Below are 144,179 nucleotides of genomic sequence, written 5' to 3' on the forward strand. Positions count from 1 at the left end.
ATTGTTGTTATTAAAATGTGTAAACATTATGTGCCCATCTAGGAACAGACATTATACAAAAACAAGATTAAATAAAAACAAGATGAACTAAACACAAGATGTTGGAAAAGAGGCACCAGCTGGTGGTATCAGATGAACTGGGAATGAAGATTTACATTTTACATCCCTGGAATCATTTTTTATAGTTAAGGAGCATGGTGTGGTGCAACATTGCCATCTTGTGGGCAGATGACAGACAATACAGATGACTTTCAGTGGTTAGAATTTGTGTGACTGTGTTGCCTGTCAGGAACGTATGTTGTTGCAGGATGCTTAACCAAATCCAGAGCCATCAAACAAACAAACAAAACTAGTAAAATATGTAACTTATATGAGTATGCAAAATAAACGTGCAAAAATGAAATGATGAAAAAGAATAAAAAGAAGGACCCTGGTGAGACAAGATTCCCAAACTCCGAATTTCCTCTCCTAAGCAGACCTATATACAGTGTGTATGTGTGTGTGTGCAGAATGTACAATTTCAGGAGCCTTGTATGTGACAATGGGGCACTAAAATATCTTTTAATAAAATAAAAATACACAAATTGTTATGTGCACCATTTAAGAAACATGTAACAAGTGTAGAGCTATGTCTTGAGTGAGCAATTACTGAATGAATGTTTATGTTATTAAATGTAATGTGTATTCATACAAACAGTTGTGGGCACTCCAATAAATCTATGTAGGCCGATAAAGGTTTCCTTGTTGGTCTGCTACCATGGGGCCACAGCTAATGGGGGTGTCATAGATTCATTGTCATGATTCATACTGTGTTTACTTGCATGGATTTTATAATCTTCACTTTTTGCAGCTAAATGTTCAGTAAGCAAGTTCAAGGTCACCCTGCGTTTGGATTTAAAATCACCAAAATGCTTTTGGGGATAGGTACAAATTAAGAAACACCCCAATCATTGATTTATGACCTCATCCCTACCTCAGCATCCATTGAGAGTGCACAGTAGAAATTATAGGGTAAATATATGGCGATACCATATTACAGTGAACCCCAATGTGACAGATAGGTTTCTATGGAGGCCATAGGGGGGTAGAACAGAGTCGGTGATCCCTGTTAATGTGGGTGTGGCACCAGTAATTCAGTTTTTTCCATACCCCCTTTTCTTTAGAACAATGATATATGGGTCATTTTAGCAAAAGATTTGGGGTGCTGTGTCTTCCTTATAGTTAAAAGTTTCATTATACCTAGGGATGCACCGAATACGCTATTTTAGGATTCAGCCCGAATCCTGAATCCTTTTATGAAAGATTCGGCCGAATAACGAACTGAATCCAAACCCTAATTTGCATATTTAATTAAGGGAAAAAAGGGGGATAGATTTTTTTTATTTGGATTCTGTTCAGCCAGGCTGATTCGACCGAATCCTGTTGAAATTGGGGCAAATCTTGGCCACATCCCAAACCGAATCCTGGATTTGGTGCATCCCTAAGTATACCCTTATTGTAAGTGAAAGGACTGATAGACATAAATGCTTCGGAATGAATTTGTCTTTTTATTATCTTTGCCCTCAATCACACGTACTGGGAGAAGACATTTGCTTTTAATTCTGAACCAAGGGGCTTTTTTAAGGCCACAATAATACTGTCAGACACCTTTCAGACCATCCGGCCTGCCTGGGAGGATTTAGGTTTCAAAAAGAGGGTACATGTTTTGGATTTATCTAAACCCAATCCCACATAATTAAATAATTTCCCATTTAACAGTATCCTTTGAGTTTCTGCTTTTGAATTATGTTCACAGGTACCACCTACAGACTCAATAAAACAATCAAATCTTTATACCCATTTTACTAATGGTTAAAATTTCACTTATTGTGAAAGTCAACTGCACACTGTGTATTCCGATAGTATCTAATTACTTGTGCCTTTATATCTTGTGTTCTCCAAAAGCCCAATTTTTGTCCATTCAGCAATATTCATGGGACAGAATTTGGTTCAGTTTCTGGTTCAGTTTCCCAAGTAAAAAAGCAGTTTCTCTAAATTTCTGCATCCAGAATAACAGAAATGTGTGTATATCATCTCTCCAGAATAAACATGTCATACTGTTTACTTTAGCCACAATCTACACACTAAACACACAAATAAAAGCACAAAACAGGGGGAGAAATAAACTTGAATTGTACAAGTTACTTTTTTAAATGCATGTACAGGGTTTTTTTTTTACTTATTTGTGCCGCTCCTCGTTCCCAATCACTTATCTCTCCTGTGAGTCTGACCTAGGGGCTGAGGAACATTTTGTCAACCTTATGACTTCAGAACCCTTTCCTGCTTAATGTTTAACAAAAAATATATATTTCTGGATGTTTTGTTGCCCATCCAAAGTTGTATTTCTAAAAAGACAGCAGGATGAATAATTATATATTCTGTTAATGAAACCATGTGCATTTTTTTATTAAATGTTTAACTTGATTATTGACTAACAGTGTACTCAAAATTATATAAACACCAACAGAGATTAAGCAGAGATATTATCCTACAACAGACAGATGATCATAAGGCTGATTGGTACTTGAGCAAGGGCATGCTGACCTGAAACATGTAGTGTTGATCAGCTAATAAAGTAACTACAGCTTAGTTCTGCTTCCAGGTTCACTCCACTTTTTCTTTCCGGAGTGAAATGTCCATAGGGCTGCATAAGTCAATGACACAAGTTCACAGCCAACAGAATTTCACTGGCTGTCGAAGACAATGCCAATCATGCCATCATTGGCCCGAGGGTGCATTTGCAGAACAGCCTAATATCAGTCCAACACATAGGTGCCCATATTGGTGACTTGGTGACTTTGCCAAACCAGAAGGTCATGAATGGAAAGGGTATAACAAAGGCCAATAAAAATGTATTGTAACAAAAGTTTTAACGTATGACCTGGTCTAGCATGTTTGTAACACATTTTTGGGCGATACAGGCCAACAGGGTTAATCACCAGCTAGTATGGGTTACACTTGACTCTTATACTGAAGGTAGGGCCTTAGCAAATTGGAAGAAGTGAAGGTGCGGTGTAGTAAAACTTCAACTCCCACAGGCTACTGTGCATAAACAAATAAAGAAATGAGCACAGGAGGTTCTTGCAGTCAAACAGAACAAACTTTTATTTATCAGAGACAAATGATCCACAGGTTTTGTACTTACAAGCCACAGAGGCCCCAGCAGATAATCATGACATGGTTACAACATGTCCCTATAATTGTAGACAGAAGCTAGCTAAAACTAGCAATGATACCAAACAGGGACTGAGTTGCCTGTTTTAATTGGCCTTTTCTAGCAGATGTATTAGAGCAAGGGTCCCCAGCCTTTTTCACCCGTGAGCCTCATTCATATGTAAAAAAGGTTGCAGAGCAACATAAATGTGCAAAAAATTCATGTTGGTGCCGAATATGAGCTGTTATTGGCTATTGGTAGCCTCTATGTGGACTAGCAGTCAATATGAGGCTCTGATTGGCAGTACATGTGTTTTTTTTATGCAACTAAACCTGACTTCAAGTCAGAAATTAAGCACCTGCTTTAATGCCACTGGGAGCAACATCCAATGGGTTGGTGCACTAAATATTGCTCACAAGCCACTGGTTTGAGACCACTGTATTAGTGCTAACTCAATTAATTGATTCCAGTACAAACAAAATAACTGACTTTAGCACAAATCCTGCATGTAGAGAAACAGAATTCTGGTGATTTTAAAACAGCAAACTCTATATTAGAGAGACAGATGTTGAGGGGCATAGCAAAGAGATACTTGATTATTTCAGAAATGGTACAGAATTTGTAAATGATTATAGTTCTCCTTTATGAATGTTCTGTGGATGCAATGAGAAATCTATAAAACCATGTTTGTGTTTTTAACATGTCATTTTGGTGTGGATTGTTTGAATGTATAAAGCCAGTTGACTAAAATACACCTGTGAGACCTTGGTGAAAAAAGTGGGTCTATGTTCTGCAAAGTTTTAGCTCATGCTCTCTGTGCTCATAAGCAAATGGCTCTGGATAAAAGACATCTCTGGTGACATCCTCTCATGGCTTCAGGCAAGCCTCTGCAAAAGTGCAGCTCTGCAAAGCCTAATGCAGGGTATTGCTTGACAGAACTGTGCACCATGACTGCAATATCTGCACATTTGATCAAAGGTTTACCCAAGTCTGGCTAATGACATCTTCAGAGGTAAAGAAAGTGCTCTATGTGCTCTCATAGAACATGGCCACAGAGGCCTTTTTAAAACAGTATCGTTAAATTAACACTGTTGGGGTAGTAGTAAACATGGTGACTCAGATAACTTTCATAGCTAGCTGTCCAACAGGTTTGTGTGTGAGCCAATGTTACAGTTACTCAGGTAATCAGTTTAATGTAACTATTGTCAAACTGAGCAACATGGAAATTCTGGTTGGCTGATGACCACAATCAGTCATCCTGGAGGCAGATGTATCACAGTGATGTGCTGATCTGATCAACTGCCTAATCTGCAGGTTCTACACATCACTGAAATGGGACCATCCATATGTGGAGCCAATACAGCATTTTAAACAAAATGGAGCACCAGTACCATGTTGTGCTTCAAACGGGGTAATCCCAAGTTTTACTGCAAGGTAACTTTTACTGAGGAAGGGCCATTCGGGTCGGGGTCGGATCGGGTGTGCAGTGTCTGAAGCACCTTGCAATAAAAGTTGGGATTACCCCGTTTGAAGCACAACAAGGTAATGGTGCTCCATTTTGTTTAAAAGTATATTGCTGGCTTGTGGCTAGGCCAGTACTGGTACCTGCACCCCTGCACAATTTATATTCTTCAATCGAACCAGTGGCAGCCTTGTGTATCCACCTTAAGTCAAATGGGTCATATGATGCATAGGCTAAAAGCACATGTTTCAGTACTAGATCCCATTACACAGACTTCTTTAAAGAATGGAATTTACAATATTGCATAATATTTACAATATTATAGTACAACTTCAGCATTTCTTAAGACAAATAATACGATTATTGAGTTTCCTCTGTTGCCGTGTCTTTATGATATCATAAACTTTCATAACCACAGGTTGCAAAAACTGTAGGGGAGAAAATAGCTTTTTGGAACATATAATTGTGTTTATTGAGCAATTAGGTTTATAAACACAGGCATAGGCTGCAGATTATCCTGGCCATGCTATTTCAAAACAGATGTCCTGAAGATGTCTATCTCATCTGGTGCTGACATCTGAGATGGATTTTTTAGATTCTAAACTCGCTCAAGATTTCTGTGAAGACTCCTAAACTTTTTGAGATGAACAACATAAAACAGCTGTTCTTTTATAAGCCTGTCCTGGTGGACCTAAACTGAAATGTCCTTTTATTAAGCATTCTTTTTTATACCAATATTTAATTTAATAGTCATCATTAGAAGCTTTTTTGATTTATACATTTCACAGTATGTCTAACTGTTACCGTGTGATTTTGTATTTAATAGGTTTCAAAAATACAGACATTATGATAGGATTTTCCATATTGTTTATCTCATTTGAGTTATTCCCAGTGGACTCTAATACAACATCACAACTATTGTCAACAAAGACTTTTCATATCTATAAATGCAGAAATACCAACAATTTCTTGAGACACAGAGTTTAGTCTCTTAGGGGGTTATTTATCAAATGTCGAGTGTTACAGTTTTTGAGTACCTCAAATTAACTGGAATGACCTCGAAACTTGAATGGTATCTTATTTAAGAAGAAAACTCAAATGGCAAAAACCTGATCTTGCAATCTTAAATCCCAAAACCCGAAAACTCGGATGGATTGAGTTTTCTGTAAAAAAAAAAAACCAAGTTCTCGATACGAGTTTTTATCCAAAACCCTCTGAAAAAAACTTCTACAGTACCTTGACAGGTTTAAATGGTGTATTTTCAGATTTTTTTTTAAAAAAAAAATAGCGTTTTGACCCCCCAAAAAACTCTAATATTTGAATTTTCGTGGAAAAAACTCGAACCTTAATAAACCTACTTAAATTCCACTTTCAGGGAAAATATATATATGGGATAAAAACTTTTTATTAGGTATATACAGTATTAATGAACTAGTTCCGCAACTTGGTTACAGACTACCAAATTCCAATAGGGGTTCTAACTGAACTTAGTACAACCTAAAAAGCAAGTTCAGTGTTTGACTGCATTGCAGAAGTGGACCGTTGTATTGGAGTCAGCTGATTTACGCTGATGTTGTATTGGAAATGTCCTTTCACTAATTCTGGGCTCTTTTAACATTTACTTTAAAGAAACCTGTTGATTTGTTCTTGTTTCTACCAAGAACTGTATGCGCACTCCATGAAAATCAGCCACATCTTTGCTCTTAGTGGCTGGATACAATCTAATTTCAACATCCTTAATGATTTCAGATAGTCAATCCATTTGGATCTGCAACAAGCAGATTGGACAAGAAGTGATGGAACTGTGACCATTTTTATTTTCAGTTCTGCCAGTGTCTCATACATGTGCCCAGAAGAACTAGAAAATTAGCTTATCAGTCCATAGTAACAAACTTCGATATGACAGGACTTCAGAATTAATGACAACACGGAAAAAAGACCCCATATGACTTTGCACCAGCATCAAACATATAAAAGGCAATCTTTATTATAACATTATAATTAATGGTAACAACAATATTTAAAACCAATTAAAATTAAACCCCTTCTCCACCCAACCCTCCATAGTATCAGTAATATAAAGCGTAAACCATTTATACACTTCAAGACACCCAGGTGAATAAATATGCAGCATTAAGGTTTTCTTAAAGGAATTGTTCAGTGTAAAAATAAAAACTGGGTAAATAGATAGGCTGTGCAAAATAAAAAATATAGTTAGTTAGACAAAAATGTAATGTATAAAGGCTGGAGTGACTGGATGTCTAATAGCCAGCAACTTTTATTCATGGATTTGCACACACGTTTTTCTGCAGTGGGGAAAGCACCCCTTCTTTTTATTTGTTTACACCACCAATATCAATGTTTCGGGGGGTACAACCTCCCTTCATCAGGATAGGTTCCAGGTGTGCAGTGTATCTATTACATAACATAATAGCCAGAACACTACTTCCTGCTTTTCAGCTCTCTTGGTTTACACTGACTGGTTCCCTGGTTACCAAGCAGTAACCAATCAGAGACTTGAGCGGGGCCACATGGGTCATATCTGTTGCTTTTGAATCTGAGCTGAATGCTGAGGATCAATTGCCAACTCACTTAACAGTTATGTACCATGTGGCCCCCCTTCAAATCGTTGACTAGCTCAGAGTTAGATAGCTGGCATTGGAGATTTTTCCGGTCTCCTGGTTAATTGGGGGAAATCCCTAATTTTCGCCATTGAATCTGGAGCCCAGCGAGACATAAGACATGGCCCCCTATTACAGTGGGTAGATAGTTTTAGATACCTTGGGACAGAAATACACAAAGACACCAAAAAATATGTTGCCCTTAATCTGGCCCCTATCATTAGATCTCTCAAACTTAAAGTGCATAATTGGGCAAATCTGCCTTTATCACTACCTGGACGCATAAACATACTGAAAATGTTTTTTACCAAAATTCCTTTATGCCTTCCATAACTCTCCAGTTATACCCCCCAGGAATTGGTTTAGGAACTTAGACGCCATAGTACGTGGATTTATTTGGGCAGGGGAACGCCCGAGGATTGGGTGGCAGACTCTCCAGGCCAGAGCCGGGCCAACCTGGCCAGGCGCCCTAGGCAACCTTGCCAGCCACGGCGCCGGCTGAGTGTGCTCTTGATTGTGCATGCGCGAAAATGCTCTCAAGTGCGCATGCGTGAAACTGCAAAAGTTAAGTTATATGGCAAGAGGCTGCCCAGGGAAATTTGGGAAAAAATGGAATGTCTGGTTGGGGGTGTGCCAGAATGTTTGAAAGACTTCTACCTTTTCTCTGCAGAAGGCAACATGGGAAACTGCATCTATATTGTGAAAGGACGAGGCCTATTGGACAGAAACTGACCAATGCATCTTTGTCCACGTTGCCCAGTTAGTCAACCCCGCATCGACAATACATTAAGCTGCTAAAGGAGACCCATCACCTACTCTCTCTTTCTTCCCTGGAATATTCTGAAGCTCTTTGATACTTTCTCTTTCTTCTTTCTATAAAAATGGATGTTTAAACTGCAATAAAGAAAATCTGTTAAAAAAAACTGGGAATTTTTCAGTGGCAAAAATATTTATATTTATACTGTGGGTAAATAAAACCAATTGGGAATGCCTGAGTCAATCAATTTCCAAACAGATCAGTGGCTAGAATAGCCTGTCCAGGTGAAATTCTTTAAGGCAGGGGTGTCCAACCTGCGGCCCGAGTGCCGCATGCAGCCCAGGATGGATATGAATGTGGCCCAGCTTGAAGGAAAGAGAAAAGGAAGAGAAGGGAAAAAAAGAAAGAAAATTAAGAAATACATTTATGGAAATACAGAGAAAACGAGAGTGAAATAACACTTTGTGCTCTCTAAATCCAGACACATTAACCACCTCAGTCTGTCGCCTTGTTAGGAACAGGCTTACTATGCCATTTTGTAACAATGTGGGGACCTATGGAGTAGGGAGGATGGGGGACTCTGCCCATTGCCCAGTTAGTAATAATAATATAATAATGTCTATTTAATATCCAGGTGTCCCATATTCCAATGTATAGCTCCACCTGGTTATCCAACTGGAATTGTAGTTCTTTTCTGTGTATTTTTTTTAATTTTACAAATCAAAAGTGTTTGTGTATTTCATGTGTTGCCTCAGACAATTTTTCTTTTTCCAATGTGCCTCAGAGAAGCCAAAAGGTTGGACACCTCTGCTTTAAGGTGTAAAAATGTAAAAAAAAAATTCAGCATAGAATGTAGAATCTGAATGACAAAATATTTCACAATGCAAAGTTAAATATTTCTCCTGGGTGGCAACATTACAGTAGTAGGCTCAGTGTGTGGTATGGTATTGACATATACATACTTACTCAGGACACTGTTTTATTCCACTGTGGTTATTGTTGTTTCAGGTAAAAGCATCCAATATATTCCAGATAAGCCCTTACTGTTGTCTGCCACTCTGGGATTTATAGGCCAGCAGTGTTCACCTGGTGCTGAAAGCTAAAATGAACCAAAGTGCAGCACTGGTATTAGAGACAATGGATGTAATTTATCAACACTGGGCAAATTTGCCCATGGGCAATAACCCATGGCAACCAATCAGATTGTTGCATTCATTTTTCTACTTGCAGCTGGCTTTAAAAAGCTAATCACTGATTGGTTGCTATGGGTAACTGCCCATGGGCAGATTTGCTCAGTGTTGATAAATGAGCCCCAATAATGTCTAGTTTGCAACTAGAGTGAGCATCATTAGAACAAAAACACTAAAAAAAAGTTTAGATCACATAAAATAGAAAATATCTACAAATCACAAAAAATAATTGGGTGGCAGTAAGATGTACTAAAATTATAATGGGAAAATAATCTAATCATCTGAACTGATCTCAAATAGCGCTGGGTTACATTGGCCATAATCCCCCAATATGCCAGGAACAAGCAGAACATGGACAGGCCAGATTGTACCGTTATTAAATACACAGACAAACGTATTTCTTGACCAAAGCCAAGATTTTGAAGAAAAGCTTTTGCACACACATGGAAAAATGGTCTTCCATTTCTGTCAGTAGCACCCAACCTGCCCAGCCTGATTTCACTGTTTACGGTGAGTTTAAAGCTAACTTTCTGCACCAGAGATAACAGATTTATGATTTGTTGTCAGTTTGCCACTTACACATCGATATATGCCAGGGTACAAGAGAAACGGCATTACTGTGTTTTTGTATCTGTAGCTACAGATAACCATCAGGCAGCTCAGAGTGAAGAACAAAAGCGCAGATGGTATCCAGATGAGAGCTGACAATTGTTTGGGGCTGCAGAGGCCTTAGGGTGAATGTCACTATGCCAAGAAATAACTTTAACAAAAATACAAGACAATACTTTTATTGATTTCTCAAACCAGATGTCTTAAAACTTACAAGGTCCTTTCCATAACCTCAGCAGGCCAGTTGCTGGCATTGTTCATGGGAATCTGTTAAAGGTCCAGTGATATATTAAATAAAAGGGTTTAATACAACAAAGATAATGCAAAGGGGCAGTTCACCTTGTAATTAACTTTGAGCAAGATGGGAAATTGATTAGTTTTAAAGGGGAAAGCCTGGTTCCAAACCAAAATTTGATAAAGAGGCCCACATAACAGAAACCCCTGATATACCCATCACAGTTACCTGTTTTTTCAAAAAGTATGAATAAATGCCATTTTCTATGCTGAAATCCAGCTGTTTAACAGTTCTTCTCTTTCTGCATCATTTCCCTGAAACAGAAGGAGGGACTAAACACTGATGTTACAAATTGTAACAACTTCTCCGAATGCTTACAGACAGCATGCATGAACTACATAACCCACAATGCATTGCACTGTGATGTTCCTTTCCTTATGGGAATCACGTGTGCAGGGAATTGTGGAGTTTGGAGGATGCAGGCTGAGGACAGATGGCTGTAGATACAAAGTAACAGTAGTCAGCCAGCCTAGCAAAGCAATCAGATAGATCAGCAGGAGAGCAGGGGGCTAGGCTTAGGGGACTGTCAGAAACCATTAAAAATCATGAAAATCCTGCTTTTTTTTTAATTGATGTATTTTCCAATGTTGCTTGAAATTACTGTATGTTTACTTTTCAAAAAAATTAAGTTGTGCTTTTGTGGAGTTTGAATAATTGGGTTAGAACTTTGATTAAACAAGGGGGGGGTGTTGAGAAATTGGGTTGAAATATGGCTGTTTTCTATGCAGAGACTGGTATTATAGGAGAATAATGTAGATTTGTAGCATTGATGAGAGTGTTTTAAAAAAAATGGAGTAGTTAAATTAAGTTAAACAGTAAAAACCAAAAAATGAAAGTGTTTTAAAGTAATACAAATATAATGCAGTATGCACTATTAAAACTGCTGTGTTTGCTTTACAAACACTACTTTTGTTTATATACAGTAAATAAGTTGCCGTGTAGCAATGGGGGCAGCCATTCAAAAGAGAAAAGGCTCAGGTTACACAGCAGATAGCAGATAAACTCTGTAGAACATAATGGTGTTATCTGTTATCCACTATTTAATCTGTGCCATATAGCCTTTTTTCAATTTCCGCCATTGCTACACAGCAGCTTGTTTATATGAACTATAGTAGTGTTTCCGTTTTACCAGTGCAGGACAACAGTACATGACATTTTCATTACTTTTGGTTACTGTTTCTTTAAGATAGGAGATGGTAGAGATGATAAAATCTTCAAAATATGTAAGACCTTCCACCTCTCCCTTCAACTCTCAACTGTTTATAGTTGTAAGGTTATATTATATACAGTATTTCATATCAATTAAAGGGGAAGATGTTTATAAATTACCAATTGTGGTGCTTCATATATTTTATGTGCAAATATTTTTTGTATACGGAATCCTATGATTAAAGCATAATGTACAGTTTCTAGCAGTGGTGTAACTACCGCAGGGGGCAATAGCAGAGCAGGCGGTAGCTGGTTAGTGCTTGGGGGCACATTCCTGGGGGATTGCATGTCATCTACTTGAGCGCATGTACCAGAAGGAATGTGCTCAAGTCATTGACAGGTCATTCCTTTAATATCAATATGCTAAATGGACAATTACTGAATAATGTAGGTGTATTTTCAATCTTTACCCTGCATCATAGGTGGAGTGTGCAAATGGGTACTCACTCAATCACAGAATATTTTGCACAATTTCTTTGCGCATGGATGTTAGTGCAAGCACTTGCATCAGACTGCTACCACATATAAAGTGCAAGTATACGTGATGGTTCAAGGTCAGTAGGGGCTTACACGTGTTCATCATGCCTCATTGTGCTTGAAAGAGGCCACTCTATGAAATCTGCTGCAAGTTTCCTGTATTATTTTAAAGCTCTGGATTCCTTTGAAATGAAAATGAAAAAGAAAGCCCTTTCTCAGTGGTATGCCTGCTGCCCATGTATTTGTTGCAGAACATTTAAGAAAGCATGGGATTATTCATCACTGTACAAGCCTCATATCTTTTCCTCCCAGCAAAAAGATCATTCAGATATTTTAAGTAACTCATGGGGCATATGGGTATTAAAAAATAGATATCTAATAACTAATAAACACATGCCAAAGGTGAGCCCTACACAGTTCCTAAGCAGGTATACCCTGGGTATCAGTCTAATAATAAAACACAGTATATGGTTACTGTTCCCAATGAACAGTTTCGGTTTTCATGCTATAATGCTAGGTAAGGCTCCTGAATACTCAGGGACCGGACAGATCTCTCTCACGCACACACTCCATCTGACCTTACTATATACCACAACATTACACAGCCACTGTACGCCATTGTATAAATAAATAGCCATTGCATACAATTGTTCTCTATATGCACAACTGCACTTTGTCATGTTCTTTATCATGTTCTTACTACTATCATATCACAATGATACACCCATCATGTCTGACGTTTAGCATTATTTACTTAACATATTACATCTGCTGAGTGTGCACTAAATTGTCCTGTCCCTGCACTATGCTGTCCTGTCTTGCAGGAGTTGCATATTTTTGCACTTGCACTTTTTGTCTGTTGTCCGGTACATCCATGTTGTGCAGCACCATGGTCCTAGAGGAAACTTGTTTTGTTTCACTGTGTACTGTACAAACGTATATGGATGAAATGACAATAAACTCACTCTTGAATTTCTTGACTCTTGACTCTTACAGCATTTTTTTTGTTACCTTTAACCTGAGTGCAGCCTGAAAAATGCATGCAGGTGGAGCATATACGTATTGGCCTTTTGGCCTTTCTTTGACTTTGGGTAGCTATTAATGAGAAGATGAAAGTCAGTAGTCCCATAGATGTAAAACATTTGTAGACTCAACAGTATAAATGTTGAGTTTGGGTGCCAAGCCACAAACCTACAGCCAAAGGGAATGGATAAAACCATATCAGCAAAAATGAGCAGGTACTCAAAAACTCCAACATGGTTACTTAGAACAAAAAGTATATTTTATAAAATTTACTACATTTTATTAAATTTACATGTCCATAAAAGCCTTATGCATTTCATGCTATAGGGCACTTAGTCCCTAGACTATCATATAGTCAATATAGCCTATGACTAAGTATGAAACGTGTAAGGCTTTGATGTAAACAGCACAAAATGTGTATTTTACTCTAACTGACTCATCATGTTGGAGTTTTGAGTGCCTGCTTATTTTTGCTAATATGCTTAGTGTAGCCCTCACAAGATAGACATAGTATAGAATAGGTAGAAAACTGAATAAATTCTCTGTGCACAAACAAACGGCAGAGGTTCCTAATCAAATAGAGTCTAAGTCAAATAAACAATATTTCATCTAACCGTTCATTCAGGTAAATCCATTCAGTTTCACTTGCTTCAAAATCTCAACCAGCAACAGGCCCTGGAGAATCGTGTTCTTAGATTTTATTTTTACGATAACAACTTCCTAATGGTAGCTTCGCTCCCTTCTTGCTGCTGTTTATTCTTTCTGGCCTTTCACAGTAATCATGTTCAAGGACAGATTGCTCATTTAGTTTTTTTATTGTTCAGAAAAACCACCGTTTCGTTGTGAATGCTGTCTTGTGCCATTTAAGATCTTAAGTGATATCACTGCCAGTGTGCTGAACAGAGGCTCTCCTCCAATCAAATAGCTGTCCGTAGAGTAACACAATTTATAGCAAGACATATAGGACCTACTGTATTTATAAAGTAAAAAAGAAAACAGTTCCCAGTTTTTGACTTTTCACTGTATAAATATTTGCAAATATACAGTATATGCCAAAATATTTGTTGTGTAAAAGAATTACACTGGAAAATGTCACAAAGACATACAATTATAGTAATTGCAAAGAATTTATAACAAGGAGATAGAAATTGGTTAGAGATATTTTGTTGCATTATGGGGCATATTTATCAATGAGTGAAAACAGAGACTACCACAGATTGCCAGAGGGGAATTCTTCATCTTTCTATTCACTTCACAAACTTCACTGGGTCAAGGACTGATGTAAATGATTTTATTAACTTTATTAATGCCTTTAAGAGTAACTAGTATAACTTTTTGGACACGTATAATATCGAATTATAATATCTATAACCTAATTGTTGGGATCTTATGATCTGTATATATATATATATATATATATATATATATATATATATATATATATATATATATTAGTATATGTATAGCAAGAGAGAGAGAGTATTTTACCCAGTATTTTACGTCGCAGGGTTGGTTTCTCCACTGATGGCACTGGTGTAAAATATACCATTTTATGTACCAGCAGTCATTATTATATAAAAAAACATATACACCATAATAATGCTAACATTTCCTAATTTCTCAAATAAAGGATTTTTCTTCTTCTACTAGTATGACATTCCCCTTGATCTGTGTGTGCAATGAATCTGCAAATGGGTTAAACAATCAGATTTATCTTATTTTCAAAGTATCCTTAAATCCCCTCTTTTTCTAAAAATAGATCTAGCTGTCCTTTGAACTTATTTATGGAATATCCTTCATTAAACGGCTAACTTTTTCAATATGCTTTCTACTACATGTTTGAAATTGTTTTTTTTGTTTTTTTGTTCTGAACATAAAACATCTCTTTTATTATCTTTAGATTACAAAAGACCTTTCATGGGTTTGAATATTTGTATCAAAGGCACTTGCATGCTTCATCTCTAAGACAAGATTAGTGCAGAGCCTCCGCTCTGTGTGCTGCTGGGGACAGGCCGGACATTTCCAGATATTTGGCTTGTGTTATATTACACTGTGTGAGTCACTAGCATGTGGAACCATTCAGTAGGTATGAAAAGCACCTTCAGTAACAGAACACATGACAATCCATTATTCATGTTATATGCCACTGGAGATGATTTGTAAGTATAAAATATAGATATAGCTTCTGTTTATATAAAATAAATAAAATTAAAAAAATAACGTTTTTATTGCTTGGTAGCAATATAGTGTGATGGAATGGAGCTGTAGGTAACTGCTTGTGACCTCGTCTACGAACACACACAAATGCATTAGATGTGGACACTTGCTTTGACTTTTGTCTGGCAGCAGAGGGGGACACCTTTTCCAGCAGGCTTTTGTTGGAAGAGTTGGCATCTCTATATTTATGATCCTTGATCAGTGTGTGGGGTTGCTATTCATAAAGATTGTCAAAAGCAATTTCTTTAGGTTAATGCCACATGACCTGCATACATATTGTGGTGTTTATACAAATGGCCAGTAGATGTCACTCTGCTCAGACTTATACTGTGCATACTTCCTGGACAGCTTAAAAGTGAAAGTGAAAGTTACTGTTGTGTAATTATTTTATTTATTATTATTAACATGTATTAATATAGCGCCAACATATTGCGTAGTGCTGTAATGGCTGCAAGAGTCTGCTAATTAAGAACTGTTATACCCTACTCATCCTCGGCTACCCAAAACATAACACATATGGCCACTCCCTTTATCTTAACAGCCACACCCATTTTACCAAAGCTTCATCCAGAATTCACCCAAGCCTTCCTTCTTTTTAAGGCCAATGCCTCAGTCTGCTGGTAAATACAAGCCAATAACCAGGCACTTTGCAGCAATTGCCAGTGAAGATTGTAATTTAAAAAATTCGAATTTCGAGATAATTTTTGTGTACTTCAACTAGGGAATAGTCCAAATTCGATTCGAATTTCAAAATTAATCATGTACTGTGTCTTTAAAAATTAGACTTCGACCATTCGCCATCTAAAACCTGTTGAATTTCTGTTTTAGCCTATGGGGGACCTCCTAGAACCTACTTGGAGTCAATTGGTGGACGAAAACTGACCTATTCGGCCAAAAACACTTTGATTTAATTTCGGTTCGTCTTTTTGAATTCGAATTTCTAAGTTTTTCAAATTCGAAATTCAACCCTTGATAAATCTGCCCCTAAGTCACAGCAGAGCTCCATTGCACAGGGATAATAACTTCAAATAACTTCAAATATTCTTTATAATTTCCAGTAGGCAAGTCAATGGGCCTCATTTACTATTTGTAGGTGCAAAGTAAGTGTTTGCAGCCAGTCTGTATTGCACCCCGTGCCAGTGACTGCTGCACTGACTTATGTGCAAGGCACAGATATATAAGCTTTAAAGAAAACCTGCGCTTTACACCAGCCTTCAACCAGACTTATTCCTTTCACTTTAAATTATGATAGTTCACACAAGTCTCTGCTCTGGCTATGTGACACCAAGAATAATGCAGACACAGCTTGTGCCCCATTTACAAACAGGTTTGATTTTCCAACACTTGCAGCAGCCGCCATGATGTAAAGCATTTTTGCACTCGGTCTCTGTTAGTAATTGAGGCCATTTATCAATACACGAGTGTAAGTTCTGGATAGCCTAAACACAATATTTATATTTGATGTGCCATTTTGTGATCCATATGAGAAGACTGGCCGTACTCAGGCAACTAAATATCGATCAGGCAGTTTTCAAAATCCCATTGATGTTGTCCTCGTCCTGATGGCCTGAAACCCATTGTCGAGGCAAGGGACAAACTATTGGAACAGTCTGATATCACCCACCTTAAATTGAGCATGTCAGGGAAAGATTGCTTGTTAGGAGACCTCGCCAAATAAGCGGATGTTTTCAGTGGCCTTGCAGGATGGACACTCACAATGAAAGGCCTTTATAGCGTCAGTGATAAGTATGGAGGCAATATGTTAAATATTGTCTCCATACATATTACAGAAGCTGTAAATGCCTTACATCGTGAGTGTCCATCCTGCAAGGCCACTTTTATTACATACGGACCCTGCTGTATATTCCTGTCAGTGTTCATGTGTCAAAGCATAAAGAAGGTTTTAAGAATGGAGAACGCACGTATCAAAGTAAGCTTTATTATGGTGTTTATTACTGTACATATAAATACAAATATGCAAAGAGGGAATATCAGCCTGAGAATAACATAATGTACAGTATATTAATGAAACCAGAAACTTGCTTATAAATAGGGTAACCTGAAAAATGTGACATAGCGCTCTGTACCATCCTAATAAATGTCCCTTTTCTTTTCCGTATTGACTAATATATAAAGAGCTGCATACAGTTATTCTTGTATTTCTTGATTTCTTTATTTTTGTAGTTTATTTTTTAGGGTTATTGCCTTTCATGCTCAGCAGCCTATACATGAGACAAAACAGGTGATTGGAGAGAAATGGAAAATGACTTTTTGCTTCTTGAATGATTCCGTACAATGTATTGTATTTTATAGAGTCAGCAGGGATGATTAGTACAGAGAGAAGGCAAAAGGAGTCTGACATGGGACTGGTTTTCTTATTGTAGAGACTTTTTTCATTTTATCTCTTAGCTACTAAAAACTATATTCAGGTGCTCTGCTGGCACCTTAGTGCTGTGCTGGCACCTTAGTGCTGACACAACTCAAACCTGAGCATATTTGCCATATGTCCTACTGTTTAAAACTTTTAGCTCTGGATGAATTGTACATGCACTAACAAATGGTACAGCTAGAAGTTAATGAAGAATCTTACCACCGCGAGTTGGCCACTTATATTTACATACAGGCAATGGTATCTGGACCCCTGTCTGCCAACATCTTATTCCAAAATTAAGATTATTGATATAAATTTGCCTCTCCCTTTGCTGCTATAAAAGCCTCTGCTCTTCTGGGAACACTTTATATTAGATTTTGGTGAGATATGCTTCCATTCAGCCATTACAGCATTCAGTGCCAGCCTTAGGCCTATTGGACCGTTTGGGCCCAGAATCCCTAAATGATCTCTCCCTTCTGTGGCTTCTCACACACCCATTTAAAGGGCCATATTTGACGGGCGGGTGCTCCTAGGCCACGTGGTCCTAAAGATCGGCCGCATGGTCCTAGCACCCTCCCACACTACCTTGCGTTGTTCGAAGCGCACGCAGGAGGAGACGGAGCACTGGGGAGCTGCGAGTCCCCAGTGCTCCCGAGAAAGAGCCCAGAGCGACATGCCGTCCATAATGCTTTACCGTCCTAGGCCCACGCCTTTGTGGCCTCGCCACAAATCCGGGCCTGCCAACTTAGCTCTTCTAAAGAAACGCCTCCTCACGTGTACACAGAACATTTCTAAAGTCAGGGAGAAGCCAATGAAGGGAGGAATAGGTTAGCAATTTCAACCCAAGCTACAAATCTATTCTGCATTGCCTGATGCTCCCTCCACTCCTCTCCTTCAGCAGTTTTTTTCCTGTGCATAGATGAAGTCCCAGTACAGATCTACAGGGATCAATAGGCTGGAGGGTGAAATTTGAACTTCTCTCCAGCCTATGGTTGCCACCTGGCCGGTATTTTACCGGCCTGACCAGTAAAAACGATGGTTGATCCCAATGTTATTAATTAGGGAAAAAAGATAATTATATATGAAGGCCTGTATTTTTTTTCAGAAAAGGTGGCAACCCTACTCCAGCCTGTCCAATCCCTATGCAGCTGTACCAGGACTTCAACTTAAAGGGGAAAAGCATCATATTTGCAAGAACAGGCATAAAAGTCGGTGACATATGTCCAATTAATGCTCATTTAACTAGTCTCAGTGTCAGTGCTGAGAGCTGTGGAGGCAGAGATTAAAGGCACATGTGGATTAGGGGAGAGAATATGGGTTTAGGGGAAAATATCCACTGTGGTAGGGGAGTAATGAAGGATTGAGGAAAGGAAAAGATATGTGACAGAAATGATCAGGGAAGAAGAGCTATAGGGGAGCTATAGGGGAAGTATGAGAAAAGGACAAGGTAGAGGGGGAATAACAGGAGGAAAAGTGGAGATTGATGATTAATAAAAAAAGAATTGTATATATTTTAAAATCATACAGGTAAAAACCATGCATTTGTGGCACTGGCAGATTTGAAAAAAGTAGAGAAATAAAAATAATTAATTGAAACCGGTAAAAGGACAAATGGGGGGAGAAATACATATGAAAGTGAAAGCAGAGAAAAAAAAATGAATTAAATATGAAGAGGGATGGAATGCTGGATAAAATGTGGGGATGGAGTGAATAGGACAGAAAAAAAGTAAAAAAATAAAGCATTAAAGCTGAGAAGAAAAATTAAAAAGGACAGCGAAAAGTATAAAACTGAAGAGAAAAGAAGAAAGATCAGAGAGGGTTATAGAGAACTAGACAGCAAAAGAGAATGAGAAAAAATGAATATAGAAAATACAAGAAAATTAAGGGGAGCATACTGAGTAAAAGTGAGCGATAAACAGGCAGAGATGAGGGGAGGGTGGGTAAAAGGAAAATGGGAGTAAAAAAAACAATATGGGCCTTGCAGGTGATAAGACCGGCCTTGATGACCAGAAAGAAGTGCAAGAGCACGAGACCCTTAAGCTGGCCATAGACGCAAAGATCCGATCGTACGAATCGTGGATTCGTACGATTTTCGGACCATGTGTGGAGAGTCCCGACATTTTTCGTCCGTCGGAGATCGGTCGTTTGGTCGATCGGACAGGTTAGAAAATTTCTGTCGCCTGCCGATAATATCTCTGCGTGTATTGCCGATCGTACGATTTTCAGAGGGAGACTGTCACTAGTGTTGTCAGACATAAGTATTGTACGATTGCTGTCAGGGGCAGAACATTGGCTGATCTGTTCTTATTTGATCGGAATGGTAAAGACTTTGATCTGAATAGTTAGTGGAGGGTCGGGAGATGGGAAAGTCCGATCGTACGTTGATTCGTACGATCGGATCTTTGCGTCTATGGCCAGCTTTAGGTCCTGCTTTTTGGTACAAGCAATCTTTAATTAAACCCTATGTCAGTTTCCTAATGAGCTTTGGAAACAAAGAAAACAAAGTTTTATTTGTTCTAAAAGCCTGTTTGGGTTTCAATTATGTAAATTGCCACGGTTTTTCGGCCGAGTTTCCTTAAAGAATGCTCATGCTTAAAAGCACAAGCAATCTTAAATAGGCCCTTTAGTGTTCATGTAGAAAGCACTTCTGCACCGGGTCTGGTCTGCTATCATGTTAGGACAGAAAAATCCAGTGCCAGCAGCGGAGACCAGTCCTGTTAAGGGCCAAGTTGCAGCTACAGTTGACTGAAAATTAACTTCCTGTGAAAAAACGGTCTTGAGATGTTTTCTGCTTAGAAAATGCAATTGTACATTAATTTTTTTTGAGGGTTTACATTTCCACTAATTTCACCTGCTCTAGCAGTAATACTGGTGCTATAGGACATTTTCATAGTAAGCTTGACGGGCAGTTCTACCTGGCATGCTGGGATATAGCGCAGTAGTATGAAATCAAGAGCAGATGTTTTTTTTAAATAAGCATAATATTGCCTGGCAATTCAAGTAGACAAGAAGAAATACATGAGGGTTTATTAACTAATAATATTCATAAGCACTAGGCTGATTAATGTGTGCAACATTGCACCCATAAAAACGCTACTGACCACTTATAAAGCAGTGTACTGCACCCCATACTTTAGATCTAGGGCTTACACTGTATTTTGTGCCCAAAACACACCATATGATGGCTGTTAACATTCTTAAGGATCACTTCAGGATATTTTGGACCTTTGAAATATATATCAAGAGAAAACTAATAAGGAATATCAAGTAATTAAAACACAAGGTTGACTTTTGCAGAAAAAAATATCCGCCTTCTCAGCTCAAGCATTGTTTTAATGTTATCTTCTCTAATGCTGCCCCCTGGTGTTCTACCAAGAGGCTAATAAACAAAAGGAATCCTGGACTTGTATACCAAGAGGCTGAAATATGAAGTACTCGCTTGGAACATTTGGAAATCACTGTACGTAAAAAAGTGTAACAAAAATAGTGGCCTTAATAATTATCTCTGAGGTTGTAGTATACCAAGGCCAAGAAACCATATGAAATTGCCCCAGTAGTTACCCATAGCAGCCAACCAGACCCTTTTTCAGTTTCTAACTTACAGCAGACTGATCAAAGTGAATTGTTGATTAAATGTATGGGTTTTGTATAACCAGCAAAATGTGTGTTTGATGTCTGAATCTTTGTGTTTTAAAGGGACCTGTCACCTAAGAATTGTTTTCCCTACTGGAAGTGCCCCCTATAGAGTACTCTGGCCATGCCCTGTGAGGGTGCTCCCTGTATTGGCAGCAATGTTAAGGCTCATGCAAGAGTATAATGAGCAAAAGGCCCCCCTCGTGCTCATTATGTACATCATACCTGCCATAATTTTGTAAATAAAAAGTGGGACAAAAAAGTTGCTGCGTGCAGTGCGGCAATGTTTTGACCACGCCCACTCCCCCTAATTAACTTTTTAATTTTACAAAATTTGGCAGGTTATTAAAGTTTGAACAAATTTCTGTGTTTTTGTTTAGTTATTACAGTTTTGCTAATGAAGGTGAATTGCCCTTTAAGTTATGAGTCTAAGGGTAAGGACACATGAGCAGATTCGGGGAGACAAATCGCATTTTCTTCGGGGCGACTATCTCCCCAAACTGCCTTCTCGCTGGCGCTTCATTTTCTGAAGTTTCCTCGTGAGGCAACTTCAGGTGTCATTTGTTGCAGGACGACTAATCTCCCTGAATCTGCCCCTGTGCCCTTACCTTTACTTCTCCCAAAAAAATGTATCTTACTTATTTGCTTATCTCAAAATTGTTACAAAAGTATTTTATCTGCAGCTGTGGCTGTTCTGGGCTCTCTGCCAAAAGCCAATTAAGTTAGACACATTGCCTGTTCAGTGCAGAGAAAATTAGGACTTATCAGTAGAAACGAGGGACTGAGGGTTGAGCTGTCAAAAGAGGGACTGTCCCTCTAAAAACGGGACAGTTGGGCGCTACATGCATGTGATGTAGATTGGTTGTGTGTCCCCCATCTACATCACATGCATGAGCATAACATACAAGGCACTAGCTCATCTGGGAGCTCCCAAATCACTAATTCCAGAGTGCTAGTTCTTTTTGCCCACACCACTGGGGAAACAATTTTTAAGCAACAAGTGCCTTTTAATTTACTTTGGAAAGTTTGCTTTAAATTTGCCAGTACTGGGAATACAGACAGGGCAGCATTCTGGCCTGTGTAAGAGATATAAGGGATGCATGACTACTGAGACATAGTGATGGGCGAATTTATTCGCCAGGTGCGAATTTACGGCGAATTTCTGTGTTTTTCGCCGCCGGCGAACAAATTCCAAAATTGCCACGAAAATTCGCCGACGTCAAAATATATTTGCCGCTTGTGGTAATTCTGATGCCAGCGACAATTCTAGGCGCCCATTGAATTTAATGGACGTCGCTTGCATCAGAATAGTTGCCGGCGTCAAAAATATTTTGACTCAAGAGTCAAAATTCCTGTTTCGGAGAAATTTGCGTATCACTACTGAGACACTGTTAAGGTGCCCATAGATGTAGCAATTACAATCTTTCCTGCAACATTTAGAGCTGAATCGTCAGATATACAGGTAGAAAATAGAATTCAGCTGTAAACACTAGCAGATCTTCGTGCACCTGCATGATCAACGAGCTGACCAATATCCGGTCTTCTGCTGCTATTGGTCAGCTGACCTCCCGCCATACAAGCACAGAATATTTACGAAATTTAGTATGTATGATATTATATGTGCCTCTTCAGACTTGGGGACCCGGGGCCCAGTGGGTCTGCTGCCTCAGCCCCCCACAAAGCCTCCTCTGCCTTATGTTTCTCACCTTAAAGCTGACTTTTAGTATGATGTAGTGATATTCTGGACAATATGCAATTGGTTTTAATTTTTTATTATTTTTGGTTATAATAAACCATGAAGACTAACTAAAAAGTTGCTTAGAATTGGTCACTAGAACTGAGATCCCCAACCTTTTTTACCTGTGAGCAACATTCAGATGTAAAAAGAGTTGGGGAACAACACAAGCATGAAATAGTCTCTGGAGTGCCAAATAAGGCCTGTGATTGGCTATTTGGTAGCCCCTATGTGGACTGGCAGCCTATGGGAGACTCTATTTGGTAGTACAACTGATTTTTATGCAACCAAAACTTGCTTCCAAGCCTGGAATTCAAAAATAAGAACCTGCTTTGAGGCCACTGGGAGCAAGAGCCAAGAAGTTGGCGAGCAACGTGTTGCTCACGGGCTACTGGTTGGAGACCACTGCTTTAGAACATACTAAAAGTTAAATTAAAGGTGAATTTGTATTTTGTATTTGTATCAAGCCGCCATATGTGCCTTTGACACTTTTCTGATTTATGACAGGCCTGCCTGAGATTTGTATATGGCAATGACAGCAACTTTCTGATAAGCATTCATTGAACATTTTTAGCGTTTTTTGCAGTTCGTAACTCTTATCTGCTATGTAACTAGGTGCCTTTTCTCCTTTTTCAGCTTATAGGTACACAGCTGCTTGTTTATATAAACTATAGTAGTCTTTTTTTAAAGCAAACACGTTACATTTACCAATGCAGGGCAACAGTACATTAAATTGTAACTATTTTGAAATGCTTTAATTTTTTGGTGTTACTGTTTCTTTATTGTGGCCATACATAAACAAGATTAGTTGGATAATGTGCATGTTTGCCAGTCACAGGCCAACTGATCTGAAATTGCACAATTTGGTCATACACAGGCTTAGGAGTAAATTACATTTTTAAACTGCCAAATCCAATAGGATCATTGAAAAGTTTGTCAAAACTGCACCACCAAGCTGCCATACATGTCCAGAAGGTTACACTTGATTTCAAACTGCCCAACTCTTGACATGCATGGGCACTTTTGTGCTGAATTCTAAATAAATTGGTACATGATCAGATACCATCCCACCTATGGCTAAACTCTCCCTTTCTTGCTTTGATAATTATGACATGAAAATCCCATTCAAGTGAGCAGCGGAATGGTGTATAGTGGCCATTCACTAGTTTCACTCTTTGATAAATACGCCCAGCAGGAAATCTCTGAGTGGGCCCAGATGTTGATGAAATCGTAGTAGATTAGAGTGTGTAAAGAAAAGAAACTAGAGAAAAGAGTGAGTAGAAAAAATAGTTTGGAGAGTGGGTCTCTGAATGGTCTTTGGATAGGCTCCATTGTGCCACATTGAAGTTATCGGAGTGCCAGCATGATTGCTCTTACACTTTTCATCAAAGGTCCCGCTTCAACAGTGAGAAATCAGCAGATAAAAAGGTAATATAAACAGTATTTCATAATGGCAAAAGCAATAGACATACATGATATCTGTAAAAGGTCCGCAATAGTAGTTGAGGGATTAAAGGGCAAAGGTTCAACACATGAAGATAATGGCAGTCACATAGCAGAGATCATACAGATAAATGGGCACAAAAGTACACAGGATTAACGCCTACACTGCAAGCCATACTGCAAGAAAAAAAATTACACAATTTAGGTGCGACTTTGCAAATAATTTAGTTAATGGACTACAGACGTTCTGCGCATAATTTATGACAAAGAGGGAATGCTTTATCAAGTGAAGCAGAATGGATTGCAGAACTTTAACTACCCAAATTAACGGTCAGGGCACACAGGCAGATTCGGGGAGATTAGTTGCCTGGTGACAAATCTCTTCTTCTTCGGGGTGGCTAAAGAAGTTGCCTCACGAGGAAACTTCGGGCGACTTCGTAAAACAAATCGCTCCGAGTGCCATCCCGCCGGCGATTTGCATTTTAGCCAGTGGGAAGTCAGTGGGGAAGAGGAGATTTGTCGCTGGGAGACTAATCTCCCCAAATCTGCCTGTGTGCCCTGACCCAAACTAAACGTTGCACTCCCAAGTCTATCATTTTTGGATTCAACAAATACCGAACGGAATCTGCATACTGACATGTTAGAAAACAAAACATAGATGCATTAAGTTGTCCAGATCTTTCAATGCATGTCCATTGGTTCTGGTTCATTGTGCTGCAAAAAGTGCAGATTCAGCCAAATTCCTCATGAAGTTTCATGCCTGGGATACAATTGGCTCAGATTTGCTCTGGTTACACCACACCTTACACAGTCTTTTTCCCAACTTTCTTTTATTATGTAACAGTTTTATCAGCACCTTGCTTGGACAAGCTCATTCCTTAGATTTAGGAGACTCCCTTGTTGCTATAAAATCTGTGGTTGAAGGTTTCTGGCAGATTTATCAGTTTATAAACGTTGACGAGTCTTTTTTTAACCCAAAATAAGTGCATGGATAATCTATTGTTTATACCTGTAGAAGTCACGTGTATTCAACCAGCTGCTAAAAAAAACACGAAATATTGCTTATGTGCCTTTTGTCTTCCATCATATTGTGTCCTACCAGGGCAGATTATGCAAATACAAAAGTATCACTACTCCAACAATCCATTTACTTATTGTTATCACTACAGCTACATATTTCTAACAGGTTCATAATAAACTAAATCCTTTGGTAATTCTAAACCAAAATCAAAGTTAAACAACATAAACTAAAAACACTTGGAAAACCTAAAACATATACCGGTATATTAATTGAACCTGGCATATAGCTGTTAAATGCAATCCAAAATTAAGTATATTTCTTAGAAACAGAATTTCTTCTGCCATATTCTATATCCTTCATAGAAGCTTGCAAATCTGAATTGATTATTTTCAGTGCTAGTATTTCAAGTTATTGAGAGTCTGAACATTTTTGGGGACTCAAGACTCCAGATACTCTTCTTTGCTTTCAACTCTTAAGAGCAGCCTGTATATACTGAAGCCCAATCTCCCCCACAAAGAATCACAAGACAAAACTGTAGAATAACACACAGGCAGGTAAGTGAAGGTATTTTATGTTTAATACATCTGAAAAGTATGCATATACAAAGAACTCAAGACATGAAACAAAGCATGGGTTCAACACTAATGAGTCTACGTGTGTTATCCAGGAGGATGGAATATATTCCCTACATATTAAAAATTCTGAAAAAAGTGGGTACTGGTAAAATCCTTTTTAACACTGGTGTCTATTTTTACATTATATTTTAGATCGGAACCCTAAAATAAGGATTCTTAGACCTTGCATGCAAAATGTACATAAAACGGGGATTTTTTCTGACTGGTCCCTTATGTATCAAACAAAACAGACGGGGGGGGGGCATTATCAGGCACATATATAGTTTATCAGGAGATACAGTGATAACTAACTACTAGTATGTTCAACTGAAAATTTGTTCCTCCTGGTAAGAAAACATTTCTAAAAATCAACATTTTGGTTTGATAAGGCCTGCCAAGAGACTATCAAAAAGTACATCTGACTCGTTGAGATCACAAAAGTTTCCAAAGCATTGCTCCACAGTGCAGCCCCTCCAAGAACAAGGGAGTTAAAGGAGAACTAACCCCACATACATCCAAATAGCTCCAACTGGGCATGCTCCTGCAGACTGTGTCTGCAAAGAGATATAAAGACAAATGATGGCTCCCATGAACCCCACTGTGCTACTCTGCATTTTTTCCTGGTCTATAGACTGTGCCGGGAGGTACTGGTGAGAGGGCTTTTGCACGAGAAGGGGGAGGAGGGTTAGGTCTCCTTTAAAAGATGTAAGAAGTAGCTTTCAGTCACAAACAATTTGGCCACTATCACCTAGTGCTCCTCGAATTAAGCAGCTGACCTAAAAACAGAAGTAGCCTGCAGAGGCTAAAAACACTCTCAAAGCCAATGCAATATTCTATGATTGCTTTCTGGGAGACCATTAATAATCCTGAGATTTTTATTTTAAAACCCGTTCTCTAGCCGCCTCGTGTACTTTTTGCAGTAAAGCAGAGAAGGAATTCCTGATTCCTAGCAATTTGGGAAAAGAGTTTGGCAGAAAAAAAAACAGAGCTTAAAAATTAGTCTGTTATGTATGAAGCATGCCTTGCTCTTAATATAAGACATTAGAAATAGTAAATAACTATAAAAAAGGGGGGGGAAAACTAGTAATAATCAGTGTTTTTTTTCTGCAGATACATATTGCTCTACTAATATTCATACTGAATTCATTAGGTCGCTGGGTTTTGTTTTGACACCCTACTATTCTGAATGGTAATGAATGCAGAGCATCTGGCATTATTGCAAAACAAATTAACAGTTTATACTTCATTTGATTTTAACATTGCTTTTAGTTCGATGGCGACACCAGCACGGCAAAAAAGGGGACCACAGAGGAACACTCATAGCAGCATACACTTGCGTTTCTTCTTGGGCTCCGGGGGTTCCAAGGCGGCCAATATCGCTTCGTCAAATACGTTCTTTAGGCCTTTCTGAAAGGGTTTAAAGGAGAGAAGGTGTCATTTTTAGCTGTTTAGAGAAGTGGAGAATTCAAATAAAACAAAAAGCAAAACAGAAAAAAACCCACAATGAACAAAATCAGTCAAACAGATAAAAAAACTTTAGTGTGTTTTGCATACAAACCTTCACTCATTCTTTAAAAAGAATTAAATTTTTGAAGAAAGGAGTCCCAAAAAAAAAAAAATACCATTTTGAACTCAACCTTTCAGGGAAACATCTCTCAGAAGAATGAACTTGTGCCGTCTTGCCCAAAGTTTTCAAAACTATGCACATTTTTTTTCCTCTCTATGTCAGTGTCACATTACATCAGCTTGTCTTTTTCATGCTAAAGGACAGTCTACCGTTTTGTTGAAAACAAAAAACATGTAGATACTCACTTTCTACCTATTGAGAAGTGTAATTCCAAAGTCAAGAGGCCACAAAAAGGTACAGTTCAACTTAAAATATGTATTTAGGAATAGACAAGCAATGAAAACAGTACAGCTCATTTCAGTGAAAACACCAAGCAGATTTAACCTGATAAAAGACTCCAGGAGACTAGGAAACCCTTGAGAAAGCATATTAAGATAATACTGGGGCATCATGGTATTCATGTGTTTAGCAAAGTCCTCTTTGGTTGAAAACAGTTCATTTTTGAAGCTCTCTTTCCGATCAAGTCCACAATGTTTCAGTAAAAAGAATCATTTAGAAGCGGCACATGGCACATACGGCAGCATGTAATATAAAGAATGGGAAAAGCACCAAACATTTAGCAGGCATTGTACAGGTTACTTGAAATGTTTTACAGAGTTCAGGAACAGCCTATTAAACAAAAGCTTTAACAACAAACATGAGGTCCATGTGTTTTGCTCTAGTGAGAGCATGTCAGAGTCGTGGCCCCCTCAATTTCCACTCATTGTGAGGGCAGCGTGCTTTGACAGCCATATTTAGCAATACACTTTGCACTTATAGAAAGAAACCCTATAATGAACTAATGAAATGGCATTTTCACTATTAAGCATTATATGCAAGCAACACCCAAGTAAGCAATTGTGGCATACCTTACCTTGTGCGATTAAGAAATGGTACACAATTTTATCACACGTAAAATATCTCATTTCCATCATTGCACAAAGTTATATTGGAAGAATAGAGAGCGGTCAGCCAATCAAAACAAAATTTGTAACCCGTCTAATTGGCAAAGTTAAATCAAACAAAACCACATTATAGAAGAGGGAATTTTAAACTGAAGTCTTTTAGTTCTATCAAAAATCCTATCTTACAACAGTACCATGTAAATATATTACCACTGGGGCCTTTTCAGGCTTTTAAAGGAACCCCCTTCCCAACACATTACCCTTTTGCTGTAAAGAAACCCAGCAATTGTGCTCTTTTGACTGCCAAATGGTTAAGTGTTCACAAAAAGAAAACAGCCATTATCTATGCCAAAAAAACAAGACAATTTTTAGCTAAACATAAACATTTGGACCAGAACAATTCTTAAGGCTGATAAATGCGTATGGCAACCCAAGAAACAGTTAAGAGAGTCCAATTGTTGCCTTGTAATGAAAATACAAGGGGAGCTAATGCAAGTAATTTTGGGATAGTTTAAGGAAAGACGCACAGGTTTTTTAACATCTTGTTTTTATTCATTATTTTCCCTTTTTAATACGAGTTGCTACAGTAAGTGGGCAGAGGAAGCAGCATCAAGAGGGGAAGAAGAAACCAGTTTAGAATATACAGCACTTCCTTTTTGGCTGAGTTTCCGGAGGCTCGAGGGCAGCTAGGATAGCCTCATCAAACACATTCTTCAGACCTCTCTAAAGACAGAGGGGAGGAAAGAAAAGAGCAGCCAGGTTAGAGGATTAGAGAGAAATAAGCAGCAGACATACAAAGAGCACTAAGGAAAGTTAGCTGAAACAGAAACAATTCCTAATCACCTGATCCCCATGGCAAGAGAAATCATGCTACAGTTAGTAAGATTAGAGGATACAAACATTGGGTCGACTAAGGCAGAAGCCAAGTACAGGGACCATTTTTATATTTTAAATTGGGATTGCCCAGAGCCATTTTAAATGCTGTGTAACCCAGATTTACATTGTAGAAGCACGTGGCCAAAGTCGTCAAGACAAAGAAATTTAGCATAGCGGCTTTTCAAGCCAAGCAAAGTATTCAACACACCTGCGTGAAAGGAAACATGCTCCAATATTAAACAAGTGTGAGTATGGCTATACACATACAGGAAATATTTGCCACTTAGTTTCCATAGTGTATATGTTGCTACCCAAAGTGAATTTAATTAGCTCCCAGTAGTAGTAATATCCTTAGTATAGTGCCGCAACTCTTTACACAGATACAACATGCATACAGTCAGTAGATCCAAAATGGCTCTTCTAAGTAACCCTTGTAGCGGAGTTGAGAATTTGAAATAAAAAAAAAAAAAAATAAAAAAAAAGTGATTATAAAAGAAATGCAGTGAAAATAAAAAAAATAAAAAATTTAGTAAAATGGAAAATATCAGTGGGAAGCAATGATTTGGCAAGTCGAGTGGTCTATAGGATATCATGGCAATATGCCAGAGAAATGGATTTTTTCAAGACAATCACGTTTATGTAGAAGCAGGGACATAACTACAGACCTCGCAACTGTTGAGGTCCAGGTGATGCATGGGGAACGGACTAATACGTTTCAGTTTTGAAAAATGTCTTATTACCAAAGTTTATGAGGGGAGGTTAATTACATTTGTTGTGCCCAGTAACTTCTAGTTATTCCACTGTGCAGAGGACCATGTCTATTTAACCAAAGCCTTGTTGATACTCAAATGTAAACTGCAGGTTTTTTTTCTTCTTTCAGATAAGCCATGAGCGAGTGGCTGCAGGTCATAGGCTGCTCATGACCTTGCCGGGTAGCAGGCACAGCTTTTAAAAAAGCCTCCCTGAATCGGGTGTATTGATCCCATAAAGTCAGTACATAGCATGGGATAAGCAGATTGATAAAATTATTCTACAACACTCCAATGCTCTAAAAGAGCAATGTTAAGAAAAGTTTCTGCATATACAGCGACAATGAACAGTTTGGCTTTAAAGGAGAACCAAACCCTTTTTATTAAAATCCCCTACCCTACATAGACCCCCCCTCCCCAGCCTAGGTGTTACCCTGGGTACATGCACCCAACTCTTTACTTACCCTTCGTTGTAGATTCAGGGCATCAGAGTACATGGGCACCATCTTCTTCTCTTTGGTAATCTTCAGGGAAGAGAGTGGCGTGTCGGGCGGGGCATGCGCAATCGGCGCAATCTGCCGGACCAGAACAACTGTGCATGCGCCAAAAGCCACCGAAATTGGGTAAGTGCCAGAATAAGACCCGAAGATTACCGAAGAGAAGAAGATGGCGCCCATGAACTCCAATGCCGTAAAGCTGCAATGACGGTTAAGTGAAGAGTTAGGGGCATTTATCCAAGGTAACACCTAGGCTGGGGAGGGGAGAGCAGGGAGGGTGTATGTAGGGGTAGGGGTCTATGTAGGGTAGAGGATTTTAATATAAAGGGTTTGTTTCCCATTAACATTGGTGAAAGGAGGGATTTAAACAAATGATAATATTTAGAAGACAGAATAACAATAAAATAATGACTGCATGGAAATGTTTCAAGGGTTTAAGATGAGGCAACATAAGTCTATAAGCAAGGATGTTCTTTATAAGCCTGGGGAAGGGGGCTTAGGGGAAAAAAAGCGATTAAAATTAAGACAAAATAAAAGCATGAAGGGTGCTTCAAAAAATACTAACTGGACTCTCCTAAATCTATTTTGCCAATGGTTGCCTTTCAGGTACCTAACATGGAAAGTCAGAATGTGTATTTACACAAATTGAGAAATTTCATAAGTAAAAACATTTTCTATAAAAGAAAGGAATATGATTTTTGGATTATCTATAAAGCAAACAAATTAGATGCAAATTTCAGAATATGAATTTTATTTATTAGTACAATGATTTAATTTACTGAATCAGCCTTCAAACAATTTGTACTAGTCCAAAATCGAAACTATTCTACAATTTATTTGAAAGCTACAAGTTGTTAAAGGTCTAACGGTACAACCATAGAAGAGCACATATAACTGTTAAAGGTCTAACGGTACAACCATAGAAGAGCACATATAACTCACCTGTGTGAGTGCAGAACACTCCACATATTTAACTGCCTTTAAATCACGGGCCAGTTTCTCGGCTGTCTCTGGAGTGATTGGTTTCTGTTTGTTTTTTGCCAGTTTCTCAATTGTTGAAGGATCATCTCTTAAATCTATCTGGGTGCCAACCAGCAGAAATGGAGTTTTGGGACAGTGATGAGTGATTTCAGGTACCCACTGAAAACCAAACATATAAAGATTATGGTTGAGAAATGTTAAGTACATTAAAGAGTTTAGAGTGCCTCACAGTAAATGGCTCAAAATACCTTTTCTTTCACATTTTCAAATGAAGATGGAGAGACGACTGAGAAACAAACTAGAAACACGTCTGTCTGTGGATAGCTAAGAGGTCGTAATCTATCATAATCTTCCTGTCCTGTGAAAGGAAAGGAACACTAAATTTAAGAGAGTGCACACTGAATACATCATTTAAACTTTGCCGTACAAGCATGAGTTAATTTACTACAGGCAGAACAATTTTATTAAAAAAAAAGAAAAAAGTATTGATCCAAAAATGCTACCAGTTAGTATTCTACTAGAACCTGTAGCAAGAAGGTAGTCATCATGTTGACGTAGCATATAGTGAAACAGTAACTTTTTCATTACTGAGGTCTGAATAGCTAAGCTAACCGAGAATCAATACCCTTCTGTGCCACCGGGCATTCAGTTAAATGGAAGCCACCTGTCAACACTGGTTTACCATCTAAATTACAGGCCACCACCAAGAGAAATGTTACATGTGCCACAGGCCTTATTTCCTTACTGGCAGGTATAAGTCAAATCAGGTTATTAACAATGATTTCTAAGAGATATATGCTAAAATGACAAGCCAAAGAAAATGAGACCCAAGCAGCCTGGAAACGATGCTTATCAAAAAAAGATTAAAGAAATATTTTGTCTTGAGACAAGTGAAGTTATTCCTTCAGCCTGCATTGTACGAATACTATAAGCATGCTAAAGGAACGAGAGCATTAAAATCCCTCAAAAAACAGTCTATGAAATCATAATTCCCAGTTTTCCCTTTATGAGATTTGATATCCTTCAATACAGCTCATAATTGGAGACAAAATTGTTTCTTCAATGACCTACAATAAATAAAACTGCTTACCTGCGGTATCAAATAACCCTAGGGTGTATGGTTCCCCTCCGATCATAACTGTTACGGCATAATTGTCAAAAACCTGAAAAAGTGAAGTGCTAAAGTAAATTGATGTTGAATAGGCAGAAAGTATTTATGGAAAAAATAGATATTATGGGAAAGAACCATGTTAAGAAGTACTTTTACAAAGACACAAAGATAAACAATAGTCTGTCAGTTCTGACCAGTATCAATTGCTCGCATGATTTGGGGGAGGATTTTAGGTGAAGTAAGCATGATTTTGAGAGAATTCAAATTTAATGTGGGCGTGTGGGAAGTAGGGGTTACAGAAAAATCTGTCTACAAGTATGGGACCGTTATCCAGAATGCTCAGGACAGGGGTATTCCAGACAATGGATCTTTCCATAATTTAGATCTTCATTCCTTGGCTACTTAAAAAAAATTGTAAACATAACTAAACCCAATAGGCTGGCTTTGCATCCAATAAGGATTAATTATATCTTCGTTTGGATCAAGTACAATGTATAGTTTTATATTGGAGAAAAAGGAAATCAAAATTAAAAAATTGGATTACATGGATAAAATGGAGACTATGGGAGATGTCCTTTTTTGTAATTTGGAGCTTTCTGGATAAGGGGTTTAAGGATAACTGATCATGTACCAGTAAAAAAGCCCTATTCTTTTGTTTATATGAAACCCCTCCTACACGAGAGTACACTGCAAGTTTTGCAATAAAAAAGCTGGAAAAAGACCTAAGCATTTTTCAATAGTAAACGGGACTATCTTCTAATGGGTAAAATAAAATGCAGCAGCAGATGTACTTACCGTTGGTACATACTCAGAAGGGAACTTGTTTGTTGTGTATGAGATAAGGAGACATGTTTTACCCACAGCACCATCACCAACGACTACACATTTAATTGTCTGCATGGCTGAAATTTTCTGGTGTGAAGGTCAGCAAAGTTGGTTCAATGCAGACCTGCAAAGAAAATAAAGGATTACTGGGTCTGTACGTCTTGTCTCGTTTTATTTAGGTTGAACTTATCCGACTGTGCCCTAATCAAACCACAAACGTTGTCACTTTTTCTTTCTACACCATTGCTACACATACAGGAAAAAGAAGTAGTAAGCACCTAATCTATGAATAAGGCGGATCACAAGGAAACAAACTTTATTAAGCCCAGTGGGCGAGCTTTCCAGGTGAATGGCCAGATTTCCTTTTCTTGCAATGCTACTGTTAGACAGGAAAAACCCCACCCAACAGCCGGCCTAGTTCTATGCACGGTGCGGAAATAATAACAATCCTTCCGTCAGCCCCTTAATCTGAGAAGGTACGCACAGACAAAATCATCTCCTGTCTAACAGAGTAAGGCACACTTGGTGCATACTTTCTATCCTTTTGTCAAAAAATCACAACTTTCCAGAAACAGATTCCCACAGCAAAAAAAGGAATGCCTGATTATTGTGTATTTTTAGGTGAAATGTCTGCCAGGCTAACCATATTTACAAAGCAAGGGGCCATTTAATTTATGTTTTCCTCTGTTTTGATACAAAACACATGGATGTCAAAATACCTCATGTACAATTCCTTTCAGAAAAAGGGAAGCTAGAGAGGATCAACAATTTCAGGGTGAAATGCCACTTATTTATGCAGCTAATAAGTAGTTTAAAAAAGGGCAGTTTTTAATTTATGTTGTAGATCTAGATTTCACTGGGTGAAAATGAAAATAAAATCGTGTATTTTTTGCTACATTCATTCCTGGTAAATGAAAGGGTGTAATGTTTGTCAACTGTTAGGCTGTCATTATACAAACAATTTCTGGTTTGGGTGCATTCAGGGGAAGAGAAAACCAGCAGCATTAATTGTGACATGAACATTGAACAACTCAGGAAAAGACTTCATCAACAAAAAATATTTGCCATTAAAGGGGATGTAAATCAATTTAAAGGAAAACTATACCACCCAAACAATGTACACTTGTGTATGTTAAGACATAGAGGAGTATTAGCAAAGAAGTTATAGTTTAACTACTGTACTAGCCTGCTGACTGCCACAGGTCACTTTACGCAGATGGCAAACAGCACAAGAAGCCCTATATTTGAAATGACTGTACAAAAAAAGCCTAGCTTCAATGCCTTACACTGCTGTCAACGGCAAGTGACTCATGAATGGTATTAAGGGCTGGTACGCCACAGCCCTTAAACTGTATAATTATCTGCAGGAATTAAAACCTGACAAAACAGTCCAAGCTTAAAGGAGAACTGAAGCTTAACTTCAGATGTAGGCTAGAAATGTTGTACATTATGTTTTAGGCTTCTATACCAGCCCAAGGCAACCACACAGCCCTATAGCTGGGAAGATCTGTGCCTCTGAAGATGCCCTAGTAGCTCCCCATCTTCTTTTCTGCTGATACACTGCACATGCTCTGTGCTGCTGTCAGTTATCAAGCTTTGGGACCGACTCACAATGAATATAAATAGAGAGAGAGAATAGAAATGTCACAATATAAGGCTGATTGAGTAATTAATACAGATAATTACTACATGGCAGCACAGAAACCAGAGCAACTAGCATCAGAATTTAACAATCAGCCCTCATGTCCTGCTGGATAATTTGCGGCATCCCCTAAACAGCTGCTCAGAGCCCACTGAGCAGGTGTCGCAGACACTTTCCAAGATGGTGACCCCCTGTGACGAGTTTGAATTCCTGGATCATTGCTGCCATTGGTAAACTGAAACTTAAGACTGGTTAAATAAGTTCAGTATATAAAAGGGCATTTTTAGCCATTCATTTTAAGGGTTTAGTTCTCCTTTAAGAAGGCAGATATAAGTCTGTTGGAACATAGCATAACTTGGGTGGGAGGTGGTATGCTAATAAACAAACCACAAGTGGTTAAGGTTGGTACTCCGAAGACAGTATAAGGGTACTTGTGGATATAACACCCACTCATAGGTCTTTCCAGTATACACTTCAAGGGGATTACATCTGTGATGTTACCGATGGACAAGGAATTTTTTTTTTTTAGGAATATAGCAGCTGTAAATGGAAAACTGCAGTGACAGTACTGCATACAAGAAGCTACAATTTCATACACCTCATGAAAATCTCTGGCTGCTGGCAAATGACATAAAACCTAAAGGGGAAGCTGAATATTATAACAAAAAATACTCGTCAGTAAGCTCTGGATTATACTAATTCTATGAAAAAAAAAATTGGACTTAAGTTTGTCAATTAGACTAAGGAAGTGGTGTAGACTTCCTGTGTCAGCTTCCTGTGAAGATGATCATTACTCGTTCCTCTTTTGTATTTTTAAATAGCAGCATGAATATGTTCAGAGACCAAGTAACAATGTTTAATACTGCTCCACACTGACGTTTTCTGTGCTACCTAGTGGCCAATACCATATGACAGAGCAACGCACACAGAGAAGACACTTTCCATCAATGCAGACAGAGCAAATATGATCAACTCACTGCAGTGCCCAATCACTGAAAAGTGACAATAGTGTGATCTCAATTCTCAGCATAGTGCCCAATCACTTATTAGCACCACCAGGGACCCACACCCCTGGGTAAAGTTGGACATACACTATTAGATCCGTTCGTTTGGCAAGGACGCCCAACGAACAGATCTTAACCAGATATGCCCACTAATGGCTGGGCAATAATGGGTTAATCCAAACGTTCGGTCCTAGGCTGCGAATGGCGCAGAAACGCATCCACTAGCCAATGCGGTCCTGGATCTAACAAATATCAAACTTGTCTGATCGATATTTGCCGATATCGATTGTAGCAACCCCCCACACAAGGGCAGATACGTTGCCGAATCGGTCTAAAGGACCGATATCGGCAGCTTTAATCTGCCCATGTATGGCCACCTTAAATTAATCCATACTCTGCTGGTTCTTGCCTGATCCTTTTCTCAACAGTCAATAAGGAGGGAGGGGGACAGGGCTAAAGGTAGTCACACACAGGCCAATAAATGCCGCAAACAGACCGAGTTGGCAGAGTATGGGTCCCTCCGACGAGCTTCCCCGATCAATATCTGGCCGAAAGTCGGCCAGATGTCGATCTGACGTGACTAAAAATCTAGTCGGATCGTGGACCGCATCTTTTCGTTGATGCGGCCCCGTGATCCGACCACCCGTTTACCCACCAATGTCGCCAAACAAGCGGATATCTCCGTTTATGGCCACCTTTAGACAGCATGGAAGAGAAGACAGAGCAGGTTTTCATACTGACATGTCACCACAACCAGATTCTCAAGATGGCCATATACAGGTAGATTTAAGCTGCTTTTTCAGGACCTTTAGACCAATTCGGAAGCTTATCTGCCAATGTATGGGGTCCACTGACAGGACTCCCAGGCCAAAAACTAGCCAGATCTTAAACAGGCAGGTTTAAATTTCCCGCCAGATTGAGGACCACGTCTGCTAGTTGATGCGGTGCTCATCACGTCGGCTAGTATTCCAGTCATTGCAAATCGATTGTTTGGATGTAGGGCCATACAAATGGATTAGCCCGATATCGCCTGACTTTTGGTGGGCATATGAGGGGAACAATCTGCTCACCAAATGAGCAGATTTTATAGTGTATGGCACACAGGGAATTGGAGATCTGCTCCTAGGGGATATTGTCTTCACTTACCCCGTGGGCGCAGAGGTTTTAACATGACCAAGTTTCGTACAAAATCACCAATAAAAATGAGACATGTGCTTCTAGAACACTGTGCCGCACAATATAACAGCAGCAAAGCTGTTTACAAAGTTGATTAATATTGAGTGATATTTCTACCCTTAACTTACAGAGTGTCAAGACATATTATGCAGAGCTTTTACAGAGAATATGAATCATTCACATCAGTCTCTGCCCCAGTGGAGTTAAGATACATGCAAGTGTCAACTAGATTTACTGCTATCGATAAACACTGTAAATTTCTGACTCAGCTAGATGGTTCGAAACTTTATGCCAACAGAAATAAATCTGCTGCTCCAGTACTTTCCAATTACAACACTTCTAGGTAGTTGCTAAAGAAGGTACTTCTTGCCTGCCCATGAAACTTTACCGTACCTATCTCATACAAAGGCATTTGCTCAAAACTAAAATAAGCATTAAAGGAAAACAAACAAAATAAAAACGTTGTTAACAGGAATACTTAACTCATTGAAAGTTATATTGTTTATACTCAATTTACATAAGCTTATGTCAAGCAGCATACACAATATAAAAGAGTAGAGTCTGGGGAAAGGACCTACTTCCTATATGGCTGAACATTATTCCTTCAGCTAAACAGGGCAAACAAGGAAATTGAAGCTACTCTACGTTTGGTCCTTGCAAGGTACATGATTTCATTACCAGAGCTCAGTTTAATGGACTTGTTTATCCGAGCACTGGTAATCTAATTAGCTAACTCGCACGGACCAAACATGGACGGTTTTCAATATCATTGTTCACCTAATGAACAAATATAGAACCACACACAAAAACTAAATCAAGAAATGTTGGGTGTGAACTTCTTTTACAGATTGCTGGCAGGCAAGTTTGTTGGTTTTCTGTACTGACACTGGTAAGGAAAGTCAAGGAATATCTTCAGCACAGTAAGAAATCTACTGATGGAATCAGTTCTGGAATATATCACACAGGCAACATGTTACACCCAGAAAAGTACACATGCAAATAGCAATGGTAGAGAGGTGAGGTGACTAAGCTACAAAGCAGCACTGCATTTATACATATTGCACTGTGAATAGTTTTAGCACTGAATAGCACGACTGACATATCTGCATGGCAGATCTATGACAAAAGGACAGGAGCTATGGCAAAAATTCAATCAACACTTAAAACTTCCTAAGACAACAGGTGCATATGGTGGGATGGGGCTCTCACTGCCAGGATAATGTCTGGCTTTAACAGGCACCTCTTGAACTAAACATATTACCAAGATATCGGCATGGTATTGATTATCTGGAAACCAAATACCCAGAAAGTCAATTTCAAGCAAGTAACAGTGGCCATAGACTCAATGATTATATTGTACGGAAAAAGTTTGGCTAGATATTCAGTGCGTGTATGCAGGGAGACAAACCAACCGTTATCAGCAGAAGACTTGGATATCAGACGCCTTTGAGGGCACCCAAACATCGGCCACCGTTAGGGCTGGATCGTCAGATACAGGTAGAATTCTATAGTTTCTATCTGTATATCTGAAGATTCATTGCTAACATGTCTATTGAAAACAAACGTTCTTTCCTGGGACCAATAGTCCGTTAGCATTGAAAACTCCGACAGGTTTGAAAGGGACAGTCAGATTGGCAAAAGTCAGGTTTAGGAACTTCCATACTAACAAAAGCAAACCTATCAATGAAAAATGACCAACACAACCTATAGTTAACTTTTAATGTATATTAATATTTTGATGAGTAATTGTCAGTATCACTTTAACAAATGCACACATTGATGGGGGAAACCAATGTAACATATGATTAGTACAACATTTTTGGTCTTTTTGCATAATTTATATGCTAACAGAGAAACTAATTTAACAGTAAATATTGACAGTGATATTAACCAAACTACCCTGACCTAATGAAATACACCTATGTCCGTGACAGTACTGCGCACAAATTTGTCACATTGACTAAAACAACCTTCTTTTAGGCAGCCATGTGGCACTCTACATAATTTATGATATACAAGACCCAAAACAATAACCCTCTCCATTTCAAGTGAATACTTTTAATGAGAATGCAATGTTCTCCCATTTTAATTTTCTTTTAAAAGCCGCACCCTATCGCAATCAACAATTACCCCAACAAAAGCTAAAGGCAGACTGCCAAAATGAAACTGACAGCAAGATGACGCTTATTGATATGTATGTGGGCCTGTGAAAATTAGGCTCTTAAAAATTTTAATTTCACTTAACAAGCTTAATTAGCATAAGGTGCAAAAACAAACACCTGGTGCTTTGCATCCATTAGTCAAATAAGAACTGAATAGCATGCAAGCTTATTATACTGTTTTGCTGTACTTAAAGGAACAGTAACACCACAACAAAAAAGTGTTGTAAAGTATTGCAAATATAATGTAGTGTTACACAGCATTGGTAAAACTGGTGTGTTTGCTTAAAGGGATACTGTCATGGGAAAAAAACATTTTTTTCCAAAATGAATCAGTTAATAGTGCTACTCCAGCAGAATTCTGCACTGAAATTCATTTCTCAAAAGAGCAAACAGATTTTTTTATATTCAATTTTGAAATCTGACATGGGGCTAGACATATTGTCAATTTCCCAGCTGCCCCAAGTCATGTGACTTGTGCTCTGATAAACTTCAATCACTCTTTACTGCTGTACTGCAAGTTGGAGTGATATCACCCCCTCCCTCCCCCCCCCCCCCAGCAGCCAAACAAAAGAACAATGGGAAGGTAACCAGATAACAGCTCCCTGGTAGATCTAAGAACAACACTCAATAGCAAAAATCCATGTCCCACTGAGACAGATTCAGTTACATTGAGGAAAAACAGCAGCCTGCCAGAAAACGTTTCTCTCCTTAAGTGCAGGCACAAGTCACATGACATGGGGCAGCCGGGAAATCGACAAAGGCTATTTAAGTTTCAAAAGTATTTGTGTGTGAATTTCACACAAGGAGATTTTCAAACCGGTAGATTTCAGTTGCAACAGATCCCATTCATTGATAAAACTATTACCTTGCAATAACCACTCATAGAGTGGCTTCAATTTACCGGTTCAGCTCAAGACAAACGATAGATTGATAATGATTAAAGGGGTGGTTCACCTGTAGGTTAACTTTTAGTACATTATAGAGCCAATTCGAAGAAACTTTTCAGTTGGTGTTTTTTAATTATTTGCCATTTTCTTCTAACTCTTTACAGTTTTCAAATGGGGGTCAGTGACCCCATCTAAAAACAAATGATCCGTAAAGCTACACACTTATAGTTATTGCTACTTATTACTCATCTTGTCATTCAGGCCCTCTGCTGTTCATATTCCAGTCACTTATTCAAATCACTGCATGGTTGCTAGGATAATTTGGACCCTAGCAACCAGATTGCTGAAACTGCCAACTGGAGAGCGGCTCAATAAAAAGCTAAATAACTCAAAAATCACAAATAAAAAATTAAAACCAATTGCAAATGGTCTCAGAATATCACTCTTTAAATAATTTTAAAAGTAAACACAAAGGTGAACAATACCTTTAAGATAATAGGCAAAAAGTATAAATGGCACAGGCTCTATTTATTGAAAAGGGGGTATACTGTCCCTTTAAAGGACCAGTAACATCAAAAAAACACCAAGACAAATGAAACTTGTCTATATTAAGAGAGAACTTACCGAAACTCTGCTTGCACTCTTCAGAAAGCGCCCAGGACGATCCATCGTGCGAGAATCGATTTCTCTTCCCTGTCTTCCTTTTAGGAGATAGCCAGGGAGGAGAAATCGGTCAATGCACGATGGATCGTCGCCGTGTCACCTTTTCCAAAGAGGAGTGGAAGCAGAGTTTCGGTAAGTTACTTCTTAATAAAGGCTTTTCAATTTTAAAGTTTCATTTGTCTGTGTGTTTTTTTTCTATGTATACCAACGAATTAAAAAAAAAGGTTTTTTTGATGTTACTGGTCCTTTAAAGGGGTGGTTCACCTTTAAAGTAAATTTTAATATGTTATAGAATGAACAATTATAAGAACTTTTCAATTGGTTTTCATTGTTTATTTTTTACAGTTTTATAGTGCTTTGTCTTTTTCTTCTGACTCTTTGCAGCTTTCAAATGGGCGTCGCTGTCCCCTTCTAAAACAAAAAAAAAAATCAATCATCCTCTGGAAAGCTACAAATGTATTGTTATTGCTACTTTTTATTACTAATCTTTCTATTCAGACTCTCTCCTATTCATATTCCAGTCTCATTCAAATCAATGCATGGTTGCTAGGGTAATTTGGGCCCTAGTTACCAGCTTGCTTAAAATGCAAATTGAAGATTTGCTGAATAAAAAGCAAAATAACTCAAAAACCTTCAATAATAAAAAAATTAAAACAAATGGCAAATGGTCTCAGAATATCACTCTCTACATTATACTAAAAGTTATCTCAAAGTTGAACAACCCCTTTAAGAAGCAGTGTTATAGAGGAAGGAAGTGGTCACATTAATCCCAGGAAATACACCGGTTATGCAAGAACCAACATTTTTTTAAAGGGAAAATATGCCACTTTTGGACAATAACTCATTCAGTTGGTTATGGAGGAAAGGTGAAAAAACACTATATGAACTGCCTTTTTTTTTTTTTTTAATAAACACACACCTGATTTCACAGTGGAAGTAGGAAACCATGGTAAACTGTTTATTGCTTGCTGGGACCAGTCCCCCATCCCTCCTGGTCTTAGGGTGTAATGCAACTCCAAATTCATCTTGTTCCATTGAGGTGACGGATTATGAGAGTTGGGAGTCCTGATTTGCAGAGAATCTGTGCACCACCCACCATAGAAAGCAGGAAGGACTTGAAATCTCAGAATCCATAACTTCACAATGGAACAAGACGAGGGAGGGGTTGCAGTGTAAGGGGGGTGGGGGACTGGTTCCAGCAAGCAATGAGACCTATCATGGTTTCCTTTCAATCTGTGGAATTTGTTTTACCTGTAAAAAAAATACATTTCTGCAGTTGTGTGTGTTAATGCACCTTGACTACATAAACCAACTTTGAATGAGCTCATTTCAAAGAGGGGTATTTTATTTCCTTTAAGAAAAACGGGTCACTTGCATGGCCAGTGTATTTCCTGGTATTCATGTGACTGTTTCCTTCCTTAAATAACACTGCTTCTTAAATGGACAGTTTACCCTCTTCCTAAACAGGCTTGTGGCAAACATACTTTTTTGCTACTGTTATGAAAAATCTGTTTGTAATTTCTTAAACTAAACAGGGAAACTGAAGCTACTCCAAGTTTGTTCCTTATGGGGTATTTTGTTTGCACTGGAAATCTGATAATCTACCTCGCAAGAATCAGACACGGAGTTGCTTTCTCTGGCTTACTTCCTATTGGATGTGTTTCAAAATCCCAGTGGTTATGGACTGTACTGGGCCCTAGATGTAGTTCTTTCCAGAGAGATCAAAATAGCCCTCTATTACAAAAAAGGTTGGGCCATTTAAGGCCAGTTTAACTTATGTACATGCCGACATTTTCTACAGTTATGTCACATAACGGTAATATCAAACAAATACAGAAAAAATTTCCACCAAACAAATGCCACAAATTTGGAATTAATTAATGGTAACAGCTTTTTAATTCCAAATATGCACCACATTCTGACTGTTCTTTGCTATAGGGAAAGAACATTTACTGTAATAAACAAAATAAAATGTTATTATTGTCAAACTGATAGCAACCATTACCTAGAAGAAAATGTGTGGGCTTAAGACTTTATATAATAAACCAGCACTACACTAAATACAAATTTCATCATCAAGAAGTAACCAAAACCTCAGAATAGCAAGTGGGTGTCATTTTTTACTTAAAGGAGAAGGAAAGGTTAAAACTAAGTAAGCCTTATCAGAAAGGTCCATCTAAATATACCAGTAAACCCCCCAAGTAATGTTGCTCTGAGTCCCCAGTCAAAAGAAACACTGCATTTCTTTCCTTCTATTGTGTACACATGGGCTTCTGTATCAGACTTCCTGCCTTCAGCTTAAACCTCATTGCCCTGGGCAAGAGCATGCTCAGTTTGCTCCTCTCCCCCTCCCCACCCTTCTCTACTGTAATCTGAGCCCAGAGCAGGGAGAGACTCAGGCAGGAAGTGATGTCACACCACATTAATACTGCAGCTCCTATTCTAAACAAACAGAGAGTTTCTAGAGCTTTTTACTCAGGTATGGTAAAACATTCTACAGAATAAATATAGCATTCTAGCTTGCACTATTGCAGCTAATCTATTGGCAATAAAATGCCTCCGTAGCTTTCCTTCTCCTTTAAGTTAGAGGGAAATGATCCATTATGTAACCAACTTAGATGTTCAAATTCTTTGGAAAGGGGTTGTTCAACTTTAATTAACTTTTAGTACGATGTAGAGGGTGATATTCTGAGACACTTTGCATTTAGTTTTAATTTCTTTTTTTGTGTGTTTTTAGCTTTTTATTCAGCAACTATCATGTTCGCAATTTCAACAATATGGCTGCTACGGTACAGATTACCACAGCAACCATAAACTGATTTGAATAACAGACCAATATGAATAGGAGAGGGCCTCAGTAGAAAGAGGAGTGATAGAAAGTAGCAATAACAATACATGTATAGCCTTACAGAGTATTTGTTTTTAGATGGGGTCAGTGACTGCCATCTGAAAGCTGGAAAGAGTCAGAAGAAGGTGGCAAATAGTTAAAAAACTATAAAAAAAAATAAAATAAATAAAAAAAGCCAATTGAAAAGTTGCTTAGAAATAGCCTTTCTATAACATACTAAAAGTGAACCACCACTTTATAAAAGACAATTTTACAGGCTGCTGCATGAAAGCAGAACTAACAGAGAAATCATAATTAATGCTGGCTTCTGTGACTTGAAAGATACATTATTTGGAAAAACCGCACTGAATAACGCAGTTTTATAAGACATTCTTACAAGATTAATTTTATAAATGCCAGCTTGATTATTTGCCTTTATTTAAAGGAGCACTTTCATTTGAAAAAAACAAAAAAGTAACTTTGTGCTTGCATGTGAAGTACAATTAAAATGTGCAATTGTCCAATGTGCTTCTTGTATTATTTTTACTACTGAAGGTATTTGAATACAGATTCCTCAATGAATAAGTCTAATGATATTTTGCCACCTTGCTGTTTTCATAAAGAAAAATACTTGCCAGGCAATTGCACCCACTATGCTAGAAATTTTGAATTAACTTTGAGCTTGGGGTGTTTATTCTGGGCCTTGCTTTACCAGGATCCATTAGCAAAGAATAAGAATTTGAGGAGAAGGTTCTTCCAAGGCAATGAAATATCGAAGACCATCCAGTGAGGTCCACCCAAGTAAAGCATACAAAATACAGCTGCTATCAAACTTACTGTGCAGAACTTATTCCTAATGTTCTCTCAGGATGATAATTATGGGGTCAAAAAAACTTCACCCAAAGCTGCCTTCTAACAACGTGAGTCACAGGTATATTCCAAACTCACGTCCGTCCTGGACGGAAGTCCGTGTAAGCAAGTGCTACAGTAATAATCGACACAGACGGAATCAACTCAAAGGAATGACACTTGGTCTAGCTTTTTCTATTACTGACCCTGATGAAAAGCCCTTCTTGACCCACAATTCCATCACAAATTACCCAATTTTTTAAAATATAACTTAATATGTTATACAGGCATTGGGTTATTGGCACAAGAGGTTAATATTTCATATAACTTATAAATAAAATGCATCAATTTACTTTCCCTCAGCTAAACATCATTATCTCATTAAATCAGCCACATGGAATTCCAAAATAGCAGTGAAGTAAATGGTAATGAGCCATTAAAATAAAGGCACATTGATCTGATACCAATAGGTAAACCCTGCCATAAAGCAAGAATGGGTTTCTGTTATTTGCCACAAAGGAAATAGAAATAGTCATGAGTACCAGGAAACATTCCTCAGTGCAAGCATAAAAAGCAATACATTTTCAGGCAGTTAAGCAAAATTCTTCACCGCCTCTCAAAACATACACTTTAGTGACCATTACACAGTTTTTAAGCAAAAGTACACACACTATTTAAACAGCATTAACTGTGAGCAAAAGACAAATATAATGACATTTTGAAACATAAAAATTATTAATTTGATACAGTGAATAAGGAGTTAGTTGATGACAACCGACCACTGACTATGTGAAAAAACAAAACAAAAACCTATGGTTAACTTGTTAGACTGATGTGATGCCAAAAGCTATTGGAATATACCTAATGCGGCCCTCCAGGTGCGGCCACTTGCTGCATTCACTCTTACAGTGGCAATGCCAAAGGACTGGACGTTAGCAGGGAATGCCAGCTTAGTGATTTATTTATCTGCATGCAGATGGTTTAATCATAAATGAAAGCTCTGCCAGCTATGCAATATCTCTACTTTTGACTTAGGGGTTAATAGCAGATTGGCCACTTTGATAGCTGCAGTATGTTGAGATAAATGACTTACCTACTAGCAGCCAATTTCTTCTTCAAGTAAAAGGCAACACAAGTGCCATGTGCAGTTACCCCAATGCTACCATCAAACCATCTGCCTTGTTTCCTATCAGCAATGACAGATACCACATCAGCTGCTGGTACCCATATGGGGATGATGCTGTCCCAAAAATGCAGTTTTTCACCCAAAACTCACCCGATATGCCAGCAGGACAAAGCTTGAAATAAACTTTCCATGGGTTGCCAAATAAGCTCTGTGATTGGCTGTTGGTAAACCACATCTAATAACTACCAACCAATGAGTCCTCACTGTGAGCCCCATCAAAAGAGGCAGAGAAGATTTTAATCACAAATCAATGTTGGGGGGGACCAATGCCATAAAAAAAAAACAACAGACTGGGTCGTAACTTGGCTGTACCAGACTTCTTTACTGTATGATCTCTAACTACAATGTATCTTTATAATGTGCTCCTATCTATGTTCATGCCCAAACACCAATTTTGGATAAGTATGTCAATCAGGGATACAAATAATGTTCATATAGCAGCAGATGATGAGCAGACAGTGTCCATTTCATTTGCATTCGAAAACCCAGCGGCTGCTGATTTAGGCCCAGTGTCTGATCCCCGTCTTCTTTTTCCCTTTGGTACCCAAGGGGGCTGGGAGGTTCAGGCAAGGGCAATACTGCAGCGGAAGGAGGGAGAAGCCATTACAGAACAAACATCAGAGGCCTGCCAGGATCCCATATTAAGTCTACGCTGTTAAAATGAATTGCTCTAGTGTAAATCAGCCTGTAGAACCAATGGGCGGCGGATATCATCACTTGTGGCCCCCCCCAGCAGTTACTATCAGCAGCATCCCCTACCAAACTGGGGATTGCACAGGATTACAGTTTATTTAAAGGCTCCCAATTTTTGTCTGGTTAATGAGAGGCCTGTGTGCAGGCTGACAGCTTAATGTACGGAACCTGCCTCTCCCTCCAACCCTCCCCCAGCAGCCTCCTCCCTGCAGTATTTCCTCCCTGCTCCCCCCCCCCCAAACCACCACCATCCGCCGATCTATGGGGAACACATCTGATCTAAAAGAGCACCCCAACACACGTTAGGCTCTCAATCGAATTAAAGAATGGATCTAAACGTGTAGCTCCGCATCAGATATTATGATACTACAATTCCCAGCATCCCTGGCAGACACGCTGAATGCTTGAACGGTCGGGCAGCTAGGTAGAAGTAATTGAGGGCACAGCTAATAAGAAGCCATACGTAGCCAGCCCGATCACCGTAATTCAAGGAAATCAGATACAGGCATGATTTTTACTAGATTGTCAAACCGGTGCCCTTAAAGACACAGCCATGCCCTGCACAATCAGCAGCTGCCCCTAAGGACGCGACCACCCAAATGCTGATAGTCAGAATGCGGTACCGGGCCGCTCCCCGTTCCTTATTACACTCAGCAATTCACAATCACACTGCTCCCCTATATACATCAACCATACTCAGTCCCACTTTGGCCTAACACTGCCCCTGCGAGAGGATTATGTTCCCACCATCAAACACTCAGCGCTCGGGAAGATTCCCCACTTACCCGCTCAGCCTCTCCCCTTCTCTCCACCGGGCGTTGGCAGCTACTCGCAGGGTTTCCTAGGCTTACAGGCAGGGGTCAGTCTACGTAATGATGTCACGGCGTTCTGGAAGGGGTGACGTCACTGCACTATGCGGTGAAGAATTGCTGCAGATTGGAAGGAAAGGCTTGCGGCCATCTTTATTCCGGGCTTCGATCCTGCGGCTGTACCCAATACAAGGCGGGTTTATACAATGTCAGACATATGTTCTGCTCCCCGCTCGGTGAATATGGAGCGACGGAGTTGGTTTTCCTTCAAATCGTTCAGGGTTTTTACTCGTTAACGAAATCCCAACATTAAAAATTGCCCTATTGTGAAATGTCCGCCGCAAAGGCATGATTTCCGGTCAGGTGACTTCCTGCTTGGCGAAGTAATACAAATATGTAGTGACGTTACTTTGGTTGATTAAAATTGGGGAAGTTGGGATTATATGGTGATCATGACCGTGACACAATACAGAAGGACGCGGAGGTAACGGGCTCGTTGCAGTGGTTTGGCCTGAGGCGAATGAGGTATAATGTACTACAGGCTGTAAACCGAGTCAGTCTGAAGTGAACCTGTGGCTTGCCGGTAGCTGTAGGAAGTTGTAGTTCTAGAACTATTTAGTTCTTATAGGGTCTGCCCGACTAAAGACAACTCCGCCCATTGAATACTTCTAGCTTTATTTTGTATGTATTTATTCGTTTATGTGTCTCTCAAGTTTTAGTGGCACTTTGCTGTGCGATATCAAGAAGGGAATACCAGGGATCAGAAGTAAAGAGTTATTGTTTTGTTTTTTAATCAAAGGAAGCGTCTACATATAGTGTTTTCAACATAATCAAAGAGAATGTAATTGTAAGAAACACTGCGGTATACATTACACTGCGGTATACATTAAAGGGGAACTCCACAAAAACATAACTTTGAAATCTTTTTGAAAAGTAAACATAATTTCAAGCAACTTTGCAATATATCAATTAAAAATAATGCAGACTTCATTATTGCAGCCTAGCCCCCTGCTCTCCTGCTGATCTATCTGACTACTTTGCTGAGCTGGCTGACTACTGTTACTTTGTATCAACAGCCATCTGTCCTTAGCCTGCATCCTCCAAATCCCACAATTCCCTGCACACGGGATTTCAATAAGGAAAGGAACATCACAGTGCAATGCATTGTGGGTTATGTAGTTCCTGCATGCTGTCTGTAAGCTGTGGAGAAGTTGTTACAATATGGCATTTATTCATACTTTTTGAAAAAACAGGTAACCGTGATGACATCTTTGGGGTTTCTGTGTTCTGTGGGCCTCTTCATCAAATTTTGGTTTGGAAGCCAGAGTTCCCCTTTAAAGTAATTTGTAAAGGACCAGCTAATCTTTGTAGAAACCAGTTTGTCTACTTTTCTAGACTACACATACCATTGCGACACTGTGTCAATAGTCCACTCTCCCTCCAGACAATACTTTGCTTCCCACAATGCCTTGCATGTTTTATGATTTAGACCTGCCAAAAAAGGAGAATAAAATCAGGGGTGCAAGACATTGTGGGAACTGGAGTCCATGTTGGAAGATCTTGAAGATCTGTATTGTTAAGCTGTCATTAGCCTTACAGACTCGGTAAAGCAGTGAGAAGCTGTGTACCTAAATTTCAGAATTTTTTTAATTAGTATGTGTTATTGCTCTCTATTTCCTGTTACTTGAATTTCACATATTTGATGCCGTTATACATTTATCGGTTTATTTAACATAGATGCTAAATAACACGAGTAGTTGCCATTAGAAACCAATTGGTAGCTCATTTGGTCAGTCTACCAACCGTTGGGAAATAAATGCAAATATCTAATTGGTTGCTATGGGAAACATTGTTTGTGCTATTTATCACAGTTTGTAAATTAGCCCTGTATTGTAAAGTAGGAGTCACAGATTAAGGGGCTAATTTAAGTGAGATTATCGCATTTCAGAGCTGCCACCTCATACGTTGTACTGCTGTAGGAACTGTAAATTCACTGAATTACCCTGAAAGAAATCCCCTTGTATTTAACGGAATAGCACCCATTTACAAAGCCATTTTCTGTAAAATGGGAAGTACCCAGCCGGTTGATGGAATGGAATTAATTGTGGATAATGCTGGGCTGTGTAGTAGATATTAATTTAGCATATACTATTCTCCCACAATGTTCGGTGCAGTGATTTTAGAAATGATGCTTCTACAAATATAGTGAAAAATGCACACCCTCCCCCCCCCCAAACAGGATTTAATTCAATAAAGAACAGAAACTGATTTTATAAGTTTTACTGCCTTTTTGAATGTTTTGAAAATTCACATAATATTTGTACATTTAGTTTTATGCAGATAATTTGGTTGGTAGTTTGGAATTAGTTCTAAAGAGCTGATTCAGATATATATCTCATAACATTTAGAAGCAATATGGTTTCAGATATTCTGTTTTTCAACCATATCCTAGCTGATAAAAGTAGTGTTCCGTCCAGTGGACCAAATCCTGAGAGAGAGGGGATATATATTTTTTTTTTACTTTGGGGCACCCCCCAGATACCAACCCAACACACGGTTGCTGAGGTGAGGGAATACCCCAGTAATGGACAACATGAAGATGTCAAAGACTTTACATGTGGTCTCGAAAGGGGCAACACACCGTAGTTCATATTATTTCATGTTGTTCCCAGTTAGTCAATAATCTTCTTATACACAAGGCAAGTGTGCATTCTCATTCTGCCCAGGTTTCTATTTTGGCTGATCAAAGCTGATGCTTTACTCCCAAAACATTCATTCAGACTGGACATTCTTGTGTGTGACCACTTTGCCAAAAAGGAACTGCAGGCCAATTGTTGGTATATTGTGTAATACATTTTGTGTGGCCTAAACTCACAGTTTATTATCCCTTTTGTAAAAGAGATGGGCACATGTGCTTTACAGTAACTGTACTGAGTTGGTAGCAGCGATGTTTTGCAGTTTACCACCCTCTGTTCCTTGCCTGGATTTTGCTGCAAGAATTTGGACGACCAAAAGAAATGTAACGCTGCAGCAACAATGCCCCTTAAACTGCCACTGGCCTACTGTGCCTATACTGCACATCTGTCTGGTACAGAGGCTTATTGATGGAAATGCTCTTTATTCCAAAACTGCAATCATACCACTCCCTGGATCAACATTACAATCATATACAGGTATAGGGCCTGTTATTCAGAATGTCCAGGACCTGGAATTTTTCAGATAACAGATCCAATTACAGATTAAGAGGTAGATTACTCTCTCTTCTTGTGTATCCCGTGCTGTTGTATACAAGTACTTCCAGCCTGGTTTTGCATAACTTTGTCCCATTTAGGGGTATATTTACACTGGATCACATCTACCAATTAGGTACAGGTATGAAACCTGTTACCAGAATGCTCGCGGCCTGGGGTTTTCCGGATAGTGGATCTTTCTGTAATTTGGATTTTAATTCCTTAAATCTACTAGAAAATCATGTAAACCTTAAATAAACCCAATAGACTGTTTTTTTTTTTCTTCCAATAAGGATTAATTATATCTTAGTTTGGATCAAGTACAAGGTATTGTTTAATTATTACAGAGAAAAAGGAAATCATTTTTAAAAATTGGATTATTAGGATAAAATGGAGTCTATGGGAGACAACCTTTCCATAATTCTGAACTTTCTGGATAATGGGTTTTCTGATAACAGATCCCATACCTGTACCATGTAAACCAGTTTGTCTAGATTCCTTTGCAAATATGGACTTCCTACACAAATTATATTGTGCCATTGTCTTAAAGAGAGAGAGAGAGAGAGAGACTAAAGTTTTAAGTTACTGTATACAGGTATAGTATAGGATACAGGATCTCTTATCTGGAATGCTCAGGGCCTGGGATCTTTCCAAAATTTGGATCTCCATTGTTTTGCCACCGATATGGATGCATGCAGCTTAAATCAAATCAAGTTCAAAGTACTGTATTATTATTACAGAGAGAAAGGAAATAATTTTTTTACAATTTTAATTATTTGCCTAAAATGGAGTCTATGGGAGATGGCCTTCCTGACCCACAATCCCTTTTATGTGTTTCATTACAAGAAAAAGGGGTGTGGCCCAGCAGTCCAGACAAAACGCATTATGTTGTTAGGGGAGTGGCCAATGGACAGGATTGTAATTGATAAGTGATAATGAGCAGGGCAGTCTTTGCCTTTTTTATTTGTCAATATTTGTATGTAATCTATATGATATATACAACCTTCAGTTGTACAGCATTGTGGAATATTTTCACATTTATAAATTAAGGATGATTGGTATGTTGCAGTCATACATACAGAGCTATCGGATAACTAACAAACAAATGGAAGACTGATTGTTATTAAAGGAGACGGAAAGTCTAAATCACTGGAGGGTGCCGTATGTTAGTTACCCCGAGTGATTGTAATTGTATTTGTTCCATTTCCCTTTATAAGCTCCATAACCTAGGTCAATTATGTCTATCTGTAACCATGAAATGAAAGGGGGGAGATTAAAATAATTTATTTTAAATGTGTTTTAATGTGTTGTACTAAAAAAGATTGGTGTGAGTTAGAACAAGGATGGTGCCACTACCCGCTAGAAAATTCATTATGGGATGAGAACTGGGCAGCACATAAGTCTGAGTCAACATCCGTTAATTAGGGCAACTTTAAAAATTTGGCATAAGAATAAAATTACATCGAACTTGACGAAAGCACCTTATGTGCTACAACCTTTAAGAGACAACCCAAATTTCCCCCCGGGAATGGAAAAAGGAGTATTTGCACATTGGGAGAAGTGGGACGATAGACCCACTAAGATACAGGATTTCGTTAAAGGGGGAAAGTTGAGCCCATTAGAAGAATTACAAAAGAGATGGGGGAAACACCCAAGAGAGATATGGGGATATTACCAACTGCACCATTTTATAAATATGAAAAGAGAAAGGGAGATTTTTAAACACGGAAACAAGATGACAAGGGTGGAGAAATTTAGAGAAGCAGTATATAAAATGGTGACAAGATGGCACTTCACCCCTGTCAAACTTCACAAAATGCATCCACAGACATCTAACATCTGTTGGAGATGCAATAAAGGAGTTGGCACACATATACACATATGGTTAACGTGCCCAAGATTGAAAGATTTTTGGACCCAGGTACTAGAAAGCATTTATAAAATAACATCTATTAAAATTGATGTTGAAGAACATGCGATAATACTGTTGAATGTGTTCCCAGAGAAAGCTAAGATGTTAGATGACCCACTTACTTTTCAATTAATACAAGCTGCTAAAGCATTGATCCCAAGGAACTGGAAGTCTAAGGATTCACCGATATATAATAACTGGTTAAAATCTGTGGAAGAAATAAGAATGTTAGAGGAATTAACATATATCTATCATAATAATAGTGGAACTTATTGGAAAACATGGTCTCCCTGGCATAGATTTATGGGAGAACAGGATAAGTCTTGAGAAGGGAAAAAAAAACAAAAAAACAATGGAGGAGAAGTTTCATATGGTTGAAATTATGTGATATGTTAATGTGATAATAAACTGTGCATAAGGAGATGTAAAGTATCTAATATTGCCCTGCTCCCCTACCCCCTTTCTCTTTTTGTACCCCCCCAGGTTTTTTCTGTATTTTTTTTTTTGTTATTGTTTTTGTATTCTTTATTTTTATTATTTCTTTTTGTTTGGAAAAACTACTTAAATAAAGAAATCTAAAAAAAAATGTGTTGTACTATTCCAAAATGATCAGTTTAGTGAAGGTGGTCTGGAGGCACATTGCAGGTAGCCTTAGATGTATTTTTTGCCTTCCTCTCAGTCTAGGTTGTAACTATTTGGATGCAGGAAACACATACATGTACATACAATATGTAGCAGCATAATATTTCACATAATGTGCTTTGAAGTCACTAATTGTATTGTAGAACTTTAAGTTTTGGAGTGCGTTTGTCTAATCTTCCTCTTTTGATTCTTTGTTTGCATATCTGACAGCTTTTAGCCGGTCAGACTCTTGACTCTATAAACCAGTAACATCAGCATCAACATGGCAGAGAGGAATAGTGCCAGCTGGAACCGGCAGGTGGCTTCATTTTGTGCTGATCCTAAAACTTTTTTATCTGACACCTCTGTGGAAAGCTTTTTGGGAGAACTTCTGAAAGATCTTCAGAGTGAAACTATACATGGCCAAACTAAGGTACAGTAAAGTTACTCTGTCAGCAATCATTGTTTTATGGTAAATTTTCTTTTGTTATATTTGGTTTAACAACTAAAGTCCATTTATTCTGCATGGCAAAAGAGAGATCATCTCATTTCTGGTCCCTCTTAGTATGATACTGAGTACTGTATTTTTTTTGAAGACAAGCCAATTAAGAACCTTAGGTAAAGAGCTAGCAACAATTAAAATGTGTTTTATTCTCAATTATTTCTAGTAGGCACCCTCCAAAATTCAGCATAAATTGGCCCACGTATAGGGAAAAGATGGGTGAAAGAAAGTGTCGGTTATCTTTGTCTCTTGTGGGGCCTATTTATTGACAGTTCCATTGTCTTGGTTTTAGTATTTTTGAAACCACAGCTAAACTCACAAACTCTAAAACTACAAATGTCCTGAGATTTATTACAAAATCCGAATAAAATTTTGAATGGAAAATTACGCTGAACTCTGTGCTAAAAAAATTAAAATACCTCTGACAATTCCTAGCAGGAGAAAAAATACGAAAAACCTCTAAATGTCCAAATTGATTTAGAGCAGCCCAAAAAGATCAGTGCAGCTCCCACTGACTTCTATAGGACCTAGACAACTTTTACCTGGCAAAGTTCGTGATTTTCGGGGTCTTTACACTTAACATCTCAAATTTTTAGAACTTTTTTAAATAATGATAAACACATACATTTTTATAGATTTGTGAAAAAAATTTAAATCCGTTTTTTTGCAAATGACCCCCTTAGTGTGAAACCTTTCTACCTATAAGTACATTGTAGTCTAGCTTGGTAATATTATAATTTTGTTGCATAGGTTTCTTTTGCATTCTGGATTTATAAGAATTGTTGTTCTTTCTGTACACATCTGATAAAATTAAGGAATACCTCCACATACCTTAATTTATTTTTATTTATATATATATATATATATATATATATATAGTTTTACCATTCCATACATATTTTTTGAATTTGCACTTTCTATGGAAATATAATGATTTCTCAGTTTGCTCAAATGTTACATTTATGTATTGTAGATTTTAATGATGAACCTCCTATTAGAGTTCCCTGAGCTTCTGTGCCCAGACCAAAGTACAGCGGAAATCACTGCAGAGACGTTAATGAACCTTTTCCAGAAGATGCCAAGCTCTGAAAGAAGCATGAATTTTAGGTGCCACCTCTTGTTAGCAATTGAGACCATTTTAATTACTAGTAAAAGCTTCACTCACACCAGCAAAACTGCACAAGTCTTTGCTTCCCTACTGATCCATTTAATATCTGACGTTAATGACAAAAAGCAAGGCGTTGCAAACAGGCCCTTGCGTCTTACTGCCTGTGAATGTCTGCGGGAACTAGAGAACTGCTACCCAGGGTTTCTGTCACAAAGAATGGAAAAGTTGTACTTCATGCAACAGCAAGAGATTACTGCTGCACATCAGTCATACACCTTGCTCTATACAGTTGTATTAAAAAATGCAATACGATTATTAGCACAGAAGGAAGGGCCCTCCCACGGTGCACTTAAGAATGCCTTGATGAGCAATGATGACTTTCTCTGGAGCGCAACTGAAAACATGGTGGAGTTTCCAGCATCGTCTAACGAACAGTTACTATTACTCCCATCCAACAGCGAAACAAAGGAGTTGAAATCCATTTTGGCTCTACTGCTTGAAGACTCCTACCTTCTTACACCAGTATGTCAAAACAATCTGTTCTGGCAAATAATTCAAATTGTTGCAATGGTCCGTACCATCTCACCTGTGATCTTCAAGTCTCAGCTAGTGCGGCTATTTGGTACAATGGACATATCTTGTTTTCACAGCATACTGCAAATGAAAGCTGTGTTTACAGATAGTCTGTTCACAGCAGAGGATGAGCATTTCCTCATTCAAAGACTTGTAGGAATGACCCAACACCCACTTCTGTCTACACCAGTAAAGCTCTTTTATTTAGACTGTCTTTTACATTTTCCAGAAAACAGGCCCCTTACTTCCAACTCTGAAGAGACTTTGCCAGTTTTGCTCACAGTCCAAATGACTTCTTCGTTGTTCCCTAATGTTTTTAATGACCACAGCACCATGCTGTGCAGACAGAATTTATTAAGTATGGTTTACCTGGAAAACGAAGGGTCCTATTCTGAGATGGGCATTGGTTTCCTTTTTGAACATGTCATGTCTCTTTACAGTATGGTTCATAAGAAGGACAGCAGGGAAATAACAGCAACTTTTTTCCGAGCCGTGTATTTGTTTGTTCAATATTTTAATTTTTGTGAAAAGCACATGGAAAATCTGACGGAAAAACTGCTCACCTTATACATGAGTGACAGCTCATTGGCTCCATATTTTATCAATCTTCTTAACCAGACACAGATTTTGCTTGAATCCCATGCTTGGCCAGTTACTTTGTCAAAGGCTTTACAAAAAGAAATCGTGAATCTTCCCACTGATAAATGGATTATGAAAAACCTTGGGTGGCATCTTAAGATTCTCTCAAGGGTCGCACAGGAAAATACAATATCACAGAACAGCACAGTCCTCTTTTTAAGGCGTGTGGTTGTCTATTCCGATCTGTGCAGTAAAGGTGATTGGAGGAGAGGAAATGCACTGCTGTCTGTATGCAAGCATGTACTTCAACATCAAAAACTTGACGCTGTTTTTGTGCATTTGGCAGATCTCTTACAATATTTAATGCATCATTTTGAGGACATTGATGTTCAAGATCGTGCCCGGTTGTATTATGTGCTTCTTACCAATGTTTCCAGTGACAAGCTTGGAAAAATTCTGACTATGTCACCAGCTCGGGGCCAAACCAAATCAAGATCCTTATCTTCTATCATGACTGAAAATGAGAATTTCTCCACTATGCTGACCATACACAATGCCGAAAAAGCATTATTACGTTTGCAACCAGTGCTTGAGAATGCAGAAGCTTTTACATGTATCTCAGATTCTCCGACATCTGTAAATGAATGTTCTGTTGAAGAATATTATAAGCATTGTGCTGATAACAACTCTTCTTTGCTTACACTAAAATACCATTTGACATTTAAAGAGATGACTGAGCCCAAGTATCACAATCTCTACTGTATTGTACTTCAGTTTGAAAAGACAGATTGTAGGTTTGAGTCTATAAGTGACATTAATGTTCCATGCTTATTCTCTGACAGAAATCCTCCAGTTGTTACTATTAATTTAGTGCCAAAGGAGCCTTACCCAACCATCTTTTTTGTGAGTGCGACATACAGTACTCAAGATGGCGTTACATATCACACAAAACTGGACTCACTTCATATTACCTTTCAGGAAATGTTTATTCCACTCCCGCTGCCTGCGTTTTGGCCCTTAGACGCCAGATATGATTTGTTTGGCAATCTTTGGAATGCTTTTCAGCCTAACGAACAAAACCAGTTTGAGGAGAGCATTTTTTGCTATAAAATGTCCTATAACTCTCTTCACAATGTTGTGTTGGATAACTTTTCCAAGTTTGTTGTGTCCTGGAATGGTGGTGAATACAAAATTGCTGTGTTTTTACCCCCACAGTTTCACATACTAATGCACATTAAGAGTCAAGATGACACTGCCTGCTTCAGTATTAGAACAGATAATTGGAACTTACTCCCTTATTTAAACTCGCACCTTCTAGATATCACATCACCCAAATAATTAGGTACTGTTACGATTAGCAGGATGCTTCTTAAAATTAAGTACTAAATCTGCCTCTGAATTTGGCACTTTATTGTTTAAAGATATTGTTTTAAATTGGAATGCAAATTCTAAAAAATCAGTAAATATGTGTACTCAAGTACGTCTATATTCATATTTATTTAGGTTTTACTAACCTCATACTAACTCTGTTGATTTATGAAAGAGCACGAAACATGGTGTTCCATCAGGAATACAGAATGTGAGACCAGTTCTTTGAATCATTTAAAGGGGTTGTTCACCTTTGAGATAACGTTTAGTATGATGTAGAGAGTGATATTCTGAGATAATTTGCAATTTGTTTTAGTTTTTTATTATTGAAGGTTTTTGTTATTTAGCTTTTTATTCAGCAGCTCTTCGATTTGCATTTTAACCAATCAGGTAACTAGGGCCCAAATTACCCTAGCAACCATTCATTGATTTGAATAAGAGACTGGAATATGAATAGGAGAGAGTCTGAATAGAAGGATCAGCAATAAAAAGTAGCAATAACAATACATTTGTAGCCTTACAGAGCATTTGTTTTGTTTTTTTAGAAGGGGAAAGCAACACCCATTTGAAAGCTGCAAAGAATCAGAAGAAAAAGACAAATAACTATAAAACTATAAATAATGAAAAGTTGCTTAGAATTGGTTGTTTAATAACATACTAAAAGGTACTTTAAAGGTGAACCACTCCTTTAATTATATAGAATATGTTGAAACTATTTCCCATTGAAGAACTAGAAATTCCCCTTTCTTTTTCCTTTTTGATGGCAGATATATAATATTCCAGTTTAAAAAAGTCACATTGGCAAATCTGAATTTTTTATAAACCTTTTTAATGTTGATCTAAACCAGTGATCCCCAACCAGTGGTTCATGAGCAACATATTTCTCACCAACCCAACCAACGCCTGAATGTTGCTCACAGGTAAAGAAAAAATTGGGGACATCCGATCTAGACAAAGGGGCATTTCTGCACACAGTGGCTCTCTTCAGTTCAGAAGTCCCCCTTTGCAAATACCTGGACCTTCCAGTAAGATGTGGTGGATTTTGGGAGCTAGACAATGGGGCAGAGCATAGAGCAGATGTGGTTTAAAACTTGAAGTGTATCTAATCACCCCTAATTAGACTCTATATTAGTGTAGGTTTTTTTTCAGTATATTTATTTACTTTGTGCTTCAGCAATGCAGTGTTTTCTAATGATTAACCCCACACAAGTTCTTAGATTCAATGTGAACCCTTTGTACAATTGACATTTTTCAGAACATAGACATTAGCAATAAACATTACCATCTATGTGTCCTGTTTACACATACATTTGTAAAATGTTTATAGCTAGTTAAATTGTAGTGCAAAAGTAAATGGGTAAATGGATGTGAATTAGACACACTCAAGGCCTACATGCCATTATTCTTAACTTTGGGTGCCCAGATATTGCTGGATCAAAACTTACAGAATCCTCCAACATAATATAAAGAGGGGGGAAAAAGTATATCGGAATTGTACTCAAGGTGAAGAAACTGTGATCTGCAACAAGTAGGCACAGTTTTGCATTAATATATTGCATTGGTTCTCTTTTAGTTTAGAAAAACATTTACTTTAAGCACAAAGGTGGAAAACCAAATTATTAATATCCTAATTTGTCTTTTTTGTATGCAGCTTCCTTGGCATTGTTCTAAACCTGCAGCTCTTGCTGTTTTTAGCACCACTTACATGAGTGGTTGCCAAACTTTCCCATTAAATGGGACTTAGAGGAGAAGGAAAATTATAAGTGATCACTGGGGTGTATCAGTTTGTTAGACACCTCAAATGATTAGAATTGCTTACTGGAGACCTAAGGTCAGTGTTTCTGTTTGCCGTCTCCCAGTGATCGCTTGTAGCCAATGTGTGCAACTAAGGTAGACGAAAAATTGAAACCTTTAAGTAAAAATCCGACTTTGTGCTGGGTACCAGCCTGAAGGACATTTGGGTTTAATTCTCACTACCTGTTCTGGATAAACCTTAAACTATAGCCGGGTGACTTTTTCAGTAATGGGATCTTAGGGGAAGGCTTACTCCGTAGAGTGCCTTTTAAACGAATAATTATAATTTTAAATTATTAACTTTCTTTTCTCTGTAATAATAAAACTACCTCATACTGCATGAACATGTACTGGGTTTATGTAATGTTCAAATGATTTTTGGCAGACATAAGATACGATGACCCAGATTACACAAAGGTCCCTTATCCAGAAAACCCTGTTTCACAACCATTTTGGATAATCGATCCCATACCTGTATTTGCAACCCTATTATAAGCAAAGGCAATCCTTAACAAATTTCACACTGCAAATATTGTCTTCACAGAGAAAGGTCATAACTTGAACAGTGTATTGAGCAATTCATTTTTGCCTGTTTAAACTCTGTAAAGAAGCAGCAGCTTATGCCTCAGTTTGAAAGTACTAAACAAATCCATTATTGGATAAGTTGGATAAAGCCAATGTAATTTGCAGTAGTAGGTCAGAAAGGTTTAAAAAAAGGTTTTAGAAAGACATAAAAGACCTGAATGCAGATGTAACCTCTTATGGTTCTTACAAGTGCAAAATTGTTTAGCTACCAAGTAGGGATGCACCGAATCCACTATTTTGGATTTGCCCGAACCCCCGAATCCTTTGTGAAAGATTCGGCCAAATACCGAACCGAGTCCGAACCATAATTTGCATATGCAAATTAGGGGTGGGAAGGGGAAAATGTTTTTTACTTCCTTGTTTTCTGACAAAAAGTCTTGTGGTTTCCCTCCCCGCCCCTAATTTGCATATGCAAATTAGGGTTCGGCTGGGCAGAAGGATTCGGCCGAATCCTGCTGAAAAAGGCCGGATCCTGGCCGAATCCCGAACCGAATCCTGGATTCGGTGCATCCCTACTACCCAGGCCTAAAATGTTTACTTCCGGGACTGGTTACCACTTGCTTGTTTGATATGGACACACTCCATGCAAACAGCTTGATGGTGTATTTTTCAGATCCTAACACATTACCCATTTTCTAAGACAGAGACAAGACTGGCAGTACGGGTATGGGACCTGCTATCCAGAATGCTTGGGAACTGGGGTTTTCCGGATAATGGATCTTTCTGTAATTTGGATCTTTATACTAGAAAGCCATGCAAACATTAAATAAACCCAATAGGCTGCTTTTGCTTCCAATAAAGACTAATTATATCTTAGTTTGGATCAAGTACAAACTACTATTTTATTATTACAAAGAAAAAGGAAATCATTTTTAAAAATTTGGATTATTTGGCTAAAATAGAGTCTATAGGAAATGGCCTTTCTGTAATTTTGAGCTTTCTGAATAACAGTTTACCAGATAACAGATCCCATACCTCGTAGTCATTTGGAAGTAAGTTTCCCAAAAGACTAAATGCAAAAACATTTATAACTAAATGTAGTGTGTCAACTTTAGTCCATGCTGTCCAACATTCCATACATCAGACCAACAGCCATTATCCACAGACATATTCCAGTAGTGGAATTTAGAGACTCTAGGGCATTATTTACTAAAACTCAAGTTTATCTCATTTTTTTTATTAAAACAGGCGACCTAACTCCCATCCACAAATGTAACTAATTTATCAATTATTCTTCTTGAAAAAGTCAGAGTGAAAAAACATTACGATGAAAATTCAAAGAGGGTCAATTTGTATTGTGCGATTGACTCTCCAAAAACTTGACTTTGTCGAATTGTCGATGTGAAAACTCGACTTTATTGGCTGAAAATCAGCACGGATCACAATTTCAAGAAACGTCTTCAGGGACATCTTCCACTGACTTCTACATGACCTTGACAGGTTTGAATTATTGTATTTCAGATTTGGCTTTTAGCAGCTTTGTGGTATAAGAAGTCTAAAAATATTAGGGTTTTTTCTCCTCTAAAAATGTTAGTTTTTCCTTTAAAAACGAAACCTGAAAAATTTGAGTTTTCCCCTTTAGGGCTCTGACGAGCGGTTGAAGCTGCGCGCCCCTGCGTTCCATTTTTCTGCGTTCAGCCGCAGGGGAGCGCAGGAATAGACGCATTAAGTTTTTTCAAATGGGGCTGTACTCACACAGGCGACGAATGCAGGTTGAGACACAACATGCTGCTTTTTTCCTGCGTTCGGCACCTACACGTGCCTGTGTGAGTACAGCCACTTTTGAAAAAATGTAATGCGTCTATTCCTGCGCTCCCCTGCGGCTTAACGCAGAAAAACGGAACGCAGGGGAGCGCAGCTTCAAACGCTCGTCAGTAAGAGCCCTTAAAAACAGAAAAACCTGAGGTTTAATAGATGGGTCCCTTACTGTGCATATTAATTTAGCTACTTATGTTGCAGAAACCCCCTTTTTAAAAACAGGGTTGAGGGATGAAGCAGAAAAGGGGAGGGGTTCAGGGATCCCCAACCTTTCAAACCCGTGAGCAACATTCAGAAGTAAAAGGAGTTGGGGAGCAACACTAGCATGAAAAATGTTCTTGAGGTGCCAAATAAGGGCTGTGATTGGCCATTTGATAGCCCCTATATGGATTGTCAACCTACATTGAGACTCTGTTTGGCATTACACCTAGTTTTTATGCAGCCAAAACTTGCCTCCAAGCCTGGAATTCAAAAATAAGCTCCTGCTTTGAGGACACTGGGAGCAACATCCAAGAGGTTGGAGAGCAACATGTTGCTTACAAGCTACTAGTTGGGGATCAGTGGATTACATCATCATTGATATTTGTTCACTGTACATAGACAGCAAGCACAATATACTGGTGTTCAGGGGTTAACATCATCCACACAATATCCATTTGCTTAAATGGATCACTTGTAGAACTAGTGGGACACTGCAACTAGAGACCAAGGAATAAAACAGGTCTGTCCATAATTGCAGTGGCTTTTCATCAGGCACAGTAAGGTTTCACAATGGCCAAGTGTCAGTACCATTTGGTTTCCTGAAAGGGAAATATCTGAGGGTTCTAAGGTCCCAGCTAAGGTGGCTTGTAGCAGGATTAGGGTTTTTTGGAATCGGGGTTGAAGCACCAGTGTAGATGGTAAAATTGGCTGACTAGGTAGTATCTGTATAGATCTGGATATCCCACACCTCCTTCTGAGGCAGAAATCATATTTAAAATATATTCTGAATGTACCAGAGTATATTCTACTCATGCTGTACATTTCTACAGCTTCACAGTGATATGTTTAAATGTTACAGGAAAGCTATTTTTATTCCTGCTCTATAAATGCAGAATGTTTACATAGCAAAATGTAGCACAGACCAAAATGCAAATTCAAGCAGTTCTTTCAACTGGCAGTTTTTGAAATCTGCATTTGCCCCTTGGCTGTCGTAATTTTAATGCAAATCTGTGTACAGGTATGGGACCTGTTATCCAGAATCCTTGGGACCTGGGGTTTTCTAGATAACAGATCTTTCTGTAATTTGGATCTTCATACTTCGTCTGATTTTGCTTCCAACAAGGATTAATTATATCTTAGTTTGGCTCAAGTACAAGGTACCGTTTTATTATTACAGAGACAAAGGAAATCATTTTTAAACATTTGGATTATAATGGTGTCCATAAGAGACAGCCTTTCCGCAATTCGGAGCTTTCTGGATAACAGGTTTCCAGATAACGGAATGCATACCTGTACCAGTAAGATGAATAACTGCTTTGTAAGAACCAAGATGAAAACATGAAGTAGCTTCAATTTCAAAAACTGAGAGTGAGGGAAGAAGCTACTTAAAGGACCAGTAACATCAACAATTTAAATAGTTTTTAAGTAATAAAAATATAATGCAGTGTTGCCCTGCACTGGTAAAACTGGGGTGTTTGCTTCAGAAACACTACTATTGTTTATATAAATAAGCTGCTGTGTAGCAATAGGGGCAGTCAATTCAAAGGAGAAAAGGCTCAGGTTACAGATAAGCTCTGTAGAACATAATGGTGTTATCTGTTATCCACTATTTAACCTGTGCCATATAGTCTTTTTATTTCCACCATTGCTACACAGCAGCTTGTTTATATGAACTATAGTAGTGTTTCTGAAGCAGATCAGTTTTACCAGTGCAGGGCAACATTACATGATATTTTCATTACTTTAAAACACTAATTGTTGGTGTTACTGTTCCTTTAAAAATGATCTTGACTGAGATGGAAAGCAAAAAAAAAGATGCTTTGATTTTGGCAAATTCTGCTAACATTAGAAATACCCTACCTTCCCTCCAGAGAGTTGATAATGTATAATTATTAACAAAGAAAGAGAAAAGCAGTAAACCCCAGACTCTCCAGATTTCCCAAAATTGTTTATTGTTTAATTAAAAATATTACCAAATGTTTCTTAAAGTGCCAATATTATTCAGTGTATGCAGTAAATCAATTTTGTGCCAGCACACCAATCAATTCATTGAAAAACTTTCAATTAAATTCAATTCATTAGTGTATAATAAATGTATTCAATAAAGTGCCTGTGCTTAGATATAAATATTAAAAAGTGAGTTTATGATTAAATGGATTAAAAACAGCATCAGCAATTCATGAGTTAAAGAATGGAAACGGAAAATAGTATTGCGGTGGAGTTGTGCCGAAGATTATCAACTGCTGATATTTCTAAGCCCTGGGACACCACTCAAGGAGAAAGGTAGGACGTTGGGGCCTGTGGTCTCGTATTTACGCTTATCTATCGCTCAGTATGAGGTCTAGCTTCCCTGAAAAACCACACATTCCCAGCGCCTTGGAGTAAAAGAGGATTGGAGAAATGAATGCCGCACCGCTTGACTACAGTTCTTAAAAATCTTTTCCCCTGATCCGTTACTCAAAGATTAAAAAGGAGAAGGATTGTTCAATAAATATATAAACAAATTCTTAGGTTTGCCGGCGTGCGTTTCGCATTACTCTTTCTCAAGGCAAAATTTAAATAAGAGACCACAGGCCCCAACATCCTGCGTTTCTCCTCGTGTGGTATCCCAGGGCTTAGAAATATCAGCAGTTGATAATCTTTGGGACAACTCCACCTCTATACTATTCCGTTTACATTTTTTAAAGGAAAACTATACCCCCAAAATGAACACTTAAAGGAACAGTAACGTCAAAAAATAAAAGTGTTTTAAAGTAATGAAAATATAATGCAGTGTTGCCCTGCACTGGTAAAACTGCTGTGTTTGCTTAAGAAACACGACTATTGTTTATATAAATAAGCTGCTGTATAGCAATGGGGGCAGCCATTCAAAGGAGAAAAGGCTCAGGTTACACAGCAGATAGCAAATAAGCTCTGTCTGTCTAATGGTGTTATCTGTTATCCATTAGTTAACCTGTGCCATATAGCCGTTTTTCAATTTCAGCCATTGCTCCACAGCGGCTTGTTTATATGAACTATAGTAGTGTTTCTGAAGCAAATAGATCATTTTTACCAGTACAGGGCAACACTACATGAAATTTTAATTACTCTTTAACACATTTTTTGGTGTTACTGTTCCTTTAAGCAACAGGTAGTTTACATCATATTAAGTGGCATATTAACGAATGTAAAACTTGTCTATATATTAAGTAAATATTGCCTTTTTACATCTCTTGCCTTGTGCCACCATGATGGTCTGTGGGGTGCCTCAGAGATCACCTGACCAGAAAAACTGCAGCTCTAACTGTAACAGGAAGAAGCGTTGAAGCAAAAGACAGAAATCTGTGTGTTAATTGGCTCATATGACCTAACATGTATGGTTTGTTGGTTTGTGTGCACAGTGAATCATACGATCCCAGGGGGCGGCCCTTATTTTTTAAAATGGTAATTTTCTATTTATTATTACCCAATGGCTCATACTACTAGAAAAGTATATTATTATGAATATGGTTTATTTACATGAAGCAGGATTTTACATAGGAGCTGTTTAATGCAATATCTTTTTATAGAGAGCTACATTGTTTGGGGGGGGTATAGTTTTCCTTTAAGTCATTAATTGCTGATGCTGTTTTTAATCCATTTAATCATAAACTCACTTTATAATATTTATATCTAAGCACAGGCACTTTATTGAATTCATTTATTATACACTAATGAATCGAATTTAATTAAAAGTTTCTTAATGAATTGATTGGTGTGCTGGTACAAAATTGATTTATACAATGAATGATATTGGGACTTGGCACAAAAATTTGGTAATAAAATTTTTAATTATTCTAAAATCAATTTTGGGAAATCTGGAGAGTGTGCGGTTTACTGCCTCTTTCTTTGTTAATAATTTTATTAGTGGGTAATTATACCTCTACACAATTCTAAGTGATTGAATTTTCTTCTTAAGGGCTCTTACTCACTGGCGTTCTGACCTGCGCTCCCCTGCGTTCCTTTTTTGGCGTTCAGCCGCAGGGAGCGCAGGAGTAGACGCATGTCATTATTTCAAATGGGGCTGTACTCACTCAGGCGCGTGTAGGCGCCGAACGCAGGAAAATTGCAGCTCCCCTGCGGCTGAACGCCAAAAAACGGAACGCAGGGGAGCGCAGGTCAGAACGCCAGTGAGTAAGAGCCCTAACTATAGTTGAGAATGTAAGTCACAGATGTTTAGTTGTTTCCATTACTGCTAAACAAGAAACACAACCACTCGTTAAAAAAAACGTGTCCTTGTTCACTTTAAATAGGGAACATTCTGCTGGCAAGGGAAACAGTTTTTTTTTTTTTAAATCCTTGTTTGAAAATCCTTGTATGAGTCTTTAAAACTGTGCAACTGTGTGGCTGAGAAATGCTGAGAAAATTTAAATAATTTAAGTGCACATGAATTGGGCCAAGCCCTGCAATCTTCCAATTACTTCAAAACAATTCTCTTGGCAGCAAAGGCTCACAGCTCACGCAGTGAAAAAGAAAGGAGATGGAAAGTAGTTTGAGGTTCTTAAAAGACTTCCTGGACTGGCCGACCAATCACAAATACAGTTCACAAGATAAAGGTAATACGGCTTAAAAGGGGTGATTCAGCTTTAAGTGAAGTCTAAGTTTTTTTTGGGTGGAAGAGGTCCGTATTCTGCCGAATTCTAATCATATGATCGATGGAATAGTGCATTCAATCGAATTCGATTCAAAGTTTTTCCAAAAGAAAACTTTGATTTCTCAGTCCACCAATTGACTCCATGTAGGTTCTAGGAGGTCCCCCATAGGCTAAAACGGCACTGTGGCAGGTTTTAGATGGCTAATGGTCGAAGTTTTAAAGAGACAGTACATGTTAAATTTGGGGGTTTTTTTTCAAAAATCTAATCAAAGTTGGACTATTCCCTAGTCGAAGTACACAAAAAATAGCTGAAAATTCAGTTTTTAACTTCGAAAACCCACTGTGACCCTTGATAAATCTGCCCCTTGTTTTGTTTTTTTAAAGGTTTTTATTTTGCATTTTAAACAAAAAATAAACAATAAACAGCACATATATGCTTGGCACTTAGTAAACTTTGTTTATAATTATTTATATGTACAGTGTTGTTTTCAAGAAATAGCAGGTAACATCATATATTTCAGAGCACTTACTAGAAGTCAATCATCCGGAAGGTATGCATGAGGGTTGACGTCTAACCAAGGGTCCCATATTTTCCCAAATTTCCTGGGTGTTCCCCTAGCATTGTACGTCAATTTGATTAGGGGTAATGTACCATTTATTAAGTCAATCCATTGCTGCAGTGGAGGGTTGGGGCTCATCCATTTCATAATTACTAGTTTTTTCGCGTAGAAGAGGATCGACCTTAGAAGTGTTCTGGATTTTTGTAGGGGCACTGCCTAAATATAATACCTAATAAGCAAATCTCAGGGGACTTGATTCCAGGAAAGGATAGGAATACATTGGTGTATTGTATGACTTCTGCCCAGTATGCTGCTACGCTAGGGCAGTCCCATATCAAATGGAGGAAACCGGCTTCTTCCCCGACGCACTTTACACAAATGGCTCCATGTAGTCTACCCATAGCTTTGAGCCTCAGTGGGGTACAATAAATTTGGTGAATCATTTAAAATTGAATCATTCTATCCCTGAGTGATATGAGGCAGTGGTATAGGTTATCTATAGCCTCTTTCCATTGGTCCTCCTCTAGAGTAGGGATAAGGGACTGCCATTTTTGTTTGGCTTTATTAAATGGGGGAGGTTGTGAGGATTGAATTATATTGTACAGCTGAGATAGTAGTTTGGAGGGGTCTGGAGTCCAAAGTCTGGCTTCCCATGCCAGCAATGTGGCCCCTTATTGTTAATGGTACTTTTTACTACTCCTGTTCAGGCCCTCTCCTGTTCATATTCCAGTCTCTTATTCAAATCAATGCATGGTTGCTCGGGTAATATGGACCCTAGCAACCAGACTGCTGAAACGGCAAACTGTTGAGTGGCTGAATAAAAAGCTAAATAACTGGAAAACGACATAAAAAATGAAAACCAATTGCAAATTGTCTCAGAATATCACTCTTTACCTCATACTAAAAGTTAACTGAAAGGTGAACAGCCCCTTTAACTAATCCATATGCCACGGTTTTATTTTCTTATACCTTTAAAGGAGAAGGAAAGGTTAAAACTAAGTAAGCCTTATCAGAAAGGTCCATCTTAATATACCAGTAAACCCCCAAAGTAATGTTGCTCTGAGTCCCCTGTCAAAAGAAATACTGCATTTCTTTCCTTCTATTGTGTACACATGGGCTTCTGTATCAGACTTCCTACCTTCAGCTTAAACCTCATTGCCCTGGGCAAGATCATGCTCAGTTTGCTCCTCTCCCCCCTCCCCTCCCTTCTCTGCTGTAATCTGAGCCCAGAGCAGGGAGAGACTCAGGCAGGAAGTGATGTCACACCACATTAATACTGCAGCTCCTATTCTAAACAAACAGAGAGATTCTAGAGCTTTTTACTTAGGTATGGTAAAACATTCTACAGAATAAATATAGCATTCTATCTTGCACTATTGCAGCTAATCTATTGGCAATAAAATGCCTCCGTAGCTTTCCTTCTCCTTTAAAGCTGGGTTATTTGTGTCTTGGAAGCTCAAGTAGAATATCAAGAATGATGATTCCAGATTTTTTTTTTTGGTGTTCATAAATTGTGTCCAAGATATGTTATGCTAAAGCAATGAATTAATGTGGACAACTTGGGCCCACTCCTAATACAGAGAAGGGGAGGTATGCAGGTAAGACCAGTAATAAACCCTGTACAGGCTTCGGGCTTACTGGGCCATGGCTGACCAGAACACTAGCACTTTAAACCTTCACATTCTGATGAAAGGTTACTGCCAGTAAGGTTCTCACAGGGGTATGTATATAGTCCTCCTGGGTGATTTCTCCATGGTGTTGAATGATCTCTTTATGGAAAAAATACAATTACAATAAAAAAAAAGTAAAGTTTAAGAATATGATAATGATGTGGCTTTCTTCCACACCAGTATAGTACAGTTGTTTAAATTAATAAAATCGATTTTTTTTTTTCTACTAAGATGAATTTAAACAATACGAAAACTCCAATCGAATTCGATTCAAATTATAAAAACTCACTTTGAAATTTAAACAACTCGAATGTCAGGAAGGCTACAAACATCACCAAATTGATCCCTGGACCTCTCCCTCTGACGCATACAGTAATTTGGCAGGTTTTTGTCACGGTCGGCACCCAACACCAGAACAAAGGCCAAGCACCCTGGTCTTGGCTCGTGCTTCAGCTGTAGTGTGACCGCCTTTTGGCCTCGGGAGGAGCCCTCAGCTACTTGGATGCCACCAGGACTTAAACGAGAGGTGCAAGGCTAGAGGCTCTGGATAAGCAGAGGGGCACGACTGTTAGCCAAGTCTTTGGGGCAGAAGGTCGTGGAACAAGGTGTTAGGTGTTAGACGGAATCATAGTCGGAACAGGCCGGGTCGAGGCAGGCAGAAGAAAGCATAAACAAATCAGTCCGGGTCTGGGCAGGCAGCGTTCAAAGAGAGGTCAGGCAGGCAAGGGTCAAAACCGGGAGATCAATCAAAAGGATTTAGCAGAAGGGATAGTCTAATTCAGGCAATGGATCAGGATACAGAGGTCAGAATAGTCAGGAACAGGCAGGGGTCACAACAGATTCAAGCTCAGAATCCAGAATAGCAAAAGCTAAAGGCACCAGGAACAGACCTATAACGGGCAATGAAAACCAGTATGATGGCCCTTTAAATATTTGAATTTTCGCACCGTTGCACGCTGGCGTCAATACGCCAGCGCGCATGCGCCTATAAACAGCAGAAACGCTCCGCACGCGTGCCCTTAGTTGACCGGCGCCTAGGAAGGAGGAAGAACACGCGGCGGGCGTCCCTGCTGTCCCCCCCCACTAGACCACCAGGGTAAGCGGTTACAGTTTTAGGTGGTGAAAAGTCTAATTTGAGTTCTTACAGGGCAAAAGTATGATAAATCTCGAAATTTGAATTAAAACTTGAATCGAATTTGGATAATTCACAATTAGAATTAGAGTTGTGACCCTTAGTGTCTACAGAACTCTTTCCTAATGCCATTGATCTCACTTGACCATTCTGCAGGAAACCAAGTCTTTCCACCGGGATGCAAAAAACTAAATTTCAAAAATTTTAATACTCAGTCAAATATTGAATCCTCCACAAAATGTAACTGGTCATTTACATTTTGGCTTATTCACAACTGGTCATTTACATTTTGGCTTATTCGCAACAATAAAAATCCATCATAATATGGGTTACTTGGTTAAACTATTCAGTCAAACGATATTAAAAAAAAATATTTTAAGATTAGAAGACTTTTTTTTTTTTTTAATTTGGGCAAATTACGCTAAAATAAGTAATTCAAAGAGCAGAGAATTTGGGACAGATTTTTGGTTATTTCTGCTTTTTTACAATACAACTAAAAACAAGACAGCCAGCCACTTCTGCTTCTGTAAAACACTTTAAATAGGAAACTTTCTGCTGACAAATGACAGTTTTGTTTTATATCCCAGTTTATATAAAACCTGAGCAAAATAAAATGTTCTTAAAATCCAATTCTCTTAAAAAGGAAAGACTCTCAGGGCATGATGAAATGATAAATAGCGGTTGGTGACATCCTTGCATCACAAACAAATAATGCCACAATTTCACATTACAGAGGTGATCAGTAATCCAGGTGTCAGAGATTTTTAGTTTGTTAATCCTCTAAAGTTGGGTTCGTGGCATGATGGAAGTGCCACTTGTTCATTCAGTAGTTTATCAATAATGCTGATTTCTGCATCTCTTTTTTCTATGTTCTCATATGGTGTCCAGGACATGTCATGCTGAAGCTTGTAAGCCGCAAGAAATTCATGTGGGCAACTAGGGCCCCAATCCTGATAGAGAAAAAAAGGAAAAATAAAATTTATGACCACAAAATTCTTAGACAAACAAGAGACCCTCTTCACTTACCCATTATGAATATATCAAGGACACTGGAGACATATTGTGCATTAAGCTATTATAGGTCCTCCCCTTTAAAGGAGAACTAAAGAAGTAGGCTAGAAATGTTGTACATTATGTTTTGGGCTTCTCTACCAGCCCAAGGCAACCACAGGCCTTTAGCAGTAAAGATCTGTCTCTGAAGATGCCCCAGTAGCTCCCCATCTTCTTTTCTGCTGATTCACTGCACATGCTCTGTGCTGCTGTCACTTACTGAGCTTAGGGGCCAAATCGAAAAATACATTACACATAGAATATAAGACTGATTAGTAATTAATTCAGATAATTACTTCATGGCAGCACAGAAACCAGTGCAACTAGCAACAAAATTTAATCATCAGCCCTGTAGCATCAGCTTGTATTACAGACAAACCTAATTTTCTGCTTGATAATTTGCTACGACCCCCTAAGCTTAGCTTCTCAACAGCTGCTCAGAGCCCACTGAGCATATGAGTGTCAGAGACACTTTCCAAGATGGTGACCCCCCTGTGACAAGTTTGAAGTCCTGGATCATTGCTGCTATTGACAAGCTGAAACTTTAGGCTGGTGCAATAAGTATAGTAAATAAAATGGGACATTTTTAGCCACATTCATTTTTAGGGTTTAGTTCTCCTTTAAACAAAAACAGGGATTGTTTGTCACCCACACCCTCAGTGCACCACTGGAATCTCCTGTAGCTGGGAATAATGGGAGCTACAACATACCTGAATCAGCAAAAATAGAGACAGTACAAGTATGGGACCGGTTATCCAGAATGATCGGGACCAGGGGTTTTCCAGATAATGGATCTTTCCATAATTTGGATCTTTAGTCTACGAAAAAATCATGTAAACTAAATATACCCAATAGGCTGGTTTTGCTTGCAATAAGGATTAATTATATCTTAGTTTGGATCAAGTACAAGCTATTGTATTATATTTTATTATTACAGATAAAAAGGAAATCATTTTTAAAGATTTGGATTATTTGATTATAATGGAGCCTATGGGGGACAGCCTTTCCATAATTTGGAGCTTTCTGGATAACTGGTTTCCAAATAACTGATTCCATACCTGTACTTAAAATGTCAACCTCAAAATTGAAAAGCAAAGAACCATGGACAGCCCCCTGCAATACAACTTACAACACTGGTCCAAATAGAAAATAATCTATTTAACAGAACTCTTGAGTTTGGATAGTGAGAGAAGTGACTGAAAGGTTACAAATATTATATAAAAGGCCAATATTTATTACAGGACACCTATCTGTTTGAACCAATACTATTGTTCCTCCAAGTTTTTTCAGCCCACAGCTACGGCAGAGAAAAACAATTTCAGCAATAGATGCCCTTTCATTTAGTCAGAAACCTGTGTGATACGGTATCAAATGCCTTAGTGGATCTCCAATTGGTCTCCAATGCCAACTACTTATAGCAGGAAATTAAATTATGTCTAGCAAAATCTTTTGTGCTTAAAACCACACTCACAAACTTGTAGTATTATTTCATTATCTTATCCCTTGAAGGAAAACTATACCCCCAAATATAATACTTGAGCAACAATAGTTTATATAAAATTAAGTGGCATATTAAAGAATATTACTAAACTAGAATATATATTTAAGTAAATATTGCCCTTTTACATCTCTTGCCTTGCACCACCATTTCCTGATGGTCTGTGTGCTGCCTCAGAGATCACCTGACCAGAAATACTTCAACTCTAACTGTAACAGGAAGAAGTGTGGAAGAACTCTGTTAATTGGCTCATGTGATCTAACAAGTATAGTTTGTTTGGTTTGTTTGTGTGCACCGTGAATCATACGATCCCAGGAGGCGGCCCTTATTTTATAAAATGGCAGTTTTCTATTTAGGATTACCCAATGGCTCATACTACTAGAAAAGTATATTATTATGAAAATGGTTTATTTACATGAAGAAGGGTTTTACACAATATCTTTTGATAGAGACCTACATTGTTTGAGGGGTATAGTTTTCCTTTAATATTGTACTTTTCACTTTAAAGGGGCTGTTCACCTTCCAAACACTTTTTTGAGTTCAGTTGTTTTCAGATTGTTCCCCAGAAATACTTTTTTCAATTACTTTCCATTATTTATGTTTTACTGTTTTTCCAAAATCTAAGATTAAAGTTGATGTCTCTGGTGTTTCAGTCTGGCAGCTCAGTAATTCAGGCGCAGACTCTAAACTGTTACAATATTTAGTTGATAAATTTCTCAGCAGCATCTCTGGATTAATAGGAACTATTGTATCAATCCTAACAGCTGCCTGTAATGAAACCCAGGGATTATGCTTAACAGGGACAAAGATAAGAAATGTATCAACTAAATGTACCAATTTAGAACTGTTTACAGGGTCGGCGACCCCCCCTCCCAGAGCTGCTTTTCAAGGTGAAAAATGCTTCAATATTAGAAAAAAACGGTGACACATAGAAAGTAATTGGAAAAAGTTGTTATTTCTGGTGATCTATCTGAAAACAACTAGTTGTTTGAAGGTGAACAACCCCTTTAAGAAAATAAAGATGTTCTGGATCTCACCTAGGTTAACATATACTGCACCTGTTTTTATTTGTGCTGGGTTTTTGAAACTGTGCCAATCATTTGCAATTCTTTACCGAGTCTAATCGAAATCTAAAGTTGTAATCTATTCTACTGCACTAAACTGCTTATAAAAGAGAATCCAAAACCTGTTAACTGCGCAAGTTTCCATCTTAGCACAGGGTTATCTTACAGAGGAGATAACTGATACTCCAGTAGAAAAGCAAGTATATTTTAAATGAAATTATAGGTAGACTAAAGCTGGCCATACACAAAGCAATGACATTATCATTGTTCCCAGCAGATGACCTGGCTTATTGGAAAGCTGAAATGGCCACATCCCAAGGCCTCTGCAAAGATAAAAACATCTGACATCCTAACCACCGGTCCATCACTGTACAGTTAGCACCACAACAAGTGTAGCTTTATCTTACCTTTGGTGACAGAATCGAGAAATATCTCTGCCCACTTTCCCGTTGGTAGAGATAATAAATATTTCCTGGCTTTTTTACAACATTGCAGGCTGCATGGTGCAAATCAGCATCTCTCTTGGCTTCCTCCAGGACCTGCATCCAATGAACAGAATTAGCACTCATCTAGTTTCAGTACCCATGTACTATTTGTATTCACAATCAACAAAAAAAAAGAGGAAAGTTAAGTACACAGCTTCCAATGAGAAATATTAAAAATTATGCAATAAGAAGAAAGCATTGGCCATTACCACAGTACACAACAAAGCAATGTGATAAATATAGAGATGAATGGGTACACACCAGGAACATTTAAGACAAAAATTCTTTAAAAATTAAACATACTTTATTAGGATACTTAAAAACAGGCCAAAGTTTTCGGTCTCCTTCTCAGACCATTATCAAGACCCTAGATTATATTGTGCAATATAATCTAGCTGGGGTAATATCATATCTCTGTAATTGTGGGTTGTTCTTTTAAACGTATTTATATTTGTGTACATGTAACTTGATCTGTTGTTACAATTTCACTGCTTATCAGTGGTCTTTTTGATACATTGTTTTAAACTATGTTTCTTTTGGCTTCCTGTCTACCTTTGGTTCAGGTTTTCTCCTTTTTCGTTTTCACATGTTTGGGCTATTCAGGTGATTGGGTTTCTGTCACATGATCGGTCTCAACACACGTGATTGGGTGAGTGCTTATGCATTTTATCTTTATTAAGCTAATTCCCTATGACAATTCGGGTCTTGATAATGGCCTGAGAAGGAGACCGAAACGTTGGCCTGTTTTTAAGTATCCTAATAAAGTATGTTTGTACCGTTCAAATTTATTATTGGATCTGTAGCCATTGCAATGATTCATTCCTGCAACTGTTGCTTTTTCAGGGTCATAACTTTGTGCCGTGACAGGCAGAACGTTTTAGTACTCATTAATGCAAATGGCATCCTTCTATACTGTATGTGCACCAAAATATACTATGTGCATCTACTCCATCTAAAAACAAATGCTCTGTAAGGCTACAAATGTATTGTTATTGCTACTTTTTATTACTTATCTTTCTATTCAGGCCTCTCCTATACATATCCCAGTCTCTTAATCAAATCAATGCATGGTTGCAAAAACAATTGCAAATCGTCTCGGAAAATCATTCTATATCATATTAAAAGTTAATTTAAAGGTGAACAAACCCTTTTATTGTGAACTTTCCCTTTAATATAAAAAAAAGAATATACTAAACCACTAAATTAGCAATTCAGTTCATAATTCTTGAGATTATATACCCTGCCTAGAAAACAGCCTTAAAGCATATGAAGCAAGTAGTCTCTTGGTGTTCACGGACAGCCATTCACCATGTGCTTGCAACATAAATCTTCGTTGGCTCTACTGCAATATGTTCTCAGCAGCTCGTAAGATGGAGTACAGAAAGCAAAGTTTGTGTGCATATTAAACATATTGAACTTTAGAGTTGGGTTGTATTTTAATTTACAATCATGAATGTCCATTTAAATACAATTGAATATTTACCCTTCTAGCTTGTTCCTGCAGCATACGAATCTGCTCTGCTATAACAGTCAGTCTGTTACATGCATTGGCCCTGATAAAATCATCAGCCTGTCAATGAAATATAAACATTAATATACAACTGGTTCTCTCATTTGCTGTATATTATTCTTTATTCATCCATTTTTTTAAAGTAAAATTTATTAGTCTAGTCTACAGTAAATTCATAAGGTCTCAAGCACACTACAGGATACCGGCTAGTCCTTATTTCATTCTACTGTTGCATTCTACTAGACATGTGAAGACCAGTAAAGGTATGGGACCTGTTATTCAGAATGCTCAGGACCTGGGGTTTTCTGGATAACAGATTTCTGCAATTTGGATCTTCGTACCTTAAAGGAACAGTAAAGTCAAAAAATAAGTGTTTTAAAGTAATGAAAATATACTGCAGTGTTGCCCTGCACTGGTAAAACTGCTGTTTGCTTAAGAAACACTACTATTGTTTATATGAATAAGCTGCTGTGTAGCAATGGGGGCAGCCATTCAAAGGAGAAAAGGCTCAGGTTACACAGCAGATAGCAAATAAGCCCGGTCTGTCTAATGGTGTTATCTTTTATCCATTAGTTAACCCGTGTCATATAGCCAATTTTCAATTTCCAGCATTGCTACACAGCAGCTATACTATATGAACTATAGTAGTGTTTCTGAAGCAAACAGATCCGTTTTTCCAGTGCAGGGCAACAGTACATGATATTTTCATTACTTTAAAACACTTACATTTTTTGGTGTTACTGTTCCTTTAAGTCTATTAGAAAATCAAGTAAACCTTCAATAAACCCAATAGGATGGTTTTGCTTCCAATAAGGATTAATTATATCTTAGTTTGGAGAACAGGGTATTATTATTATTATTATTATTATTATTATTACAGAGAAAAGGGAAATCATTTTTAAAAATTTGGATTATTTGGATTATTCTGTGCAAGCTCTATTGGGTTGCTTTGGGATCATGAATGAGCAGCCTTATCCCATGTCCAATAGCAAATTCTCTATTAAATCGAGATCTAGACCTAAGGTGGCCATAGATTCAAAGATCCGCTCGTTTGGCAACATCGCCAAACGAGCGGATCTTTCCCCGATATGCCATTAACAAACATGGCTATATCGGGTGTAATCTGATTGTTCGCTCGTATGGCCGAACAATCCGATTACGATGTGCCCTGGGTTCCGGCGGGATCGGTCAGGTCACAATCAAACCTGACCGATCGACCCATCTCCGCCGGACAAAAGATGTCGGCACATGCCACACACGATCCGAAAATCATACGAATCCTCGATTCGTACGATAGGATCTGTGTGTTTATGGCCACCTTAACTAATTAGCAATGATTCTGTAGTCTTGACTTAAATTATTTCCCTGTGCTCAGGTTATGCCCATATTGTATCAGGGTTTCCTCCATGATTTCACTGTATGTTGCTGCATTTATTCATTATACCCTCACAAGCCTTCCAGGCAGAGAAGCATCTCAACAGCATGACTCTGCTACCACAACATGCTTCACATTTGACACCGAAGCATATAATCCTTCAGAGCAGTTTTAGGTCTCTTGGTGGACCCTCACTAGTCTTTCTCTTGCACAGTCACTAAATTTTAATGGACCGACTGTCAAATTTACTATTTCCATTTCTTAATGACCAATTTGTCACATTTAGGGTGGTGGCACATGCTGCTACTTAGGGAGATTAGTCAAAAAGCAGAAGTGATCAGAGTGCCATCCTGCCAGCAATTTACAGTCTAGCCGGCAGGAAAGTGATTTATTAGCCCGAAGAAGAGGCGATTTGTTGCTGTGCAACTAATCTCCCCAAGTAGCAGCGTGTGCCACCACCCTTAAATAGACTATGTGCTTTCATGTTCTAGGACAAGAAAACATGAAAACTTCCAAGAGAGCAAAAAAGTAATTGGTTTCCTAACTGTGGGTTTACCCACCAGAGCAGTGCCTGGAGGGGGTGAGGGGCAGCCTAAAGACCAGTTATGGTGAGATTTGGGGAAAATGCCTATTTGCTCTTCTAAATAGTCCTATAATCCTAGTTTGCTTAATTTGGGAAGATTCAGGATGAACACTTATTTTCTTTCCAATATAATCATGAATCTATAGCTGAACCAGAAATATTTATGAATTCAAGGGGTGCCTCAACAAATTTTTCAAAGCCAGAGCTCAAAACATGAAAAACACTGCTATATGCACTTACCTTTTGCACTTGTTGAGCAAGTTCCACAAGGTCTGAGGGGTCTCCCATGCGATTGGTTTGATAAGTGCTAACTAACTGGACCCCTTTAGGATTTGCATTACTTTCTACAAGAGCCACTGAAAGACAAAATATATATATTAATTTTAATTAGAATTGAAACACCTAAATGTATAATAAGTGCAAAATGATTTCCAAAGGGCCATAATTCTATACACAACTGTATGCGAGGACACTGCTTGTATATAATGTGCATGTTATCTGTATTACAAAGGTTAGAAATTAACAGCTCCTTGCAGTTACACATATAAATGGCCTTGTTGTTTGCAATTATGTCAGGTTAGTAAGGAACAACGCAACACAACATAGTTTCACCAATACCTTCTTTAAAGGGATTCTGGCATGATTTTTATGGTGTAGTTCTTATTTCTAAATTACACAGTTTACTGGTTTCTGGTAGAACTCTCAGGCGCGGGTATAGACGCGGGTCGGCAGAGCTTCACGTTGTGTTGCGGGTTTTCTCAATAGTGATCAGTTTTTTTCTGATCACGACTATTTCTTGATGGGCGTGCACTTGCGGGTTGGGTAGCGGATCCAAGCAGGTAAGAATGTGGGTGGTGGGTCGGGTTTCAAAAATTGGTTCAGTGCACCAGACCATATAACCCATGCTGTCCACTGACCCGCCCTCCCATCAACCAGCGCCCGACTTCCGGGTTCCTTTTATAGACCCTTGACGCCCACCCCACCGATGACATCACATTAGGGACGGAGCAAGCAGGCGTTCATCTAGAAAAGTTCAACCCAGAAGTCGGAATTTGTAAGGTCAGAAAGGGGGGAGCGAGGTTGGCCCAAGCCGCGGGTATCGGGCCGGCCCGCACATCACTACTGTCCAGACCTGCTGTATTGATAGATTGATTTATTTATATGTCTGCCGCCCCTTCTCTGCTGTAATTGTAGGGGGTGGGTTGAACACAAGGATATAAAAAAATGTTTGCAATATTTTTAATTTACCATATAAGCACCTATGGGCCACTCCCTAAATCTCACGAGTGCCGATATGGTAGATTCACCCATGATGAGGTCTCAGGTTGTGCCCCCACAAGTTATGTAAGACTTTATAGAGCAAGTTTATCACTGTTCTGTCAGTAATTTCTAAATATTTAGACCACAGATCCATAAGCCCATCAAGATAATTTCTACTTAACCTAAATTTTGTTTTTGTTGTGTAGAAGACAGTATAGGGGTTATTTGCTAATGCCCCAGAAACAAGTACAACTGCACAAAGGTGCAATGGCTGTGTTCTACGACCACAACGTGTGCCAGTGCAGAGCAAACAGGCTTGTAACTGGGAGGGCTCTGCTGTAGAATATCATATGTCCACAATGTGCTGCAAAGTGTTACGTATGGTATGCAACTGGAATTCCATGTGGTTAAGGAGCAGAGTCTAAAAAGCTGCTCTCTACAACTTTGCCCAATTATAAATGTCTCCAGTGCGTGGACTATCTTCCTTTACAGAAAAAAAAAAACATTCAACAGATTTTAGAAGCTTTGGTACAATGAAGCCTTACCTGTGGTCATGTGTGTTGCCTTGGCACTCTCCATTTTCCACTGCTTTCCCAAGTCTTCTTACACAAGGGCTTCGCTCGCAAGTCGCAACTGCTTATAAGCATGTCATGGGTTATAAAACAGGCTGACATGCGGAATGCTGGGAGAGGAAGCACGGCCGGCCATCTTAGTATTGGGCAACACCAGTCTACGTCTCGCATCTGGACTTCCGGGCTGACCGGGTTTAAAACCGCCATTCTTAGAAAAACATTAGAACGACCTACAGCATTATTAATGCAGCATAAAGTGCACCAGTTTCAACTATTATAACATATGTTTTCCCAACACCCTTCCAGAACAAAATATGGCCGCCGCTACATCAGCCATTTGCCTCTTTCATCACGTGATTACGTGAGACCGGTCTCTGATTTACAATTGAAGTCTAGCAATCGGGGCATACTAATACTTCTAATAGAATCCGGCCTCTGTCAAGTGTTTTGTCTGAGACACTAACGTGTTCCACTCCCACTCTTGCACTGTCTTTTAAACCACAGTCTCATGTCAATAAAGTTATTTCAGGGAGATGGGCGGGGCTTTTAATCCGACCAATGGCTTGAGTTGCATAGGAAAGCCAATCGAAACGAAAGTTTTGTTTATACCACATGGGTGCAAACATGGCGGAGAAAAGACAGAAGCTGGACCAGGTGAGCGGCATTGGGAGTGAGAAAGCAGGAAAAAGGCGGCGGACACTATTTTTTGTGGGACGTTGTTACCAGTGGAGGGTTGAGTTGTGTTGCCATTTAATTATAATTCTAGTAATAATGTGTAGTTAGTCTATACATCACGTGGCATTAACTTGTCTGATTCTGATGATATTCTGAACCCCTCTCTGTCAGTGAAAACATGGTTAGCCAGCCAACTGGAGATTTGTTGGCCGTGCAGTTGTGATGGCTTTTTTTTTTTATTATTTTGTATGTGTTTTTCAACTTCTTGCCAGCAGGTCTGGACTGGGAGTCAAAATAGGCCCTGGCATTTCAATTACACAGTGGCCCAACCAGTCCCCCACCAGCCCACTCCCCAGTGACTGTCTATAGCAGCTTACAGCCCCTCTGGCATTTGCCAGAGATCACAGATTGCCAGTCTGGTCTTGTTGTCAGTGTCACCGACATCTTTGTATGATATGATATCTGGCCTGTTTAAAGTTTGCAATTTACATAGAGAATAATCAGCAATTCAGACAAATTAAAATCATAAATCTAATTTCCTTTTCTTTGACTTTAGCATGGCAGTGGGCACCAATAGCCTGTGCCCACTCTGAAGGAACAGAAAAAATGAAAATCATATACTTACCAAGATTTTCTTTTCCTAGACTGAAGCATGGCAGTGGGCACAGGCTATTGGTGCCCACTGCCATGCAAAAGAACAGGAAAGTAAACAAGGTTAAAAAGGTACAAGCGTTCCCTCCTTAAAGCCCCTGGTTTATGTAAAAGGCAGTATATACATTACAGTGTTCTTAGATACAGTTGCATAAATGCAAACAAGTTACAACACCAATATGCACAGAAACATTGTGGAGCCCACACAACTTTGCATGCCCACACAACTTTGCATGCCCACACAACTTTGCATGCCCACACATATTGTATGACCATTCACTTTCAACACATTTCCATATTAGATGAAAAGTTTGTACAGGTAAGCTGCAGCCTCTAGTCACTCAACGTGATGCACATGTGTTGCATAGTGTCTTAAAGATTGTTCACACCCTTTATTCGGCATTAATTATAAAGTCTTTTTTATTATGTTTGTTCTTTAGGCTTCTGAGAAGAAAATTGACTGGAGAAAGGAGAAGCAAAAACGTAAGGGATTCTGCAATTTTATTAACAGTTTAAGAAGTTTGTTTTGTAAGCCACAAATACAAAAACATTTTTTTCTGTGGTACACCCCATCCCCTCCGCAGCCTATTTCACTGTTCTTTTACCCTAATGTTTTGAATAATTCATTAAAACATTTTGTCTCATCTGTTTTGTTTTTAATTTAATAGCAGATAAATAACAGGTTTCAGATGAATGTTTGTATGGTGTCATTGTGAAATGCACATTGATCTGACCTGTTAAAATAAAGAAGCGGGTTTGCTGTGGGCGGTGTGTCTGTGGGGTAAAAAAACAATTTTAAGAAGAAAAATTAATGGACTTGTATAATCGTATTCGTTTTGTTGTGACTGTATACTGCTTTATTCTCCAGGGAGGTGCTATGTGTCCCATCAATGAGCCAAAATTTGGAAAGAGGGGTTTGTCTTTTGGTTAGCCCAATTATATGGTGTTGTAACATAATAACTTTTCAAGTTTGAATATATATGATGAACTATCGCCAATTTAAACGGACCACATACTCATGGCTAACAAATTGTTTTAAATGTATTGAATGTGTTCATCTAGACCCAGACATAAAAAGTTGTATAATAAAAGTATTTTTCACATTAAACATGAAACCCATATTCATCAATACAAGTTCTAAACTCGTTTAAAGCTCCCTGCTGTGAATCATATATTTTCTTGCCCTTCTTTTATGCCTTTGGCTAGGGTGATAGGTCCCAGTTAATAATTAGGGGGGTAATATGTAAAATATATGTAAAGTATGGTGTACCAGAGATAAAAGGGTTCATCTTTTCTTATAAATAATTGTTTTGCTTCTAGGCATCTGCATGTTTATCCCCACAAACAAAAGAAAAAGTTGCATTTCTTTACTATGGGGTATGATCTTTGACGTTGGTCATACTCTGTCCAGTTTTCTTCACCATGCAACTATTCACCAACATGATCAGCCAGCTACCATACAGGTGGCATTCATGCTGACAGCCCAAACAATCAGAACTGCAAGAAGTTAAGAGAAAAAATGTCAGATCATCTGCAATCTGATATGATTGCTCAATGGTGTGTCAACATGCCTCCTTGAACTAATCTAGTCAAATCACATATGGCCATCTTAAAGTTTAATATGTAATAATACTTAATCACCTAATATCTGAGTTCATTGATTGCTCTGTAAATGATTTCCATGAGGACTTATATATTGTAATATACCAGTTTGTTTTTACTTAAAATATGTTTATCTCCTGACTAATTACACTACAGCTAGCACTGTAGTTATATTGCAGATCCTCAGATAGCAGACAAGCCAATGGCCTGTAGTACAGCTAATATCATCCTGTTGGTGGCCTGCTTGTATTTCTTTTAGGTGGATTACACTTGAATCAGGTATCGAATATGCAATGTTTGCGATTCATTTAAGTGCTGGAAAAGTTGTGGACATATTCAATGTGTGTTTAAAGGACAAGGAAAGGCAAATAAAATAAAATCCCATTTTTACTTTCTTTAATGAAAAAGAAACCTATCTCCAATATACTTTAATTAAAAAATGTGTACCGTTTTTATAAGAAACCTGACTGTATGCAGTGAAATTCTCCCTTCATTTACTGCTGTGGATAGGAATTGTCAGATGGTCCCTAACTGCTGAGCAGGGAAACAATCATACTTATGAACAGCAGGGGGAGCCCTCGCCTTACTTACCAGCCATGCAGAACTCAAGCAGCTTTGTTTATGACGATCCCTAAGCAGCCCAGACCACAATGAGCATGTGCAGGGTCAGGCAAAGATGTTTAACAAAGTTACAAGATGACAGCCCTCTGTGGCCAACTTTGAAAGCATAAATCATTTGTTTGATTAGGCTTGTGGTGCAGTAAGTTCATGTTTATGTTTAGTATACAAAATACATCATTTTTAGACTTTCCTTTTCCTTTAATGTGTAGATAAAAAAAATTTACATAAATCTTAATACTCACATAGGCACTTTTATTTTCTATTTACATCACACCTTATGTAAGGCATTTAAACAGTGAGTATTACCTGGCTTTTGTGTCAGCCACATTAGCATGGAAACACTCAGAGTTTACAATCTAATTCTAAATCCTTTACTCTTAGGAAAAGAAGAACAAAAAAAATGGAGGGAGGAGAAACTTTTAAAACAATTGGAAAGGAGCCAGCAACAACAACAGCAGCAGATAGAACATGAGAAAAAAATGATGGAGAAAGAGGGAAAATCGCCAAAAGGTTTGCAAAAATGCAGTTTATTTTTTCTCTAATATGAAGGACTTTGTACAACTTAATATTTTACAGAGACCAGTATAAAAATATATTATATAGAATATAATAATTCTATGTGACTTGATGTGGAATAATTTGGTTCCAAATAGATGACCCAACAACAAATTTGAATCAGGCTAGTAACCAGTAAATTATAACTGCACTAAAGAGATCAAAGTTTATTCCTGACTGGTTACTGAATTTTACTGTAATGTTGCAAATGTAGTCATCTGCACAATTAAGGCTATCTTGGTTTTAGTGTCTAAAGGAAAAGTGCATTTCACTGGAGACAGTAGGTCTGAAGTAATAATGTCCACACACAGGGTTGCTAGCCACAGAACCAGTCAGCGCTTGAGATGGCCATGTGTAAGTAGGGTTGCACCGAATCCATTATTTTCGAGGAAGGATTCGGCCGAATGCTGCTGAAAAAGGCAGAATCCTGGCCAAATCCCAAACGAAATCCTCGATTTGGTGCATCCCTATGTGTAAGGGAAAATAAATGTACAGGAACTACCATCTGTAGTATAATGAGCTGGTAAAGCACAGTTGCTAATTCAATTTAAAATTCAGGAATGCTGGCACATTTTTGTAAATGTAAAGGCTAATTTGTCTGTGAAATGTAAGACTTGAACTGATGCAATTAAAAGACATTGTATGTTTTCTCTACCAGGACGGCAATACACTGTAAGCGTGGCTCTACCAGGCTCTATAATGGATAACGCTCAGTCCCCAGAGCTGCGCACCTACCTGGCTGGGCAGATTGCTCGCGCTTGTGCCATCTTCTGTATTGATGAGATTGTTATATTTGACGAAACAGGAGAGGGTTCAAAGTATGTTTCTTAGTATTGTAAAGCTCTCACTAACATGTTTATGTCTGTGTGTAGTTCTCATTGCTGTACTCATTGCAGAAGTGTGGAAGGGGATTTTGAAGGTGTTGGGAAGAAAGGACAAGCCTGTGTACAACTGGCACGTATCTTGCAGTATTTGGAGTGCCCTCAGTAAGTTTATTCCTCTAAATTCACACACACACACTTGAATGGGGTATATCAATGTGTTTGAGAAAATAAACAACCTACACAGAGAACATGATTTACAGAAAATTAGAAGCATGCAACTTTAAAAAGCATGCACCTGAGCACTTAACAGAGGGAGAGGTCTGCTCTGCTTACGAAAAATTATGCTTTTTTTCTTGCTGTGCTTTGCATATGTATTTGGATCTTTTTGTGGTGTTAAAATGTATAAAATGAAAATGGATTCATTTGGGAGTTTTACGAGCTGATTTGCAACCTTAACACTTTAAAGGCACCACATTTTTCACTATGACACAAAATTCATTTAAAGGGAGACTGTTGTGAGGAAACATGTTTTCATTTCTGCACCAACAGAATTTCGCACTGAAATCCTTTTTTTAAAGGGGCAAACAGATTATTTTACATTTAATTTTGAAATTTGGCATGTTGTCAGTTTCCCAGGAGCCCTCAGGTCAGATGACTTGTGTTCTGATAAGCTTGGATAGCTGCTATCTGGTTAGCACTGCAAACCAGGTCCGGACTGAGAATAAAAATAGGCCCTGGCATTTCAGGTACACAGAGGCCCAAACAGCCCCCACCAGGCCGCTAAATACTGATTTTCAATGGGACCTTATAGCAGCCCCTCTGGCATTTGCCAGAACCTACAGATTGCCAGTCCAGGCCTGCTGCAAACATGACCCATGTTGTGGTATAATACAATGGGAAGGGGAGTACCAATAGCTCAAACCAATTCCATCCTGAAGTGCTGGCTCCTTCTCAAAGCTCAGAATCCGGGACAATGCACTGAGATGGCTGCCTCCACAACAGCTAAAAAAGTTGGTTCAAGAATAAAATTTTAAATAGTAGAGTAAATTATTTGCAATGTAAACAGTGTCATTTAGAAATAAAAAATAAACCATAAAGATCATGACAGAATCCCTTTCAACAAAAATACAGACATTTGTTGGTTGACCCCCCATTTGTCCAGGCATATTCTTTCCATGTTGTTCAGGTTAGTCGAGTGACACTTCTTCACCTAAATATTTTTGAACAGTGCCACAGATTTTCAGATTGATTGGGACCAGAGCTTTGACTGGGCTTTTGCAGGACATTTTGTTCTTGAGCCATTCAGTTGTCTTTTTGGCCTTGCGTTTGCCACATTTTTCTGCTGAAAGATGGTCTTTTTACAAGATTTAGCTGCATAGCAGAATAAAATCGGTTCTTCAGTGATATTTCCACATTTATATTACACCATCTATTTTCATCGCTTTTAACAAGAAGCCTGGACCCTGCAGATGAAAATGAGCCCAACAACATGGAGTTCTTTAGGAGTGACTCAACCACTGCAAGAGCCAAAAAGAAACCTTTGCTGAAAAAGTGCCCTGTCAAAGCAAAACAGAAGTTTTCACAATCAGAGCCATAATTAGTCCAGCTGAGAGTCTGTGATACTATTTTAAAATTCAGGTGTATAGATGTCATCTGATTAACCTAAGCAACTGTGTGCAAGGGTGGTATGTACTTCTTCCTTGAGACTGTATTTGCAGGCAGTGCTTGTTCTACCTGGTATTGACTCAAATTGAATACTTATTCATTAACAGGTTTGCTAATTTTCTATTTAACTTACTTTTGTGTTGCAATAAAAATAATTTTGCTTTTCAGTGTTCGGTTTGGTGTGTAAATCAAATGGTAAAAATCTGAAGGTTCAGGTTTTCTTCTATGTTTTAGTTGGCACAAACCCAGTATGTAACTAAAGGCACTAAGCCTGTCCAGGTACAGCAACCCATATATGGCAAATAAAAGCTACATAGTCATTGGTTACTATAGGTGAGTAGCACCTGCATCTTTTGCACATTTTATTACAGAACCCCAAAAGTCTCTTGAGAATTTAACTGCTTGGCCCCTTGTTTCAAGGTACTAAAAGGTTTGGTGACTTATTCTTAAAACTAATATTGCAAAGAAAATATTATACTGGACAGACCAAGCTGTGGTTTTCTTCTGGGCTGTTCTTTCAGCCCTTTTTGGAAAGCCAAGTGTAAAGCCATTTTCCCTAGAAACCGGATTCATTTGCATTTACAGCAGTTTTGCCAGAGAACTAGAAAAGCTGTAGTACAACAGCGGTACCTAGATTCCAGTTGTCAAGCTAACCGAAAGAACACCTGCTTGACTGGGACCATGTTAGGTTGAAAGGTGTGTGTGTGTGTACAGCTTTTAATGCTGACATATCTATTATTTTGTCTTAGATTTCTCTATCTCATTCTTTCTTTATCACTATTCCACTTTCTCTCCTCCTGAAGTATGGCTTTAAGTACATTATATGTTCCAAATGTCACGCTCTTTATCATAGGTATCTGAGAAAATCGTTTTTTCCAAAGCACCCTGACCTGCAATTTGCTGGTATGTATGAAATGCAAGTGAAATCATTAAGGACATTCTGTATGCTTGTTGAGGCTGGAGCTAACATTTTATCTTGCTGTTCTTTCAGGGCTTTTGAATCCTCTTGACAGCCCTCACCACGTGAGAATGGATGAAGAATCTGAGTATCGGGAGGGAGTTGTGTTGGATCGCCCCACCAAGTCAAGTAAAGGGTCATTTGTAAACTGCGGCATGCGAAAGGTACCATATTATTGTATGTTTGAGGCCTACTGCCTAGGATTGATTCTGCATTGCATTATGGTGAAATGTTGACCAACATTTTAGCTAGGAGCTTTGCAAGAGGTTTTGTTCTGCTGGAGATGATACTTTTTAGAATTGATCTCTTGGATGGAAACATTGAAATAAACTATGCAGTTCAGTTGCTTTTACCTTGTGTATACATATCCGCTAGTAAAGACAATAGTCCAATATCTGTCCCATTGTTGCAAAGATTTAGTGCATAATTATTGCTTAAAAGCTTCTTATAGTAAGAGAAGGAACATTTTACTCCACTTCAGATCCCAGCATCCTATGTAAGATCTGCTGATATTTGAGGATGATTGCCACACCTGAAAGGATACAGTCTTTACTAGTTACTGACTTCTGTTTCTAAACTGATATCAGGTGCCATTTGTCTGTATTAGTCATAGCTCTGCAACTTTGTTTTCTTCTTAGGAGGTACAGATAGATAAACAGCTGCAGGCTGGTGTCAGAGTTACTGTGCATTTACAACAAGAAAATGTGGGTAAGTCAACAAACTGATTATACATATTGAGAGTGTTTTTGGCTCCCTGTGTTTTATTTTCCCCCCCGCCCCCCAAAAAAAACCAAAAAACATTTTCTACTGCATTTTCTTTATCCTAGAGCAAAGAGTACAGAAAGGAATTGTGGTCTCACCCCAACACCCAAGGACTGAAGGTGGCCTGTACTGGGGGTACAGAGTCAGACTGGCATCTTGCCTCAGTAAGTAAATATCAAACAAATGCATATTATTTGAGTGTGTCAAGCTTGTCATATAGGATCATTTAAAGTCCTTGTTTTACAGGTGCTGTTTTTACTGAGTGCCCCTTTAAAGATGGCTATGATTTGACAATGGGAACCTCAGAACATGGAAGTAATGTGGAAACAGTGAGTCTGCCAGATTTTAGGTAACCCATTGCTCTATAATGTATGCACTATTTTTGATCAAATACTTATGTCTGGAAATCTGAGCTGGATAGAGTCAGAGATACTTGTATATCAAAATGTTTGTCATAAACATCAAATAATACATTGGTATGACTGATTCCTTAGGTGCTCTTGCCAGTCCCAAATCTTTTCAGACAATCAGACTACATTCATGAAGAAAAAAAGTATTCACTTTCCTGATAGAAAGCTTATGAAGTTTTACCTGGTACTTTTGCAAAGAAATCAACATTTACGTTGAATGCTGGAGACTGGGTAGTACATTAATGAGATTGCAGATTCATAGTAACCATTGCACCAAAGGTGTGAACTGGTTCTTCATGGACTCAGGAGTGGCTTCATGTTGTAGAAAGAGTAGCTTCATCTGTACTGGCCAAGATAAAACTTGTTTAAGAAAAGAAAGCAGCTTGCTGTGTATTTAACATTTGCTCATACTAAGCCATTTGGTTCTTTTCTTTATAAGGCCCGGACAAAGTTAATCCTCAACTAGGGTTGCCACCTTTTCTGGAAAAAAAATACCGGCCTTCCTATATTCTTGCTAGTTTTTCCTATTAATAACATTGGCATCAAGCATAATTTTTACTGGCCAGGCCGGTAAAATACTGGCCAGGTGGCAACCCTATCCTCAACTCATGCATGAGCTCTCTAAAGCTCAATTTCAAAGTCACTGTTTCACACAGCAGACCCCTCAATTCAGAACCCCCTTTGCACTGCACCACCCCCAGTTATGGTTCTGCTGTATGGAAGTCTCATTGTAAATGTGGCATCTTATCAGTATGCCACATTGAAAGTCACTGTGTGACCCATTCTACTGTCATTGTTTGACTTTAATGGGAACTCCTTGTGTGCTAAATTACAATCTACTTTTACATACATTACCACATCAAAAATTCCTTTACTTCAATGCAAAGTAATGCAATGAACATGCTTTTTCTTTTTTTTTTATCATTAGACATGCAGTGATTATCTTTGGGGGTCTTAAAGGCTTGGAAGCAAGTGTGGAGAGTGACCAGAACTTGGACATTGCAGAGCCCAGCATCCTTTTTAACCACTATCTAAACACATGTCCAGACCAAGGAAGCCGTACAATCAGGACAGAGGTAATTGAGACTAAGGTTACTTTTTCTCTTTGTACATTTATCTATCTATCTGGGTTATTGTGCTCAGTCAAGCCCATAGCCAAATACAACAGGGCTTTTTTAACTTAAAGGGGTGCTTGAAGTTAACTTTGAGTATGTTATAGAATGGCCAATTCTAGCAACTTTTTTTTATGGTTTTTAAATTATTATTTGCCTTCTTCTTCCGACTCTTTCCAGCTTTCAAATGGGGGCCACGTCTAAAAACAAATGCTCTGTAAGGCTACAAATGTATTGTTATTGCTACTTTTTATTACTCCTGTTTCTATTCAGGCCTCTACTATTCATATTGTAGTCTCTTATCAATCAATCAAATCAGTGCTTGGTTGCTAGGGTAATTTGGGCCCTAGGAACCAGATTGCTGAAATTGCAGTCTGGAGAGCTTCTGAATAAAACATTAACTCAAAAAACACAAATAATTAAAAATGAAAAGCAATTGCACATTATCTGAGAAGATCACTCTACATTATACTAAAAGTTAATTTAACGGTGAACAACCCCTTTAAAGAAATACACCTAAAAGTCTAACAAAATGTATATCTAGTGTATTTAAATCCCATGTACTGTTGTCCTGAACTGCTAAAACTGGTGTGTTTGCTTCAGAAACACAACTTTAGTTAAAAGAAACAAGCTGCTGTGTAGCCATGTGGGCAGCAATTGAAACACAGGATACACAGTAGATAACATATAAGTTCTGAAGGATCCCATTGTTTACTACAAGGCTTATCTGTTATCTGCTGTGTATCCTGAGCCCTTTCTCCCTTTTTAGCTTTGAATGGATGCCTCTGGCTAAACATCAGCCTGTTTATATAAAATATTTCTGAAGCAAACACCAGGGCCAGAACTAGGGATAGGCAGAGTAGGGACGTGCCTAGGGCGCAAAGCTGGGGGGGCGCCAGGCACGTACCTGCTCTGTTGCCGACCCATTGTCCGATCCCGTCTCTCCCCGTATCTGGCTGGTATTTTTTGCACTTCTGCGCATGGGTGCACACCGTTTCACGCTCGCTCGAGCGCAGTTTCACGCATACGTAATTAAGAGCACACTCAGCCGGTGCCGTGGCTGACTAGGTTGCCTAGGACGCCTGGCCAGTTTGGCCCGGCTCTGGCAAACATACCAGTTGTACCAAGGCAGGACAGCCGTGATATTTGCATGTCACTAAGCAGGATAAGACTCCGTTGCGTTGTTTCCTATTGGATTTGAATGGCGACTGGGAATTTTAGTAGTTTTTCCCTTTCCTTCAGAGCAATAAATCCCTTTGTCAACAGAATGCTGCACATGTTCATATGTGCCATTACCCTTAGGGACCTATTTATCATGTGTTTTAAAACATAGCATAAAACATTAGGGATGCACCGAATCCAGGATTCGGTCCAGGATTCGGCCTTTCTCAGCTGGATTCGGCCGAATCCTTCTGCCCGGCCGAACCGAATTTTGCATATGCAAATTAGGGGCAGGGAGGGAAATCACGTGATTTTTTTTGTCACAAAACAAGGAAGTAAAAAATGTTTTCCCTTCCCACCCCTAATTTGCATATGCAAATTAGGGTTTGGTATTCAGCCGAATCTTTCACAAAGGATTCGGGGGTTCGGCCGAATCCAAAATAGTGGATTCTGTGCGTCTCTAGAAAATATAACCAGTGATTTTGCCCATAGCTACCAATTGGCAATTAGATTTCATTAGTCAACTACAAGTTCAACAACAAAAGCAATTATCTGATGCTATGTTGCTATGGGCAACATCATCTGTGATGTTTTTCTCCAATGTTCTACGCCGCATGATAAATAGGCCCCTAAGTGTATTCATATCCTGGGGTTTCCAGTGGGAAGGTATTCTGCAATCAGCTGATTTTGATCTGTCTGTGTAAGGGCAGGGGCACACTGGCAGATTCGGGGAGATTGTCGCCTGGCTACTAATCGCCTCTTCAGCGGGGCGACAATCTCCCGAACTGCCTTCCGCCTGCTAAAATGAAAAATCGCCTGCGCCAATGCACTCACGGCGATTCGATTTCCAGTCGCCCGAAGATGCCTCACGTGGAAACTTTCGGCAACTTTGGAAATCGCCCGCGTGCCCCTGCCCTAAGAAATGCATGGGTCTTCTGCTTTCATCTGTGATAGCAATAATTATGTGCTCCAGTGATCCTAAAAGGGTTTGATAGTGATGAGCGTGTGTCCCCCAGTAAGGAAATTTGTCTATGTCCACTAGAGCAGGGACTGATGTAAATGATACATTTATTATAGTATATACTGTACATGTATGAATAAATATGTTAAAGTGTTACTTGTTATATCCGCACTATAAATTATAAAAAATCATTTAAAACTGCGCCAGTGTTGCACCCATTAAATATTTTATTTCAGCAGTAACATTTTCCTTATGTTTCCAGGAAGCCATTTTGATCTCACTTGCCGCACTGAGGCCCAGGTTACAAGCTGCAATCAAGAAAGCAAATGAAAGCTGAATGTTTTCTGGCTTCTAATTGGCGAAGCCTTTTACTGGGCCAATAAATGGGATTCAACAGATTGGCATATATATATCCCAGGAATGTCAAAGCAGCTTGCAGATTTAAAGCACCCATTATGTGACTTAAAATCGGAAGTTGCTTATGTTCTGGTTATTAGCTGGTAACATTTTTGTTCTTTGCCAAATATTACTGTTCTACTCTCAGCAGCCTTAGCAGGTAACGGTTGCATATTGGTTCAGTAGCTGGAGGGCAACATAAAGAGATCCATTAAATTATAAGCGAAATGCCAATTCATTAAAATATTTTATTATAATTTTCAATGTGTTGTTTTTTTTAAATTCCTTTCCAAGGAGCCAGCAGTACATGTTATTTCCAATGCAAATGTTACTTTTGTCAGGAAAATTACAATTGAATAAAAGTATACTCTGTACCATTTGAATTGTGTTGCCTACAATAATGGCCTTTAAATTACAAAGCAGCAGCCAATTTGTACTCTGTAGTTCACAGTAAGTTATCCATTGATTAATTTGTAGCTGGACTGCCAGACATTCCAACTAGGGGGATGATTATTGAAGACAATGCTTTCTGTATAACACCACATGCCAATAAGTCCAGCACACCCCTGGAAACCTGCTACATTTTATTTGGAGCAAATTTAATTTGAACACATCTTTAGCAAAAAAATTAATCAGGAATATTTAGGCTTCCTTTAAGTTACCTGAAAGTTTCATTTCAGCATTCAGAAAGTTGCATAACCACGTGCGACTCAAAGTAGGTAGATGAATACCAAAGACAACTGCCTTGATGGGGCTGTGAAGCATAATATGGTATAACAAAAAATGGTTTATATTAACTGTTCCTCACTGCAGATCATAAAATCTGTTGTAATGTACCTTACTATTTGGACCTTGATACCCTTAGGGGCATATTTACTTTAGGTCGAATATCGAGGGTTAATTAACCCTCGATATTCGACTGCCGAATTGAAATCCTTCGACTTCGACGATTAAATCCTTTGAATCGTTCGATTCGAAGGATTTTTAATCCATCGATCAAACGATTTTTCTCCGACCAAAAAATACTTAGAAAGCCTATGGGGACCTTCGGATTCGGTTCGGTATTCCTTCGTGAAGGATTCGGGGGTTCGGCCGAATCCAAAAAAGTGGATTCAGTGCATCCCTAATAAATTAAAACAGTACCTTGTACTTGATCCAAACTAAGATATAATTATTCCTTTTGGAAGCAAAACCAGCCTATTGGGTTTATTTAATGTTTAAATAATTTTCTAGTAGACGTAAGGTATGAAGATCCAAATTACGGAAAGATCCGTTATCCGGAAAACCCCAGGTCCCGAGTATTCTGGATAACAGGTCCTGTACCTGTATAATAAAAGTCCTTTTCAAATTCAACATGAAATCCAATTTTTATTTTTTATTAAAGCATTCATAGCTGTTGTAAGATCATTTAAAAATCTCAACTGTCAATCAAATATTGTCTGCCCTCTCCTCTATGCCTTAGACATAGAGCCGGGGTAGAAAATTACTTTCACTTAACATTCAGCACTTCCTAGATGTCACTGCACTCCCCACATTCCCTCTGTTCTCTTCACTATTTAATTGTGTAATCAGTACATGGGGATGAACATTAGGTCTCCCATTCTGGGGCACAAACAAGATTCAGAGTTGATGCAAGGCTTGTCTTAATAACTGTGTCCACAAAATGGCTCCTGCCTGCTTGCTCTAATTATGAGTTCCCAGACTGAAGGAAACACGATTTAAATAATTGATATAGTGTAATTAAAGTTAATTTTGCTTGACTAATGTGATAAAATAGGATTTTGAATAATGTTTTTGGGTGACGGGTCCGCTTAATTCACAAGCGTTATTTAATATGACATTTTTTGGGAATGTTTAGCACTGCTCACAATGTAAAATCATTCGCTGGCGGATATTACATTGCTCTGGAGTTTTGTTAAATATTTTGTAGTAAAAATACTGCCACCTTTTGATAAAATTTCTACTGGCAACTACATTGCCGGTAAATTTTTTATACCGGCCCCAGCCTTGGCAGGTGTTTTACCGGCTAGGCTGGTAAAATACTGGCTGGGTGGCAGCCCTAGTCACAACTGCATGTTCACGTTTCAGTCTTGTGAAATCCGAACAATAATCTGGCCAATAACCACCTCTGATGTCAAAACCCTACCCACATTTCCTTGATTAGTTGTGAGCAAGTAACCATGATTAACTTAAATTTTGTATAATATGTCTTGATAATGTAAAAGTTTTATATTTCATTTGTCTTGACCATGTCCTGGCCGCACCCTGTTTTCCTGTACTTCACATGGCAGTGGGCACTAATGGGTTAATCCCTCTCGACACCTGAAGGACAGGAAATGAGCTAATAAATTCCATGCCTCCCCCCCTCACCCCCATTCTCTTTCCTGTCCTCGACGAAGGAAGTGAAGGAAGTTTTTTATCACCGTTTACTGGCACCAGAGGGGGTTTGCCTCAAAGTCTCCGGAGCCTTGTCTTTAGGAGAGATCTCCATTAGGAGATAATGGCCTTTCGTTGCCCATAGCCGCAGTAAGACGCGAAGCCGTCAGGCGCATGCGCAGTAAGACGGTTGCAGAGCTCTTCCTGGACGCATTGCTTGGATACGCGCCGGTGACGTCATCACGCTGCGTTTTGGCGCCAGCGTTTTTAAATCAGCGTCTGTGTTCCCCATCTTGCTGCCTGTTATCCAGACGCTGTTTTGGCTGTTTATGCCCTGAGCCTGCTACTATTTGCCTCCACAACTGCAGTAAGTAATCTGCCTACTGGGGATGTTTGGTATGTATTACCTTTACTTATGGGTGTATTCTGCTTATGTTTTAGCTGACCCATGAGTTCTAGACGATCTAGATCCGCTGCCAGTGGGAGCCCACATCATAGGCATTCTGATAGAAGAAGAGATGATGATCGTGGGAGGGAGAAGTCTTGTAGAAAGGAATGTATTTTCTGCTCTTTGCCGGCACTTCAAGATAAAAAAGTTTGTCAGAGCTGTTTTGATCAAAATAATACCTCCCAGTCTTCTGAGCAATTCAATAAATTCATGTCATGGATGAAGGATTCCTTTAATAAATCTATGTCTGACATGGTTGAAAAAGTTACAGATAATGTACTTGCTAAAGTTTCTGCCAATCAACCATCCACTTCATATGCTACAGCAGATTTAGCTGTTCACATTCCTGACGATAGTGTCTCCTCTGATACACAAGAGGAAGGGGAAGTGGATTCAGATGATGAGTTGTTTAATACATCTTTCATAGAGCCTTTAATTCTGGCCATGAGGAAAACCCTTAATTTGGATGTTCCTTGTGAACCTTCTTCCCAACCAGACCTGATGTTCAAATCTTCCAAAAAAAGCAGTGTCTTTCATATTCATGATGTTGTCAAAGCCACAATTAAATCTGAATGGGATGTCCCTGATAAAAGATTTTTTCTGTCTAAAAGGATGAAAAAAATGTATCCTTTTCCTGAGGATCAAGTTAAACAATGGGTATTACCCCCTAAGGTTGACGCTTCAATCACCAGGGTGGCAAGAAGAACAACCTTGCCTGTGGATGAAGGGGTCTCCCTAAAGGATCCTATGGAAAGACGGCAGGACTCCATCCTTAAAAAAGCCTATAGTGTTTCAGGATCTATTTGTAAACCTTGTGTGGCTATTACCTCCTTAGCTAGAGCTAATAAGATCTGGTTAAATAATGTTGTGGAAGCCTTACAGCAAAAGGTCAGCAGAGAGGAAATTCTAAACTCCCTTCATGAGATTCAATTAGTCAATGATTTTTGTGCTGAAGCTTCTATGGATATCCTCAAGTTGGCAGCTAGGGATATGAGTCTGGTGGTGGCAGCTCGTAGATCCCTATGGCTCAGACATTGGTTTGCTGATACACCATCTAAGCATAACCTTTGCTCCCTCCCCTTTGAAGGAGATCTTCTTTTTGGTCCAAAATTGGAGAATATTATCTCTAAGACGTCGGCTGGCAAATCAGCCTTTCTACCCCAAGATAAGAAAGAGAGAAGAACAACTTTCAGGGGTAACAGACCTTCATTTAAAGATGTCAAAGCTTACCGCCCAGGCAGAAATTTTCAGAGGCAATCCTGGAAGACTAAGCCTCAGCCCTTTCAGGTTAAGAAAGATTCCAAACCTGATAGAAATAAATCCTTCTGAAGGTTTGCGAGCCCTTCAATTTCCTGTGGGGGCCAGGCTTTCACAATTCAAAACTGTTTGGGCTCAAACTACGTCAGACCTCTGGGTATCAGAGGTAATTTCAAGAGGATACCAAATAGAATTCATAAAAATTCCTCCTTTTTCTCGCTTCCAAAAGTCAGCAGTTCCAAAAACAAAGGAGGCTCTGCTTGCCCTCAAGGGTATTCTGAATCAACTTCTGGTGAAGAGAGTGATTATCCGTGTTCCTTCCACCCAAAGAAGGAAAGGAATTTTTTCTCCTTTATTTCTTATAAGAAAAAAATCGGGAGATTTCAGAGCTATTCTAAATCTAAGGTTCCTAAATCAATTCATAATAAAAAAGACCTTTCGTATGGAGTCAGTAAAATCAATCGCACAAGTATTAAGGCCCGGCGATTGGATGGTCAAGATCGACTTGCAAGACGTCTATTTACATATTCCCATCGCAGCAAGTCACCAGAAATATCTTCGGTTTTATTCCATGGGAATTCAATACCAGTACAGAGCCCTGCCATTCGGTCTCGCGTCTGCTCCAAGAGCTTTTACGAAAGTTCTAGCTCCCCTTATTGCTTCTCTAAGATTACAGGAAGTGGAAATCTTTTCATATCTGGACGACATTCTAGTGAAGGCGAATTCCTTGGGAAAGATTCAACACGACGTCAAGTTAGTGTTGAGGTCCTTGCAGGATCACGGTTGGCTCATAAACACAACAAAATCTTGTCTGTCTCCGACTCAAATTATCAACTTTCTAGGAGTCACTTTTGATTCAACTCTTTTTCGAATATTTCTCCCTCGAGAGAGAATCTTAGATGTTCAAAATCATGTACAGAAACTCCTCAGTTCCGATAACTACAGCTCTATTCTGTCAAATAGTCCTGGGCAAACTAACAGCCACGATAGACGCTGTTCCATGGGCCATGGCTCACATCAGGCCTCTCCAGTTGTCATTTCTGACCCAATGGCGCAAAGAACGTTCACCCGATCAGTACATTCTGGTGAGTCCTCCGGTTCTCAAGAGGTTGAGATGGTGGCTTCAGACACAGTATCTTCAGAAAGGTATTTCTCTTTTCTCCCCCCAGTGGATCAGGTTGACCACCGATGCAAGTGGCTCAGGTTGGGGAGCCCATCTACTTCATCTTTCAGTATGGGGCAAATGGAATATTTGGGAGACAAGTCAGTCCTCCAATTGGAAGGAATTGAAGGCTATTCACCTCGCACTAATTCACTTCCTGGAAGTGATCATGTCCAAGTCTGTGATGATTCAATCAGACAATTCCACAACTGTCAAATATATAAAGAAGCAGGGAGGAACAAGGAGTATAAAACTCATGAAGTTGACGGAGGAGATTCTTGTATGGGCAGAATTTCATCTGCAGGATCTGACTGCAGTCCATGTGCCAGGAGTGATGAATGTTCTAGCCGATCGTTTGAGCAGGTTCCAGCCTCATCCAGGGGAATGGGAATTGAATCCAGAAATATTCAGATTAACTGTGAAGAAATTCGGGATTCCACAGATAGATCTCATGGCTATGAGGCACAATCGGAAGTTACCGAGATTTTGTTCCAAGAATCAGGATCCCCTAGCAGACCAGGTGGATGCCTTCAGTATCCAATGGAATTTCAAATTGGCTTACCTGTTTCCACCTTTTCCTTTAATTGCCAGGTGTCTGAGGAAAATCAGAGAAGAGAAGTCGTCTGTTCTGATAATTCTACCTTGGTGGCCCAGGAGGTTTTGGTTTCCTCAATTATTCCAGATGGCAGTGAGGAGACCGTTCAGACTCCCAATCCAGCCTCAACTTCTAAGGCAGGATTGTCTATTTCATCCGGATCCAGGCTACTTCAAATTGACTGTTTGGAAGTTGAAAGGCAGAGGATGATGGGAAGAGGTCTATCTTCTAACACTGTTCAAACACTCTTGGCTTCTAGGAAGCCTGCCACTTCTTTGAAATACTCCAAATATTGGAACAAATTTTTGGAATGGTGTTCTTTATCTAACAGATCATCTGTTGAAATTACAGAAGAACATATTGTGGAATTTTTGCAGTCCGGATTTGAGAAGGAGCTCAGTCCAGCAACTTTGAAAAACCAAGTCTCTGCTCTTTCTGCCATTTCGGGAGTTGCTTGGGCATCCTCTCCATTAGTGGCAAGATTCTTTTTGGCGTTAAAGAAATTAAAACCTAGGATCATATCTAAAGTTCCTCCATGGGATCTTAATTTGGTATTGCTTGCCCTTACCAAGCCTCCCTTTGAACCTCTGCAATCAATTTCGTTCAAATTCCTTTCTTGGAAGATTGCCTTTTTGTTAGCTATCACAACAGCCCGCAGAGTAGGAGAGATCCAAGCTCTGAAGATTAATCATAACTGCATGTTTTTCTGTCAGGATAAATTGATTTTTCGTTTACCTCAAGACTTTCGCCCAAAAGTGATATCTGAATTTCATATCAATCAAGAAATAGCCTTACCTGCCTTTTATCCGAATCCTAATTCAGAGGAAGAAAGATCATGGCATACTCTGGATGTTGTTCGCGGTGTTAAAACCTACCTTGAAAGGACTGAATCAATAAGAAAATCAGATAATCTACTGATTCTATCTTCGGGTCCAAGATTAGGCTCTCAGGTGGCTAAATCAACAGTTTCATCCTGGATCAAATCATGTATTTCAGAAGCCTACAGGGTCAGTGCAGTTCCTTGTCCTCAATCTATTAAGGCTCACTCTACCAGGGCTATTGCTGCGTCTTGGGCATGCCGGGCCCAGACATCAACCAAGGAAGTTTGCAGAGCAGCGGTTTGGTCCTCTGCCAATACCTTTGTAAAAAATTATCAGCTGGATCTTCAGGCTGCTGATCGAGATTCCTTTGGAAGTTCGGTCCTTCAGGCTGCTTTGCCGATTAAATAAACTTATATTACCCACCCTTTTTTGTCATTGCTTGGGTATTTCCCATTAGTGTCCACTGCCATGTGAAGTACAGGAAAAAGGAAAATCAATTCATACTCACCGAGATTTTCTTTTCCTGGACTGAAGCATGGCAGTGGGCACATGTTTCCCTCCCTAAAAAAATTTGGGGAACTTCGTCTCGTACAGTGTGGAGAATGGAGGTGAGGGGGGGAGGCATGGAATTTATTAGCTCATTTCCTGTCCTTCAGGTGTCGAGAGGGATTAACCCATTAGTGCCCACTGCCATGCTTCAGTCCAGGAAAAGAAAATCTCGGTGAGTATGAATTGATTTTCCTTTATGTTCTGTCTATGCCCCACATTTACAGTCCCTGCTCTGACCGACTCTAGTAGTTTCTGAGGGTGCCCTGGCCAGAATATTATGCCCTATCTATGCGTCTCATTTGCAGGCCCTACTCTAGAGTCCTGCGCTGGTCCATTTTTTGTACCGGCCTAGCCGGTAAAATACCTGCCAAGGCCGGAGCCGGTATTACAAATTTACCGGCAATGTAGCTGCCGGTAAATTTGTAATACGCTTAAAAGACTCCTCGGCCTGCCACCAATCCCCTGGAACTTAATCTTTCTTTTGCTTCTTGAAGTGTCCGTGGCATGGCCCTGCCCCTTTTGATGTCATGGTCCGCCCATTTTCATATCAGGTCCCGCCCCTTTGTGTTCCCGCCCCCCACCAGCCATAAAGAATTGTAGAAAAAGTGGCAACCCTATTTGGGACCCATACCCCACCCATACCCACAACCTGCAATCCGGACCGGCAACCCGCATTCTTACCCGCTACCAGACCTACAAGTACCTTATCCGCAACCCGGACCCTCTGACCATCAAGAATCAGGACGTGCTGTCATTGTAAACCGGAAGTGACATCATCGAAAGTAGCCCCGATCCGAAAAAGGGGACTAAAACAGGAAGTGCTGCCGTAAACCGGAAGTGATGTCATCGGAAGCAGACATGACCAGACAAAAAGGAGTAAATGTCGCTATTGAGCAAACCCTTGTCTATACCCGCACCCGGAACTTCTATCCGCAACCTGCAGGTGTTTGCGGGTAACCCGCGGGTACCCGGCCCGCTGCAGGACTCTACCCTACTCTGCCCAACTCTAGACGTTTATGAGGGTTTGGGGGGTGTTAATGGTGGGTGCAAACTGCAGACAACAGGTGCATACCTCTCAACATTTTAGAAATAATGTTTTTTTTTACCACGCCCATGTTTGTGACCACACCCCCTAATTACCATGTTCATTTTACAAAATTTGGCAGGTTATGAAAGTTTGAAAATATTTCTGTGGTTTCAGCTATTACAGTTTTGCTAATGAAGGTGAATTGCCCTATAAGCTGAGAGTCTAACTTTTCCCCAAGGGACCTGTTATCTTATATTGTTACAATGACTTATTTGCTTATCTGAAATTGTCATAGAAGTATCTTATCTGCAGCTGTGGCTGTTCTGTGCTCTCTGTCAAAAGCCAATTAAAGGAAAACTATACCCCCAAAATGAACACTTAAGCAACAGATAGTTCATATCATATTAAGTGGCATATTAAAGAATCTTACCAAACAGGAATATATATTTAAGTAAATATTGCCCTTTTACATCTCTTGCCTTGAGCCACCATTTTGTGATGGTCTGTGTGCTGCCTCAGAGATCACCTGACCAGTAATACTTCAAGTTTAACTGTAACAGGAAGAAGTGTGGAAGCAAAAGACACAACTCTGTCTGTTAATTGGCTCATGTGACCTAACATACAGTACAGTGAATCCTATGATCCCAGGGGACGGCCCTTATTTTTTAAAATGGCAATTTTCTATTTATGATTACCCAATGGCACATACTACTAGAAAAGTATATTATTATGAAAATGGTTTATTTACTTGAAGCAGGATTTTACATATGAGCTGTTTTATGCAATATCTTTTTATAGAGACCTACATTGTTTGGGGGGTATAGTTTTCCTTTAAGTTAGAAACATTGTTTCATTTTCTGTCTGTTCAGTGCAGAGAAAAGCGGGACTTTCCAGTACAAACGAGGGACTGCGGGTTGAGCTGTCAAAAGAGGGACTGTCCCTCTAAAAACGGGACAGTTGGAGAGATGACAAAATATGGTGAGTCCAGAACAATATGTGTGAGTTGACTTGTGTGGCATACCTCCCAACTGTCCCTTTTTAGGAGGGACAGTCCCTCTTTTGACAGCTCAACCCGTAGTCCCTCATTTGTACTGGAAAGTCCCTCTTTTCTATGCACTGAACAGCCAGAAAAAGAAACAAAGTTTCTCACTTAATTGGCTTTTAGCAGAGCCCAGAACAACAGGTGCAAATAAGATACTTTGTAACAATTTTGAGACACAAAAACACAGTTTAGTAAGGAGAAATATTTTCAAACTTTCATAACCTGCCAAATTTTGTAAAACAAACATGGTAATTAGGGGGTGTGGCCACAGAAAGGGTGTGGTCAACAAAATTGCTGCGCTACGTGTGGGAAAAAAATTTTTGTCCCTCTTTTTACTTCCAAAATGTTGGGAGGTATGGTGTGGTCTCCTGACTGATGATTGGCCAGTAGCATAAATTGGCCAGACCGAGCACTAATATTGCACTGGAGATTAAAACAGATTGAGGCAAACAAGATGTTGGTTCCACTCCAGCATGAGGCGACACAACTGTCTAGTGCTTCATATTTATAATAAAACTGATATTACGTGCAATGCTGTACATTAACCCTCAGCCCATTCAGCTCTAGCGTGTGTTACAAAAGTGTATGACACGAGCGCAAATTAACACACGTTCCTCACGCACTAGCGCTAGGTTGAGAGGGCGGAGCAAACGCTCCATGTGGGTGGGTGTGGAGCAGACACATAGGGGGTGTCAACTTTAGTTTTAAAAGTAGTTCCCTGTGGTGACAGGACTTCGGTGGAGGCTGGGCACAGGTGGGCTCTTACGAGGTGTGATTGTAAAATGTATTTCAGACTGGCCACAGGAAAGTAACAGCAGCGGCACACTTCATTACTCTTGGGAGGCGTGGCTATGCCCCGGGGTGGGCTGTAGTTGCACGGGCATGTCACCGTCTTATGGGCGTGGTGTGGATAAAGGGGCGTGGCTTCGTGTAGAGGAGCAGTGGCTGGCGAAGTGGTGCAAAAGTTGTTGCCCCTCACAGACATGGCGCTGTCCTTACTCTTCACCGGGACGTTTTTCTTTCTTCTCAGCGCTGAGGTGCTCGAGGCCCGGCTGGAGCCCTATGACTCTCTGTATGACAACGGCGTGCAGGCGTATCATCGCGGCGACTGGCATTCCGTTATCCTCTTTATGGAGAAGGCGCTGCGGAACCGTGAGCTCCTACGGCGCCACCACATCAGCTGCCGCCTCCATTGTGCCAACCACACCGGCGGCTTCTCCGATCTGCCCCTGAACTGGGGACCCGTGCAAGACCTGACATTCTTCCAGAGGCTCCTGGAAAGAGCCGAATGCCTGAAACGCTGCGAAGAGGAGAAGATCGGGGCCCCGTCTGACTTCTATATTACCAGCCAGGAGCTGCAGTTGGAGTTCAACAAGCGCAGCCCCTACAACTACCTCCAGGTGGCTTATTTCAAGGTGAGGCTACCAAACTTACTCACAGGACTTTTGTGGTGCGAGAGAAAGAGAGAGAGAGTAGTTCAGCAACAGCTGAGTGAGCACATAGAGAGAGATAGAGAGAGAGTAGTTCAGCAACAGCTGAGTGAGCACATAGAGAGAGATAGAGAGAGAGTAGTTCAGCAACAGCTGAGTGAGCACATAGAGAGAGAGAGAGATAGAGAGAGAGTAGTTCAGCAACAGCTGAGTGAGCACATAGAGAAAGAGAGAGATAGAGAGAGAGTAGTTCAGCAACAGCTGAGTGAGCACATAGAGAGAGAGAGAGATAGAGAGAGAGTAGTTCAGCAACAGCTGGGTGAGCACAGGGTTGATAGTGGCCAGTGATCAGCCTGGCCTGTAGGTCCTGGAGATAAAGTACTGGGCAGTGTTGGTAACTTGGGGGACATCATTTTATGCTGCTCTTATACATCCGGTGCAGCTGCCAGATGTGCGACTGTCAGTGTGAATGCAGCGACCATCTCCTGAGCCTCATCTCTCAGCATCACAGTGGCACTTGCACAGAGTTGTATGACTTATGTGTATTTGGATCCCTGTGCTACTGTAGCCCAGTAATAGACACTCAGTCACTGGGAATGATTCCCTCCCCCATTCAAAGCACTGCCACGTATTGAGGTGGGGAATGCCTCCAGAGGGGTGGGCTCCTTCCCACACTTACTTGAGGAATGTTACAGGCACCCTTTCCACTCCAGTTCCTGCACTTACTGTAAAATCCTTTAGGCCCCTGTCCTGCTTCCTCTACTCTTTCTAGTGCAGTGCTAATGGGCAACGCAAGGGAAGCTGCTCCATTAATAAATCCCATATACTGAGATTATTTAAAGAAATCATGATGATGTCTTCACCGATAAATAACATGGCGGCACGTTTTTGGCTTTAGCTTGTGTCTTTATGCATCTACTAAAATAATATTTTCTGTGTACATTTCATTTTTTTTTTTTCTGTGTTGTTTTCATTTTGTTTCTTTATACACACTCCTGCCCTGAAGAGCTTGCAATTAAACGTTTTTCCATGCAAGGGATTTGCCAGTGACAAGGCGAACCCCAGAATTCCTGGATATTATTCCATTGTTGACAACTACTTTCAATAAGTGGGCTGGTTATACACTATACTACATATGCATGGCTATAATAAAATCATTATATCATTCAAAGAGGGCACCGGCGATGTTGCTTAGTCTGGGGACACTAAAAACAAACGCTCTGTAAAGCTGGCCATACACGGGCCGATAAAAGCTGACGACAGACTGAGTCGGCAGCTTATTGGCCTGTGAGTGGGGGCCCTCCGACTGGCTTCCCCGATCGATGTCTGGCCAAAAGTTGGGCATATGTCGATCAGGCAGGTTTCAAAACTCAGTCGAATCGTGGCCACATCTGTTCATTGATGCAGTCCTGCAATCCGACTGCCAGTATTGGCTGCATTATGATCTGATCTTTGGGCCCTAGGGCCGATATCACCCACCTCAATGTGAGCATATCGGAGAGAGATCCACTCGTATGGCATCGCCAAACGAGCGGATCTCTCTGTGTATGCTACCTTAAAGCTATACATTTTTAGTTTTTGCTACTTTTTATTACTTATCTTTCTGTTTGGGGCCTCTCCTATTTATATTCCAATCTGTTATTCATATCAATGCATGGTTACTAGGGTAATTTGAATCCTAGCAACCAGATTGCTGAAATTACAAACTGGAGAGCTGCTGCATAAAAAGCTAAATAACTCAAAAACCACAAATAATAAAAAATGAAAGCCAATTGCTTATTGTCTCAGAATATCACTCTCTACACCCTACTATACGTTAATTAAAAGGTGAAAAAAACCATTTAACCACTAGTAGAGACAGAGTTCAGTACCTGATGATAACTCCTGTGTGGGGCAGGAATTTCTTTTTACAGGTATGGGATGTCTTATTCGAAAACCCATTATCCAGAAAGCACTGATTTATGGGGAGGCCATCTTCCATTGACTACATTTCATCAAAATAATCCACTTTTTTTTTAAAAAAATGCTTTCCATTTTCTTTGTAATAATAAAACAGTACCATGTACTTGATCCAAAGTAAGATATAAGTAATCCTTATTGGAAGCAAAACCAGCCTATCGGGTTTATTTAATGTTTAAATTATTTTCTAGTAGACATAAAGATCAAAATTACAGAATGACCCATTATCCAAAAAACTCTAGATCGCAAGCATTCTGGATAACAGGTCCCATACATGTACTAGGTATGTCACAGAATTCATATAGTAGCAGTATATATAATTAAACACTATAAATTAATGTATAACTGGAAGCTGCCATGTTGCTTATTTCAGCACAGAAGTTGAATGTCCTGAGTACAGAGAATTACAGAGCCTCTAATGTTCAAAATAGATAGCTGAGCATACATATTATATACAGAGAACTCTGCAGCGGCAGTGTGGCAATATATTATCCCAGGAGGAGAGGTTGGTTACAACACTGTTTTGTACCAAAAATTCTGCAAACCATCTATTGTAAGGCAAAATAAATACCATAGTAAGGAAAATTATGAGTTTTATTTTCCACTTTTACATTTAGGGGGTTATTTATCAAAGGTGAAGTTGTTTTTTCTGCAAAAAATGTAAGTTTTTGAGGGTATTTTTGTGATTTATTATTAGGGATGCACCAAAGCCACTATTTTGGATTCGGCCGAACCCCTGAATCCTTCTTGGAATATTCAGCCGAATACCGAACCGAATCCAGATCCTAATTTGCATATGCTAATTAGGGGTGAGAAGGGGAAAACATGTTTTATGACAAAAGTCACAAGATTTCCCTCCCCGCCCCTAATTTGCATATGCAAACTACGATTCGGTTCGGCCGGGCAGAAGGATTCGGCCGAATCCTGCTCAAAAAGGCTGAATCCCGAACCGAATCCTGGATTCGGTGCGTCCAAATTTATTATACCCCGAATTTGTAAATAGCGTGAATCTGAAAATACACCAGGTATAACCTGTTGAGGTCATGTAGAAGTCATCATTTGAAGATGTTTGTAGCCTTCATGATTTTCGAGTTTTTTTTTTTTCGTTTGTTTCGCTCAAAAAATTCGATCAATTTGAGTGATTCAAGGTTTTTTTTCCCCAAAAAAATTAATTCGAGTTTTCGGGTTGTTAACCCCAAATTCACTGATAGTTTTTTGTTAAATTATAAACCATTCGTGTTGTGATTTTATTTGAGGTATAAAAAAATCTCACAAAGCTGTACAATTCGACCTTTGATAAATAACCCCCCTAAAATGAAACTGCAACCAAAATTTTGGTCTTCGGCAACATTCTAGCATATGTTAATTAAAAATTTTATATGGTTTTACAGTTATTTTTAAATGTAATTATTTTTAATTTGGCATGTAACTAAATCTGTTGGGATTATTCCTTTTTTTATTCAGATCCATAAAATTGACAAAGCAGTGGCTGCTGCATACACCTTTTACATTGCGAACCCAGAACACATGGAAATGAGACAGAACTTGGAGTATTACAAGATGATGGAAGGTGTTAAGGAATCTGACTTTAGGGATCTGGAAGCAAAACCCCACATGGTAAGAACATGTACATGAAACCATTATGCTCTAAAGCATGTGATCCCACAAGGCATGGAAAGTCACTAGGTTAATAATAACCATGTCTCAATGAATACAACAATAATTTCTTATGCAAGAAGAAAGTGAATGACATTTGTGTAATTCTTTGCATAATTTAAAAAAAAAAAACGTTTTCTTCTTATTACAGCACGAGTTCCGTTTGGGGGTGAGTTATTACACAGATGAGGAGCCAGCACCTTCTATTGCACATTTTGAGAAGGCTTTGGAGGAATATTTTGTAGCTGACCTTGAGTGTCGGAGCATGTGTGAAGGGGCCTATGATTATGATGGTTACAACTACATGGATTATAATTCTGATTTATTCCAGAGTATAACAGGTAGAGTTCTATTTCATATATGGACACTTCATAATGTACCCTAAATAAACTAAAAGGCCGAAGACACCTAGTTCCTCATAAATGTGTTATTATTAATACTTACTTTAGTTACCCTTGTATAGCCATTCTTTATCACTGGTTTATTTTCTTCATTCTTTGTGATGACCCTCAAAGAGTCCTAAAGTAGGTGTTATCATCACATCATTTATCCTTATTTCTAATAGTTATGCTTTAAAATGATGGTTTCAGGTTTCTATTTACTTTTGTGATTCAGTTTTTTTAATTGCATTCAAGGGTCAAAGCTATTGAGGCACCATTCTTGTACAGTGTAGCTGTATCCTTATGGGTTTGCATTAACACTAGCATCGCTGCACTTTTAAAAAAATATGGTTTTACAATTTTTACAAATGTTAAAATAAGGGGGTGTAACTTTGGGGTCCCATCTGCTGCACAAAATTGAACACCTGTCCGCCCCCGAATCCGTTCAGAGGCTCCTTGGTTCCCCGTGGATCTGTCCCTTCTAAAGCTGCACCACTGGTATGAAGATAAGCTGCTCACTGTTTACTTATGTGCATTCATTATGGGGGTTATTTATCAAAGGTCGCGTTTCAGAGGTTTTTTATATCTCTAATGAACTCACAACTCGAATGTTTTCTAATTTATGAAAAAACTCAAATGTAAAAAGCTTGAATCACTGAATTTGGGGTGAAAAAAAAAATCTTGAATTTCTCTAATTGAGTTTTCGAGCAAAACACACTGAAAGAAAACCCGAACATCATGAAGGCTACAAACATCTTCAAATGGTTCAAGGGACCTCTGCCATTAACTTTTATATGACCTCGACAGGTTTTAGCTGGAGTATTTTCGGTATTTTCGGTATTTCCAGCTTTGGGGTATAATAGTTCTCCAAAAAATTCAAAGTAAATCAAATTTTTCGGGTAAAAATCAACTCGACCTTCAATAAATAACATATATAGATATAGATATAGATAGATATATAGTGAATAAAGTACCCCCTTTTGTAAAATATAAGGATATTATAAGTTACCGAGGAGTTTCATGACCATATAAAAACACGAGGCCGAAGGCCGAGTGTTTTTATAGAGGTCATGGAACTCCGAGGTAACTTCTAATCGCCTCATATTTTACAACTGGGGGTACTTTATTATAATACACAAATTTCAGTGAGTCATGTGACAGAAATGACATCAGAACTCACCGTTTATAACTGATGACATCAGAACTCACCGTTTATAAGGATATAATTTACAGGATATTCATGGCTTTTGTGTATTATATAGTGAATAAAGTACCCCCTCTTGTAAAATATAAGGATATTATTAGTTACTGAGGAGTTTCATGACAATATAAAAACACGAGGCCGAAGGCCGAGTGTTTTTATACAGGTCATGGAACTCCGAGGTAACTTCTAATATCCTCATATTTTACAACTGGGGGTACTTTATTTATTATAATACACAAATTTTAGTGAGTCATGTGACAGAAATTACATCACTACTCACCGTTTATAACTGATGACATCACTACTCACCGTTTATAAGGATATAATTTACAGGATATTCATGGCTTTTGTGTACTATAGATAGATAGCTATATATTATATGTATGTCTTTTTATTTTTAGATCATTATGTTCAAGTTATGAACTGCAGGCAGAGCTGTGTAACAGAGCTAGCATCACAACCAGGACGTGATAAGCCAATTGAAGATTTCCTCCCCTCACACTTAAACTACTTGCAGTTTGCATACTACAACAGTAAGTTCTTTTTATTGCAGTTATTGCTATTAGTGGTTATATATTAATCCCAGAAAAAAAGAATATTGACCAGACAGTACAAATGGTCTACTGTAACTACATGGAAACCAAAAATTTTTGGTGTAAAACTCACAATACTGAAATTGCCAAACCATGGGTCATTTAGTCTACTTGGCTGGAGACGCTTTTCTACTCCATATTTACCTGTCTATACAATACATCTGTTGCCTTTGCTGAACCAGCAAAGAATAAGCAAATTGGCAGCAGAACATAAGAGTGGATTATAAAAAAGTGACATATAGAGAGAATTAGAAGGTATACAATAACAATAGGAAAGTAAAGCAGTTGTTTTTAAATCTCTTCTATTCACACAATTAGCACACAATAGCTAGTGAGTTAAGATGTAATAAATACAGTTGGGTTGTAAAAAGAAAGATTTCCATCCAATTAAGTCACTCTAAATTATACACCAGAGCATATACTCATAACTAACTGTACACTTTAAGGTACTGTCATCATCGACCCCCCCCCAAAGAAATTATAGGAATCTGGTATCACAACACTTCAAGGAAGAACATTGCTTGTAGAGAGCAATGTCTACTTGGGCCTCCTAGGGCTCATCAGAATATCTGATCTGGAGGGTCCATTTCATAACAATTAGATGTAGATGATTCTTAATATAATGGGTGTCATATAGACTTGAGGGGAAAAGTACTGATTAAAGGGGCTGTTCACAGTAACATTTAGGGGCACATTTACTAAGCTCGAGTGAAGGTTTCGAAGTAAAAAAACTTCGACCATTGAATAGGCTACTTCGACCTTCGAATTGAACGTTTCGAACTAAAAATCGTTCAACCATTCGATAGTCAAAGTACTGTCTCTTTAAAAAAAACTTTGACTACCTACTTCGCCACTTAAAACCTACCGAGCACCAATGTTAGCCTATGGGGACCTTCCCCATAAGCTTTCTAAGCAATTTCTGATCGAAGGAAAATCGTTGGATTGATGGATTAAAATCCTTTGATCGAAGTAAATGCGGTAAAATCCTTTGACTTCGATATTCGAAGTCGAAGGATTTTACTTCGATGGTCGAATATTGAGGGTTAATTAACCCTCGATATTCGACCATTAGTAAATGTGCCCCTTAGTATGACGTAGAGAGTGATATTCTGAGATAATTTGCAATTGGTTTTAATTTTTTATTATTTGTGGTTTTTGAGTTACTCTCCACTTTGCAGTTCATCAGTCTGGTTGCTAGGGTCCAAATTACCCTAGAAACCATACATTGATTTGAATAAGAGAGCAGAATATGAAAAGGAGAGGGCCTCATTAGAATGATGAGCAATTAAAAGTATCAATAACAATAAATGTGTAACCTCATTAATTCATCCTTCTGAATTAAGGAAATGCCCACTAAACAATTCCATTGTTTATCTTCCAATCAGTCTGGAATTACACACTTATTTTATTTTCCAGCTAATAATTACACAAAAGCAATTGAATGTGCAAAAACCTTCCTGCTATTCTTCCCTAATGATGAGGTTATGAATCAGAATTTGGCTTACTATGCTGCTGTACTTGGAGAAGAAGAGGCAAAGTTGATTTTTGCAAGAGAGGTAAGTCTCCTTGAGATCTGTTATCCTATGTGTCTGTTGCCATTAATGTAATAGTTTTCTTCAATGTTTTTGAAATCAATGTGACGGAGTTGATGATTTATTATAACGTTTTTATAAATGGTCCACCTTGTTTATTAGTTCTGTACAAAACAAGTAGGACATATAGATCAGTGCATGTAGATGGAGAAATAGTTGGCGAATTGGAGAAAGTACAAAAGCCCTATACTACAAGCATTCACCCAACAGGAGAGATGCCTTGATGCTGATATCAAAAAAACAATAGAAGAACGAAGCAGGGCACTAAAGGGTTTCAATCAATGCAGCAGTTGATACTTTACTTATTAATGTGCAGTTATTATATATCACAGCAGATGAAGAACTAAACTATCAGACAATGCCCTCCATTGTGTCTGTGTTTGTAATAAAGTGACTGTAAATGGGTTTCAATATCTAGGTTACATTTCTTTTTTCAGGATATTAATGCTTATATTCGAAGAAGTGTGCTTGAGAAAGAACTGCTTTACTTTGCCTATGACACCTTTGGAATTCCTTTTGTCGACCCAGTGAGTAACAAGTAATTGTATAACTGTGTCTGCAAATTGTAAATTATGAACATGGGACAGCTAAAAGGAAAAAGAAAACAGGCCTTATTTTTTATATTACTTATTCATCAATTAAAGCTAAATAAAGAAGCTGAAAATGTAGGGGAAAGTATATACTGTAATATTACAATAACATGATTAATTAGGTGGAATCGCGCAACTGCACAACCATTTGGTTATAAGTGGCTGTATATCCATGGGGATTAAATATCAAATATTGCAGTAAGATACTTTGGCATAAGGTTCTACATATTTGTTAATAATTCCAGACAGGCAAAACCAAATAATTGTATCTAAATGCTAACTGTCATTGATACACTATGTGAACTAAGCAAAGAAAACTGATTCTAATTTGTACCTTCCATATATTTCTTTTTTTCTTTTGTTTGTTTGTGGGGAAAGTTAAAATTCAATAAAAAAATAACTTGGAAAAAAAATATCAAATATCGAGTATTCAGGATTCTCAGCATTGATATTTTTCTGAACAAATTTTTCCTGGCTGCCATGCACATTTTTAACACTTTATCAATCCTAATACCTATCTCAATTCAACAGAGCTTGTTGAATAGCATTCAAATCTATTGGGAGGTAATTCCCTATCACCTCCCAGAATCCTTGCCCCCAGATACATTGTTAAATTGCTTGCCATTGTTTTAAGGTGTGATTAATCAGCCCCATAGCTTTGTGTTGGCCAGGCCAAATGTTTTGACTGTAATGGATAACTTAACCCAAAATTCAAAACATTTTGACCATTATGTTGTATTATTTCAGTACTTATGTACCCCTAACAATGCACATTGTCACTATATGTCTACCAGGGTGATTGTAACAGAGCAGTAAAACTATTGATCAGGGTTGGGCAGCCTATAGCCATCATTCCCTGTAGGAATTCTGAGAACTTTAGCTTGGCATCTATTTAGAGAGCCATAGGTCTACCAAAAACACAGGTTTATTTGTGGGCAACAGTCACAGGCCACAAGCTACCTGTGTCACAGTTAGGTACAGTAACCTGTGGCCATTCCTAGCATTCTGATCATGGTTGCTTAAAATGTTTTTTGTTGCCATCAGCCTAAATGTAAGGACACACATAGAAGATTGTCTGCTTTCCTTTGCTTTTGTTTTGTACACAGGTGGAGGAAAGCAGATCTACTTTCATGCACTCACTCTTGTAATTTCATTAAAAGGCCCAGCCTCAGACTGTTGTCAAGCTACACTGAGAGAAAATCAGCAACAAAATGCATATGTTCACATTTTCCGTTGGGCTTGTCAATGGAGCTACATTTTATTTAACAAAACCTCTTGGTCGCACCCAACACAATAAAAGGAATTTACTCCCATAATGCTGTTTGGGTCTAGGACCTAAAACTTCAATTAGAACATGGACAAAAATGTTTCCCAATTGATTGGATATAATTAGGTTAATCTGAGCATAAGGAAGTTTCATCATGGTGTGATTTTCAAAGCACTTATGTTTTTTTTCTCTAAATTACTCCCTTACTGCAATATCATGCCCTAACTGTATGTCTTTAGTTAAAGAGGTCTGTTATCAATAACATCGTTGATCATGATCATTTGTATTTCTTATTGTTTACAGGATAGCTGGACTCCAGAAAATGTTATACCAAAGAGGCTTAGAGAAAAACAAAAGTAAGAAATTAATTACTTTCTTTTATAAATAAAGTTTGAGAAAATGAACAAGAGTAATTTGCCAAGACAGGTAAATGCAACATTAGGGGGCACATTTACTTAGCTCGAGTGAAGGATTAGAATAAAAAATACTTTGAATTTCGAAGTATTTTTTTTTGGCTACTTCGACCATCGAATTGACTACTTCGACCTTCGACTACGTCTTCGAATCGAACGATTCGAACTAAAAATCGTTGACTGTTTGACCATTCAATAGTCGAAGTACTGTCTATTTAAAAAAAATTCGACCACCTACTTCGCCACCTAAAACCTACCGAGCAGCAATGTTAGCCTATGGGGAAGGTCCCCATAGGCTTTCTAGCCCATTTGGGATCGAAAGGAAAATCGTTCAATCAAACGATTTTTCCTTCGATCGTTCCATCGCAGCAAATGTAAATCATATCGACTTCGATATTCGAAGTCGAAGGATTTTACTTTGACGGTCGAGGGTTAATTAACCCTTGATATTCGACCCATAGTAAATGTGCCCCTAGGTTATGCTTATGCCTACTCAATTGCACACATAGGGGCCTATTTATAAGGCTGTGTAAAACAGTGGAGGAAAACATCACCCATAACAACCTACGAGTTTGTTTTCTAACTTGTAGGCGACTGTTGAAATCTAATTGGTGATTGGTTGCTATGAACAACATCACTGGTAATGTTTTTCTTTGTTTTACACGGTATGATAAACAGACCGCAATACTGTGTGCGGTACTGAATGGGTCTGCAACCCCAGGTTAATTTCTGCTTCATGCTAATGAAGATCAGTTTTATTTAATAAAAAATAGTGAGTAAGCATTTAAAAAATACTTCATATATTTCAAAAATATTGCTTGTATCACTATGCTTTTTTGTCTTTCAAGTAAGAACTGACTTGATCATAAAAGTAATTAAATTCAACCAGGAAACCACTGAAACAGCAGCATCATTGATTAAAGCCTTCACTTTCCCAATTCATTTGCATCTAACAACTTTTACAATCAGTGCCCTGTAATTAACAATAAATAACAATTCCTTTTTCCCAAATGGGTATTTACAAGCATGGAAACGATGTGTAATATTATGTAAAGCGTTTTAATAGGAAAAAAGATAATGAATCTTTGTAGTCATGTCATTGTTTCTACATTCTTTAATGCAAACAATTTTATCTTGCCTTTGGCAGGAATATAATATCTACACCAGTGTCCCAATGAGTGTCACATTAGAGGTTCACCAAAAAAAGATTTTGTAATTAATTAATAAAATATAATGCATGTGTTACACTCCACTGGTATTTGTGTGTAAATGCCATTGTTGGCACTCTCAGAACTATAGAATGAAAACCCTCTTGTGTAAAACAGAGCATTCTTTGCCAAGTACTTTTTTTGTAGGTGCTAAATTGGTAGATAAAAAAGATTAAATGTATGAAAATATATATTTTCACTATATAGCATTACTGGAGTTTTAACATGGCTACCTCTGGCTAATTTAACAATGAAATTGGAAGCAATAAGGAGTAGGCAAAGGCACTGAACTATCCTCGTGTAAGGATGGGCGAATTTTACCTGTTTCGCTTCGCCAAAAATTTCCCGCCGGCGAAATGTCGCCGACGCCCATTAAAGTCTATGGGCGTGAAAAAAATGTTGTCTTTTTATTTTGACGCACAAAGCCATACAAGTCTATGGGCTTAATTTTTTCGGCAAAACAAGGCAAAAAAAATTAGCCCATCCCTACTCATGTGCTAATAAAATGTATGTACCAATATCTCATAAACTGATTTTCCCCCTGGAGGTAATACCTCATGAAAATCAGGAGTGTTTTTTTTTTTTTTTTTTTTTTTAATCATCCTTTGGTCAACAGACCACAAAGATTTTTTTGGGTGCATATTATTGACATCTAATAGAATGGGTTTTTTTTTTCTTAATTTCTGCATGTGGAACATTACAAATTGGCATCACAAATTTGTTTATAAAATCTCCTTAGGATGGAGAGAGAGACAGCAGCCAGAATTACTGAAGAGATTGGAAACCTGATGAAAGAAATAGAAAATCTTGTGGAAGTGAAGAATAAAGAAACCTTCGATTTAACAAGGACAATACATGAAGGTGAGGCCCCCTTCAGTTATTCAGTATTATTTAGCAGTTCATATATATAAAAACACACACACACACACACACACACACACACTGTGTGTGTGTTTGTAAAGTTGCATGATTTTGTCCAACTAATAAGATTTAATAAGAATAAGAATACATTTTCCAAATGATATAAATGTTCTCCAGACACCAAAGAGAATTGATTAATTTTACATGAATTGTTTAAACTGTGTACTTAAAATTCTCTCCTTTAGGTGGTCCAGTTTTGTTTGATGGAGTCAACGTAGTGATGAATTCAAAGATACTAAATGGGTCTCAGCGAGTTGTTACAGATGGCGTTATCTCAGAAGAGCAGTGTCGGGAACTTTTAAGACTTACGAATGTAAGTGATTTCCTATACTTTGGTAAAAGCTAAACGATGAGGTCTTGGATTGGCAGGCTAGATGTTTTAGAACTTCAGCTCACTAGAGCTACAGGAGGCTATTTTTTTTTTTAAAATCAGTTTCTAAATAAATAAAATATTTACAGACATACCCACCTCATAAACACACAGGCTACCTAATGCTAATAGATGTGGATCACTTAGGGTCGGTTATGTTTATTAGCATTAGATGGCCAGTATTGGAGGTAATTCATTATTATTATTCTATTAATATTTTAGAAATTATAGATTTTTCAAATGAACAATTATACTGTATATTGGCACTTTTTTTAAATTTCTATTTATTTAGCAAACTGTTTAACAATACCTACATCAGTGCTTTACCTTACAGTTAAATAAATAGCAGTTAGGCAGGTTATATGTGGACTTAAAAGGTTGAACTTGATTGACAAGTGTCTTTTTTTCAACCAAACTTGTTACCATGTAAATAATAAACACTGGTTTTGTTACAGCGTCTCCATTATGGCCCATTAGTGACAGAACATGGAAAAACAGTGCCAGACTTACTAACACTAGTCAAAATACTAATTGCAGTAAAGTACAAGTTCAGTATGGAAGCTGTGAAGGACAACAAAAAAGTACAAGCACTACTGAACTTTTTATAAATATTGATCATGGTTAATTCACCATTTGTTTTTGAAAAGGTATACATTTTAATCTTGAATAATTATATAGCTCTTGAAATCATGAACTAGGTGGGCAACCATAGCAAATGGATATTTCCTTATCCTGCTGCCTCAGTCTAAAGAATTGATTTTTTCCTAGAGCAGTGTCTTTGCTTGCCTCCTTCCTCTCTTGCTGCATTTGCGTTTTAGACATTCATCTCCACCCTAGAAATTGCTAAATGAAGGTTTTTGAAGAGGCTGCTTAGAAATTACGTCCATGTTCTTGCCCAACTGTGTTTGGGCCGATACTCTTTTTCGTTTGCCGGGTACAGGATGCTGCTGGCGTTGACGACAAGGTTCTGGCAAACTTGGCATTTGGCGAGTTTGTTGTCTGCCCAAAAGTGGGCATACATGCACCAATATTATCGTACAAAACAATTCTTCATACTATATTCGGCATCAGGCAGTAATGGATTTGTTTAAGCAGTTTTTTCTGCATATTCATTTATTAAGGCTATGGTGGCAGTCTGCATGTATGCTTCAACAAGTCTATGGGCAATAGCTGAATTCTCATCAGTAGCTGGAGTGTGAGTTCCAGGTAACTCCATTATATGGCCATTCACACTTATAGGCAGCATGTCTACACTGGTTCCAGATGGAGGCTGGTGTGTTTGACTGTACCAGTTATCCATTCTTTTTGCATATTCTGCTGTAGCACTTGCCATTTGTGAATAGTTAAAAGCATGAATCACCTACCTGTAGCAATGTACAGGTAGGGGCTGGATGCCAGATGAATCTTTGGCTCTCAGGTCTGTATATCCAGGCTATACTCTACAGTACCAGAACTAGAGGTCCATGAAGGACACACAGATGGGATTGCAGGATAGTCACTGGATGCAGAGGGAACAGAGTCCCCTGATTTCTATACCTTATACCTAGCCATGCAAATCTGGCAATTGGCAGCCCTGGTGAGAGGAAGGCCCTGCACCACACTATATAACACACTATATAACTTCTGGTCAACCTTGCTGCCACAAGGACAATCCATATTACAAGCATTTCTCACCTCCACTCCTAAAAAACTTTCACACGATGTCAACCCAATTATCTTAGTTAGCCAATAATGGTATCACCTTTTTTACCACCTTTTTGTTATTTTTTAGACCCTATTTGTTTGCCTCCTGGGCAACCTGATCACAATACAAGCCCCTTCCCAAACCAAAATCTTCATTAACAAAGCCCTGAAACAAGCACGCAGGCTGATTACCCTTAACTGGAAGTCTAACACATCCCTTCCCATGGCATTCTGGATATCAACACTCTCCAGTCAGTGCTCTGTAGAATACCTAATCCTCAAAAGAAAGGGCTATATCAAACACTTTCAACAAATTTGGGATCCTTGGCTTAGCGAATTTCAAAATTCGCTTTAACTGTGATATATGAAAAACAACCTGTTGATGTATGGAGTTGCTGGGATAACAAGGGTGAAGGAGGAGTCCTCCCCACAGTCAAGAAACAGTTAATGGACAGTCGTTTATTTAGGGTTGCCACATGTCCACTTTTCATGTGGATTGTCAACCTACATTGAGGCTCTGTTTGGCAATGAACCTGGTTTTTATGCAACCAAAACTTGCCTCCAAGCCTGGAATTCAAAGATAATCTCCTGCTTTGAGGCCACTGGGAGCAACATCTAAGGGTTGGAGAGCAACATGTTGCTCACGAGCTACTGGTTGGGGATCACTGCCCTAAATTATGGAAATACAGGTATGGGATCCATTATCCAGAAAGCTCAGAATTTTAGGAAGGCCGTCTCCCATAGACTCCATTTTAATAAAGTAATCTAAAATTTTAAATGAATTATTGCCAGTTTCTCTGTAATAATAAAACAGTACCTTTGTACTTGATCCCAACTAAGATATACTTAATCTTTATGAGAGGTCTCTTAAATAATTTTTTTAGTAGGCTTAAGGTATGAAGATCCAAATTAAGAAAGATCTGTTATCCAGAAAACCCCAGGTCCCAAGCATTCTTGATAACAGGTCTTATTTATTGTAAAGAAACTTCACCCTTCGGAATTTTATTGCTGCCTGTGGGAATTATTACAGAATCTCAGTCTGTGGAATACTATTCAGTGTGTATGTTGCTGATGCCCTCTGGAGGCTGTTTATAGACATTGCAATTGGACTCAATGTTGATGCTAAAAGTTCTGTTCAAGGGCTATCCTTTCTTATCTTTCTAAATGTGACATCATAACCCACTATTGGTGCCATAACCCAGGTTTATTAAAATTGGTATATGCTTGCTTTCCAATATATTGTACAAAATCTCAGTGAGAATAGTTTGTTGCTGTGTCTCTTATATGTCATGGCCTTGCATGACATATTTATGTGGCGGAGACATCACCTACATTAAAAAATACTTGCTGAATTATGCTTTCGCGTTCCACAGGAGCTTTGTTGCAACTACTGGCAACAGTCCACTGATGAGTCTCTTAAGCGCCACGGTCTAGTGTGCCGGCATGGTGCTTGTGGATACACGTGACAGCAGGAACTAAGGAATAGAATACTGACAGTTAATGTTACAGCTGTATCCTACATTGATGCTTTTCCTTTAAGTGAGAAATGGCATGTTCTGACATCAGAAAGAGTTGTTTATAATGCTATAATTTGTGGTAATTCGCAAATGAAAATAAAGCAACATAAATATATTTTATCTTGTTTATTCAGTATACATTAAAGGGGCTGAAGGGCTACCCTTTCTTTTATAGTATTTCTGATACTAGGCCCCTGTTTTGTGTTTCAGGCAGCTGCTTCAGCTGGTGATGGATACCGTGGAACGACTTCCCCCCATACTCCAAATGAAAAGTTTTATGGCGTTACTGTGTACAAAGCACTTAAGGTTTGTTTTGAACTGCATGTGTTTTTTTTTTTTTTTCCTCTAAAAATGCAAAACACCTGCAAGCCTTCTTCTAATTCCATTTATAGAAAGAAGGAGTGGATGTGTGCTGTCCGCTATGCTTGGAATTGGCTCTACATCACCATGTGCCTCACTCTAAAACTTGATTGTAAGATGTGTGGTTCAGGGGCTAGAACAGTGTTGCCTATAAAAATAGAGCTAATTATGTGTAACAGAAGAGAATGAAAAAGATGCTGCCATAGTTTTTGCTTTTTAGCAAGATAGTTTGTATTTTCCACCATCTTGGCCTGTGTAGTACTCAATAAAACGAAAGAAAATATCCAAGTTCTGTAGCTCACGCCCCTCTGCCGGTTAAAGGATCCGTTCTCCTTCGGATATGCAATAGGAAATGTGTGTAGAAAAACCAGCGCTAAAAGCTCGGGGAGAAGAAGAAATAATAATATAGTGTAGTATTTCCTTAATAGGTAGGTGGCACCCCTGTGTATGTTAAAGGAATTGTTCAGTGTAAAAATAAAAACTGGGTAAATAGATAGGCTGTGCAAAATAAAAAATGTTTCTAATATAGTTAGTTAGCCCAAAATGTAATGTATAAAGGCTGGAGTGATTTTATGTATAACAAGTCAGTCAGAGCACTACTTTCTGCTTTTCAGCTCTCTTGGTTTACACTGACTGGTTACCCTGGTTACCAGACAGTAACCAATCAGAGACTTGAGGGGGGGCCACATGGGTCATTTCTGTTGCTTTTGAATCTGAGCTGAATGCTGAGGGTAAATTACAAACTCACTGAACAGAAATGTCCCATGTGGCCCCCCTTCAAGTCGCTGACTAACTCAGAGTTATAGAGCTGAAAAGCAGGAAGTTGGATTCTGGCTGTTTTATTAGACATTTGTTCACTCCAGCCTTTATATATTACATTTTTGGCTAACTAACTATATTAGAAACATTTTTTATTTTGCACAGCCTATCTATTTACCCAGTTTTTATTTTCACACTGAACTATTCCTTTAAGGATAAAAAAGTGTCTCTCCACCTGTGCGGTTCAATCACCCCGCAACCATTCACCAGCAATATAAATATTTCACCGTCTGTGTCTGACATACGAATATACTCACAGACGTTTTAGATATTTGCTCGCACTAAAGGTGTTTGTTGTTGTTGTTCCATTCGTTTGGCATTTCAGCATGGCATAAATCCAAACAGTCAGGAACTTTCAATGCCTCATTACAAGCCCCAGTACCTCTCCCAATGAGTGTGGCTGGCTTGGTTTTAGGGAGCCTGATCTCTCCTCTCAGTGCTTTCCCCTTCTGTGTAGTACTCAGTCTGGGGAAGAGGGGCGCAGATTGATAAATCTAACCAGGCATTTAAATGGATGCTTTTTTGGAATAATCCGGCAAGGAGAGGGGTTAGGAGTTTCCTGTTTTCGGAAAGGGAGATTGAAAAATTGCAGTGACAGGGGAAACAAAGGAGCCTTCATGGTTAGGGTGAGATAGGAAGACACTTTTCTAGAGCGGATGTGCTGGATTCCATAGTGTGATATGAACTGTCACAGTCTCCGAGAAATCCGTGAGTCTTTTAGCACCTAGCTGGCATAAACAATTAATTGTGACCAAAATGACTGTTTCATAGGATGACACCTGACATGATACTTTTAAAATTATAAATAGTGCAAGGCTGCCCCTAAAAGCTTTGTTATGTTGAAATCTCTAAATTTACAGTTGAAGGTGTCTCTATACTAACCCCCAGCCACACAGCTTACTGTTAACACTAGATATCTTGGAAGTTGTATTGAGTGATGCCAGAAATGTATTTATTCGAATTAAAAGTAGACCTCTGCTTTCGTGATCCTGTGTAGGTCGTCTTACTCAATATGACTGCATGATCCTGCTCGGGTTGTATAGCTCAATAAGGACAGATATATCTATCAATCAATCAAATCTTTGTTTTGTTTTTTCAGTTGGGGCAAGAGGGGAAGGTTCCTTTAAACAGTGCACTCTTATATTATAATGTTACTGATAAAGTAAGAAGAGTGGTGGAGTCATACTTTCGACTGGACAGCCCACTTTACTTCTCTTACTCCCACCTTGTCTGCCGAACTGCTGTTGAAGGTAAAATAAAACTATTCACCTCTTTTGGCTTGTTGGCACGGTGACAATGTTTTGTTAAATTTGCATTTTATTTTGGGCAGAAACCAACACAGGCATTGCTTATGTACTGTAGTAGGCTGGGCTAATCTAAATGTATCAGAAAGATTCCTTTATTGATAACAATAGACAAATGACCTGCCCATTACTAAGACTGGAGGAAACATGCTGATGGCTCTAATTTCGTAATGTAAGTTACAGAGAGAACACAGGGCCACTTAATCCTAAATAAATCTTACAAGTAGTCCGTTTTAGAGCCAAAATCTTAATTATTTCACCCTTAGGGCAGTGGCATACGAGGCTATTGGGGGAGATTAGTTACCCAGCGACAAATCACCTCTTCTTCAGTAGACTAATCTCCCCTAAATGCCTTCCCGCAGACTAAAATGTAAATCGGTGGTGGGATGGCACTCTGAATGCTTCATTTTTCGAAGTCGCACAAAATTGCCTCACGCGGAAAATTTAGGCGATTTCGGAAAGCCGAATCGAACATTCTAGTCGTGGCAAGGCATTTAGGGGAGATTAGTCCCATCAAACAAATAACTGCAAGGATGAACACTTTAGGGTTAAACTACCATTTGTAGGATGGTGTCAGATCAGGTAAAAGAGATTTACTTTGATTAATATATAGATAGATTCTATATCCTCCTGAATACGATTGTGGGTGTAATGTAGTATACATAGTTCAGAATGGACTAGCACTACCATTATTTTGAAACACACAATTTATTAAATCATCACTTGTGTATCCTAGGAGAGAGAGATATATATATATATATATATATATATATATATATATATATATATATATATATATATATATATATATATATATATATATATATATATATATATATATATATATATATGACTTCTAGAATTACAGTATCTACTAATGAGCCTACATGTTAAATGCTGATATGTTTTTGTTTTGTGTTACAGAGAAACAGGATGGAAGAAAGGATTTAAGTCATCCTGTGCACGTTGATAATTGCATTCTAAATGCAGAAGCAAATATGTGTATAAAGGAACATCCAGCTTATACTTTCCGTGATTACAGGTACACTATAGGGTGCAAATATAGCTATTGCCTTGCAATTCGCAATAAAAATGTTAGTAAAACGTAACATTTATTATCCATTTAAATTAAAAGCAAGGAATCAAAAAGTCCCCAAATTGTTTAAATTCGCATAAATCTATGCTAAACTTGGACATCAGCCAGCACAAAAATATATTAAGTAATGGAGGAGCAAAAACTAGTTTAGACAATAATATAGGGTAAGGAAAAAGCTATAGATCTTTTTTTAACTCATACTTTTGTCCTACCTAAGTATTTTATGGGAAGTATCTTTTAATTTTTAGTTTGGTGATAGTCTCCTTTAGGTGTGCAGATCTAGATTTCTATACCCTCATACAATTAAAATTATATCTGGGTAGGCACAATATAACCCCTTATAAATTGGATTGTGTCAGATCAAACTGGATATTGGCAGCCCATACACATGTAAGTTGTTTAACTCATGGATTCACCATCATGCTTTCCTTTTCTTATAGTGCCATACTGTATTTAAATGGGGATTTTGAAGGAGGAAATTTTGTTTTCACAGAACTTGATGCAAAAACAATAACTGTAAGTATTTTATTCTTCCCTGAAATGGTTTCTGTTCACTTTAATAACTAAACCCTGTTTCTTTTTAATTCATACTCCTTCAACACCACTGTGAAGGCAATCCGCATTTGTGTGCTAGTCTTCTGGGCACTCAGGTGGTCATACAAAGACCATACCCTATATTGTCCCCTTTTTCATATGTAAAGCACCTCACTAACTATAATTTCCAGTCCATAACTCAATGGAAAACCGCTTGTATATTCAGTTAATTTATAATCAATTAAAGGATAGCTTGTTAAAGGACAGCAGGTGTGCCGAAAAGCAAGAAGCAAGTCTTGAAACAGGTACACACAGTATATGAAAAACTATTGGAAGCAACAGAGAAGCACTTTAAACATCTACTTTCTAAAGGCGTTCTTAAAGGGTTTACAGGGGTAAAGATTTAAATGCCTCCTAGTTTTTTTTGTTAATTAAATGTGCAATCTATTTATTCACACCTATGTACTGTTTCTAGGCTGAAGTGAGACCACAGTGTGGGCGAATGGTGGGATTCTCCTCTGGAGAAGAAAATCCTCATGGAGTAAATGCAGTTACTAAAGGCCAGAGGTGCGCTGTTGCTTTATGGTTCACTCTAGATCCCCGTCATAATGAGAGGGTAAGTTAATAGCAGGATTATTTTTTTTTGTTTTACCAATAACCCAGTAACCTTAACCCAAGGCACAAATAATACACTGCTCTTTTTTAAGCCAAAGTTGAATAACATTTCTATTGAGTATGTTCAAAATGTTGTGCAAATGATACACTATATTACAGTATGAGAGAAGAAAGAGGACCAGCATTATCATGGGCCGATACCCAATACTTGTCTGGCTGGGTTGGAGCTTGTGGTGCTCACACAGAGTGAATACTTTGTGATTCGAAGTAGCACAACTCAGTGGGCTTTTAGCAATAATCTTCATGCCATGCACCCTGTGCTATACATTTCTTTTGTAGTGTTTTTAAAGCAAGTTGGATTTTGTGCAATATATGGTGTTTTATTCACCCCCCCTCCCCCCGATGGCCTGCTACTATATTAAGATTTTTCTTGCCAAAATCTGCTCTGTGTGCGCAGGGACAGAGGAATTCCACTGCCTAAACACACAGGATAGAATGGGCCATATAGCATTTTCATCACCCTCAGAGAAACCTCAGTTGTCACGTTAGCCTAAGGTCCCTGTCTTACACACACTAGTCCAGCAGGGGGTCGGGTACCCATGGATTACCAATAGGCCTCAAGTCTCCATGCATTAGTTCCATGCAAGACTCTAAAACACATGCACAATGGTGAATTTTATTAGCCTTCCTGCATGTTTTTGGAAAGTATGGAAGGAAACTGGAATACCTAGGAGAAACTACTCAAACAAGGGGATAATTTATTACATTTTATTAACTTATTTTCATGTAAAGATGTTTGTTAGGGTAATATCCCTTTAAACATTTTAGCTATATTAACTTTTTTTCTGTTTATATTGGGTTGGCAGTTAATATATGAAGTATGAGCCAGAGGGGTAGTTTATGGAGTCAAGAATTTTGATTTCATGTGAATTTTTTTTTATTCGAATATACTCACAATTCGACTGGGAGGTTATTTAAGAAAAACTTTGAATGTCCATTATGCGATCGAATGGTTCCAACCCAAAAATTCGAATCGTAATAGAGTTTTCTCTGAAAAAAAAAAAAACTTGAATGTCAGGAAGGCTATTATATTAACATTGCCAAATGGCTCAACAGACCTCCGCCATTGACTTGTACGTGAACTGGGCAGGTTTTAGGTGGCAAATATTGGAATTAATACTGTTTTAATAGCCGAGGTGTGATAAATCTCACATTGTAATTTACATTCGAATAGGGGGATTAAAATTCAAATGTGTGAATTTTGAAACTCGAAAATTCAAATTCGAATTTACTATTCAACCCTTGATAAATCTGCCCCCTAATGTTACACAACTGTGAAAATGCCCTCTCGGCTACATACATAGCACTGACAGTCCAAAAGTAACAAAAATATTTTAACTGTTTAGTTTGTTTCTGGGTTTTTTCCCCTTCATTTTAGGAAAGAGTCCAGGCTGATGACTTGATAAAAATGCTCTTCAGTCCGGAAGCAGATCTATTCCAGGAAGAGGCACTAGAGAAAACAGGCAAACCACTTCCTCCAGGGGAGGCCAATGTGAGACCGTCTGACTCAGAATCACCATCTGTGACCCCTGATGCGAATGCAATAGATAAACAACTTGATAATACAGATTCGGTTGCTGCAGAAAACAAAGACTCCCCTGTAGAACATGTTCAAGGACCACCTGTGGACTCCAAATCCAAGACAGAATTATAACATTAACATGGGACTTTTGGCCGTGCCTTGGAGACTGCTCGGAATCAGGGAGATACATTTCCACAAAAGTGTAACGAAAAACCAAAGCATAATGTTAATGCTTTAAATTTTGTTTAAAACATTAGAAACACCCCGAGTCATGAATGTTTCATGTACAAATTTACAAAGACTTTTAGATTCTAAGCTAGAACATAACAACGTGCATTCTGGCTTGCAATCTTTGGTATGTTTTTTTATTACAGGAGGAGGTGGTTTTGTTTTTTTTAACCAGGCCTTGTAGTCCCATGCCATAAGTGAATACCAAGGGGAAATATCTGATTTACTTGTTGTTTACCCTGATTTACTAATAATGGGTGACAGATATGTTCCAGTTTTTGACCTTGAGTGCTTCATGGAAACAGATACTGTACTTTTAACAGACGTTGAACGTATGGGGGAAAAAATGACAATTTGGGCTCAAAATATTTTTTAAGGCAAAATTTCTTTGCGTCCTGACATTTTTGGTGCAGATGTCATTCGTTTTTTAAGTGAACAGTGTGATAATCTAGGACCTGCATTGGTTGTGTATTTATTTGGAGCTGGTAGACTAGGTATTTGGAAAACAAGCCATTGCTAGTTCTTCATATTACACTGTTCTGCATGAATTTGTTTGTGGTTGTGGAATGATTGAGAGAACTCAATACGTGTGCAATTTTATGACTTGAAACTGTGGCTCATAAAAATAAAAACTGAAAATGTTTGGGACATGCAGAAGTGTCTTCTACTCTCATTCACAAATGATTTAGTGTGATTTATACTATGCCAATTCATTTCAACCAGGGTTGCTTTATTTACCAGTAGGCCCTTCCAGCAGGCACAAGGACCATCCATTCAGGTTTGAAGAAAGGAGGTATCACTTCAAATTGTGTTTGATACAGTGAGAGCTGTGAAGTAGAGGAATTCTCTTCTGGAATCAGACAGATACATAAGATAAGTTTCAAGAGAGGGTTGGGTGTATTTTGAAAAAGTAAGAATATACACCAAATAACTACATTTTAAACTATTCCTCTATATTAAAACTTAACCTATAGGTCATGTTGATTGTGTTTGTTTGATAGGTCTGCTTCTGTAACTGCTTTGCACTGGCACCAGAACTGGAAGGTGTATTTACTAAAGACTTTGTTTTATGGCTGTCTGCCCTTGCCATGGCAATGTTGAGGTAGGCTGGAGGCTCAAGGCTCATTGTACTGCAGCTTTACCGCTTCAGACAGTGTCCTGAGTTCTACTTTAAGGGGTGGTTCAACTTTAGTATGTTATAGAATGTTATTTGCTTTTTTCTTCTGACTCTTTGCAGCTTTCAAATGGGCGTCGCTGACCCCTTCTAAAAAGCAAATGATCTGTAAGGCTACAAATTTATTGTTATTGCTAATTTTTATTACGTGTCTTTCTATTCAGGCCCACTCCTATTCCAGTCTCTTATACAAATCAATGCATGGTTGCTAGGGTAATTTGAACCATAGCTACCAAATTGCTTAAAATGCAAATTGAAAAGCTGCTGAATAAAAAGCTAAATAAATAACTCAAAAACCTTAAATAATAAAAAAAAAAGAAAACCAATATCACTCTCTACATCATACTAAAAGTTATGTCAAAGGTGAACAACCCCTTTAATTCCATTAGCTGCTCCATATTATCTAATAGACGTAGCTCAATGTTGTGCCTGTTAGATTCTGTCCAAACATGTCAGTACATACTTTTTACTGAGTTGTGCCCTGGCCTATTTATAGCTAGTTCCAAATTACTCTTGTTTCTTAACCATATTGATCCTGAGATGCTCTGCTCTGTAGCACTTCTTCTTTAAATTCTGAATCTTCAGAAAAAAACGGATTCTAATTACTTTGTCTACATCCAAAATGATTTGGGTGAAAAAGATTGCTTTAATATAATTCTAATTCTGAACATTTCCTTTCTCTAGCGATGGTGGAAACTGAAAAATGGGTTTTCTTATTTTGGGTTTAAAAAGGTCTATTACTAAAAAAAAAAAATGACTATCACACCTAAAACTGCTGGTTTCAAGACGCAATTCGATTTAGATCTGGAGACCAAACTATCAGAATTCTATTTAGGAATAACTGGTCTGAATAAAAATAATTCGAAAAGTTTATTATTTTTTTTTACATTCAAAGTTCATATGCATTATTTTGGTCATCCTCATTTTTCTCTTAAAATATATAATATATTATTTCTTGATTCTTGTTCCTGCCATCCTCAACCAGAGAAATGTTTACTATCATTACTCATCTGATCTTATTAATTGGTTATGCAACGATAAGAGGGTATAGTTTCATAGGGACAACATGAATCGAGAGCTACAGCTTCCTGCTTAGTTTTTTTACTTTTAATTGGTTTTCATTAATATTGAACATGGCTGATTGACCTCCTACTTCCTTTGCCAGTGTATCCATCAAATGGTTTTGTGAAAAGTCCTTTAAGTTCTTTAATTTTAAATAGATCTTCTCCTCGTGCAATTTATCTGGTGGGTAGTCATAATCAACAGAAATTTTACCTATGCCACTACCTATGTATTTGCCTCTATCCTTTTTCTTCTGCTGCATTTTCCTTTCAAATGGTCTATCTCCATCCAGTTTTTTGGTGAAATGAAAATGAGAATCAGTTTTTTGAAGAAGCTGCTGAGCCATATTGGTTACGATTTCCCAAATTCCTGCTGGGAAGTAAATTTTTGCATCTTAGAAGTTGCCGTTCAACTGCAGTGCAGTATAGATGTAACCTGTATGTTGTATTTCAAAGGATTTAATTACCATATTTTACTTTCCTTACATACACACACACACACTACATATATTCACAACCTCTGAATGAATCTTGCTCTCTTCTTCCTAAAATATATAGTCAGACATGTATTTGATACTAAGAAATACCTAGGAAAATCTAAAACAAAAATGTGGTTTTGTAGGAAGAGAAAAGTTAATATATTACCTTGAGAAAGGTCCCAAAAGGGACCCGAAACGTTGGTTTTACACACAATGTAACAAACAAGGGAAAGTTGTGCTCACCACTAATTTTTAAGTGCAATGAGGCTGTGACCACAAAATACATATAGACAAATACAAGAGTCCTCTGCACTCAACCCATTATCAATATATTTAAGACAGAGACATTTTGTGCATACTGCTATTAAAAAATGCCTTACCCTTTAAACAAAACAGGGATTGTTTGTCCATATATTGCAATATATTTAAGCTGGCCAGTCCTACGTCAAAGTCATCCCATATCTGGCCAGTCCTATGCTCAATTTTATCTGATTCATTAAGAATTCTATTGTTTCATTATACATTTTACAAAGGGACTAAGTTTTTTACCTGCAACTTACTAGCTGCTTTCAAAGTAAAACTGCCAAACTTGGTTGCCCTTTTATTAGCCACCAGGTAGTGGTGGGAGTTTTACTTTGAAAGCAACTAGTAAGTGCAAGCCCTAAATTGCTTTAACTCCATATTTGCAATTCTAGATATAAAAAATGCCTCCAAATTACATACTAGTCCTGAATAACCTATAACTAATAATTATCAAAAAATTCCTTTATCTTGTGATGATGGCAAGTAGAAAGTCTGTTTTATTATGTTTTAAATAGAAGCTCCAGTACTAAATACTATCCTATACTTTCATAACTAAAAGAGCTACATATTACTGTTCTGTTTTGTGAACTGCCGGAACTACACTTTTTCAAGTGTATGGCATTTATGCATGGACTCAAGTTTTATTCCATTTCTGTTTTTTTATCTGTTTATAGACCCCCTTTTTTTTTTTTTTTTTTTTTACAATATAGAACAGTTGTGTATTTTTCTGAGCTGTAGAAGTCTACTGGATACTTGACCCTGCATATAAATAGCTCTTTTCTCATGGATATTATTTGGCAGATAGTGGTGGGCAGCCATATGTGATGCCAATTTTTGTACCCTGCTGCACCTGTTTCAATAATTACTTTCTTCCCAGGTCAGTGTATTAGCTCTTCTACATCTCTTCTCCAGCTACATTATCCTTTTCAGATGTTCTATCTTTTCTGAAAAGTCTACTTATAATTGAGTAGAAGCAGTTCAGATATCTCATATTCCTGCTTAACTGTTTATGAAGTTGATTTTTTGCAGTTTATCGGCTACAGGTCGCTAATGTGACGACAAGGCTACGACTAAGGCTGGCAAACTTGATGGTTGGCTAGTGTGTAGTCTGCTGAGAAGTCAGTCCTTGCAAGTAAATGCTTCTATCATTCTATTTTGGAGTACAATGATTGGTCTGTGTCTTTGATTTAGTTCCTCTTCCTCTAATTTCTTTCTTAAAGGAACTCACCCCTTTCTCAGCTTTAAGGTTTATGATTTCAGAGTTTGGTGCTTCATCTGAAATGTTAGCACCTTGTTTTTTTTCTTTCTCAAGTTCACCTGTTCTACACCGCTAACGTTTTTATTCATCTTGTGCTTTTGCCTTGTCCCCTATTCATTCTTCAGCTGGGCATAGCTCCTACTATCTGGTTAAGTATCTCAATCTATTTGTCTCGAGCTGCTCACAGTTATATTTTAGAAATGCAGACAGGTCACCATCCTCATTCTTTAGACACACACAGGTTATAACGTTTTGATATCCTGCAAAGGCAATTAACTTAATCTGGAAACCAGTTATCCAGAAATTACGGAATAGCCATCTCCCATAGACTACATTTTATATAAAAATCCACATTTTTAAAACTATTTCTTTTTTTTCTCTGTATAATAAAACAGTACCTTGTACTTGATCCAAACTTGATCCGGTCCCCTTGCCACCCCCCCTCCCCACCGCTGTGCGTGCGTGTACTGGTTTTTGCCACAACCGGAAGATCATTACTGTGGGGAGCGGGTCTGGGCCGGTGGGTCCCACAAGAGCTGGGCCCACTGGGTTTTTTCCCTTAGTCCCACTGGCCCAGTCTGACCCTGTCCAGAAAACCCCAGGTCCTGAGCATTCTAGATAGCAGGTCCCGTAGCTTTATATGCAAAGACATTACAAAGTCAGCCACATGCCTAAGAAAGAGTTTATTTGAGGTGTGTAGTTTGCAACATAATTGGCTACATTATTTGGGAAACGCCAGTTAGGTGCAGTGTCCTGCATTTGCAAAGCCTCTGGAATAGGTACTAAACTGTGAAATGAGGAATAGATTTGTGGGAGGAGAGGGTCCTTCTCTTGCTTTAAAAAGCACTGGTAGAATATGCTGTACTATTTTGGTCTACAGTACACACAGGATATAATTGTATTAAGGTGGCCATACTCAGGCCATTTAAAGCTGCAGCTACCGAGTTGGCGGTTTAATGGATGAGCTTCCCTAATTGACATCTGTCTGAAAATTAGTCAGTAACGATCTGACAGGTGTACAGAAACATTACTTTTTTTTTTTCTGTAATAAGATAACGTGATTTTAAAATCATAAAAGGAATGTTGCCAATACTGTAGACCAGTAGTGCCTATACTAATATGAGGTCTACTTTTAATGATGATGTCCCATTATGATCTACATCCATAAATGCATTGTTAGCCTTCTGTTCCATGGAAAATATTACTTAAATATTGAATAATAAGAACATGTATATTGCTGTATTTAACAAACCACTATTTCTTATGTGACCTTAAGGTAATAAATATCTGAATGAAAAGCATGAAATAGGAGGGTGATTTAGACAAGCGGTTTTTGACAGTGTCTTGAGATCTACTGATCACCCTAATTACATAGTTATATCGGGTTGAAAAAAAGCAAAGTCCATCAAGTTCAACCCCTTCAAATGAAAACCCAGCATCCATACACACCCTCCATACCTTCACATAAATTCTATATACCCATATCTATACTAACTATAGAGCTTAGTATCACAATAGCCTTTGATATTCTGTCTGTCAAAAAATCATCCAAGCCATTCTTAAAGGCATTAACTGAATCAGCCATCACAACATCACCCGGCAGTGCATTCCACAACTTCACTGTCCTGACTGTGAAGAACGCCCTACGTTGCTTCAAATGAAAGTTCTTTTCTTCTAGTCTAAAGGGGCGGCCTCTGGTGCAGTGATCCACTTTATGGGTAAAAAGGTCCCCTGCTATTTGTCTATAATGTCCTCTAATGTACTTGTAAAGTGTAATCATGTCCCCTCGCAAGTGCCTTTTTTCCAGAGAAAACAACCCAACCTTGACAGTTTTCCCTCATAATTTAAGTCTTCCATCCCTCTAACCAGTTTAGTTGCACCTAGTCTCTGCACTCTCTCCAGCTCATTTATATCCCTCTTAAAGAGGAAGGAAACCTAGTCGGCGCAAACCACTCTCCCTCCTCCCCCCTGGCCTACCCGTCCCGCTGGGCAAATGCCCCTAACTTGTTACTTACCCTTCTGCGCAGGTCCAGTCCAGGGAGTTCACAGACGACATCTTCTTCCACGCGATCTTCTTCCTGCTTTGAAGTAGACTTGTTATCTACAAAAAAAACCAAGATCCTTCTCATTTAAGGAAACTCCGAACACACTGCCATTTAGTGTATAACTTGCATTTATATTATTTTTGCCAAAGTGCATAACCTGCATTTATCAACATTGAACCTCAATTTCCAGTTTTCCAGTTTAGACAAATCACTCTGCAAAGTGGCAGCATCCTGCATGGAACCTATAGTTCTGCACAATTTAGTATCATCTGTAAAAATAGAAACAGTACTTTCAAAGCCCACCTCCAGGTCATTAATAAACAAGTTGAAAAGCAAGGGACCTAGTACAGAGCCCTGCGGTACTCCACTAACAACACTGGTCCAATTAGAAAATGTTCCATTTACCATCACTCTTTGTAGTCTATCTTTTAGCCAGTTCTCTATCCAGGTACAAATACTATGTTCCAGGCCAACATTCCTTAATTTAACCAGTAACCTTCTGTGTGGCACTGTATCAAATGCTTTAGCAAAAGTAAATCATATCTACTGCCATCCCAAAATTGAGGTCCCTGCTCACCTTCTCATAAAAAAAAAAAAAAAAACTCTACTGAAAAATCTACCTCTGAGGTACCCCTGCTGTAGACCTTGTAGTAGTTCTCTCATCCGCAGTCACACACAGAGGAAAGGTTCATAGGTTTATTTGCAGGACATTGTACCTTTAAACAGGGTGGTTCAACTTTAAGTCAACTTTTAGTATGTTATAGGACACTGAGCCATGTAGCAGAGACTTCTATAATGGCCACAAAGTAGAATAATATGATTTATGAGAGGAAATGGCAGCCCTTTGTAACATTGGTAGTCTTTTCTGTTTATGGCCACCAGGGGGAAACATATCCATTTTGTTTCATGCTGCCTGTGACGGCCAGGAAACCATTGTACTCGCTGCAAGCTGATCCATACACCCACATACCTGATTCTCGCCACCCCTAGCTCTCATTCTCTTTGTATGTCCTCATTATTAGATACCCTCCTCCTCTTATCATTGCTTCTTTGAATCATTAGCAGGGTGTTCTCCCATCCTTTATTCCAAGAGTCAGGAGACCCTCATACTGTTTGGGCCTGTATCATTTTTATATATTTTCATGATTAAACAAGTTACCGGGTGAACAGAATCCTAATACAGGTATGGGATCCGTTATCCAGAAACCCGTTATCCAGAGAGCTCCGAATTATGGAATGGCCATCTCCCATAGACTTAATTTTATACAAATAATGCAATTTTTTAAAAATGATTTCCTTATCCTTTGTAATAATAAAACAGTAGCTTGTGCTTGATGCAAACTAAGATGTAATTAATCCTTATTGGAAGTAAAAACCAGCCTATTGGGTTTATTAAATGTTTACATGATTTTCTAGTAGTCTTAAAGGGATACTGTCATGGGGAAAAAAAATTTTTTCAAAATGAATCAGTTAATAGTGCTGCTCCAGCAGAATTCTGCACTGAAATCCATTTCTCAAAAAAGCAAACATATTTTTTTATATTCAATTTTGAAATCTGACATGGGGCTAGATATATTGTCAATTTCCCAGCTGCCCCAAGTCATGTGACTTGTGCTCTGATAAACTTCAATCACTCTTTACTGCTGTACTGCAAGTTGGAGTGATATCACCCCCTCCCTTTTTCCCCCCAGCAGCCAAACAAAAGAACAATGGGAAGGTAACCAGATAGCAGCTTCCTAACACAAGATAACAGCTGCCTGGTAGATCTAAGAACAACACTCAATAGTAAAAACCCATGTCCCACTGAGACACATTCAGTTACATTGAGAAGGAAAAACAGCAGCCTGCCAGAAAGCATTTCTCTCCTGAAGTGCAGGCACACGTCACATGACTTGGGGCAGCTGGGAAATTGACAAAATGTCTAGCCCCATGTCAGATTTTAAAATTAAATATAGAAAAATCTGTTTGCTCTTTTGAGAAATGGATTTCAGTGCATAATTCTGCTGGAACAGCACTAATAACGGATTCATTTTGAAAAAAAAATTTTTTCCCATGACAGTGTCCCTTTAAGGCAGTGATCCCCAACCAGTAGCTCATGAGCAACAAGTTGCTCCCCAACCCCTTGGATGTTGCTCTCAGTGGCCTCAAAGCAGGAGCTTATTTTTGAATTCCTGGCTTGGAGGCAAGTTTTGGTTGTATAAAAAACATATGTACTGCCAAACAGAGTCTCCTGTAGGCTGCAAGTCCACATAAGTGCTACCAGTAGCCAATCACAACCCTTATTTGGCACCACCCAGAAACATTTGTCATGCTGGTGTTGCTCCCCAAATCTTTTTACATCTGAATGTTGCTCACGGGTGAAAAAGGTTGGGGACCCCTGCTTTAAGGTATGAAGATTCAAATTACGGAAAGATCCGTTATCTGGAAAACCTCAAGTCCCGAGCATTTTGGATAACCAGTGCCATAAGTGTATATAAAGTTGTATTTAAACCACAGAACAGCTAACGGTGATAAAGGCAGTTTTATTTTGCTATGATTTCAATACACAAATTAAGGTTCTGATTCAGTTCAGTATTTGCCCAAATCTATTCAGTATTTTGTCAAATCAAGCTATTAAAAGCTTGTTGCATACCTGATATACAGTTATTCAACAAGTTACAGTTAGGTATACAAGTAAGGGACTTGTTATCCAGAATGTGCGGGATCTGGGAGGTTTTCCGATAAGGGATCTTTTCTCAATTTGGATCTCCATACCTTGTCTACTTAAAAAATATTAAATAAAACCAGTAAGGATTAATTATATCTTAGTTGGGATGAAGTACAAGGTACTCTTTTATTATCACAGAGAAAAAAGAAAATCGTTTTTAAAAACTTGACTTATTTGATTATAATGGAGTCTATGGGAGATGTCCTACCTGTAATTTGGAACCTTCTGGATAACGGGTTTCCGGATAACGGATCCCATACCTGTATATATTTATATATGGTTTGAGAATGGGACGTGAGAAGGTACTTATTGGAAAATAAACATCTACAGTATTTGTTCTGTGTGTACAAAGAATGAATTCTCCATCACAAATGCTCACCGGGCTCCTTGTCCCCTCTGTTTTTCAGTAGGTGCAGGGAAGTGGAGAATGTAACATTTACTGGGAATGTTAGAACAATATTTCTAGAATTGACAAATATCCCATGAAAGAAGGAAGCTGTGATTGGTCTGAGTTAGCTGTAACTCCATAACTAGTGATGGGAGAATAAATTCGACAGGCACGAATTTCCGTGCTTCGCCGCGGGCGAATACATTTGCGAAACTCCCGTGGAAAAAAATGTGGATGTGCATCTAAAAAGTAGCTTGAATCAAAATCGTTGCGTGTTAACATTATTTGGACGCCCATTTACTTTAACGACGGCGTCAAAATTTACGCAGGTGTCAACATTCGAGTTTCGCAAATTTTTGCCCATTTCTTGAGAAATTTGCTCATTTTTCGGCATCGCAAAAATGATAAATTCACCCATCACTATCCATAACCATAAATACTTTGAAGCCATATAGAAGAAAGACAGAACAATAGCCCCATCATCATCTTTCACTTATTCTTCTCTACCCATAAACCAACGTCTTCCTCCAGCTGCTGGTGTCATTCTTCACTTGTGGAAATATTAAACATTGGGCCAGATTCAATTTGATGAAAAACTTATCTGCTTAGTAAATCTGCAGATTATCCCATAGAGCCAGATGCAATTCAGTGAGAAAAACTCTATTGATGTCTGAGCGAAAAACTGGAACTGAATTTTGAAAAAAAGTTTTTTCTCCTCAATTGAATCTTGCCTTAAGTTTTCATGTGATAAACCATATAATGACATTTTCTCAATGATTTGAATCAGCCCCATCGTGTGATATTTCATGAACAGTCCCTGGGATATGGCGTATGTAGGGGAGCTGTCCTTTATTCTTCCACTCGGTGTTCTGCTGCATATTATTCCCGTGAATCTATGCATATACACATATAGGATCCGTTTTTCGGAAACCCCTTATTCAGAAAGCTCAGAATTACGGAAAGGTCATCTACCATAGACTCCATTATAATCAAATAATTAACATTTTTGAAAATTAATTTGTTTTTCCTCTGTAATAATAAAACAGTATATTATACTTGATCCCAACTAAGATATAATAAATCTTTATAGGAGACAAAACTATACTACTGGGTTTATTTAATGTTTACATGATTTTTTAGTAGACTAAAGACATGGAGATTCAAATAACGGAAAGTTCCCTCATCCCAAAAAAACCTCAGGTCCCGGACATTCAAGATAGCATACCTGTATTTCATGGTTTTCAGTAAAAATATTCCAGTAGTCTATGTTTGAAAGCTGATAAATGGATTTGATGTGAAAAATCGATATAAATTATTGTTGTGTTAACACAAAAGGACACAAAAGTGTATATTATATATTTAATTTGAAAATGTAATTAGAATTCATACTGAGAATTCAGTTAATAATCAGCTAGAAAAACACTTTTCAGTTTTGCTATAGTAAATATATTGTGCTTGGTGCTGATTGTTTATGTATTCTGGCATGTCATAATCTCCCAGTCCTCCCACCCGCAGTGCGTTGGAGAGTGAAATTCTACATTTAAGAGAATGAAATGTTGGCATTGTTGGTGCGGCTCTGAATAAAACAGAAGTTTAGAACAGGGGATTGTTAACCCTCTGTCTCAGTTTACATGAAAATGTTAAGAATGCTTTCCATTTACATATGTGTTATAATGCTATAAAGCTGCCAGCTCTTTATGTCAGCACAAAGCCATGTAATGTTTATGGCTCAACATTGTTCTTTGGTCAGTTTTATGATGAATCTATTGTTTCATGTTCTTATGTGTTCATTGTTTTCAATTCTTTGAATTTCTGCCATTTGGGTCTCCAGAGCTGTGACCCTCACACTCCAGACCTTGCTGCTGGGGCACCCACTGCCGGGTGAATGACGGTTGCTGTGGGAGGGTATGTAAGCTCAGAGATGTTTTAGTCAGGAATTCAAGAGCAAGCTGTATATTTCAGCCTTTTCTCATACAGTATATTACTCTTACCTTGTCCTGTCTCTATGCCCACTTTGCCTTGTCTTGTCTCTATGCTTGATCCTTCCTTGTCCTGTCTCTACGCCTGCTCCTGCCTTGTCCTCTCCTTCCTTGTCCTGTCTCTATGCCTGCTCTTGCCTTGTCCCACCTCTACACCTGCTCCTTCCTTGTCTTGTTTCTACACCTACTCCTGCCTTTTCCTGTCTCTATGCCCTCTCCTGCCTTGTCCTATCTCTATGCTCGCTCCTTCCTTCTCCTTTCTCTACACCCGCTTCTGCTTTTCCTGTCTCTATGTCTGCTCCTACCTTGTCCTGTCTCTATGTGTGCTCCTGCCTTGTCTGCTCTTGCCTTGTCCTGTCTCTATGCTCGCTCTTGCCTTGTTTTGTCTCTACCGCGCTCCAGCCTTGTCCTGTGTCTATGCCTGCTCCTGCCTTGTCCTGTGTCTATGCCTGCTCCTGCCTTGTCCTGTGTCTATGCCTGCTCCTGTCTTGTCCTGTCTCTATGCCTGCTCCTGTCTTGTCCTGTCTCTATGCCTGCTCCTGCCTTCTCCTGTCTCTATGCCTGCTCCTGCCTTCTCCTGTCTCTATGCCTGCTCTTGCCTTGTCCTGTCTCTATGCATGCTCCTGTCTTGTCCTGTCTCTACGCGTGCTCCTGCCTTGTCCTATCTCTATGCCTGCTCCTGCCTTGTCGTGTCTCTATGTGCACTCCTGCCTTGCCCACTCCTGCCTTGTTCTGTATCTATGCCCACTCTTGCCTTGTCCTATCTCTACGCTCACTCCTTCCTTGTCCTGCACTAATGCTTGCTCTTGCCTTGTCTTGTCTCTACACCCGCTCCTCTCTTGTCCTGTCTCTATGCCCGCTCCTACCTTGTCCTGTCTCTCTGTTAACTCCTGCCTTGTACTGTCTCTACACTCGCTCCTGCCTTGTACTGTCTCTACACTCGCTCCTGCCTTGTTTTACCTTGTCCTTTTTCTATGCTTGCTCCTGCCTTGTCCTGTTTCTATGCCCCGCTCCTGCTTTGTATTGTATCTACCCCGCTCCTGCCTTGTCCTGTCTCTATGCCCGCTCCTACCTTGTCCTGTCTCTATGATCACTCCTGCCTTGTCCTGTCTCTACACTCACTCCTGCCTTGTCCTGTCTCTATTCGTGCTCCTGCTTTGTTTTGTCTCTACTCCTGCTCCTGCCTGGTTCTGTCTCTATGCCCGCTCCTGCCTTGTCCTGTCCCTTTGCCTGCTCCATGTCACTTCTGCCTGTCCTCCTACTGATTTCTCACAATAAACAAGAAGGCCAGTCCTCAGTGGGTATATTCCCCAAATCCTATACAACCCCATACATTCTTGATGAAGATTGATCTAAAGTAATTATAGCTCATTAATTAAAATATGAGCTAAATGGTACAAGTACTGATAGTACCTCTTCCCCAATTCACTTTGAACATTGTAAAAAAAATGAGAAAATGAGAGCAAAGCCCTGATTAGTTGTTGTGGGTATCTGCTTTACTGAAAGTTATCACCTATTTTGGCAAACCAGCCTCCTTGGGGATAAAAGGGTTTGCTGAAACAAGCAACATTATAATTGTATGTAAATTCCCTTCCCCAAGCTGCTCATACCTTTACCGTCACCAATTGCTATTTACAAAGGTGTTTGCAGATACTTTTACCTACTGATTTGATTTGCATCCATTCTGATACATCACATTAAGTTGCAGTGCGTGCTGTTTTTCCTGTGCCCACAATTAAGCTGGCATTCTGTAAAATAATGTTGCATTGTGGACAACAATATGGTGTGAATTGTGCACCTTCTATGATGTGTTTGCTTTGCAAATGCACACTCTTGTAGCACTAATTTTGTTGCTCTTAACTACTCCAGCTGTCATTCAGCATCAGTTTTCCCATGCACCTCCCTCCGATAATGTTTTGGCTAGATGCGGTCCATGAAAAGATGGATTATCATTCAGTCTGCTCCAGCTATGCAGACATGGGTAATTAATCATTCAATTTGTATCCTTTATTTCATTTACCATAATAATTGATGCTCAAGAGCGGTGCTCTAGTAATGACACACATCTGTAATCTATGTATTTCACAGATGTTTATTTTGCCTTTGTTTACTACTTGTATTAAAGCATCAGTTTGCTGTGACATCATTAAAGACCACCCAAAATACTTTTTCATCCTATTTTATTTATAATCCCATGCGCACACATACACGGATGCTGCTTTTATTACCGGTACGTTGTAATACAGATGCCAAATTTCCAGTACAAACAGCTGAGATAGATTTTTTTTTTTAATCTAAAGAAAAACAAGACATTATTAAATCCACACTGAAATATCTGTTATTTGGATCTATTGTTTGTTTGTTTTTTTAGAGGCAAATTTGTATTGTCGTTTTTGTGTGGAGTGCTGGGACCCCCATGATGGAATTCAAGATTAAAGCTCAGGGTGGTCATGAATTTGAGGCCTGGAAAGATAAAACTTAAATCAGTTGCATGCAGGCGGCCGAGGGGATCCTTGCCCTTAACAGTCTGATAATTCACAGCAAGAGACGACAATGCACTGAAATAAAAACATTCTTTTCTGCTGCTTACCGATACCAAGCGCAACCTGCAAATCTCAAAAATCAGCACAATTCACTGTTTGTAACACGCTGCAGCATTTAATTGTAATTCACTGCAAACATTTCCCTTTTATACCATGTGTTCCCGTATTTTACATCAAAGTTTTCCTAAAAATGCCTGTTCTATGTGAATGTTAGTTTTAGTGCAGTTAAGCTGTTTAGAATACTAACCACATGCATTTTTTGTCCTGAGTCCTTCTGTAAATAATGAATTCTGGCGCCTAGTATGGCCATCCACAAATCACTTTTTTTGTGTTGTTGTGCATGTTACTGTCAGAGAGGTTTTGCAAATGTTGTCCCATAACCATAGCATTAATGCTGTTCTGCTTTAAGGGGTGTTTACGTTAACTTTAAGTATGTTATAAAATGGCTAAATCTAAGCAATTTTTCAATTGTCCTTCAATTTTTATAGTATTTGAAATATCTGCCTTCTTCTAACTCTTCCCAGCTTTAAAATTGGGTCACTGGCCCTAACTAAGAAAAATGCTCTGTAAGGCTACAAATTTATCTTTATTACTATTACAAACTAGAGCTGCTGAACAAAACGTGAAATAATTAAAAACGACAAATAATAAAAAATAAAGACCATTTGCAAATTGTCTCAGACGATTACTCTCTACATCTTACTAAAAGTTAATTTAAAAGTGAACAACCCGTTTAACACAATATTGTACTGTAGTGACTTCTGTGCTTATATCCTTTAAATACTTTGAGCTTAAGTTGCTTAAAGGAGAAGGAAAGTCAAAAATTAACTTCAGCTCTAATTGTTGCCAATAAAGAGAATATATCTTTAACATCAAACATTCTCTCATTAGTCTCCTCCTCAATATAAGTGCTGCAATCATTTTAAAAAAAAGTTTAAACATGTATACAAAATCATACCCTGGTTGCAGTCCGAAAATCTCTCTGAATAGGGCACACGCATGCGCAATAGTTAGCAGCGGTGCCCTGCGCATGCGCACTAGAATCCGGTTTGTTCCCTGTGTAGCAAAGATGTTGCAGTAACGTGATAGAGCTGTACGTCATCGCTGACCTCTCTGCCCCGCCTCATTCATTATAGCTCCAATCGCGAGCCTGCTTCCCCATTGCTAAGACACGAAGGAAAGATTTAAAGCTCCTGCGCTCGCTCTGGTTTTAGTTTACAGCTTGTCAGTGAGCGAGCGCAGGAGCTGACCTGCAATTTAAAGCAATAAATCAAGCCAGCGAAATACAGGTCTGTCTGACTGAGGTCTGTAGTAATGTATTATAAATAAAGGAAAAGACGCATACCTATATTTTTAACTATGAACTACGTCCAGTATTTCTTTTTTTGCCTAACCCAGTGTATTTTAAAAGGCAATGGCCTGTATATCATTAAATACATATAAGACATGCTTGTAAGATGACGTCAGGGCGCAGGGCGGAAGTGATGCACCTATTTGAAAATGGCAGCGCCAACCTTTAGAAAACAGCAAGACTTGAGATGCTGGTACGCAAAAGCTGTTATGGAATCACAGTTTTTAATCTGGCGTTTCAGGAGGGGGCCTGATTTCACACATAATGGGGTCAGTTATATTTTTTTCGTTTCCTTCTCCTTTAAACACATTTCACAGTTTATACTTTCATGGGCATTACACCATTTTTCTGGTCCCGTGAAAAATGTTACATACCAGGGCAGTGTGTATATATATATATATATATATATATATATATATATATATTCATATGAAAAAGTGGTATGTCTTTCATTTCCCAGGAACATCTGGGTTGTTTTCTGAACAATTTTTTAGTGAAGCAGTGTTCACTGTGAAAAACTAGATGTGCAAAAATGTGGGTACCCTTGTAATTTTGATGCATGTAACTGCTCAATACTGATTGCTGGCAACATCACATTGATTTAATTAGCTTGTTAAGCCTTGAACGTCATAGGTAGGTATGTCCAATCATGAGAAAAGGTATTTAAGGTGGCCAATTGCAAGTTGTGCTTCTGTTTGACCCTCCTCTGAAGAGTGACAGCATGGGATCCTCAAAGCAACTCTCAAAAGATCTGAAAACAAAGATTGTTCAGTATCATGGTTTAGGGGAAGGCTACAAAAAGCTATCTCAGAGGTTTAAACTGTCAGTTTCAACTGTAAGTAATGTAATCAGGAAATGGAAGGCCACAGGCACAGTTGCTGTAAAACCCAGGTCTGGCAGGCCAAGAAAAATACAGCGGCATATGCGGAGTATTGTGAGAATGGTTACAGACAACCCAAACATCACCTCCAAAGACCTGCAAGAACATGTTGCTGCAGATGGTGTATCTGTACATCGTTCTACAATTCAGTGCAATTTGCACAAAGAACATCTGTATGGCAGGGTGATGAGAAAGAAGCCCTTTCTGCACTCACGCCACAAACAGAGTCGCTTGTTGTATGCAAAAGCTCATTTAGTGCTTTGGACTGATGAGACAAAAATTTAGTTATTTAATCATAACAAGAAGCGATTTGCATGGCGGCAGAAGAACACCGCATTCCAAGAAAAACACCTGCTACCTATTGTCAAATTTGGTGGAGGTTCCATCATGCTGTGGGGCTGTGTGGCTAGTTCAGGGACTGGGGCCCTTGTTAAAGTCGAGGATCGGATGAATTCAACACAATATCAACAAATTCTTTAGGATAATGTTCAAGCATCAGTCATAAAGTTGAAGTTACACTGGGGTTGGATATTCCAACAAGACAATGGCCCTAAACACACTTGGAAATCTACAAAGACATTTATACAGAGGGAGAAGTACAATATTCTGGAATGGCCATCACAGTCCCTCGACTTGAATATCGTTGAAAATCTATGAGATGATTTGAAGCAGGTTGTCCATGCTCGGCAGCCATCAAATTTAACTGAACTGGAGAGATTTTGTATGGACGAATGGTCAAAAATACCGCCATCCAGAATCCAGACACTCATCAAAGGCTGTAGGAGGCATCTAGAGGCTGTTACATTTGCAAAAGGAGGCTCAACTAAGTATTGATATAATATCTCTGTTGGGGTCTATTGTCTAATGTTATGCTGCATATTCAGTGTCGGACTGGCCCAGTGGAACACTGGGAAAAAACCCGGTGGGCCCCCGCCGGGCCAGATCCCCTCTCCAGATATTTGGATTTCGACCAAAAAAAAAATGCGCAGCTCCGCCTGTGCATGCGCGCCTAGCACCGACGTTGCGCATGCGAACTGCCACCGAGCGACGCCGTTGTGGATGCGTGCCGAGCCGGAGCATCGCAGTGGGGGGGCCCTGGACGGCAGTCCCGGTGGGCCCCGGGCCCCCCAGTCCGACCCTGTGCATATTGCATATATTCTGTTAATCTAATAAACTTTGTCACTGCTAAAATACTACTGTTTGCATAAGGCATGTTATATATTTAAAGGAAGATGCTTCTTTGAAAGGTCAGCCAATGATAAATAAAACTCCAAAGAATTAAGAGGGGTTCCAAAATTTTCATATGACTGTATGGAGTTGGTTGTTCTGTATATCAGTATTGAGGAAGGGGCAAAACCCCAACCTCAGCGAGCAAAGTCCAAACTCTAGTGCAAGTCACCATGGTGTTTAGTCACAAGGCAAGGGTTTCTCTATACTGTGAGGTCAAGGGTTGTGGTAACTTCAGGGTTCCCCTGTGTCAATAGGCACACTGCATGCAGTTCGCAAGAGGTGGATAGAAATGCAACAAGCACAACAATTTGAAAGTTGAAGGAGAACTTTAGATGCAAGTACCTTTCATATTCCTGAACAACAACAACTGCAGGAAAATTTGTGTGACCGTAGCTGAACTGAGCACTTGTAAATGGGCCCTGCTTTCTCCCAGAATGCTGTTATGCAGGGGAGCTTTTGGCAAAGTGCTGTAAAAAGCTGAAATAAAGCGGACCTGAAGTTTTATTGAAGGCATCTGGAGAATAAAATGGGTACAGTATGTAATTGCAAGCAATTCCTAGAGCTTGTCAGTATTTCGCTGGATTAAACCAGGGGTCCCCAACCGCCGGCCCGTGAACAGTCTTTAACTGGGCCGCCGAATTGGACGCTGACCCCCTCCCCCGGTCCACCTGTCCCCTGCCCGAAAAAGGTTGGGGACCCCTGATTTAAACAACTGGGCTACTGGTTCTGATCTATTATCTAATCAAAGGGTTTTGTGCTCTTATTTTTTAAGATTAGCTCTGATGAACTTCTGGCAGCCAAAATTGAACAGTGTCTTTTTGGACTTTATTTAGCACCCCATGGGAAATCTTTGTACATTTTAGCATGGACTCTACAATATATATTCTTATATATGGACTCTACAGTATATATTCTTTTTTAAATAGATCCAAGGGTGCAGCACAACTTAATGCTGTATGTGAGGAGATTACTAATTGAGGATTGGGATAGTTAAACATTTCCAGCTCAGATTTATTCAGATTGTAACCACGGCACTTAATAAAAATGAAATATATACTTTCCCAAACCATTCCACTTAGGCATCCCCCTCAGGGCCAGATTTATATAATGGGCACCCCTAGGCCCACTGGGGTTCGCCGCTCCTGTCCCCTCCCCTTTATTCGTGCAAATTTTCATCATCTGGACTGGAGCAATGGGGATTGGCGCATGGGTAATTTAAAAAATGATTGCATCTCCAGCGCATCCCCAGTGTTTTTGAAACAATGTGGGTGTGGTTGGACAGCATGCCGCCCCCCTAAAATCCTGCCGCCCTAGGCCCGGGCCTAGGTGGCATTTCCACAAATCCGGGCCTGATCCCCCTCCCTTGTCTTCATTTAGGGAGCACCTGTGGGTGCAGTCCACAAAGGCAGCCTATACTTAATGTTGGCCCTATGGTAGACAGAAAGAACAAAGCTGCCCTGCACCTGGTGCAAGATACAGAGCACTGCCCCTGCCACAAGTCCAACCTGAATAAGCACTAAGGGGTGTACTTTTGTGCCCCTTAGCACTCCTGCACTTGGGACACTTGGCATCACCAAGATGGTATTGGCCTCACTTCAGTGAGTACTCACTTGTTTTATAAGATACTTAAAGGGGGGAGGTGTACAGGATACCTTTTGCTCTTTATTTACCTAATGGTACATACCAATGAGTTCTCACACCTGTCTAGGCCATCAGTCACACTTGGTGTTATAAGAAACAAATTCATTTGTAACACGTTTGTGCTTTCTTGTGCATATACATTGCATGCTCCCAGGCCATTCAAAATTAATTTGCTTTGTCTTGGTGCTTGAGAGGAAGGAAGAGAGGCACTGACTTTGTGTTAATATCTAACTAGGCCTTGTTAATATAAATGAAACATTCACACTCTTTAGAAATTACTCAGTAATTACAAAAATATATCTCAAGATATACAATAAAAAGATGCCCTTTGAGCACTGGGCAACTCGTGGATATGACATTGGCAGTGCTCAGTCTTTTGTTTCTCCAGTAATTACTGTTTCCAGAAGTCTTGCTTGGCTGACCGTGATTAGCTATAAATAAGCGGTATTTGAGGTCTGTCATGTCCACCAGCTGGAACCCAGTAATCTGTGATAAGAGACCTAGCCAAGCACAGAAATCACAGAGCCTGCTGGAAACATGTGATTGCTAGGAGGGCAGAGGCAGGCCAGGGATGCCTGTGGTGTTATTTCAAAAAATAATTCAACCAAAATGAAAAAATGCTTGCATGACGGTAGCATCTGTGGTATAATCACTATGAATGCCTATATCTAATCACTATGTGGACTTTAAAAACAGGTAGGCACACTGGGATGTGTAGTAAACAAACGTAGAATGTTTATTTAGAAATTACATTTCATAGAAAACAACCCTACGCATTTCGTGTCGTACATGGACACTGCATCAATAGGCCTATGCTGAAATGCCCATGTTAGGCACAAAACGCATAAGCATGTTTTGTAAAGTAGATTTGTGGAGTATCTGGACATTTTCCTGGTTTGGATTATATTTACAAATTAACCAGGCAATATTGCATTTAGGCCAAGCTCATATGTATTAGCCAATTAATTATGTGCAACCAAACAAAGAATCTAGGGAGCATAGAAAGATCATAGTGCCAGTGCTATAGTTACCTAGTTGCCTAGGTTTAATAATACAAAACAAAAAACACTGGAGCACAAGTGGGAAATTCTGGTACCTTCCTACCAGTAAATTATGCAATTAAAAAACCAACTTGTTTTTCATAAAGTGTGTATCTTTTTCATATAGTTAAGCATGACACCAAATCGCACGCAATACACAGTATTTTTGGAGGTGTGTAACCCAATCCAGGGTCAAACTGGACATTGGGGGCCCGCAGGGTTCCAAACC

The 144,179-nt window shown here is 38.8% G+C and overlaps 6 protein-coding genes across 13 annotated transcripts; 4 read left to right on the forward strand and 2 right to left on the reverse strand.

Moving 5' to 3' along the window:
• Positions 1–25,811: 25,811 nt before the first annotated feature.
• On the reverse strand, positions 25,812–47,643 carry cdc42.L (cell division cycle 42 L homeolog). 6 transcript variants are annotated; one of them, XM_018224257.2, is made up of 6 exons: positions 47,257–47,276; positions 33,391–33,544; positions 32,575–32,647; positions 31,733–31,842; positions 31,446–31,643; positions 25,812–27,277 (listed from the first exon to the last, which is right to left on the reverse strand). In XM_018224257.2, the coding sequence occupies exons 2-6, from the start codon at positions 33,493–33,495 to the stop codon at positions 27,188–27,190; spliced, it is 576 nt and encodes a 191-aa protein (XP_018079746.1). In that variant the 5' UTR covers positions 33,496–33,544; positions 47,257–47,276; the 3' UTR covers positions 25,812–27,187.
• Positions 47,644–47,680: 37 nt separating this feature from the next.
• ap5b1.L (adaptor related protein complex 5 subunit beta 1 L homeolog) lies at positions 47,681–57,320 on the forward strand. 2 transcript variants are annotated; one of them, XM_018226060.2, is made up of 3 exons: positions 47,681–47,802; positions 53,313–53,514; positions 54,557–57,320. In XM_018226060.2, exons 2-3 carry the CDS (start codon positions 53,365–53,367, stop codon positions 57,179–57,181), a joined length of 2,775 nt encoding a protein of 924 aa, XP_018081549.1. In that variant the 5' UTR covers positions 47,681–47,802; positions 53,313–53,364; the 3' UTR covers positions 57,182–57,320. The 2 variants fall into 2 exon arrangements, with proteins under 2 accessions (XP_018081549.1, XP_018081548.1); XM_018226059.2 differs by having other exon boundaries at positions 47,689–47,843.
• Positions 57,321–70,042: 12,722 nt separating this feature from the next.
• On the reverse strand, positions 70,043–78,971 carry c1orf50.L (chromosome 1 open reading frame 50 L homeolog). The gene is made up of 5 exons (NM_001095225.1): positions 78,894–78,971; positions 77,329–77,444; positions 75,104–75,190; positions 73,543–73,674; positions 70,043–70,473 (listed from the first exon to the last, which is right to left on the reverse strand). Exons 1-5 carry the CDS (start codon positions 78,925–78,927, stop codon positions 70,288–70,290), a joined length of 555 nt encoding a protein of 184 aa, NP_001088694.1. The 5' UTR covers positions 78,928–78,971; the 3' UTR covers positions 70,043–70,287.
• Positions 78,972–79,529: 558 nt separating this feature from the next.
• spout1.L (SPOUT domain containing methyltransferase 1 L homeolog) lies at positions 79,530–91,652 on the forward strand. 2 transcript variants are annotated; one of them, XM_041568466.1, is made up of 12 exons: positions 79,530–79,652; positions 80,687–80,729; positions 82,851–82,979; positions 83,683–83,842; positions 83,921–84,010; positions 86,367–86,416; positions 86,505–86,635; positions 87,110–87,179; positions 87,299–87,397; positions 87,480–87,582; positions 88,572–88,719; positions 91,140–91,652. In XM_041568466.1, the coding sequence occupies exons 1-12, from the start codon at positions 79,533–79,535 to the stop codon at positions 91,212–91,214; spliced, it is 1,218 nt and encodes a 405-aa protein (XP_041424400.1). In that variant the 5' UTR covers positions 79,530–79,532; the 3' UTR covers positions 91,215–91,652.
• A 2,190-nt stretch (positions 91,653–93,842) lies between these two features.
• Positions 93,843–95,426, forward strand: LOC121395478 (lamina-associated polypeptide 2-like). The gene is made up of 2 exons (XM_041569050.1): positions 93,843–94,016; positions 94,091–95,426. Exon 2 carries the CDS (start codon positions 94,098–94,100, stop codon positions 95,424–95,426), a length of 1,329 nt encoding a protein of 442 aa, XP_041424984.1. The 5' UTR covers positions 93,843–94,016; positions 94,091–94,097.
• Positions 95,427–101,499: 6,073 nt separating this feature from the next.
• On the forward strand, positions 101,500–124,519 carry p3h1.L (prolyl 3-hydroxylase 1 L homeolog). The gene is given in 15 exon segments (NM_001091034.1): positions 101,500–101,965; positions 105,404–105,556; positions 105,747–105,936; positions 107,581–107,712; positions 109,189–109,328; positions 109,802–109,891; positions 111,525–111,577; positions 113,582–113,703; positions 113,949–114,076; positions 117,544–117,639; positions 119,612–119,762; positions 120,741–120,858; positions 121,353–121,428; positions 121,922–122,062; positions 123,500–124,519. Coding segments are annotated over 15 exon segments (2,298 nt in total). The 5' UTR covers positions 101,500–101,533; the 3' UTR covers positions 123,776–124,519.
• Positions 124,520–144,179: the final 19,660 nt, after the last annotated feature.

This window comes from Xenopus laevis, chromosome 7L (assembly GCF_017654675.1).
Source record: "Xenopus laevis strain J_2021 chromosome 7L, Xenopus_laevis_v10.1, whole genome shotgun sequence".
Classification (NCBI taxonomy): domain Eukaryota; kingdom Metazoa; phylum Chordata; class Amphibia; order Anura; family Pipidae; genus Xenopus; species Xenopus laevis.

Coding starts and splice junctions, on each gene's coding strand:
- cdc42.L (XM_018224257.2), bottom strand. CDS start 33,495: ATGCAGACAATTAAATGTGTAGTCGTTGGTGATGGTGCTGTGGGTAAA. Junction 32,648..33,390: donor CTTCTGAGTATGTACCAACG/GTAAGTACATCT, acceptor TCACTTTTTCAG/GTTTTTGACAATTATGCCGT. Junction 31,644..31,732: donor TTGAAAATGTGAAAGAAAAG/GTATTTTGAGCC, acceptor TTTGGTTTTCAG/TGGGTACCTGAAATCACTCA.
- ap5b1.L (XM_018226060.2), top strand. CDS start 53,365: ATGGCAGAGAGGAATAGTGCCAGCTGGAACCGGCAGGTGGCTTCATTT. Junction 53,515..54,556: donor CTATACATGGCCAAACTAAG/GTACAGTAAAGT, acceptor TATGTATTGTAG/ATTTTAATGATGAACCTCCT.
- c1orf50.L (NM_001095225.1), bottom strand. CDS start 78,927: ATGGAGAGTGCCAAGGCAACACACATGACCACAG. Junction 77,445..78,893: donor GGCAACACACATGACCACAG/GTAAGGCTTCAT, acceptor TTTGTCTTTCAG/TGGCTCTTGTAGAAAGTAAT. Junction 70,474..73,542: donor TCTCGATTCTGTCACCAAAG/GTAAGATAAAGC, acceptor TTTCTCTATCAG/GATTGGGGCCCTAGTTGCCC.
- spout1.L (XM_041568466.1), top strand. CDS start 79,533: ATGGGTGCAAACATGGCGGAGAAAAGACAGAAGCTGGACCAGGTGAGC. Junction 80,730..82,850: donor GAGAAAGGAGAAGCAAAAAC/GTAAGGGATTCT, acceptor CTTTACTCTTAG/GAAAAGAAGAACAAAAAAAA. Junction 88,720..91,139: donor GCCGTACAATCAGGACAGAG/GTAATTGAGACT, acceptor TTATGTTTCCAG/GAAGCCATTTTGATCTCACT.
- LOC121395478 (XM_041569050.1), top strand. CDS start 94,098: ATGAGTTCTAGACGATCTAGATCCGCTGCCAGTGGGAGCCCACATCAT.